This window comes from Diabrotica virgifera, chromosome 3 (assembly GCF_917563875.1).
Source record: "Diabrotica virgifera virgifera chromosome 3, PGI_DIABVI_V3a".
Taxonomy (NCBI): Eukaryota; Metazoa; Arthropoda; class Insecta; order Coleoptera; family Chrysomelidae; genus Diabrotica; species Diabrotica virgifera.
The window spans coordinates 104481699-104625877 of record NC_065445.1 but is presented as its reverse complement, the minus strand read 5'-3'; the positions used below and the strand labels follow the sequence as shown (position 1 = coordinate 104625877).

Below are 144179 nucleotides of genomic sequence, written 5' to 3'. Positions count from 1 at the left end.
CTAGAAGACCACCCAAACCGGATCTTGCAAGAGATATTAAGGTATGATGTGTACCATAGATGGAAACATAGGAGACCCAAACAACAAATATTAGTAAATATATAATAAAGGCTAGATAATCGTAGCTCTATCAAAAGAAGACAATTTGCTCACCTTTGGTATCTCATTATATTTATGTTGATTTTTATAATTTTCGGACATCCCTCAAAAAAAATATACAAAAAACTTCAAAACGGCTTCAGCCACTAAACAAATCAATAAAATATTAACAATAGGCGAAAGCCACAAAAAAATATTAGTAACAAAACCCAAAAAACGGGCATGAGGGGCCCACATCCTCGAGCGCCGAGTCGCCGAACTGGACATAGCCCAGAGCGGGGACTCGGCGCCCGAGCAAGCAAAACAGATCGAAGATAAGTCACTAGAGATAGCGGGAATAGAGCGCCTCACGCTGGCCTGCATTGATCGGGGTAGGATTTCATATGGGAGTCCGTGTACCCAAGACTCCCATATGATAAGCACTTTGCTGATTGAGAGCCCCTATACCGCATCAGAGTGCTATCGGGGGGTAAGTGGATGGTCTGGAGCATTGAAGCGGGGTGGAGTGATTCCTGCTTACCCTCGCCCCAATGAATTGTATCACCCGAATGTCATTCTCTAGGGGTGAGCAAGTCTCTCAGGCTGGGTTAAATCACTATGCTTGCTTGCTTGCTTGAAAATAATAAGAGATACAGTATTGAAAAACCAAAACAAAATTTTTGCCTAAAAAAAGGCAACATTTTTGTTTGGTATCCTTTCTCATATCTTTTTTTATTTTAGAGTTACATGGAGAAAAAGAAAGATTGTTAGGAAAATTTAAAAATGCGCTCTATAATTTGATCTTATTTTTTTTAAACCAATTATTTTAAACCCGTCCAACTTTTTGAACATAGAAATAACACTTTAATAAAAAGTATTGTAGAAGGAAAACGCTGTATTTAAATTTTGATGGATGAGGGGTTAAATATATTTCTCATTTTTTCTTAAAATACATTAGTCATCAATTTTGTTTGCCGCATATCTCGCTTAGTTTAAACGTGATCGACATTTAATATTACTCATTTTAAAGGTCTTTTCAAGCACTACAAAAGGTGTTGATAGCATTATAACTCTTAACTCGACCGTTTCTGTTATTTCAAGTTGAATATACCAATTGGAGCATGCACCAAAAAACAAACTCTGCTCACCTACCATATTGCTTTGTGTATTATAACCAGAAGATTTAAGAAGGAACTCATCTCTTTGTTTTTTTATAAGCTATAAAAATATTTTATATAGTTTTTTTCGGTAGATGCATAGTTTTTAAGGTATTCGCAAAAACCATCCGAAAAGGGGTCATTTTTCAATGAAAATGTCCAATTTTCAACCATGAATAACTCAAAAAGTATTGAGTTTTCAAAAAAAAATTATAAAACCGTTTTTGCTCATAATTAGGTTCTCTAGCCACTTCCGTGGTTATCTTAACCAAAAAATTTTCCACCCCCAAGAAGGGGTGGGAACCACCCCCAAGACAAAAGCGCATATCGATATAGGGTAGACTTTATTTCTTGAACTATTCCCTACTTACTGTGAAAATATCAAGTAAATCGATATAGTAGGATGGAATTCGGAGCCAAATACCCTCATTGACTGCCCTATTACATTATACAATATGTATTAGGTGTTATTATGATATCAATCTGAACATTTCTAACTTTTTTTTGCTTTTTAGTCCAAGACCTATTTAGCGAACCGATTAATTTTATTAGAAAAACAGTTTAACATTTTCATACTTTTTTAAACTTTATTAAACAGACATTTTAGGTTAATTAGTATTTTTTTCGTTCACCCGATTTTCTAAGCTTCCTATCTGAAAATAATATTGATGATGATAGAAACAGGTTTAAACATTGGCATATGCTTCGTCTTAAGTTGACTGTCATAGCGGCTTTTTAATAGGCAAACAAAAGAGGCAACGATTAGGGAATAAAAACATCAAAGGAAGACAGTAGGAAATACCGCAAATAGATTCTATCATTTCACATTCATAAAACCTATCCGTTGAAAAAATATCTTAAATTTTACGTTTAGTGCGTTTGATAATGGGATTAATACTGCTTATAGCTGAAATACGGCAGGGAAACAACTTGAACAACACACCTGTGAAGTGCTGTGTGAACTACGGAGTGTGTGACCAAGCCATCTTCATTTTCTTCACTTTGTGATATTTTTCGTGGTTAGTTTAGTTTCATAAATTTTCATTTGATTCCTCCAAAATATACAAAGGATTTTTAGTAACACTCTATCGTTGAATACTCATTATTGGTGTATGTACTATGAGTGCCGATATCTTTCAGGTTTTATAGCGGTGTAGTAATACAGCTTATACATTATTTCGTTTTAGTTGAGTAAATCCTGGGTTTTTTTGTTATTACGCATATTGGCCAAAAAGAAAGATAGCCAAAACATGGAAGGACTTATTTCACGAACTCTAAAAATGAGATTGATCAACTGCTTTATATTATCAATTACACGGATGTGAATCTTGGACAATTGGAAAGAAGGAAGATAGATACCACTGTGACCCAAAATCCCTGTGGGTCGTGGACCGCTAACAAATGACTCGATTTTAAATGAGCTAAAGGTTAGCAAACGTCTCTTCAGAAAAGTTCATCACCAACAATTAAAATACTACATCTTCTGTAGTCTCAGCGTCCGTTATGGCTTGCAAATTTTAGAAGCCTCGGAGGTGTACCCAGAGAATGTTCCCATTGTTTTCAATCTAGTGGGATGTAGAGTAATATTTTTTAATATTATTGTATGGGCTATTAGATTGAAAACTTAGTATTTTAATTAAAATACTGTTATGGGATCAAACACAAAAAATATGGAAAGACTTATTATCCAAGGAAAGGTAGTAGGCCAAAGATTACGAGCAAGATCTTCAACAAAATGAATCGGCCAAAATACAGGAATATGTAAAAGATTTATGTATGAGTTAAAAGAAATGACCAGCAATAGAGTTATTTGGGGACGCACAATACACGGCATCACGATGACCAATACACTTTCTCAGGAGAGTCAGAACTGAAGAGAGAGAGAGAGAGAGAGAGAGAGAGAGAGAGAGAGAGAGAGAGAGAGAGAGAGAGAGAGAGAGAGAGAGAGAGAGAGAGAGAGAGAAGCATATTGTAGGCATTACCAACCTCAGCAATTCTTTCCTATATATCATGCTCTATACTCTATCTCTATACCACCGTTACAGTTACTTAGCTGCCCAGATACAGGATGTTTGGTAAAGAATGGGCCATAGGTTAATCTTAGATTCCTGAGCTTAAAATAGGTCGATTTAAGCTAACTCACCTTAGTACGAAAGTTGATAATAACTGAAATACTGGGTGTCAAAATTAAACTTTTATTTTATTTGTTCTTGAATTTTTCCTGATATGCATGAGATACTAACACAAAATTTGGTAAGCGGGGGTTTTTTGGGACGAGAAATCTAAATTCGTCACCAAAAATTATGTATTATCCAGAGGGCGCCACATAGGTCTTTCATCGCTCATTTAATACGTTCTATTTTTTTTTATCCAACACTATACATACTTTTTTAATCAAAATTTTTATTCGCTTAATATTTTTACTTAAAAAGATAAACTACATTCATCTCGCTAAACTTAACCGTTTTCGAAATGAACGCATTTTAAATCTGCGATGCAACATCATTTTTTGCATAATATCATTGTAGTTACACCCGAAAAATAATCTTAAAACCATAATACTTGTGCAAGTTCTCATATTTATGTTATTGCATTGCAAATTCCAATAGAAGAAATTTGCAATACATTTTTGGATATTATTATGGCTTGAAGTTTATTTTTCGGGTGTCACTACAATGATATTATGCAAACAGTTATGGTGCATCGCAGATTTAAAATGCGTTTATTTCGAAAACAGTTAAGTTTAGCGAGATAAATGCAGTATATCGTTTTTAATTAAAAAATTAAGAGAATAAAAATTTTGATTTAAAAAGTATGTAGAGTGGGAGATAAAAAAAATTTACGTATTAAATTAGCGCTGGTAAATTGCCCTCTGGGTAATACATTATTTTTGGTCACGAATTTAGGTTTCTCGTCCAAAAAATCCTTCTATTACCAAATTTCGTGTTGTTAGCCCATGCCTGTCAGGAAATATTCAAGAATAAATAAAATAAAAGTTTAACTTTGACACCCTGTATTTCAGTTATTATCAATTTTCGTACTAAGGTGAGTTAGCTTAAATCGACCTATTTTAAGATTAAGAATCTAAGGTTAACCTATGGCCCATTCTTTACCAAACACCCTGTATACAAATTTTCACCATTCTCTCAATTTCCTGGTTGTTGATCACAATAGGTTTTTACATCAGGTTTTTCAGATCACAACCTAATTATTTACAAAACTATTAAGCCTAATTATTATTAAAACAAAATCATGCATATTAATTTAAAAGAGAAAAGCAGTCAATCATTCGAGCTTAAGGGGATCGGTACAAAGTTTCGGCTCCAATGCTATTTAAATGGGATTAATTTTTTTCGAATCCTGAGAAAACTAATAAGAATTTTTAAAAAATTTAAACGTAGAATGAAAGATTACGTTCTTGCCGAGGGTCGAGAATCCCTGAAAACTTCTATAATGTTTATTTTAATAAGTTACAGGGGTGAAAACTAAGAGAAAATGTAGTGTGATTTTTAATTTCAAATATCTCATTAAAAAGAAACTTTTTGTTTATTCTAAGAGACTTTCGGCCCTCGATAATAATTTCGTCTTTCATTCTACGTTTAAAGTTTTTAAAAATATTTATTAGTTTTTTCAGGATTCGAAAAAAATGGACCATGTCCTTGGTGATATTTTCCAAATCGAACATTCGCTATTGTTCGTCCGCTATAACTTTTCCAATGCGTCACGATTCATTTTCAATAAAACTCAGTCAAAACATAAAGTGAAACGTACGCCGATGTGTGTAGTATATAGTATAGAGTATACAAAAGTATATACACATCGATGTTTGTTTCACTTTATGTTTTGACTTAATTCGTTTGCAATGAATCGTGACGCATTGGAAAAGTTATACCGGACGAACAATATCTTTGTCATACAACGCCCTGAGTCTAATAGAATATGGTGACAAAACAGTGACAATTTTAAATATTTGACATGGCATCGGGAATATTTTGGGTTGTTGATTAAATAATATTGATAGTGTATTTGATAAATAATAATTGATTTAAGACGTCAGCTTAATAAAAAGTTATTTATTGTTTATTATTTATGGAGGATCCAAGCAGAGAATACACGATGATATATTCTGTGATCCAAGTATTTTGTTATCATACTTAATCATACTTAACTGACTTCGAAATCATGTCATTATTTGTCGAATAATATACCAGTCGGACATTAACTGAATTAATAATTTAAGCAATTATACAATAACAGTTATCCAAGAGCATTCAAAAGCCATCTCTTTAAAGTTAATGATGACATTGTCAAGTAACGTTTACATATCCATACCAGTGAGAATTTTACTACATGTAATTTGCCGTGTAAAGACAGAAAAAGCAGGGATAGCCGTAAAATATTTGCGCCTACACTCTTAAACAAGTTATGCAGGAATGCTAATCAAGAATTCAAGTAATACTCTATCTATCCGCATTCTTTTCTTTATGGTTCCGCAGATTTCCCCATCAGTAGTCGTTCAAATGAGACTGGAAATGTTGTCGTGGTACTCCTCAATTTTTTTTCATGAAGTGGATCTTTACATCTAACTACGACCGCTCGATCCCTTGAGTGTGCGCTCCTGATACAGGATTTATGTAGTGTCTGTGGAAGTTCATCGTCCGATGTTTGAATCCCAGTCGATTTAGGTTTGTATAAGCAGGCCATTCATCAGAATAGATCAAGGAACCTGTGCAACTTCCCTTTAAATAATGGGGTCTAAAGTCACCCTGTCTCTCCATTAGATGAAAAAATAGCGGCAATCAGCCCCATTTTTTAACAGGAACACCCAAGAGACGTCGATCGGTGTTCGGTGATTCCATTGGTTTTCCACTTTAGTATCATTCTGCAGCAAAATCTCCATCCAGCATACCTCCTTGATAATATTTTCGGCGACCAGCGAATCTCGACTCATCATCAATTTGAATTGGGCTCTTGTTTGTTCCTATCATCGGATCTAATAATAAAGAAACAAGTTGATTATATATTCCTGATGTTAACTACTACTGTAAATTATATTGTTTATTATTACTTAGCAATAAACATTTTGCCTACAAACACGGTGTGTTGACTTTCATTATTGTGTGAAAATCCTGTTGAGAAAGAATTATGGCGTTGTTTGTTGTTTAGCCGCACAGGTAGACCGCATCTCTCGGTTAACCGCAACCTAAAGCAGAAATGAGATGGTAGACCACATACTATAGTAGCACCATTTCTTATTCTATCCGACAATTTGATATGAAGCATGTTTCTTTCCATAGATCTTTGCGAATCTCCCATTTATTAAAAAGGTTGGGATTTCCACATGAGTACGTAGCTTTGTAATAAAGAATGTTGACTTTAACAAATTTTAAACGAATAAACACCATAATATATTTGCTCTAGATCGTAGAGAAGATATTCTTTTTATGTAATCCTAATGATGTGGACAATCAGGGCCGCGCCGTCCACGTGTGCAATGTGTGCGGCGCACACAGGCGCCAGGAATTAAGGGGCGCCACTAGAGTTTTCACAAACAATTTAGGCGGATCAAAATAACACTTACCCATTTTTTTTTCAGCTTCTACCAAACGTTGGGATATCATAAAACAACACTTTGCAAGTTTGGCTTTAAAGCATTTATCTAATACACGCCGGTCCAGCAGAATTGATGCTTTAAAGCCATTATACAAAAATTTGTCAGAAATTTAATATGGTTCATGTAATATAACGCATTAGGATAAAGATCGTGATTGAAATTGTCAAGCTAGATGTTTAGGAGATAAAATATCAACATTTACATTCAAATGCTCAGTTGTTCAGTCTACATACCTTATAAAGTTCTGATGAAAGGTAACTTCGTTAGCAAAATTTTTCAATCAAAAACAATGAATATGCATCTGGCCTTAAATGCTTTACAAGAGATAAAACAATTGTTGCTAGAGTTTCCGACAGATATCAAATTTATTTAAATGCTATTACTACAGCAAATGAAACTGCAGAGAAACTGGATGTGGAGCCCAGTTATCAACCAGCCACACAATTACGGCTTCGGAAAAAAGCTAACAGTTCGATCACGAACATAAAGACGAATCGATTTTGGATCCTAAAATGTCATAGAAAGTTAATTTATTTCATTGTGTTCTGAGATTCAATCATCATCTACATATTATAGAGGGAGACGATTTGTTTAAAGAACTATATGAATTATAGAGCTTTTGTTAAAAAAATTAAATAATGATGTTTGTAAAATTTTAAAATATATATTTTTAAAGGTATTAACTGTTTCTTCTTTTTAATGTGCCTATTCGTGACGAATGTTGGAGATCATCATGGCAATCTTTATCTTAGCTACATCCGCGCTATGCAGAGCGGAAAAGCTGCACAGATGTTGTCTTGAACCTGGTTTTGAGGTATTTTAACCAGGATGTTTTTTTCTTGCTGAACCTCGCTTTCCAAACATTTTTTCTTGCACGATGGCTTATAGTGGGGCATATCTGGATTCATTTCGCATAATGTGTACAAAGTGTTCTTACTTCGAGATTTGATGGTGGCCAGTACATCTCGGTTCTTCTTCATTTTTCTAAGGACCTTCTCATTTGTGATACGGTCAGTCCACGGGATTTTAAGAATTCTACGGTATACCCACATCTCTAATCTTCCAATTTTCTGCACATATCTTCGTTCAACGTCCACGATTCAACACCATCTAAAGGAACATAGAGGACGTAGCATCGGAGCGTTCTTACTTTTATACCAAGAGAGAGGTTGTAATTCTTGAAGAAGGCCCCCATACGGTTGAAGGTGGATTTAGCTTTTCCAATGCGCGCTCTTTTTTCTTGATTGTTAGTCTATTCTTTATTTATTATGCACAAATAGATATTTATTTTCAAGTTTACCTGTATCTTTAGTTATTTATGTTGTTACGCCAAAGATTTATTTTTACTTAATTATTTTAGCTTCGTTTACGTTCCTGTTGCATATATGAGAATTTTTAGTTATTTTTGTTTGGTTACAATAAATAATTATTCATTTTCACTTTATTTAATTTAACGAGACAATTTAAAAAAATGCGTATATTGGGCGCCATTAAATGTTTTGCACACAGGCGCTAACACTGGCTGGCGCGGCACTGTGGGCAATGTTAAAAACCACAATGCTAAACCAATTAGAAGCATTCGAATTGTGCTGCTATCGACGGATCCTAAAGAAATCGTGGGTTTCACAGACGGGTCCCGGTGAATTCGTAAATATTTTAATCCCCAATCCTAATTACAGGCCAACTGGCAACTCTGGCGCACAGCTAATTTTTCGATAACCCACTAACTACCCGTGAATTTGTAACTTTCATTTTTTAAGTAATCTTGATAATATAATACCGGTATTCCAGATATGTACCTGTATAAATTACCCTCTTTGAAGGTGGTGTAAAAGGTATTCATCATTTTTATGTATTGTCTCTTGGAAGAGTTACTAGAGAAAATCCAAATAAATTTTGTGAAAATGGCTGAAATTCTTGTAACAGATTTCGTAATGAGTGAAAGTGGGTGTAAGATATTGGTGGTAAATAATTTTAAATTTCATTTAACGAAAGTGCTAAAAAGTGGAAAATATTTATGGTACTGTTCTGCATCTGGTTGCAAGGCAACCTATTATACCGACGCGACGGTAAGCTTTTTTTTTAATATTTTGAGTAGTAACAAACGCTATGTTGGTTGTCAACAATTTGATGTCAAAAATGCACATTTTTGCTATTTTTTTGTCTACCAGTACGAAGAAAAGCATTTAAAACAAAATTTTGGATAACCGCATTATAATGCATGTAAAACATTTTAAAGAAGGTTTTATAAATCTTGCTATAGTTAATTGTTGCTTATAAAACTATAAATTAAGTCAGTTAAACGTTAATAACTTATGTAAAAATAAAACTTCTATCTCGATATTACATGAAGCAGCCCAAAGAGATTAGTAAAAATACACGGTTTTTATGACACTCAATGTAACTACTATAATATGTAACAATTGTTTTAAATTCTATATGGATAGAATAACAAAATTTATGTAAATCTGACCAATTTTTTCTCAATTTATTTATTTATTGACAATTTAAATGAAAAATAGCCGATTTTAAAAATTTTCGTCTATAAGTTACAACATTTTACCGACAAACTGAAAAAAGGAACCGATTAGTTTATTGAAATAGCTTTAAAATGAGTTGAAGTAAAATAGGATTGGAACTTTGTTTATCAATAAACATTAATGAAAGGTATGTATACATTTGTGATAGGCCCCGTGTTGGCTTAATCCGTTACACTGTTCAAATTTATTTCTTACGTTTTAACCTAACTACCTGAGGTATTAGATTTAATCCATGGTTTCGAATTCACCTGTAGAAGGTTTCGAGTTGGCAGGTTCAGGTAGTAGAAAAGTTACGAATTGGCCGGTGTACATTTTAATTTGAAAATGTTTGTCTTTAAAAGTTGCGAGTTGGCGCGTGTCCTCACACACTTCCAATGAAGATGTTCTTCAAATGATGATGATGAATAATTCTGAACGCCTGACCATAAACATCATGAGGAGAAAAACATAATACTTCGATATTATAATTAGAGTACTTAAATATCATCTACTTCGACTTATAATACAACGAAAATTGGAGGGAAAGAGATGAATTGGTAGAAAGACACTTTCATGGCTGCTTAATATGTATAATAGACAATCGTGTGGATCCACAGTAGAAAAATTATTTCGCTCAGCAGCCGATAGAGGGAGGTTTCAGAAAACTGTAAACATGATGACAGCCAACATAAGACACGAACACGGCACCTAAAGAAGAAGAAGGATAATAGAACCGTTGGTAAGAGTTTACTTACTTACTTACTTAGTCCTAAGCCATTCTACCTTTAGGTGTAAGGCTGGTGGAGTTGAGTTTGGCATTGTAGTCTCCATGCTTTCGGATCTTGCGTTAGGTTTCTTGCACTTTTCAATGTCAATCCCTTCTTCTCGACTTCTTTCCTGATTTCATCTACCCACGTAACTCTTGGTCTTCCTCTTTTGTTTTTCCCCTGCATTCTCGATTCGAACACTCGTTTTGTAAGCCTCTCGTTCGACATTCTACATACGTGCCCGAACCATCTAAGTTGTCCCTCCTTTATTTTTTCATTGATTGGTTCCAGTTTTAGGTTTTGTCTAATTGTTTCGTTTCGTATTTTGTATGTCCTCTTTCTGTTTGCTATTTTCCTCAGGAACCTCATTTCCATAGCATTGACTCTGGATTTTTGTCTCCCCGTCAATGTCCATGTCTCGCTGCTATACATGATTGTTGGTCTAACTACTGATTTAACGACTGCCGTTTTTACTTTCTCCGGTATCTCTTTTTTCCCCAAAAATGTTGTTTTCATATCGTTAAATAAGCTTCCTGTTCGTCCCATTCTCTCGTTTATTTCCATGTCTTGTTTATCATCTGCTTCGATTATTACTCCTAGGTATTTAAAATATTCCACTTCCTCTAGTTGTTTCCCGTCTAATTCTATTGCGTGTGTCTTCTTCGTATTTGAAATTATCATTGTTTTTGTTTTCTCTGTATTAATTTTCATATTTATGTTTGATAGTTCTTCTTCTAGGATTTCAAGATTGTTCTGTAGGTCTTCTCTGTTTTCTGCTATCAATACCATGTCGTCTGCGAATAGTAGCTCCGATAGTTGAGTCCGTTTCATTTGCCAGTATCCTAATGTTAGTTTTCTCATTCTTCTCTTGGCTTTCTTTATCGCTTCATCCAGTACCACTGAGAATAGCAGTGGACTCAGCACGCATCCCTGTTTGACGCCTTGACTTGTAGTAAATTCTCTGGATTCCTCGTTATTGGTTCTTATTGTATTTGTATTATTTTTGTACATATCCTTTATTACTTCTATTATGTGTCTGTCCACTCCCCTTTCTTTTAGTGCCTTCCATACGTCCTTTCTTCGGATTCTGTCAAACGCCTTTTCCAGGTCAATGAAGCACATATGTATCTCTTTATTCTTCTTGATTACCTTCTCACTTACTTGTCTTAATGTGAATATTAGGTCTTGCGTGCTTCTGTCCTTCCTGAATCCACACTGTGTGTCTTCCATAGTTGTTTCTATTTGGGTTTTTATTCTTGTCTCTATTATTCTTGCGAATACCTTCCCAGGGATACTTGATATTGTGATACCTCGGTAATTATTACAGTTTCTCTTGTCTTCTTTTTTGTGTATTGGTAGTATAATGTCTTTCTTCCAGTCCTTTGGTAATTCTGCTCTATTTATGATATCATTCATTAGTTCTTTCATGCTATCTATTCCCTCTGTCCCCATGAATTTTATCATTTCCGGGGTAATATGATCCTTGCCTGGTGCTTTGCCCAATTTTACTCTTTCTATTGCTTTCTCTAATTCCTCTCTTGTTATGGATTCCACTTGTTGTTCTTAATTCCTTTCTTGTATCTCTCCTATGTTGTCCGTGTCTGCATGAGTTAGCTCTTTGAAATGTTCTCTCCATCTTTCCATTATTTGTTTTTTTTTCTGTTAGTACGTTTCCATTCTTGTCTTTTATATTCGGCATCGTGTGCTTTTTCTTTTGTCTGAGTTGTTTTAATGCGCCGTAGAAGAGTTTTTGGTTTTCCCTATAATTTTTTGTCATTTTTTGTCCAAATCTCTCCCATGACCTTACCTTTCCTGCTTTTACCGCTATTTTAACCTCTTTCCTTTTTTCTTTATATGCCTCGTAATCTTCCGGATGTTTTGTACTTAGGTATCTCTTCCATTTTTCTTTTTTGTTCTTTATTTTCTCTCGTATTTCTTCCGTCCACCATTCCGTTCTCCTCATGTTGGTATTTGCTATTTTTGTTTTCCCACAAGTTTCCTCAGCTGCTTTGATTATGCTGGTTTTTAGATATTCCCATTTTTCTTCTATATTTGTATTTTTTGCCCTACCTTTCAGAGTATTATCTAATTTTTCTTGGAATTTCTTCTTATATCTTTCCTCTTTTAATTTGTAACTTTTTATTTTTTCGTTTACTACCTTTCTTCTCTTTTCTTCTTTTTCTTCTGTTGTTCTAATTCTCATTATTACTAGATGGTGGTCACTGCCAATCTCTGAGCCTCTTTTCACTTTCGTATCCTGTACTCTTTTCCATTTGTTGCTGCTTACCAAAAAGTAATCTAAGATTGATTTTTCGTTTCTACTGTCTTGTACTCTCGTGTATTTGTGTACTTCTTTATGTTTAAATTTTGTATTTGTTATAACTAGTTTGTTCTCCATACATATTTCTATTATTCTTTTACCATTTCTGTTTAGTATTTCTTCTCCTTCTTTTCCCATGCACTCCTCTATTCCGCTGTTGTTGTTTCCTACTCTACCGTTTAGATCTCCCATTACAATTATGTTTTCTTCCCCATTATCAATTCGCATTTAGAGCTCCTCGAAAAATTTATCTTTCTCTTCCTTTCTTGCATCTTCATTTACTCCGTAGGCTGTTATTATTGTCCATATTTCTTCGTCCATCAGTTTCATTTTCACCGATAATATTCTCTGGTTAACATATGTTTCTTCTATAACGTGTTGTAGTCTATTCGGTGCAATTATTATCCCGACTCCTTCTTTTGCTCTCTCTTTTGTATCCGCTCCTACCCAAAATAACCAATATCCTTTGTGTATTTTCTTAAGACCTTTTCCTTTCATCTTCGTTTCCGTTATTCCTAGTATTTCTATTTTTTGTTTTATCATTTCTTTTACCAGTTCTTCCTCTTTTTCGTTGATGCTTCTCACATTCCACATTCCCATTTTTATCTCTCCTTTTTTCTGCAATCTGGTTTTCCCCTTCTTTTTATTTTCATCCTTGTTTACCTGTGGATCATCTTTTTCCCTATCGCTTTTCCCATTCATTGCCTTGGTCGTCATTGTTGTGTGTCCGGTCTCATTATTTTTTATTACTTTTTTGGAGTCCTTTCCCCGATGTTTCTGTGAATTTGTATAATTTCTCATTATTATGGTCCCATTTCCACTCCTTCCCATTAATCAGCAGTTTCATATATCCTATCTTCGTAGTATTACCTTTGTCTTCTTTTAACAGGATTCTTCTTTAAATCATTTTACTACCCGAATAAACTGAATTCTATCTAAGTAATGTAAATTATATCAAATTATATTGTAAACCGTTAATAAATCCTCACCTAAAAAGCAAATGTATATTACATTCACATATGTTATTATAATCCCTTTGTTGCCCAATTTTTTATATACTGTTGAATTATAGTTGTTGGTAAATTGTAGGTAGTGTGAAACTAGTAAAACTGGTCTTACCCGAATTGTCATATATTCATTCACCTGGGGTTAACAGGTCAGCGGGCGCACGTACAAGGGAGTGAGCACGCCACAAAAACCCTAATAGTTAGTTATCTGTCAACACATGCCCGATATTAATCAAAATGTGTGAGGTTTTAGTAAATAAATAAAAACGATGTCTTAAAGTGCATTTGGAAAGCAAAATCACTGTTGAAATTTAACGGTTTTTCGGAAAAACCTGATCGAAAAACAAAATAAAATATGTAAATTATTAAAAGGTGGCGAACTATTGCGAACAAAAGTTTTTTACCTGGACGAAAACCCCGAATTTGCATCCCTATAGAAGGATACATTGACCAGGTAAATTTTTTGATAACCCTTCTGAGTACCTACATATTATACAGGATGATTAAAATACAGTGAAATTTCTCCATAACGGACACCAACGGGGAAAAATAATTGTCCCCGTTGTGTAGAGATATCGCTTAATCAATTGAAATAAAAAAGAGGTTTCTATTTGCTTGATCTTTAATATACATGTTCGTATTTGCATAAACATATCTTTTTTATCTTTCTTTATGGCCTTGGCATAGCCAATTAGCCAGACATAAACATATAATACACAAATAAAATACTAGTATAAAAAAGGCTATTACTTCTTAAAAAATCATCAATTTTGGTCTGTTTTTTGTTTTGAACGTTATTTTTCACAATTTCTGACTCAACGTTTAGAATTCCAAGAGATATTTTTTGACTTACTTTTGCATCACCTTTAATATATAAAAAATAAGTCTCTTAATTTCAGGTAAGCATCATTTAAATTACTAACAGTTGCAGTAAGTTCTAGTTCATCGTCACTTTCACTGTCGGAAACATTTTCGACACCTCTTCGTTTTCTTTAAAGTCACTAACACAACTATTAGCTAAGTATACTTCAGGATTCTCCATCAATAGGTCTAGGCCTTTATCCCGCGTACCAAACAAAAGTTGACTGAAAATTTGTTAATAGCTTAACGGTTTCTAGTCGGACAAACGTGATGTACGGAAACACTGGAACAGGGGAAGTTTTAATTATGGAACAGTTTAAAAATTTGGAACGTCAGACTACGAAAACGTCCCATGTATTTTGTCGGACAGAACTTCCAATTGATTTGTTACAATAAAAGAGTTTAATGAAAGGGTAACAAATCAATTGGAAGTTCTGTCCAACAAAATACATAGGACGTTTTCCTATTCTGACGTTCCAAATTTTTAACCTGTTAAACCATTAAAACTTCCCCTGTTCCAGTGTTTCCATACATCAAAGTTTGTCCGACTAGACACCGTTAAGCCAAAAACAAATTTTCTTCAGCTTTCTATTAATCTACTTTTTTTTGGTACGCGGGATCCAGGCTAGTCTGCATCAATCTCTAGGTAGTTCAAAAAATTTTCAACTCCATGACTTTTACAAAAGGTTGATAATGGCAAATCATCTTTCAGGTCTTGTAGCTTCAGAATTTCCATATTTTCTGCTCCATTACTATTGTTTTGTTAGCAATTGTTATGGACTTCTCCAGTTCAGACGTTGATAAAGAAAATTCTAGAGATAATAGAGAGATTTTGTACCTCTTATGTTGCAATTCCGTTATGGTTATCGTTATATTACGTCTGCGATTTAGCGAATATATGATCCGTTATCGTTATTAAACATAAGGGATTCCGTACTTTACGGAGGTTTAAAGTAGTGCTTATCGTTATCGGTATAATAATGGTTAAATTGCTTTGTTACCAGAATGTAAAAAAATCAGTAAGATTACATTTAGGTACATAGATTCTAATTTTGATTACCTACCTATAAATTAAAATATCAAAAACTGTTCAAGTATATGCTTAAAATTACAATAACGTTGTGAAGTGAAGTTATGTTTAAATAACGATAACGATGACACGAGAAACCTACTTGACAGGCTGCAAAAACTTTGCTTTTTAACGTTGCCGTAATCGTTATGCTTAATAAAGTTAACCATAGCGGAGCCAAAATCAGCGGTTATTTTAAGAGGTGTAAAATCTCTATAATAAAATATCATTCTTCTTCTTTTCGTTTTGGACGTTGTATTTTTTTGTCAAATTTGTGCAGCCAATCTGTCATGACATCTCTTTTCATCCAGGCCTTCTTGTTGTAGTACCAGTTGACTTGGAGTTTATCAACATGAAAATTTCTAAAACATCGAGGATTTTTACTTTTATCAATCATCAAATGTTTTGCTTTTTCCCTATTGCACATAATAATACGGTCAGCATTTCCTTAGTAGATTTACCCCCAGTGCACTTTTCATTACGAAATGTAAAAGTTTTACGTGGTAAGACTCGATAATATAGACCAGTCTCGTCAGCCGTTATAAATATCTTCAGGTAAATGGCCACGTAATTAATTTGGCAGTTTTCTTTTTCACCTTGGAACGTCGTCCAAATTAACATTTGCAGCTTCTTCAGAAATTGCTCTAAATTTAATGTTATGTTTTAAGCAACACTTGTCAAGCCAACCATTGGAAGCTTTAAAATTCAAATTGAGTTCTTTCGCCGCCTCTAAAGCTCTTTCTTTGATTATTGGTCCAGATAATGGAATGTTCTTACGTCTCACTTTACAAAAAACAATCGTACACGTACACTATAGTATCGTTGGCAACACTTTCAGTTTTAATCCCCTTTTTTTGTTGAACATTTCCACTTTCACGATACCACTTTTTTAAATCTTTCTTAACGGTAAGTATTTGATAAATATTTGTATTTACAGTGCGTCCATAAAGTAACGCATAAATTCATTATTTTGTAAACCGGCGACTTTAAGAAAAAATAAAACAGGTCGATTTTTATTTTTAAATTAGGATTTTTTGGCATATATACCATACTAGTGACGTCATCCATCTGGGCGTGATGACGTAATCGATGATTTTTTAAATGAGAAGAGGGGTCATGTGATAGCTCATTTAAAAGGGTATTAATTCTCTATTCAATAATATAAACACTAATATAATTATTTATACAGGGTGTCCAAGAACATATTTTTTGTAATTAAATTAATTGACACAAAAACATGAATGTATGTAATTTGTTTAATTGTTAATACATTTAACTGCTGTCAGAAAACAGAAAAATGTTTTATTTGAAAACTAAACATTTATTTTCGCTTAAACGAAATGTTCAAACTGTCAAGAGGCAGGTGGGTGGCAGTTTAACGTTGAATTTAAGCGAAAAGCAATATTTATTTGTCAAATAAACATTTTTTTCCTGTTTTCTGACAACAGTAAAACGTATTTTGAATTAAATAAATTATTAACATTCTTCTTTTGTCTCAATTAATTTAATTAAATTTTTTTTTGGACACCCTGTATAAATAATTATGTTAATGTTTATATTAGTGGATAGAGAATTAAATACCCTTTCAAATGAGCTATCACATAACCGCTATTCTCATTTAAAAAATCATCGATTAAACGTCATCACGCCCAGATGGATGACGTCACTAGAATGATATATATGCCAAAAAATCATAATTTAAAAATAAAAATCGACCTGTTTCGGGATTTTTTCTTAAAGTCGCCGGTGTACGAAATAATGAATTTATGCGTCACTTTATTGACGCACTGAAAAGCTTTGTATTTTTGGAATCACCACAGTTTTTATTAAAATAATTTTTTTTCGGCAGGAAGACAATTTTTTTTGTTGGGCTGTGTATTTTTTCTAGTTAGCACTACCCTCTGGAGACACTGAAACTTTTCTATAATATTTTCCATTTGATCATGTATATTGTTTATTCTATAAAAATATTCCTTAATTTTGGCTTTCCCAGCTTTTTATTTTTTTACAGATCGAAAAGTCGGACATGTTTTATTGTTATAAATGTTAAAGGAGTGTAGTATTTCGCCAGTGTTTTGTAATGGTACATCGTGTTTGAGTTTCATAGGCTTTATTCTGGGTAACGTCGCTCCTCTCATTCACCCAGTCAATGACAAGAGTGACAGGAGGTTACGTCTTACGTCTACATCCGCATGACCCTTGATAATGTCTGTCCCAGTTATAGATATAACGCCAAGCATAAATAACTTTAGATCACGGTTTAAAAATCCTGAATACAATGTACCTTTACAAAATTTATATTCTGAATATTATCATAATATTTTAAGAATATTTGTTCATCATCATATCCATTTGTTCTAGTTTTCAGTTTCAGAAACTCACAAATCTCTGAAATGGTGTAGGAATAAACCAGGACCAAGATAAGCAAAACTGTTCATTACAGGACATTTGTCAAAATTGTTGACAGACCTAATAAGCAAACACAGGAAAACCTTCAAAGCTATAGTAGGTCTGCCAACAGGGCACTGTAACGTGAAAGGCAATTGAAGCCGATTACATTGGCAAATAATGAACTATGGAGAATCTGTCATCTAGAGGAAGAAACGGCAGGGCACGTCTTATGTCAGCGTGACAGCCCGGAGAATGCGCAGCTCTTTGTTAGAGTTTGTTAGACCTAGACCAGTCTAGAGTAGGCTAGAGAATGCAATCTAGGGGTAGAGGACCAAAATAGATTTGAAATGGTCGAAGTGGAATAGGCCAAAAGCCATGTTAATTATATCTATCTATCGTGCCTATGTGTTACGGATGTTGGAAACTAATATGGTTATTTTGACTTATTGACTACTGCTCTAAAAAGCTTGGGAGTGGTTTAGTTAAATTTTCGCAGGTTATGAACTCAGGATATTCTTCTTCTCCCTGGACCTCTTTTTCCGTGCATCTTACCGTGAAGTATGGTCCGAAGTAGGCTGTATCGTTGATCTTTACGTATTATATGGTCCAGTTGATGGTCGCGCTCTTTACTTCTTCTGTGTAGGACTTCTTCGTTGGTAACTTTGTCTATCCAGAAAGACCCAACTTGCGTCTATAGTCTAAATTCTATAGAATCTACGACTTGGTCTGGAATAAACTGGTGTCTAATGGGCCTATGGAAAAGCGGTACGGCTAGGGATATGGGCTTGCGGCTTGGTGATACTCCTCCATAAATCATAAATCCCTATCGAAGGTCCTTGACGCCTAATAACGATGTACATATGTTACCGGCCAAACCCGATTTCAGGACAAGTTTGTCCTAAGCGCGTTAGGATAAACTAGTATCGCCTAGGCCAAACTAGTTTGTCCTATCGCGCTTAGGACAAACTTGTCCTGAAATCGGGTTTGGCCGGTAACATATACATCGTTATTAGGCGTCAAGGACCTAGGCCAAACTAGTTTATCCTGATATAAACACGCACACTTCAGGCCAAACTAGTTTATCCTGAAGTCATCATCATCATCAGCCTCTCTCAATCCACTGCTGGACATAGGCCTCCCCTGTTTGTCTCCAAAGTGTTCTATCTTGTGCTTTTTGTATCCAGTTTTTTGTTGTCTTTCGTAAGTCGTCTTGCCATCGTATTGGTGGTCTTCCTCTGCTACGTTTATCGGCTCTTGGTCTCCATTCAACTAGTTTGCGAGTCCATCTTCCGTCCTTCATTCTGGCAACGTGTCCAGCCCATTTCCATTTTAAGTTACAGCTTCTTTCAATGACGTCTATGACTTTGGTCTTAGCTCGTAGATCTTCGTTTCTAATCCTGTCTCGCAGAGTGGCCCCTATCATTGATCGCTCCATTCTTCTCTGCGCTACTCTTAGTTTTTGTGCGTTTTTCTTTGTGAGCGATAATGTTTCTGCACCATAGGTCATCACCGGTAGCACGCATTGGTCGAAAACTTTTTTCTTCATCTTAGTTGGAATGTCACTCTTAAAAATGTCCATAAGAGCTCCGTATGCTGCCCATCCTTGTATCCTGAAGTGTATGTTTTTATATCGCAGGATAAACTAGTTTAGCCTAGTCTAAACCAATTTAATCTAGTCGAAAGTAATTGATTACAGATTGGGTAAGTTTAGAAGACATTATTAAGAGTTGTAAGATTTTTAAGTAAGATAAGTATTTAGGGTAAATGATAAACCGAGATGGCACTTGGATGAAAGATATAGAAATGAAAATAGTACGGGGAAAACAAGCCACGAAAGCACTCCATGGAGTAATATGGAAGAACACTCTAATTACAGAAAACAAAAAAGGATTTTTCAGGGCATAGTGTTGAATATTACCCTACAAGAGCGGAAGAATGGCCAATGACAACAATAATACGAAATAAAATACGAACAGTTGAATTGGAATTTATAAGAAGGTGTCTACAAATTACCAGGTAGGATAGAATAATAACAGAGGAAATATGAAACAGAATAGAAGTAGAATGCTCAATTACAAAAAAGTTGTGGTAGTAAAAGTAGAGCCCTGAAATGGTACGGGCATGTACAAAGAATGCCGGAGCACAGGTGGCCGAAAAGATTACTGAACTGGGACCCGCCGGGAGAGGAAGATGGAGAGGAAGACCTGCTGTGAAATGGAAAACTCACATAGGAAATGCTATATAATAGAGTGCTATGGAAGACGAAAACGGCAAACTCATTATGAGAAAAAGCCAAGAAGAAAAAAGTAATTCAGCGAACTAGTACGGCTTAATATAAATAATAAATTGAATAAAATACTTTGTTCTTCGAAAAGTAATCATTTTTATTAAAACTATAAGGGTCATTCCATTTCAAATCACTCATTTTGGAGCAAAAAAATTTTGGACCTCCGATTTGTCTGAAAATTGGTATATAGCTTCTGCGGGAGGTACAAATAAGATATTTAAGGTCAAAAAATCTTCTTCTTCTTTTTTTCTCAAAATGTTATTTTATGCGATTTTACAGTGACTTGGTGTTTATTTATACAAATTTGTTTGTTTATTTATACAAAAACATAACATTTTAATAGAAAGGACTCAAAAATGTCATTATATGGCATTATAACAAGTTACTTTGATTCAAAACAAGCTTTTGATCAAATTTTATAGTGTAGAAAACGTTAAAATACCGTTTTTTACATTTTTCTCCATTCCCAAAATACATCATAATCGATTTGGCTGAAAATTTGCCCACAGATAGACAAAACATAGGACTTTAAGTGGTGAGAAGGATTTGAATTATATTACAATACCAAAAAAGTTACATGCAATATTATAGTCAAAAATATAGGCGTCTACTGTAAGTAAAATTAACTCAAAAATATCGACCTCACGACAAAAACTGTTAAAAAGAAATTGTAATAATTGTAAATACGATTTATTTGGAACAATTTCAGTTCCTCCCATTTTTGTCGAAAAGTTAAAAATGGCGGAGATATTGAGCCAAACAGGTTCTCCTTTAAAATCAAGATGGCGGCTAACGTAACGGAGGAATTCATTCGTGATTTTAAATTTAGGCTACTATTGACTCCCTTAAAGATCAGAAAAATAAAATTTTGGGCAGCTCGGCATTCAAGGTCAAATGCTATCCCAACTGGACTAATATATACTTTTGAGTCTGATATTACTGCATGTAACTTTATTGGTATTGTAATATAATTCAAATCCTTCTAACCACTTAAAGTTCTATCTTTTGGATATCTGTGGGCAAATTTTCAGCCAAATCGATGATGATGTATTTTGGGAATGGAGGAAAATGTAAAAAACGGTATTTTAACGTATTTTACACTATAAAATTTGATAGAAACTTGTTTTGATTCAAAATAACTTGTTATAATGCCATATAATGACATTTTTGAGTCCTTTCTATTAAAATATTATGTTTTTCATTGATACTTTACGACAGAAAATGCAAATTTGTTTAAATAAACACCAAATCACTGTAAAATCGCATAAAATCACATTTTGAGAAAAAAAGGCGAAGAAGATTTTTTGACCTTAAATATCTTATTTTTACGTCCCGCAGAAGCTATATACCAATTTTCAGACAAATCGGAGATCCAAAATTTTTTGCCTGAGTGATTTGACATGGAATGTACCATAATTATTCGTAACAAACAAACAATAATATTGAGTTATATTCGCGGTCGGACGGACAGACAGCCTAGGTCAAATTTCTCATCTTTAGTGCCATCCTTGGATTATAAGCATTTATTTGACACCTCATTTGTCATTCTACCTGGTATAATGACGGAGGAGTTGAGTTCACGGACAGACATACAGACGGACTAGATATGCATCAAGTCAAACTAGTTTGATTTTATTCAGCAAACTTGACTTGACTTGAAAACCAAACTTTTTTTGTAAAAAAGTTTGACTTGACTTGCTTTCGATATCTTTAGGTTTGACTTGAAATCAAACTTCTTCAAACAGTTTGAAGTTTGAATATCATATTGGGCAACGTGTTTATTTCCAATTCTCCCTGCTACTTCGCCAATGGCGGATCTGCAACATCTGGTACCAACCTGCAGTTCCCTGGAAAACACGACAATACAAAAGTATTTCTAAAATTCAAAACTGACCATAGGGTTATTGGTTTTATATTTGTTTCGGATACAGGCTACAAATAATGTTATGTTTGTGTTTAAATTTTAAATATAGTTATTTTCCTAACAAGTGCAGAAAGTCATAATTATCCGCACGCGACTGCAGTTTGCCGAACGACGCGAAGCGGGAGTTCGGCAAGCAGTCGAGTGCGGAAAAGATACTTTCTGTTTGTAGTTCATATTTTAGTTTGTAGTTCATATTTAAATAGACGTCTACGTTTGGTTTGTTTATTACGTTCGTTTTGAAGTATGTGCTTTGTGAGATAATATCTGAACCTGGATATTTTTCGGCTCAGAATAAGTACCAGAACAAATTGAGTTTGATTTTGAAGGTATTCCCACTGCAAAAATTAAGAGAAGAATCTGTAGTCGAAGCAGTATTAATAATTAAGAAAAATAAATATACTGATTTATTTGATGTTGCGGCAGGTGATTTCAAAATAATGAAAATTGCAAAGTGCATAATATGTAAAAATAAAGAACAGCGTTATCAAATGACAAATAGTGAACTAATTCTTTAAAACGAAATTGAAAAGTCGCAAAAAATGCATTAAACCTACTCTATTAAAAATATTATATTTTGTTGTTCCTTCATAAATTTTTGTTAAAGTAGACTAAATTACACTTGTTATGATAAAAAACCATTCAACGAATTCTTTGTTTTAATCTAGTAATAACACTCAAATAAAAATATAAAACAGTGATATCGATAAAACGAAACTTGCAAGCAATTCTAAGCATACAGCAATCATTTTTAAGAAATTTATTACCCTGTTTTGACTATAATCGCTTCCTATATCAAGTTACTTTTATATGGAACTCATTGTAATATTAAATTTCTTATCTTAATTGGCAACTAACATGTCTATCTCAACAAAAAGTATATCTCTACGAAATAAATTATTTTTCAAATTTTTTCAAACTAGTGTGACAAACAGTTTGAATTTTCAAACCTGTATGATTGACCAGTTTGACTTGACTTGAATTATTTGTCGGAAGGATTGACTTGAGTTTGACTTGAAATTAAGTCAAACTCAAGTCAAGCTCAAACATTCAAGTCAAACTGGTGAAACTCTAAGACGGACGGACAGACGGACGTGGACAATACAATGTTTTCACATTTTTTCAAACTTGGTGAGAACAATATTAATTCGTACTCGATTGTATTTGTCAGTGTATATTTTCTTTTAATTTTTGGAAGTAACCTCATGCTTTTATTTATTATTTTTTATATTATTTAATTATACAAGAATATATTGATTTATAGTATGTATCAATATCTTGATTCAATGTATCATATTATGATACAATATATCGATGTACATTTTTTTGCCATCCCTGTTGGGACGTGATTTGGGAATTCCCCGCATGTAAAAGTCCTTACATGTTTGCTAAATTACTTTCGACTTGGCTAAATTGGTTTAGGCTAGGCCGTACTAGTTTATCCTGAAGTGTGAGTCTTAATTATATCAGGATAAACTAGTTTGTCCTAGGCCATACTAGTTTATCCTAACGCGCCTAGGCCAAACTAGTTTGTCCTGAAATCGGGTTTGGCGGGTAACATATACATATATTGATTTGTGATGTAGATTGCTGGTTAACTATTAATTTTCCCTATGTTATCTTATTTTTGCTTATAATCTTGATCGATTTGATTTTTTTAAGTTTAAATCATGCCCAAATCTGCTACTTACTTCTGATAGCCTGGAGACAAGCTTCTCCAGATCTTCCAGGCCATCTGTAAGACTGTTATAAGTGTTATCAGCGTATCTTATGTTTTTACAATTTTCCCTCGTCTAAATCGTTTAGCGCTAGGCACATAGTGTGTTCTGAATATATATTGAATAATAATGGGGACAGTATAATCCCTGTCACACACCTCGTTTTATTTTTCTCTCATTGTTAAATGATTCTGAATTCTAATAGCTACAGTTGTTTCATAAGAGATACTGTTGATTATACGGCAGTCTCTGTTGTCTAGAAAAAGTAATTTAATATATCCATCAGTTTGCCATGTTTTATTCGATCGAACAGTTTCTGATAATCAATAACACATGTAACAATACACGTCTCTAGAGTCTGTTCCGGAATGGGACGTTTCATCGCCGCCGCGCCGGTTCATCGCCGCCGTTTCGATGCCGCCGGCCGGTTCATCGCCAGTCCATTTCATCGCCGGCCGTTTCATCGCCGGCCGTTTCATCGCCGGCCGTTTCATCGCCAGTTAGTCAGTTGATCTTGTATTATGGGAGATGACACGACACGACGTTAAATCCAGTTCGAAACTTATAACAAATAAATAGATAAACAATATTATTATATTAATTTACTGTTCTATTTCTACTTCCCCTAAATTTGATACTAAATAGTATTAAATTTGTAGTGTTTAATTATATTTTATATTATAAAAGTTTAAAAGTCTATTAAAAGATTAAGTATGGCAACGGGAATGGTCATATCTCGCATTTCCTAGAATTCCTAATTAATACTAAAAATAAATAATTAATGTAACTGTCGAAAATTGGTCGAAAATTCGGAAATATATCAGTTAGCGATTAACTGACTGGCAATGAACCGGCCGGCGATGAATCGGCCGGCGATGAACTGGCGGCATCAAAACGGCGGCGATGAACTGGCGGCGATGAAACGTACTAGACCCGTCTGTTCCAACGAAAATTTGACCCCCTCAGAAACTCAGAAACCAAGAGCTTCTTAAAAATAAAAAAAAACACGTCAATTTTTAATGGAAAGGGGATGAATTTTCATGCAAAATTCATGCCCTCAAATGTAACCCCCTACTGCCCCTCATCAACCCCCACTTTTTTTTAAACAGCAAGTGTGGTCGAGTGGTACATCATTTGAAAGGTAATTTTTTTCTTTAAACGACGCTCTATTTTTTTTAATTTACGTAATAAGTTTGAAGATAATTTTGGACTTAACAAATTTATTATAAATTAGTTAAATCCAACATTATCTTTAAGGTTATTCAGCAAATTAAAAAAAATTAAAAGGTCCTGTAGAGAAAACAAATACCTTTCAAATGATGTGCCCCTCGACTACAGTTGCTATTTAAAAAAAACTGGGGCTGATGCGGGGTAGGGAAAGAGGGACGAATTTTCATGCAAAATTCGGCCCCCCTTAATACAAATTGAAATGTTTTTTTTTATTCTGAAAAAACTCTTGGTTTCTGAGTTACTGAGATGAGGGTCAAATTTTCAGTAGTAATTGCACAAGGGCTCTAAAATTCTATATTAATTTTAGAGATCGAGTGCAATTTATTGAGATTTTTCCATGAATAAAACTGTTCAAAACCAAAATTTTAGGTATTGTAATTTATTGATGTAAGTACAAATTAGTACAATTAAACACACAGTTGTTATAAATATTTTACGGTTCAAAGTCATCGCTTTTATAATTTTTAAAACATTAATTGTCATTAATGTCACTGAATGTATTTTTTCTTAGCAACGAAGGGCATCTGACGTAATATACTTGACGACGGGAAATTATCAAAAATTATCAGTCTAATTTAGATTTCTGTAGCTTTCTATTGGTCAGAATCTCCTATGAATAAAATAATCGTTGGAACACTCTGTATATCGTGAAATAGAACTTGTAAGTACATATTGCAAAAATTGCCTCTCGAGTAGCCGATACCTCCCTGAAGCCGAATTGTGTAGTATATGAATGAAATTTTCTATTTTTATTGGGAATGAGCCACAATTTACAACAACTAAAAAAACTATTTTTGAAAATTATACATTTATATTCCAATTTTTTTTTAATAAACATAAAATTGAGATAAAAGGAGTATTGGGTATTAATGTTAAAAAGTACAAGCTTTAACGCTAGATTAGTTAGGATTTTAAACAAATATATATGTCAGTAAATTGAAAATAGGACTAAACCTAATAAATAATGACCATTCCAGAAGAATCTCGCTATGAACAATACCATCTTATAATTAGGAAAAGCATAAAAGAGAAGTGCTTCTAAAATTACAAACTACCCGGTAAAAGGCTCTTGTAGGAGCTGGTACGCCATTGGTCAACAACCCTATGGATTATTCCGTCTTTTGTTTCACCCCCTGCGGCAGAGAGGGTGGACGGGGGCCAAGCAAGCCATGGCCGCTGCTTGTAATGACACTCTCGGCCAGCCCAAGTTTCCAGTTTCAGAGAGTCCGGGGTTGAAAGCATTTCCCTCCTCGGCCCCCAAGAATCTCACCCGTTTTCTAGTGCCGGACTAAGCCTTTAACTTTACAAGAGTAATTAGATAAATTTGAGGCTGATGGTAATTGACATAAGAAACGCTTTGCCAAGCGAAAGATTAATACCATTAAAAAACCCTATTTTTGATGGGTGTAGTTTGCCACATAACACGTTTCATTAAGAGTAGAAATGGCAACGATGTATCGATACAGTAAAAAATATATCGATATATTTTTAAATTGTATCGATATTTTTATCTTCTTCTTCACGTGCCATATCAGAATTATCCGAAGTTGGCGATCACCATTGGGAAGGCTTCTCGATCTTCTGCAATATGGAATAATTGTCCTGCATTTGATATCTGAGTCCATTCACGAATTTTTTTTAACCAAGAAACTTGTTTTCTTCCTACACCTCTACGGCCCCCTATTTTGCCTTTAAGGATCAGTTGTAATATTTTATATCGACTTCCCCCCACTATATGTCCCAGATAAGACATTTTTCGATGTTTAACAGTCTTTAGCAGTTCTCTATCTTTGTTGACCCTCTTTAGTACTTCTGCATTAGTTTTTCTTGCTGTCCAGGATATCTTCAGATTCAGCATCCTTCTATGAATCCACATTCCCAATGCTTCAATTCTGTTCATGATTGATACTTTTAGCGTCCACACTTCCGCACTATACAAAAGTACGGACCAAACATAGCACTTAACCATTCTTTGTCTTAGTTCTAAACTGAGATGATTATTGCAAAGAAATGACTTCATTTTCATAAAAATAGTTTTAGTCATTGCTATTCTACGTTTCATTTATATGTCTGGATCTAGTTGGTCCGTTATTACTAAAGACCGGATTATATGTTTTTTGCATATCGATAACCATCAAAGATACAATCAAACGCTTCAGGATGTGGACGAATTATGATAATTAAAGGCGTTTGACACTAATTTAATTTTACATATTTAGAATATTTTCGGTTTTTTAACATATTTTGATGGTTTAAACATATTTTCGATCGGTTGACATATTTTGGCATATTTTTAACATATTTTGGCATATTTTGACATATTTTTGGATGTAAACAGCTTGACACAGTTAACCATGTAACAATGGTTAGGTTTATAAATGATGCATTCATGAACTTTTTCCTTCCCGACATTGTTCCAGCTAACAAATCTTGCTTATGGTTTCCGATGCTGCGTCATACATGGTCAAATCTGGCCAACAACTGAAAGTTTTATATCCCAATTTAATTCATGTGACGTGTTTGGCGCATGGTTTAGACAAAGTGGCGAAAGAAATTCGAAATTCATTTCCTACATTTAATAGTTTAATTAGCAACGTGAAGAAAATATTTTAAAAATCGCCTTTAAGGATTCGGATATAATATAAAGAAAAATACTCCTTTGCCACCGGAGCCTATAATCACAAGTTGGGGAACATATTTAAAAGCTGCCTGTTTTTATGCGGAACATTTTCTCCCTATAAAAGAACTAATTTTATGTTTTGAAGAAACAAATATTGGTGCGATTTCAAAATGCAAATCAATTTTAGAAAACAGATCACTGCACAATGAGCTTTGTTTTATTAAATCGAATTATGAATTTGTTTATAAAACCATCCTCAATCTTGAAACTGAATCGTTTCCACTACAAGAGTCTCTTAATTTAATTCAGAAATTTAAGGAAAACGCCGAAGAAGTTTCTGGAAAAATTGGACAATCAATAAATAAAAAATGGATTGAAACTTTACAGAAAAATAGTGATTTAAAATTATTATTACAGGAAGCAAACCAAATTATTTGTGGCGATTTTGATGTCAATACCAATTTAAATGCGGAGATTGTTAATGTTTTAAAATTTGCACCAATCACATCAGTTGATGTTGAACAAAGATTTTCAACACACAAATTACTACTAACGGATAGGCGACATAATTTTACTATTGAAAATATTTAAAAACATTTGATTGTGAATTGTTTTTATAAGAAGGAATAAAATGTAAAAACGTAAGTAATAGTAATAGGTACTAGATAGGTATACATTCGTATATTTAGGTTAATTTTGTCAATATATTTACTTACCGTTATTTAATAAAACTTTTATACATTTTTTAACACACATTTTCTTGTTACTTTAAAATGTTTTTCACATATTCCACATATTTGGAACATATTTTAAACTTTTAGGGAATATTTTCAACATATTTTACTCATATTTCAGACATATATATGCACATATTTCAGTCAAAACAGGAACATATAATCCGGTCTTTAGTTATTACAGTTCCCAAATATGTCATTCTGTGAACTTTCTCAACTTGGACTCCGTTTAATTGAAGGTTTGCATCGAGATGTGGGTCACATCTAAACACTAAAAATTTGGTTTTGTTTGAGTTTATTTTAACGCCTATTTCCTCTCCTACCTCGCTCGATCAAGCAGAATTTGGAGACCTTCAATATTATCTGACAGAATTATTGTATCGTCTGCATGTTTAATCACATTAAGTAGTTCCCCGTTGATTTTTATTCCATATGACTATCTCTCAAGTGCTTTTTTAAATAACTGGTCCGACTAAACATTGCAACCTTGTCGGACTCCTTGTTGTACGGAGATTTCATCGATGTAATTATCTCCAATTTTTACGATAGAAGTTTGATTACAGTATAAATTTTTAATGACACGAATATCCTTGTCATCTATGCCGATATTTTTCAGTATTTCTATTAATTTTACAGGCTGTACTTTATCGAATGCCTTTTCGAAGTCCACGAAACATGCAAATACATCTTTTATTTGGTCACGGAATTTTTGTAATAGGATGTTAAGCGCAAAAAGTGCCTCCCTGGTTCCCATAGAATTTCTAAAACCAAATTGGGTATTTGCTCGAAAAGATTGCTCGAAAAAAGATTGTTCGAAACAGCGGAGATAAGAACCCTTCGAAAGATCGATGGTAAGACTCTATGGGACAGAGCTAGAAGTACAGGTATACGACGGAGATACGGTACAGATAAGCCGAATGACAACAAATAGGGTAGTCAGGATAGCGAGAGACATTGCATTGAAAAAACTGACAGAGTGATGTCTACACAAAAAGAAGGAGAAGAAGAAATTGGGTATCTTCGAGGTCTTCTTCGCATTTGCGTCTAATTCTGTTGAAAAGTATTCTTAGGGAAATTTTAAGAGTGTGGCTCATTAGGCTAATTAATCGATATTCTGAGCATTTTCTCGCATTGTGTTTTTTAGGCATTGCGACAAAGATGGATTTGAGCCAATCTGTGGAAATCACTCCGGTGTTATAATATATTTAATTAAAAAGTCTTACCACTACTTTTATGCTATATCCTCTATTAGTTTCAGCAACTCAGTTGGTGTATCATCTGGACCGCAAGCTTTTCTAATTTTAGAATATTTATAGCGTGTTCTACCTCGCATTTCATAATTTCTGAGCCCTCAGTACAGTTTGCGTAGAATTCGGCAATATTATTCCTGTCGTCTTCAAACAACTCTGATATATACCTACAGCTGCCATTCTTTTCTTATTTCGTGCTCATTTACAATAATTTTGTTATTATTGTCAACGACTACAGAGGGAACTCGTTTTTTCTGTCACTTATTTCTTTTAGTTTTTTGTGCACATTAAATGCCGTGTCTAGATATCACATCCTCCATTTCGTCGCACCTTTCTCTCATCCATTTTTCTTTGGCTAATTTGATCTCCTTTTTTATTCTTCTCTGCAGGTGTCTATATTCTGTTTCAATATTTTTATATTGATACTTAATTTTCGATATATCGACATATTTATATCGATATTTGCATATCAATGTATCATCACACATGATTAATATACTTATTATGTTGACACGTATTTAATATTATACAAAAAAAGAATATACAAAAAAAAAGGAATAAATCTGGTATTCCTAAAAGAAATTTCTTTTAAAATGATCCTGGATATAAAAACTAAGTAAAATTCCACTTTCTACATACTGGAACGTTTTTTATAACTAGGTTTCATTAGGCCTGGATCCCGCGTACCAAAAAAAAGTTTATTAATAGCAAGCTGAAAATTTGTTAATAGCTTAACAGTGTGTAGTCGGACAAACTTTGATGTACTGGAACACTGGAACAGGGGAAGTTTTAATTGTGAAACAGGTTACAAGTTTCGAACGTTAGACGAAAACGTCCCATGTATTTTGTCGGACAGAACTTCCATTTGATTAAAACTTTCATTAAACTCTCATGCGAAAATCGGACTGCTATTTACCACCAATATAATTCCTGTCATTTGACATGTTCTACGTGCCTGACTTAATAAAATGCCCAACATATTTGTCGCACAAACATTTTTTCGTATATTATATATAAAGTTTTCCATTGAATAAACTTAAAAACAACCTGCTAGTTTTCACAATCATAAACTTGTCAGGATTACACGTTCCACAATTAAAATCAATTTCCTTAATTAAAACTTCCCCTGTTCTAGTGTTCCCATACATCAAAATTTGTCCGACTAGACACCGTTAAGCTATTAACAAATTTTCAGCTTGCTATTAATTAACTTTTTTTTTGATACGCGGGATCCAGACCTACATGGTTAGGCAGGTACTTTTTGCCTCCATCGATGCACCAACGATATTGACTGCAAATGAAATTGATCATTTTTATGTATCTTGAGTTATGCATTTTCTGTTTTGTCCTTTTTCTAATTCCAACTATTTATTATTGGTCATTGTCATTATGTTCTTAAATTTTAATATTTCCTTCACGATTTCTTCCTTGTAAATCATTGATGATCTGTTTATTTTCAGTGTATCTATACATTCGTTATTTGTTTTTTTTTTGTTGAGTTTCTGTTGTTGTTTGGATCGGAAAAGCCTGTGATAATATTCTATACATGCATCTCGTACATGCATGGTTATTTAAAACTAGGCTTCATGGTTAGCCAGGTACTTCCTCTAGCATCGCTGCCGATGCACCAACAATATGGACCGCAAATGGAATTGAAGAGTTAAAGATTAAAAAAAAATATCTACTATAAGAAGTGACGTAAAAACGAAGCAGTCTAGCGGATCTAGATATATGTCATTATAAGCACATTATTTCCAATGATAGCTTAGTTAACTGTAGTATCAAGGAGGTTAGAGGTCCCGTCATTTGAGAAGGCACTAATTATCATATTATGGTGCCTCTAAAAATGGTCTAGGAACTATGTTTAAAGTTGGTGATTGGTTACTGACATTGAAATTTTGCTAACGAGTATTAAAAGTTTAGTGCAAAGGCGTGGTGTAGAAATAAACTTCAAATTTTGACTTCTACACAAGTGCAATAATAAAAATACCAATTAGTGCCTTCCCAAATGACGGGACCTCTAGCATCTATCATCTAGCATTCTTCTTGTTCTCTCTGTGTTAGGTTCTCTGTGTCGGTCCGTGTTTCTGCCGCATATTTATTATTATAGGTCTTCATGCACAATACAAACATAATTATTTTTGTCACACAAAAAGTGTTGAAGCAAAACTTACCAGGACTTACCTTTCAAAACTGTTTAAAAATAACAACTGTTAATTAGAATTTTAAATAAAAACCGTATATAAATTTTAAGAATATTAAGTACCTACATGTATATGTATTTTATTTCAATTTATGCATATTTATAATATACCTAAAAGCACCTAAATTATTTAATTACAGTTTGAACTCTTGACAAAACTGCATCCATAGAAAAAGTACAGTGTAAAACACATGAAAAAATGACATATTTCTCCCTCGCTTGATTTGCGGAAAATTGTCAACAAACTTCTGCGCTCGTGAGAAATATGTCTTTTTTCTCACTTGCTGTGCAATATAATATTGTAATAGATATAAATTAGACATATCTTTAAGGTGATACAGTAGCGATCAACAGGTAGCCAAAACGCGTTCCAAGATTGCGGCTGTAATTTTGAATATTTTTTCGAGATATTTGGCACACGTATTCGTAATATAATAAAGAATGGCGGTACAGAGCCCAATTTGAAAAATATATTATTATGTGAAAATTACTCTGTAATTAAATACAATATTAAAAAAACGAGCCTGAACCGCCATTAAGAAGAACAAAAAAATACACTTTCTTCAAATAAACTTTATTATCCGATGCCTAGATTTTGTGTCATTTTGGAACTACTAATGAAATAAAAAATTTTAGTAGTTCCAAAATGACACAAAATCTACGCATCGAATAAAAAAGTTTATTTGAAGAAAGTGTATTTTTTTGTTCTTCTTAATGGCGGTACAGGCTCGTTTTTTTAATATTGTATTTAATTACAGAGTAATTTCCACATATTAATATATTTTTCAAATTGGGCTCTGTATCGCCATTCTTTATTATATTACGAATACGTGTGCCAAATATCTCGAAAAAATATTCAAAATTACAGCCGCAATCTTGGAACGCGTTTTCGCTACCTGTTGATCGCTACTGTTTCCTCTTAATTAATTTATATAAATATTGTCAGAATATAAAAATCATCCTCAGCAATTCTTAGGCCCACTCTCCTATTTATTGTATCTATAGTGCAGGGTCTTGTGTAGTATGAATCCAACCTTTCGTCATCTTTCGCAGATCATCTTGCCATCGTGTAAGTGGTCTTTCTCTACTTTGCTTATCTGATCTTAGTCTCCATTTAGTGGCGTGTATTTCTTTAAGCAAATAGGTTTGCTTAAGAACAGAGACGGATTATAGATTTAACAGAGAAAATTAATAGATGGAGTGAATACATAAGAGAATTGTTCGAGGACAACAGAAATAACATTGTCCAGGTAAATGGTGAAACGGGACCTGAAACCCTAAAATGTGAAGTAGAAATGGCACTTAGAAATTCCAAAACTGGAAAGGCAAATGGGCCCGATAAGGTTCCTACTGAATTATTAAAGCTCTTGAATGATGAATCAATAGGTATAATATTGCACTTATTTAACACAGTATACATGTACAGACTGGGTATTTTCTTATGGTTGGTATGCGCATTTAATAAGAGCAACAAATAGACATGTATTTATTATACATTTAAAACGGGTTAGAAGATATGAGGCGAACGAACTGAGAAGGGTCACCGAAAAATTTCGCGTCGTAGGTATGGCTTTGTCAGGCAGCGCAGCGTTGCCAAAGTTAGAAATTATCAAAAGAAAATATTTAAGTAGAAAAAATAATATATTTAACTTCTTGTAAACAGATATAATAAACAAATTATTTAAAAATAACAAAATATTGTTTTCACCTATTTTAAAAAAAATGTGAAAACATTGATTTATAATTCAACGTTTATTTTTTTACTTATATTTTTCTTTTAAGTAATTTGTTTAGTGTATGTACTGATTTGTTTACACAAAATTAATATACAGTAATGAGTGCGCTAAGAATCGGCAAAATAACGCAAAAGATGGAAAACATAATACGTTGTGAAATAAAAGATGTAAAATTATCGATAGAAACCTATAAATTTACATTACGTTACATAGTTTCCCACCTTTAGACATATCTGAGGAGTATAACAACTCTAACTGTGACAGGAAAATTTTATAAAATTCCCCATGTTTTCTGTCACAGACGTCTAAAGGAGAGAAACTATGTACCTAATGTAATGTAAATTTATAGGTTCCTATATCGATAATTTTACACCTCTACAAGCTTCATCTCTTTTTATTTCACAGCGTATTATGTTTTCCATATTTTGCGTTATTTTGCTGGTTATTAGCGCGCTCATCACTGTATTATTTTTTTTCTACTTTGATGGATAATAATTACGCATGTCTGTCTCTCTCAGAGACTTTGTAAACGCAACTTTTCTTCATTAGATAAGACAGGACAAATGAGCTGTCGAATGAAAGCTCATGACCCAAGGATCTTATTAAGGTGAGAAATTTGACCTTGCACTTCCAGTTTTAGAGTTGAAACTTGAAGTACTATTTTAAAGTCGCCCAAATACTATAAACGACTTATTATTGGACGCGCTTTAGCAAGACGAAAACCATTATATTCTTCCGGCTTTATGCAAGTCTGTCCGTCCGTCTGTCTGTCCGCGAATATAACTCCTACGTTATTAAAACACTCAACTCCGGTGGCGAGATAATATAGCAAGAGACTTGAAAGCTACGTGGAGAACTGGACAGAGCTTACCCAAGACAGAGAAGAGTGAAGGCATGTTGTCGAGTCGGCTAAAACCCACGAAGGGTTGTAACGCCACGGAGTAAGTATGAGGTGTCGAATTAAGGATGTTATTAAAGCTGAGAAATTGGACCTCACACTTCCGGTTGAAGAGTTGAAACTGGAAGTAGTGTTTTAAAGTCACCGAAATAGTACAAGCGACATGTTATTCGATGCGCTTTACCAAGACGAAGACATGGTATCAAATTAGAGTTACAACCGGAAGTACTGTTTTAAAATCACCGAAATAGTACAATACATTTGTTTTTGTCTTGCTAGAGCGTGTTAAATAATATATTGCTTGTATTATTTCGGAGTCTTTAAAACCGTACATCCAGTTGTAACTCTATAACCTGATCTATAACCGATCAAATTTCTTACTTCTAATAACATCTTTGGGTTATAAGCTCTCATTCGACACATCATTTGTCATTATATGTCTTTTAATAACGTAAGAGTTATATTCGCCAACGGACAGACGGACGGACCTACATACTTGAATGAAACCGGAAGTATCTTGCTAAGGCGCGTCGAATAATATGTCGCTTGTGCTATTTGGACGACTTTAAAATAGCACTTCCAATTTTAACTCTAAAACCGGAAGTGCGATCCAATTTCTCACCTTAATAACATCCTTGGGTTAAGAGCTTTCACTCTTACACCTCATTTGTCCTGTCTGATCTAATGACGGAAAAGTTGTGTTTACAAAGTCTCTGGGACAGACAAACTTGCATAATTAGCCATTAAAGTAGAAAAAATATTATATTAATTTTTGTTAACAAATAGTGTACTAACCAAATTATTTAAAAGAAAAAACTAGTAAAAAGTAAACGTTGAACTATAATTCAACGTTTTCGCATTTTTTTAAATTGTTGAAAACAATATTTTTTTACTTAAGTTTTTTTCCTTTAAATAATTTGTTTATTATCTGTTTACAAAAGTTAAATATATTATTTTTTCTACTTTAATATTTTCTTTTGATAATTTCCAACTTTGGCAACGCTGCCTGACAAAGCCATACCTACAACGCGAAATTTTTTGGTGACCCCTCCTAGTTCGTTCGTCCCATATCTTCTAACCCGTTTTAAATCTATAATAAATACATGTCTCTTTGTTGCTCTTATTAAAGGCGCATACCAACCATAAGAAAATACCCAGTCTGTATACAATACTGGTATTGTACCTCAAGATTGGCTGTTGTCTACATTCGTTACACTACCAAAGAAATCCAATGCAAAAAAATGTTCAGAACATCGAACAATATATTTAAAGATATTTCTAAAAATCATCCATAACCGAGTTTATCAAAAGTTGGAGTCAGATATTAGTAATACACAGATGGAGTTCAGAAAAGGACTAGGTACTCGAGAAGCTCCCTTCGGTTTGAATGTTCTTACACAAAGATGCCTAGAATGTTAATCAAGAAGTACAGTGGAACCCCGATAAGTCGGCCCCCGATAACCCGGAACTCCGGCTAACCCGGACCGATTTTTATCAGACAAACATTTCAACAATAAAAATGTATTGCTGTTACAAAATCTCGTGAACCTAATTCATTCATTTGGTGCCGTCAATATACGAACGAAACGATTGATGAATCCGACATTACTGAAAATATCAGGGTGCAGATGGGACCCTGTTGCGCAATTCGCAGCAAATAAAATAGTCGTATGTTTTTGGCTTCATTTTATTTCGGTTATACATACGCATTTTCAAGGTTCACGAGGTTTTGTACCAACTCTATGTAATATAATATTTGAGAGATAATGGAACCGGATTGAACTACATATACCATATTAAAAATGACTCATGGCACACCACATTCATTGTCGAAAACAACAGGCACCTGTATTATCCTTTATTTATTTGAAATTGCTTGCATTGTTTAGAAAAGACTATTAAAATTCTTTCTTTAACAATTGTCTTAGTCATCACTGTTATTAAATAACATAACATCAGAGACGGTATTGTGTGTAGTAAAGTCGTGTTTTGTAATCGTTCGTAAATTTATTCAGATTTTGTGTTTGAGTGTCTTTTGTCTATAAGGGCAACAAAACATAAAAATGTTGTAGTGACAATGGAAAAGAAACTAGAAGCATTAAGTAGAATTGATAAAGGTGAATCTTGCAGCATTATATTATGGTGTCGGTACATCTACAGTATCGGATTGGAAGAAAAATAGAACTAAAATCGAAGAATTTTTTTTTCAAAATGATAACAAAAGACAGTTTGGACAATCGGAGCAAAGCTAATAAAGCTAAGAATGAGACTTTTGACAACGCTTTGTATGTGTGGTTTTGTGTGGAATGCGAACGTGGTTTACCAGTGTCTGTGTGACAATTATAACGGAGTTTATCTGTAAGCATACCATATTTTATTAATTTTTACCATTTTCTCCGGCTAACCCGGATTTTCGATAACCCGGATCGGCCGCGGTCCCAATTAATCCGAGTTAACGGGGTTCCACTGTACATGCATGTTTTATCGATTTTGAAAAAGCGTTTGACAGAGTACGCCACGATAAACTAAGAGACATTCTTGAAAGAAAAGACATAGATAATAAAGATTTGCGAATAATTCTCAATGTATATTGGAATCAGAAAGCTCACATCAAAATAGAAAATTAGACATCACCAGCAATATTAATACGTAGATGAGTACGACAGGGATGCATTTTGTCACCACTGCTATTTAATGTATATAGTGAAAGCATCTGCCAGGAAGCCCTTTTTCAAGCAAACGAAGGAATCGTAATCAATGGAGAGGTTGTAAAAAATATTCGATACGCGGACGACACTGTACTAGTTGCAAGAAGAGTAGAAAAATCACAACTATTAGTTACAAACATAAATATTGCTTGCAACAATTATGGCATAAACATCAATATAAAAAAAAACCAAGTATAATATGGTCTTCAGTAAAAACATGACACAACCAGCACATAGTATAAACGGCATTCAAATTGAAAAAGTATCAAGTTACAAATACTTGAGAACTTTAATAAACGAAACTCTAGACCAAAACAATGAACTAAAAAGACGTATCGAAATTGCCAGGGCCACCTTCAGAAAGATGAGAAAATTCCTCTGCAACAGAGATAATAAGCATCCCTCTACGATTAAGAATGTTAAGAGGCTACGTATTTAACACGCTTTTATACGGTGTAGAGGCCTGTACTCTCAAACAGAACAACATAAAAAATATTGAAAGTTTCGAGATGTGGTGCTACCGTCGAACGCTGAAGATAAGTTGGGTTGAAAGAGTCACAAACCTTGAAGTATTACGAAGGATAGGAGAAGACCCACAAATTTTGTTAACGATAAAACGAAGAAAACTCGAATATCTGGGTCACCTGGTGAGAGGACATAAATACGCATTACTTCAAAATATAATGCAAAGAAAAATAGAAGGAAAAAGGGAATCCAGGCCATAGAAGAATGTAATGGTTGCGTAATTTGAGAGAGTGGTTTGGCTGCACCACTAATGAACTTTTTAAGTAAACAAGGTCAGGATAGCCTTGATAATTTCCAATCTCCGATAGGTGTGACACAAGAAGAAGAAGATTCCTTCTCCACAACTCTAATTCTATTTCGTATGTCTTCGTTTATGATCTTGTCTTCTGTTGTTACTCCTATCATTGTGAACGCTCCATTTTTCTTCGTGCCATTCGTAGTTTTAGAGCACTGTTTTTGGTTAGTGATAGTGTTTTCGCACCGTAGGTTATCACTGCCAGAACGCACTGATAGAAGATTTTCCGTTTAAGATTAATCGGTAAGTTGCCGTCTTTAAGTATGTTTTGAAAAGCTCCATAAATATGTTGCCCATCCATGTAAGTACTATTCTTCTTGATACCTCACCTGTTTGATTGTCCTTGACCATTCTAATTTCGTGTCCAAGGTGTATGTATTTATCAACAACTTCCACTTCGTCTTTCTGAATTTTTAAATTATTACTGGGGACCTCGTAATTTTAGAATAATCATTTTAATTATAGTATACAAGCATTGTGTATGCAAGCAAAACATATGGTAGCATAAGAAATATCACTCGGCTTGGCTATTTTGCTTATTAGCTATCAATGTTACTCCATAATTTCAGTGTTCGTCGTCTACCAACTGGTTTTCTCCTACGTTAACTCTTCTGAATCTAATTCTCAGTACCCTCGTTCCTAGACATTGAGATTTAAAGCATTTTCTTCCTTTGTGGGACAACATCCCTAATGCTGGTGTTTTATGCAGATGAAACTGCAATACATAGAGGCAAAAAACAGGAACCTGGATATAGTCGTAAAAAACCTAAAGGCTGCATTGGATACAGTAGAAGAATGGAGTATCCAATTGAAAGTAGCTATCAATTTATAGGAGACACAAGCTGTTATTTTCAAAATGAGAAGAGACAACCCACAAGAAGAGCTAACAGTGCAAGATAGATCTATTAAATGAAGATAAATACTTAGGAGTCATATTTAACCGAAGTTATACGTTCACACGATCATAAACAGGACAGTCTAATAAATAAAAAGGAGAGATGGCCAGAGTAGCAATTAAAGGAATTGTAACGAAAACCAATAAGACGCATTAACTACAACATACCACCGACAATAACCTATGCATCTCTCACACATGGGGACGCACATGTAGCACAAACAAAAGAAGATACAAGCTGCTGACTACAAATGCTTAAGAAATGTCTGCAAGTAAAAGTACTGGAGACGATGGAATAAAAAGCCGGAGAAAAATTCGCTGAGCTAAAAGTCCACCTAAACCAAATCCTGCGAGAGGTTTGTTCCATAGATGGAAGCACAGAAGACATAAATAACGCATGTTAGCGAATAAAGATTAAACTTCTATTGCCTAGCAGTAATGAGTTTTACCCAATAATGGGATTTCAGTTAAATTATGTTTTTATATATCTCTACGTTTTAGCAGAAATTCTTGCAAATTTTATAATTTATAACTATCCATTTCTGTATTACTGACCTGTGCCTCTACTCTATCCACTTTTGTATATGACAAATACAGAAAACTCTTGTCTGTGTGTAAAACAGAATTGTTTAACCACCCCAAGAAATAATAGTGTGTGAGTGTGAGGATTTAAAAGACTATACATATACATATAATACTTCTTGACTAATTTTGACTAATTTGAGGAATTTGTAGGAACCATAATATATTATTATGTATATAAGTTATATAAAATAATACGCAATCTTCTTACGTCATAGATCTTATTTTACAACTACACAAACAGTGTTCAGGTGAATAAAATTGAATGCGAGACTACGTTTTACTTGAGAGATTATTACTAATAGTTCGAAAAGAATGGTTGACATGCCGAGAAAAGAGGTATAACATGTAACACACCTTACAAAAACTGATGCCCCCGTAGCCAGACAAAATATATTCTGAGTTGGTAATACGTAATCAAGTATATTCAAATGGGAAATAAGCCACAATTTTACCTAAAAATGATTGTATTAACGTTTCGACACCCAAGTCGGGTATCGTTGTCAAAATACAAAATAATACTAAATAAACAAAAATGTTGTTGCTTAGTAAAAAATTCTTCTAATAATTTATTTAATCTGAATCATTTATATCGACAATTCAGACACGTATTATACATTTTAAAGTAGACATTTATATATTTATATTATACATTTTTTCCTGATTTTCCCTCGTGATTTACTATGGAATCTCTAACGCGAGAATTTCAGTGCCACCGTTGCATTTGGTTGTCTTTTTAAAGACAGATCACATGCTATGATTTTTTGTGGCGGATATTCTTGAGTTGGGATTGATTTCATGTAATCGAATGAACTATCTTTTAGTAAAGTCGTCCCAGGAACGCAACTCATCAATATTGGCAATATCATTTTAAAGTCGTCTACTTTAAAATGTATAATACGTGTCTGAATTGCCGATATAAATGAGTCAGATTAAATAAATTATTAGAAGAATTTTTTACTAAGCAACAACATTTTTGTTTATTTAGTATTATTTTGTATTTTGACAACGACACCCGACTTGGGTGTCGAAACGTTAATAAAATCATTTGTAGGTAAAATTGTGGCTTATTTCCCATTTGAATATACTTGATTATAAAAATGCCACAAGAAAATAGCTTCGGAACAACATTGGTAATACGTAATACGTATCTAATAATATTATGTACTACTTAGAGAAAAACAAAACAATCACTTAATGTTGCATTTAGGCTGTTTAATTTAATCGATCGAAGTAGAAAATTTTTCAAAGATTGATTAGTTTTTCAGTTCAGCTAAATAAAAAAATTAAAGGGGGGGGGGCAGAAGAAAATGCCAAAAGAAAAGTATCGGACTTAAGAACTCTTAAGAATTTTTATTCAACTTTATCTAGGATAAATATATTTTCATATCTTGATAAATAGATAAACATTGCAACATATCACATGTTATAAAACAAACTTGTTACTAAATGGTTTTAATTTCGTTCAGTTAACACTATTTATTTAAATATAAAATAAAAATTTTATTTTTATTTCAGTTGCAATGCGAAGGCAAAACAATCTTACTTTTCAATTAGAATACGGAGCGCAGTCCAGTCCCTTGAATCGCGATTTTCGGCTCTTATTGGAGCCTCATCGGAAAGAACGTAGGCTTGTTCTCCATATCCCAATTGATCCGCACTGAGAGGTTTTCCCACCCATTGCAACTGAAGTGAAAACATTAGGTGACTAGCGTCATCTGGCAATTAAACGATGAAGTTTTCAATCCTAATAGCATTATTAATAATATTTAGAAAATATTAAAATATTACTAAAAGATTTTTAAATCGAAAACTTATTGGTCCATTTCCTTGGTAACACCTCCAAGGCTTCTAAAATTTGCAAGCCAAATGGATGCTGAAGCGAAGAAGACAAGAGGGAATTCAAAAAACTTACAATTCACGACCCCGTTTGTTCAGCTGGTAAATTCCAACAGAAAATGGACCTAGTTACTCGAAGGAGTAAAGACCAATATAAAAATAAAATAAAAATTTTATTTTTAATTTAGTTGCAATGCGAAGGTAAAACAATCTTACTTTTCAATTAGAATACGGAGCGCAGTTCAGTCCCTTGAATCGCGATTTTCGGCTCTTATTGGAGCCTCATCGGAAAGAACGTAGGCTTGTTCTCCATATCCCAATTGATCCGCACTGAGAGGTTTTCCCATCCATTGCAACTGAAGTGAAAACATTAGGTGACTAGCGTCATCTGGCAATTAAACGATGAAGTTTTCAATCCTAATAGCATTATTAATAATATTTAGAACATATTAAAATATTACTAAAATATTTTTAAATCGAAAACTTATTGGTCCATTTCCTTGGTAACACCTCCAAGGCTTCTAAAATTTGCAAGCCAAATGGATGCTGAAGCGAAGAAGACAAGAGGGAATTCAAAAAACTTACAATTCACGACCCCGTCTGTTCAGCTGGTAAATTCCAACAGAAAATGGACCTAGTTACTCGAAGGAGTAAAGACCAATATAAAAATAAAATAAAAATTTTATTTTTGATTCAGTTGCAATGCGAAGGTAAAACAATCTTACTTTTCAATTAGAATACGGAGCGCAGTTCAGTCCCTTGAATCGCGATTTTCGGCTCTTATTGGAGCCTCATCGGAAAGAACGTAGGCTTGTTCTCCGTATCCCAATTGATCCACACTGAGAGGTTTTCCCACCCATTGCAACTGAAGTGAAAACATTAGGTGACTAGCGTCATCTGGCAATTAAAAGATGAAGTTTTCAATCCTAATAGCATTATTAATAATATTTAGAAAATATTAAAATATTACTAAAAGATTTTTAAATCGAAAACTTATTGGTGCATTTCCTTGGTAACACCTCCAAGGCTTCTAAAATTTGCAAGCCAAATGGATGCTGAAGCGAAGAAGACAAGAGGGAATTCAAAAAACTTACAATTCACGACCCCGTCTGTTCAGCTGGTAAATTCCAACAGAAAATGGACCTAGTTACTCGAAGGAGTAAAGACCAATATAAAAATAAAATAAAAATTTTATTTTTAATTCAGTTGCAATGCGAAGGCAAAACAATCTTACTTTTCAATTAGAATACGGAGCGCAGTCCAGTCCCTTGAATCGCGATTTTCGAGTAACTAGGTCCATTTTCTGTTGGAATTTACCAGCTGAACAGACGGGGTCGTGAATTGTAAGTTTTTTGAATTCCCTCTTGTCTTCTTCGCTTCAGCATCCATTTGGCTTGCAAATTTTAGAAGCCTTGGAGGTGTTACCAAGGAAATGGACCAATAAGTTTTCGATTTAAAAATCTTTTAGTAATATTTTAATATTTTCTAAATTAATAATGCTATTAGGATTGAAAACTTCATCTTTTACTATTTATTTAGTTGTCAAAATTATTTAAAGTAAATTTCGAAATAAGTGGAATTAATATAATTTTAGATAAATGTGAGATTTAAAATATACTTCCAAAATATACAAATAGCAGTAGGTACAGTCAATTAAATGTATGTACAGTATGAGGCAAATGTATGGAATAGATTCATTATTTTATAAACAGGCTATTTAAAAAAAATCCTAAAAGCGTTCATGTAATGACGTAATCGACTATTTTTTTAAATAAAAATCTAGGTTACCTGACACTTCATTTGAAAGGTCCTCTAATCGGCTTTACAATGATGCAATTATAGTATTTTTACTACAAAAGCGATATTACGTAGGTCAAAATTTTTGACGTAAGAGAACTGTTGTAACGTTACAAACGTCACATCTTTGATATTTTATTTTTAAATAATTATTTTGCCTTATTTTCTTTAATATTTCATTAATAATTATCTTCTTCTATTTGGTTTACCCATTTTCCCCTTTAAAAATCGGTTGGCGCTCTCTTTTATTATCTTCTATTTAATATATCTCTTTAATTTAAATCATCATACTGAACATACCTCGTATATTCATACTCTCCAAATATCTGTATTTTCGATACGGAACAGGCCGCTACTTCATAGTACTTGGTTGTCATTTTAAATGTCGTTTTCAATGACAGTGTCACTTCATCGACTTGACCCCCTACTCCCTGACATACACTGGAAGGGAAAAATTAATCCTTAAAAAGGCATGTAATTCGAAAAATAAATCATTTCTATTTCAACAAATCATCTTCCTCTTGGGGTGAGTTACACATAGTTTTTTTTTAATAATTTCTTACAGTAATTATATTTCTCCATCTAACAGTTTTTCTAATTTTTTTTTATCTAACCTTCAAATGTTCAACCATGTGTTTGATTTCTATATTTCTTTTCATCTATTAATATGCACGTTTAGTAATCAGAATTTTAACTATTCTCAGCTAAAATCTATGTAATTTACCCTTGCCAATTACTATTTCTGAATACTATTTGGCAAAGGTACAATTTGGTGTTCTTCTTGATGATTGATATGTGTCTCTATTTTATAGTTTTTTGGAAAGAGATCAACCTTTCCCTCTTCGGGAACCTAAGCCTCACATCACCGGTGATGCACACTTGAAGGCAAAAGCCAATGACATCCAGACTGCACAACCACCACCTCTAGCTGCAGGGGCCTTGCGCCGAAGATCCGCCCAGGCCTACGAGAAGTCTACAACAGCAGTACCATACGACATCAAGAAGATACCGTCAGCTACCAAAAGCCATAAGTATAATCCAGAATTGTTAGTTTTTGGCAAGAATTTGAATACATTTGTTAATGCAATTTAATAAGTCATTTTATTTATTATATCTTTATGAACAATAAACATGATTAGTTAAAAACTATGTTTTGTTTGCTTCCATTCCAATTTTCATAGTTCATATCTGAGGTTAGGACAAGACGAACACACACCTGAGTGACTGAGCTAAGCTAAGGGTGTAACGATGGCTATCTTGGTTAGTTGAGGTAATGTTTTCGAATATTATTTCAATTAGCTGGGTAGTCTATCGCTTACTCGTTTCACTGTCAAAACATTAGATTGTGACTTTTCATTATTGCCATGTTTATAATAAACATGACAATAATTAAAAGTCACATTCTAATGTTTTGAGAGTTCTCTTACGTCAAAAATTTTGACCTACGTAATATCGCTTTTGTAGTAAAAATACTATAGTTGAATATTTATATATACAAGATTAACCAAAACTGTTGCGTTTAATAACACAATTAACTTATAATAATTGTTTAGTTAAATACAATAAAATTATAAAAAAATGTTCAAATTGACAATCTGCAGCAATGATGCCATGACAAAGATGGGCAGTAAATTCTTTCCTAACGTTTTTGAACTTCATGAGTTATTTGTGCAATTTCAATTCTGATGCGCTCCTTTAAATTTTCTACATTATAAGGTTGTCTTTTGATACAGTTTGCTCTTCAAATATCCCCATAATAAGTTTAACGGAGCCAAATCTGGAGAAATTGATGGCCATTCAATAGATTCCCTCCCACCTGGAAAAACGTTATTTCGTATTTCGTATCTCAACGTCGTAGTGTGGGGGAGCCACACTACAACGATGTAATAGCTGATTCAGATGTGACATCAGATAATCCTGAAGAGATCGCAAATAAAGAGGAGCAGTTAGGTTTTCCTTAAAAATATGTGGCTATATAATATGATTATTTATAATGCCGGTCCAAAGATTTACCTTCTCAGGAAACTGTGTTATATATTTTTGTTATCCTATATGGATTTGCACTTGCCCAGTATCGATATGTCTAACAGTTTACGTCACCATTGAGGATAAAAGTCGCTTTATCTGAAAAAAGTACATTTTCTATAAGACTCTGATCTCTTATAGATCGTTCCATAATGGTTTCACAAAATTCTATTTTTCCATAAAAGTCATCTTCTAACAGCTCCTGAGCCAGATTTACTTTATATGGATGCCACTTCTTCTTTTACCTCTAGTTTATTGGCTTCAACAAGAAATCTGTCAGCTGTATTCATCATCATCAACCCGTACGCGTCCACTGCTGGACATAGGTCTCCCTCAGCTCTTTCCATCTTTCTCTGTTTTGTGCGGCTTGCATCCAGTTGCCGACAATACGTTTCAGATCGTCAGCCCATCTGGATGGTGGTCGTCCTCTGCTCCGTAGTGCTTCTTCTCGTGGCCTCCACTCGACAATACGTTTTGTCCATCGGTTGTCTGACAATCTGGCGACGTGTCCTGCCCAATTCCACTTGAGCGACGCGATTCTTTCGATGGCGTCCGCTGTTTTTGTTCTACGACGTATTTCTTCGTTTGGGATTAGGTCCCTCAGGTAGACACCCAACATCTGGCGCTCCATAGCCCTTTGAGTTATGCGAATCTTGTTCACTACCTTTTTTGTGAGTGTTAATGTTTCCGCTCCATAAGTGAGTACAGGCAATACGCACTGGTCAAAGATTTTCCTTTTCAGGCATATGGGTAAGTCCGATTTAAATACATAGCTCAGTTTACCAAACGCTGCCCAGGCTAATCCTATGCGACGTGGGAGCTAGAGAATAGAATTTTTTTAAAAAAATTGCTTTCCTATTCAAAATTCCAAACCCCTGTTTTGTCTATCTCCTATGTGTATGTTCAAAAATTTTGTTATGTGTTATTTATTAACTTAAACAACAAAAGAGCTTTTTATCATTAAAAGAAACCATCAATGCAACAATACAGGTAATGTTTCACCAAAAATTTTTAAATTAAAGTTAACTTTGATCTACACAACTATTTATTAAACTCAACAAATATTACTATGCAACAGAAATAAAAAGTTTTTACAAAGCTTTTTTCATTTTTCATTTATCATTATAAAAAAATTTTCTACACTTTAACTTTTTTAAACTTCTTAGTGATATTCTATAGTTTTTCATTGTACTATAGATAATTATAACTTCACATTACAATAAGTTTAATTTACTTACTACATTGCCTTAGCACACTTAGCACTTAGCTTTAACTCTGAGTCAGTTATGAATAATTTTACATTTTGACTAAATCTTTTGACAATTTTTAATATTTTTATATGAAAAAGTTTTAACAAATTACTATTGTTCAATTTCTTCTTCATTTTTAATTTTTAAACATAGCAAATAAATATTCACCAAACAGATCACATCTATTACATAAACGACCAATCTGTTCTAAAAGTCGCACACCCAGCACAACATCTAACTATCATATATAATTAAAAGCTACATTAATAATTAAAATAACATCACTATATATAATTAAATTAAAATAACATCACTATATATAACTAACAAATTAGACTATCGGTTTAATGTCGTATTTCCCTACTAAACCCCTCAAGCCCCCACCGATGTTTAGTTAATATATTACATTGAAATCTTTCCCTTCACCAACCATCCCTCTAGCAAAGTGCACAGAAAAGTATGATATTGAATACTACTACATTCTTCCCTTATACCGGAAAGTAAGTATATATCATATACTTGACATACTTTTGCTTGCCACTGCACATGAATGCGTGCATGTTTGTGAGTATGAGGATTGTACACCATGCGCACATACATGTGGGTATTCATGTACATGCATGAACATATGTACTTTGATATTGGCTGTATCATTAAATTTTATTTAAACCAGACCACCTAACTAACTCTGGTTTTTTGTTTTTTGTAGCATTTGATTTTACTTTAACCTATATTATATATAACCATTTGATTTTACTATAAATTGTAAACAGCGAAACCGGTCGTCAGTGGCAAAATAAATTGTTTGTGAGAACGTCTCTCTTTTCTTTACTACAATAGTATAGACTCACACATGCAACCCATTCATTATTTTAATATCTAACTCTTAGAGAGTACAAAAATATATCTTTTTCATTTATGCATGTACACTAATATTGCAGAGGGCACAAAAGTCGAGGCCTCTAAAAATTATGGCGGACAGTTAATCTCAGGATTGGGATATCTGAAACAAAAAAAATCGTATTGCATTTAAAAAAGGAAGATTTCTTACGTGACAATTTACCTCAATTTGGCCAAAAAATAAAAAATAAATATTTTTTAACCATGAAAACTAAAGAAAACCGGGCGATTATTTCACAAAATTTTTTCAAATTTCCGTAAAATCTTTTTTTTTTAATTTTCCACTAACGGTGGTAAATTGTCACGTAAGAAACCTTCCTCTTCCAAATGCCGTACGATTTTTTTGTTTCAGATATCCCAATCCTGAGATTAACTGTCCGCCATCGGAACTACTTTTTTTCGAGGCCTCGACTTTGGCGCCCTCTACAATATTAGTGTACGTTTATAAATTAAAAAGATATATTTTTTGTATTTTCCAAGAGTTAGATATTAATATGTAAAAAGTTTTATATTCATTTCTAATAAACGTTCTGAGGAAAAAATCTTGAAAAAATGCTAATTTTTGGTCTTCTAAAGTGTACTAGTAACTTAAATATTTTTGTTGAAAACTTTGATTACTTGACTGATACTACAATAATTAATTTCAAGTTAGAATAGCACTGTTATCAATAAATGTATGAACTAATTTTTTCTCAACCAGCCCAAATCACAACTTTCTTTTATGTATTTGCAGCGACGTTTCTTAGTGCAACTTACTTCAGTTAATGCAGTGGTTTCCAACCTTTTTGTACTTGCGCCCCCCTTTAAAAAGAAAAAATTGTTGCGCCCCCTTAATTTTTCAAACAATATAATTTCTTAAATACTCAACTGATATTGTAATTTATTTAATGGGGTACAAAATAATATAAAATGTCATATACATAAGAATATACATAAAAAATAATTATTTATTATAAGAAATATTAATTTTAAATGTAATAAAAACAAATCTTACAAAAATACAAAAAAATAATATATAATTAATACATTATAAAAATTTAATGCGACGATTGAGCTTGTTTTTCAGCACACATTTTCTCAAACCGTGGAATTATTGTTTAAGACAGCTACTATAAAAAAATCGATTTCACATAGGTGAGATATTACAAATGTCAAAAAAATTTCTAAAACTTTGTCAAAGTAGGAAAATCGTCCTTTACTCGTAGCCAAAACGAGTATATTTGCGAATATATATGCGGATGATGCGGAAGATGAGGATGACCTACAAAGAGAACTTTATCGATTCTACCAAGCATGTCAACGACTCAACATGAGCATATCCACGCAGAAAACAAAATGCATTACCATTGCGAAAGATCCAATTGTATGCAAGCTCGTGGTAGATGGGAAACCCATAGAACAGCTAAACCAGTTCAAATATCTAGGTGTAGACTAATCAAGTTATCATGACCCAGCCAGAGACCTAAGAAGACAAATAAACAAGGCCGCAGTCATGTCCGGATGTTTGAGAGATGTGATCTGGAATAACCCATATATGAGAATGGACAGCAAAGTTAGAATTTATAAAACTTGCATCTGACCTGTTATGACCTGTTATGCTAAGAGCCATAGCAGGGAAGACAAGAAGGGATAGAATACGGAACAAAATCATCAGGGAACAATGTGGCGTGCAAGATGTAGCAAGATGGAGTAGACAAAGACGAAGAGAATGGTTCAGTCATGTAAAAAGAATGGAGGAGCACAGACTACCAAGAATTGCGCTAGAAGGAAAACCAGCTGGCAAGCGTCCACCGGAGAGACCACCAAAAGGTATGGGGAGTACCGGGGAGACCACCGGGAGGGATATCTGGCAGTCTACCTCTCAAGAAATATTTCAACGTCGGAATTAACAGATCGACATATCTACAACAAGCATAAGAAGAAGAAGATTTGGCGCTCGGCTCCAAACGCGAAAGCGAGATGTTTTTGTTCCAGCAAGAGTTTGGATGGATGTTTTAGCATTACCAGAAAAATTCCCGGCGAGGATTGTGGATTACGTATACCTTTTTTGCAGATTCATTTTTTTGACACCTATTCGACTTTTGGATATTAGTGCACCCTATGTAACGCACAGCTGAATCTTATGTTTGTGCGTCACAGTGTTACCATGCCATTTCTTTCATAATTTCAATCAATGTTAAATGTACCTACAAGAATAATAGAATAAGAACGTTTACTTATCCGTCATTATACTAGGTAGAATGACAAATGAGGTGTCAAATGAAAGCTTATAATCCAAGGATAGTACAAAAGATCAGAAATTAGACCTGGATTGTCTGTCCCTCAAAAAATAAGCGTTATATTGGGAATTTCTAATGTCGACATTAAAAGTTGCACTATTTTTTTTTCTATAAAACATTTTGATCTAAAACTTACCAGAAAACTTCTTTGTACTCTCTACTTTCAAATAAATGTGATTAAGAATCTAAATTTTAAACTTCGTCACACAACTTTTGCGATTAAACTTTGCAATGCACAAATCCGCACCTTTTTCTTTGAAAAATTCATAACCTTTATTATGATAAGAATAAAAACTTGAAGCAGGTACCTTTGTCTTCAGAAATGTTAGAGCTATATACTGTAAAAATTTTAGAAAAAAATATTAAAATGGAACAGAGTTGTATCGAGGTAAACGCAAAAAACGTGATTTCATATGTTTTTTTATTTTTAGGTTAAAATTGCGATTTTGACAATGTTCCCCCTCATAAAATTCAAAATAAACCTCATTTTAGTTTTCAGCACCCTCGAAAATATAACGTATGAATAAAATTAGCCATTCGCCCCTCCGTGGTCAGTATCTCGAAAACTAAGTGCTTTTTTGAGGGTGTCCCGCTCGTGTATAATATCACAAAAAATTGTAACGTGATAGTATGAAAAAATAGAGGATACGGCAACGGTGTTACAAGTGATGGTCGGATCAAATGCCAAAATCTACACAGACATATTATTAGGGTGCACTAATATCCAAGATGTCCCGACTTTTTTGGTTTGTATTCGAAAATATTTTGGAAACAGCTGCATGCCCCATGCCCCCCTTGCAACTGTCTCGCGCCCCCCTAGGGGGGCGCGCCCCACAGATTGGAAACCACTGAGTTAATGAGTATTTATGTATTGCAATTCAATTTTACTTAATTAAATTCATAATTTGGCTTAACAACGTTGCGAAGCCGATTAGCAGACCTTTCAAATGAGGTTCCCGGATGCCTTAATGACCCGGATTGCCTTAATGACCGTGATTACGTCATTAAGGCAATACTGATGATGTTATGTTCAATATGTAAATAGCAATTCAAACATTACAATTTACGTGTTTTAAGATTTTTTTAAATCACCTGTTTCTGAAATATTGAATCTATTCCATACATTTGAACCATACTGTATATAAAATATAATTCTTATTAGACGTTAGTACACAGTTCTAATATTAGGTTGGGAATTTAAGTAATAATCTAAATAAAATAATCTTAATCAATTTTCCTGTTTTTCTTATCTTATCATCTTTATCAAATCATTTGTTTGATACCATAACAAAAATAGCGATATATCTAACTCAAGTTCAGTTCGTTCTTTAAAAACATCATATATTTTTAGTCATTTCTGCTTGTACAAGTAGATGAATCATGGGTTTTAGATATATTTTCTTTTTCATTTTGTTGTTTAATGCAAAAGGTGCAGTAATTCAATACGAGTGTCCAAACTATTGTACTTGTGATGTTTTCAATGATTATAGACGGGCTACATGTCAAGATAAAAAACTTGTGACTGTTGAAATCGGTCTACCTCCTGTAGTTGAGCTCTTGGATATATCTCATAATCAAATTAGAAGTTTGGAGGATGAAGTATTTACTGTAAGTATAGTGTAACGTAAATGATTTTTATAATAATTTATGTCGTTAAAACTGGTATACCTGAGGTTTTAGTTTATTCATTCATAGTCCAGGGCGCATATGTTTTGAGATGGACGTTGAGAGGTGACATATTTTTTTGCAGAAATTGCTTGGAATTAACTCATATAATAATAATTGAGTTATCCTCCCACTTAAAAGGGCCCGGAACATTGTTTAAATAATCAAAATGTCAAAAAAATTAAGGAAAACTTCGATTTTTTTCTTCGTTTTTTGATTATAACTTTAAAAGTTTTTTACTTCCGAGAAAAGTTGCACTGACATAAAAGTTACGCAATTAAATTTCCTATAATATAGGATTGGTTAAAAATTTTGAAAATTGTCACCCTTGTTGCAAAATAACAATAATTGCGAAAAAACCATAAAAAACGAGTATTTGCATTTTACATTTTTCAACCATTTATACTAGACTTAAAACGTTCATATTTTACCCAGGAAAACGCTATGATATAATAAAACAATGCTGTAAATTTCATTAACATCGGTTTAATAGATTTTGCAAAATAAATTTTGAAATTCAGGTTTCGCAAAAAAAGTTCGTTTTTTCAAAATGTTGCAGGACTGAACACAAAGCAGATAGCAAGTTGAAATGTTTTTTACATATAGAAAAGTACTCTACCTTTCATGTAAAATTTGCAAAATTAAAAACGGTTAAATACCGCGGCGTCAGGAATTTTTTTAAATAAACATTAATTTTTGGTGCTACGCGCAGGAGAGCGGTGTTAGAGTCACACAATTTGATTTCCACCAAAATTTCTTTCAATTTTTATCTAATATATTATTTTCTTACTCTATATTTTGTTTTAATATTTTAATTCCACAAAAATCAAACTAATTTGATTATTGTTTGTGAAATATTGTTTAAAGAATTGCATATGTTTAAAAATAATAAACTTTTATTCTCTAAGTTAAAATATATGAACAAAGAAAGTTTTTGCTAAGAAAATGTAATTTTAAAGGACAAAGTATGTGTTTATTTTTGCAATAAACAAATTTAGTTATGTATATCAAAATGTACTAATAATTACAATTTATCAATCATTATCAAAGGTCATTGGAATGCCCAATCAGAGCAAACGTATCCGCTGTCATGCGCGTAGCATCAAAAATTATTTTTTATTTAAAGAAATTCCTACGCCGTAGTACTTAACCGATTTTAATTTTTTGCAGACTGCAATTGAAAGGTACAGTAATTTTCTATAAGTAAAAAAAAATTCAACTTACTGTCTGCTTTATTTTCGGTCCTGCAACATTTTGAAAAAATGAATTTTTTTTGCGAAAGCTGGATTGCAAAATTTATTTTGCAAAATATTTTAAACCGATCTTAATGAAATTTGCAGTATTTTTTTACTATATTATAAAGTTTTTATGGGTGAAATATGAAGAACCTAAGTGTAGCATAAATGGCTGAAGAAAGTAAAATGCGAGTACATGTTTTTTTATGTTTTTTTGCAATTATTGCTATTTTGCAAAAAGGGTGACAATTTTTAAAATTGTTAACCAATCCTACATTATAGGAAATTTAATTATGCAACTTTTATGTCAGTACTTTTCTCGAAAATGAATACTTTTAAAGTTATCATCAAAAAACGAAGAAAAAAATCAAATTTTTCCTTCATTTTTTGACATATTGATTATTTAAACAATGTTTCGAATCTTTTTGAGTGGGAGGATAACTAAAATATTATAATATGAGTTATTTTTAAGCAATTTCTGCCAAAAAGTATGAGTCACCTCTCAACATCCAAATGTACTAATATTTTTACAGATGCGTCCTGGTCTATCATTCATTAAGCATTTATAGTTTGCTGTGTGTCTTTGCTGCTATCGTGACTCTTTTCCATTTCTTCCCGTCCTTTCACTGAACTCTCCAGTCTTTAACATTCATTGTTCTTCTTTCCATCTTCTTCCTCTAGGCCTCTACACTTCTTCCTCTATACCTAGGCCATGTAAGTGTCCAGTTAGTTATCCTTCTCAACAGTCCCGGATTAAGAATCTTGAGACCCCTAGGCAACCCAAGCTAGGAGGCCCTTAAGAAACTTTTTCTTTTTCCACCAAAACCTCGGATAACCCCTCCATCTTCGCGAGGTATTCCTTTAATATATTAGTGGACATTTTGTAGATTTAAACTTAATTTTTTTCATTTTGTAAAACGTGTTGCTTGAAGAAACAAAACAAAGAAATAGTCAAGAAATTGTTTATTTATATCATTTTGCTTAAATTTTGCAATAAAAAATATTTTAGTTTTTTTTGTTATAGTTATCAGTAAAGGAATGAGTCATTTTAAAATACAATAATTTTTCTAATAATGAAAAAAAAAGAAAGTCGTAGAAAAAGTATAGTATTCTACTCACATGTAGTGGCTATTACTCACTCTGTTGATTAACACTCTGTTGTTGCAAACTTCATCATCGTGAGTAATACCCATCATTACATGCTCGTTGAATAATATACCATTACTTATTACATAATTATGTAATAATACATAATTATGGATTAAATTTAGTTTGAGCTTTCAAAGCCTTATAATTAAATATAAAGCAACTTACTTAAAATATCGTCAACTTCCAAATTTTGGAGCACATCATTCTCAGTAGCCATAATTGAGGGAAATAATTTTCATTTTTTAAAATGATCGTTAGCCCTGTTGCATTTCTAATCATTAGCGTAAGATAATTAATCTTACGAGCTACTGACAAATTTCGAAACTTCGATTTGAACCCAAAAAGACTATGAAGTAGGAATAAATAATAATTGTTTTCGCTACCAGTCCTGAAGACGGAATATAAAATATTTGAACTGCATTAGTTCATCTTAGATATCAAGTTCAATATATTGAAATAAAAATGTATACCATTTTTATTATATTGTATACAGGGTGTTTCATTAATAATTGTCCATATAGTAACTGGGGAAACCTTAGCAGAAAATACGAAGATTTAACCTAAAACACTTAAATAAAATGTTGTTCCTTACTGAGTTACAGGGTGTTTTATCTAAAAATTTAAAAATTATTTTTGCCCAGCATTTTAAAACTATTAAATGTATCCTTTTCATACTTGGCAGGTAGTATAGGTACTATAAAAACTACTAAATTATGTTAGAAAAACGTTTCTGGCTATTACCAGAGGCGTACGACGGGGGAAAGTGAATGGTTGTTCGTTTCCAAATTCTACGCCACTGGCGGAATTGCTATTTTAGTTCAATTTTTGGATTCTCCAATACTTTCTGTGAAAATAATATACTCTTCATTCGTAACGATAAAGTCATTAGTTTTCGAGATCTTTGAAGTTAAAAATGAAACGACACGGTTATTTTGATTAATGTATTGTGTCTCTTCATTTTTAATTTCAAATATCTCGAAAAATAATCATTTTATCGTTACGAATGAAGGGTATATTATTTACATAAAAAGTATTGGAAAATCAAAAAATTACACTAAAATAGCAATTTCGTCAGTGGCGTAGAATTTGGGAAGGGTCAACCAGACAATATCCCCTGTCGTACGCCTCTAGTAGTAGGTAGAAACGTTTATTTATCTTAATTTAGTAGGGTGTACAGTACCTACACTTTCTGCCAAGTATGATAAGAATACGCCAAATAGTTTTAAAGTACTGGGTACAAATAATTTTTAAATTTTAATCATATGAATTATATCATAAATAAATTAATCAAAAAGCTGTGCCGTTTCATATTTAACTTCAAATATCTCGAAAACTAATGACTTTATCGTTACCGATGAAAAGTATATTATTTACGCAGAAAGTATTGGGGAATCTAAAAATGGCACTAAAATAATAATTCCTCCAGTGGCGTAGAATTTGAGAAGGGTCAACCATTCACTATCCTCCGTCGTACGCCTCTGATAGTAGCTAGAAACGTCTGTCTATCATGATTTAGTAGGGTGTATAGCAGTCGCACTTTATACCAAGTATGAAAGGGATACGTGGTATAGTTTTAAAATGGTGAGCCAAAATATTTTTTAAATTTTTAGATAAAACACCCTGTAACTCAGTAAGGAACCACATTTTATTTAAGTGTTTTAGGTTAAATCTTCGTATTTTATGCTAAGGTTTCTCCAGTTACTATATGGACAATTATTAATGAAACACCCTGTATAGTCCAGTCGGTTAGACGAATAACAGGCCTAACCTTGCATTAGGAGCTGCCCCAAATTTTAATTTTCTAATCTTTAGGGAGGGTCAATATTAGTAAAAATTTAAAATCTCGACTGAATTCCACCGTTGCGTTAGCCGTCATCTTGATTTTAAACGAGAACCGTTTTTGCTCAATATCTCCGCCATTTTCAATTTTTGGACAAAAAGTGTAGAAACTGAAATTGTTGAAAATACGATTTTCTATAATTTCATTTATTATAATTTTTTTCGTGCGGTCGATATTTTCCGAGTTATGAGGGGAAAATAGTGACAGTTGGAAAATTATTAGTTTTACAACAAATATGAACCTATACAAAAATGAAGAGAATTAAATTCTACATAATTTTCATCTCTTTCATTTTTTTGCTAAAATTAATATTTAAGGTAGTACGTATGCGGTAATGGCGCGAGCCTAAGACCGGATTGATTTTATAGCAATTGTTTTTGTTCAATATTTACGCCATTTTCAATGAAAATTGTTCAAAATATAATTTCCTACAATTTCTTTTTAACAATTTTTTTAATGCAGTTGATATTTTCCGAGTTACATGGGAAAATAGTAAAAAGTGATGGGGGAAGCATAATTATTGAATTGAATTTTGTATCCGAGCTGCTCCAAATTTTATAATTATATCCTTTAGGAGAGATCAATAATAGTATAAATTTAAAATCTCGACTGAATTCCGCGGTTGCATTAGTCGCCATATTGATTTTAAATGAGAACTGTTGTTGCTTAATATCTCCGCCATTTTCAACTTTTCGACATAAGTGGTGGAAGAGAAAATTGTTGGAAATGCAATTTCCTACAATTTCTTTGGCACAATTTTTTTATACGATCAATATTCTCCGAGTTAAGGGGGAAAATAATGGAAGCGGAGGGGAAGCATAATTATTGAATTGTCTCATTTATTATTAACTTTACGACATAATTGTACATAAACAAAAATAAAGAGAATTATATTTTATACAATTTTTGAAACTTCCAATGAAACATCAACCAAACTAAGTATATAAAAGACATAAAAAGACATTATATACACTAAGTTTACTTAATTTTATTAACTAGCGGGTTTTATTGGTTGAATTTGTCTGTCGATATTTTAAGTTTTATGTCAGCTAATATATCGTGATGTTCCAACAATTTTTTTTTTAAATTTTGGACCCTGTTAAGGGGAATTTTCCCATTTCCTCCCTTGTAGACCCGCCACTGGTTCTCTCGAAAAATTGTAGTAAATCGTAATTGCAACAATTTCAGTTCTTACAGTTTTTGTCGAAAAGTTGAAAATGGCGGAGATATTGAACAAAAACAATTGCTACAAAATCAATCGGGTCTTACGCTCGCACCTTTACCACATACTACGTACTACCTTAAATATTGATTTTATCAAAAAAATGAACGGCATCAAAATTTACAAAATTTAATTCTCTTCATTTTTGTATAGGTAAATATTTGTTGTAAAACTAATAATAAACGAGATAATTCAATAATTCAATAATTATGCTACAACTGTCACTATTTTCCCCTCATAACTCGGAAAATATCGACCGCACGAAAAAAATTATAATAAATGAAATTATAGAAAATCGCATTTTCAACAATTTCAGTTTCTACACTTTTTGTCAAAATTGAAAATGGCGGAGATATTGAGCAAAAACGGTTCTCGTTTAAAATCAAGATGGCGGCTACCATAATATTGACCCTCCCTAAAGATTAGAAAGATAAAATTTGGGGCAGCTCCTAATGCAAGGTCAAATGCTATCCCGACTGGGCTAATACCATTAATCGTCCAATATAATGAGTATAGTTTTCATGTAGTTTTGAAGCACATTTCTTTATTTGAGTATCACTCAGTTTTGGAAAAACACACAAAACACCATATACTGGGTTACTGACTCATACATTGTCAACTGACGACTCAGCTCAATAATTAGCTTATCCAAAATTGGTATATCCGTTTCAACCTCTAACTTTTCTCCACCCTGTAGAAAAACTTCATTGGAATTAGCATCATCAAAATGTAGTTTTTTTGCTCGCGTTTGCTTGCTCTCGCCGGTATATTCAGAGTATTGTAGATCGCAGACCTTCTGCTTCTGCTCGTAGTAAGCAAAATTATCTCTTTGTGATTTTAAGAACTCCAAAAGTTATTTTAGAAGCTAAGCTGCAGTTTAAGTTCAATCTCTTCTCTCTGTAATGATTTACTGACAGCGCTGATGAGTTCTAAAATTGTTGCCCAAAACTTATTCATTATGAATGTTTCTGTTTTGACATTTCTTTCAATAAACACTTAGCCTCATGAACTGTTTCAGCTTTCTGATTAGGGTCGTCAGCAAGAGTATGACCTTGTAACCTTTGTTGTCCTTGTTGCCTCATCCCTTGCAGTTCATCTAGTGCAGCTTGTTCTTTTAAGGACAAGGTTTAGATCATGGCGAATGAGATCGCTTAGTTGAGTTTCATTTAAGCATTTCATTGTAGCTTCCCAACGGTGGGTAAAGGCTGAAAAAAAATTGTACACCGACTGAAGAAATCCAAAATATGATATTGCTCCAATGGGTCCAACGCAACTTTTAGCAGCAATTACTGCAACTAAAGCGAGTGCGCGGCACAAAAAATGCGAATTGCAAGCTTGTTAATCTTAGATAAATGAGCCTGGAGATTATTGTATTTGCCTGACATGTAGTGAAAAGCATGGGTATTGAAGGAGAGGGTAGCGAGGGGCCACTGACTCATTTGTTGCTTTTGCTCTTACTACTTTTTTAAGAAACCGTGTTGACTGATTGGCAACATAATAAAATTTATAATTTTTATTTAAATCTAATTATTATTTTTTCATTTTGGGCCCTGCGAGGCCCTCTTTGGGACTGAGGCCCCTAGGAAACTGCCTACTTTGCCTATTGGTTAATCCGGCACTGCTTCTCAACATATATCTGAGTGTATGTATCTGCCTATATCGTCTCCTCTTAATTCTTCTTCAATTTCTGCTCTTGTTGTTATTCTTTCTTCCTCTCTTGAGAACGCAGGATGGCTTTGGTTGTAAATTAAAAAAAAAGAAGTCAATAACTAGAACATACCATCAATAGCGAAAAAAGAAGGCGAAGGGCAAATAATCGAAAATATGATACACCAAACATAATATGCAACGCACAATACAAGGACACATAACCCTGAATAAAAATTAAAAATTTATAGATTCCACTAACAAATTAATATAAAATAACACACAAAAAACAGTCAAAAGTTGACACCCCTTTGGAGCAATAATATCAATTTCAAACAATTTTTCAACCATACATTGCCGTGGTCCATAAGATCTGTGCCAAATTTTGTCAGTGTTTGAAAAGAAATACGTAACCCAAAAAAATTTCTAAAATCTTCCCGGAATTTTTAGAGTCATTTTCTTTTTCTTTTTTGAGAATGACTTCCAGTGTGAAGTCGAGTAAAAATCGAAAAGTCAAACATTAGTAAATTAAAAATGTAAATAATAAATTGCATAATATGTTACAAGAAAATTGCTTTAGAACAATATTAGTAAAGTACCGCTATATCTGATAGGGGAGTGCATTTAGATTTTCACTTCGGAAAAAATCAAACAAGATAAAACTTTTTGTAATTTCATTAAGAAATGTTTAATAAACAACATATCAAAAAGTTCTACTCGAGAAGTGGGTGCTTCATTTTTTATTAAACAAATGAACAGCGAAGTTAGATGTCTTTTTAAATAACTCCGAAAATATAATTTTTAGAAAAAAACTGACTTGACCATTGAAAAATTCAGAAAATTTTACAAAAAAAAAACATTATATAAAGATTTTTCTAAAATTAAATCTCTAGCTTCTGTATTTTTTTATTTATAACGCTAAAGTCACCCTTCTCACACACATTGGCGCACTGTAAACTAGGGTTGGAAGAAGTGCACGGTTGAGTTTTTTTAATGTAATTCTTTAACTAATGGATCAAAAGAAATTTTACAAATTGGACATGAAAGAAGATGAAATAAGCTATCTTATGGTTGTAATAAAAAGAAATAAAATGTATGGACATAAGTACGGTGTGGGCGGAAATTGAGGCTTACATGAATTTTGTTTAAAAATGATTTAAAAATGTGTAACTAATACAATTTTACTTATAAAACTCTCAAATTTACATAACTTACCTTTCAATCATATTACTAAACGATGAATCATTCAAAAAAAATCTCAAAAATTTAATTCAAATAATACGATGTCTCAAAAAATGTAATTTTTGAAAACTTCGTAGATTAACAGAATTCCCACCACTTTAAGACGGTATTACTCAAGTTTGAATAAATCTAATACAATTTTTTTAATATTTTTTTAAAGCTTAGGATGTAATCTTTAAAAACACTTTATTATTTTAGTTTAAAAATGAAATAAACAATTTCTTTTTGAGAAAACTAAGAAAGATAACAAAAATGTAATACAAAAACCGAAAATTACCAGCTGAGAAAATGTATATACAGAGTGATCAAAACTTTTTTCTGTAAAACTTACCTAAAATACATTTAATAATAAGCTTCAACAATAATAAATGTTCAACCTGGAACCTATTGATAACTTTTTAATATCAGTTTTACGAAAAAAAGTTATTCTTTATAAAATACTCTGTATCGTATATAACATAAGATGCAACCATCAAATACCAAATTTTGTTAATTTGGTACGAGGTATGTCAAAAAATATGAATTTCACTCAAGAGTAAAGTACCTTTATATTTTACAACATCGAAAATTTTTATAAAGAAAAGTTGTTTGGAATTAAAAACTATGTTCCAATATGTAATTATATCCTTCTAATCGAAAATTTGTTCTTTCTTTCTAATAAATTTTAATTTTTAATATTATTGTGAAAATTATTTGTTTATCTTTTTTTAAGAATGAAATTCCATATTTGTTTGATTGGATTCTACTTGTTTTTCATTCAAATATCCACCATTTTGGATCCGCCATTTTGAAATTTAAATTTTTAATCTTTAATTCAGATTCAAAATAAAGACAATAAATGTTTTAGAAAAATGTTCTTTTTTATGTTCTTTTTAGAAAATCCGCATTTTGGATCCGCCATTTTATAGTTTATAATGTTAAAATTTAAGTTAGGTTTATCAAAGCTCTCAAAAATAAATATATGTAGAAATAAATACATTTTGCAAAGAAATTATGATTTTACAACTATTTTTTAAGTTATCCGCCATTATGGATGTGCCATTTTATAATTTAAATTATCAAAATTTGATTCAGGTTTAGCAACCTCTCAAAAATATCCACATATATGTAAACAAATACGTTTTATAAAAAAAAGTCGGAATGTACAACTACTTTTTAAGGATTTTTAGGAAAAAATCCGCCATTTTGAATCCGCCATTTTGAATTTGCAAATTGTAATGTCAGATTCGGGTTCAGCATAATCAAAACTAAAATAAAAACATTTTTATCAAAATAAAATGTTCAATTCACCCATACTCTTAACAATTTTTATACAAAACAATTCTTATTGTTTAAACAATTAATAAACAATTAGCGGCGAAATTTGTGAGTAGAACTTTTTACTTTAACATATTTATAAACTAACAAAAAAAGTTTTAGAAAAATATAACCTTGTTTGATTTTTTCCGAAACATTGTATCTTTTCGTTCTAATTGCACTCCCCTATGACAATATTATCAGATTTGTAATAAATAAAAATGGTATTGGGGATCGATAATTTGAGAAAAAATTGCATTTTTTTTTAATTAGAATAATGCAGCTTTCAGTTCTAAATAACTTTCCATTATAACAATTTTCGATATTATAAAAATATAAAGATACTTTACTCTTCGTAAAATCTTCAGCGAAATTCATATTTTTGACATGACATCTTATGAGGTTGTTACAATTTGATATCTGATGGCTGCATGGTAGATTTTAGGCTATGCAGAGCTTTTTATAAAGAATATCATTTTTTCATAAAATTAATAATACAAAAGTTTTTCAATTGGTTCCAAGTTACGTAGACATATTGTACATATATATTGATTTATTATCTATATTGCTGCTTATACACTCACCGCCACAAAAAACGGGCATCCTAAAAAATGAGCCATTTTTAATGACTTGTATTTCCTAAACCTGATATCCGATTTAAGTAATTTTCTTAATTTATTATAGCCTTATTCTTTAACAATATCGCTGTAATAATATTGTTGCTAGACAGGTACATTGTCATTGTATACAGGGTGTACGAATCAAACTGTGTCTTTTCTCAAAATTTGGAACACCCTGTGGAATGTTCTAGCTTTTATAAAATACTGAAATTAAAACCGAACCATAGCCTCAGGTTTTCTTAACATTCTGTTTTTTGATTCATTCGCTTATGTTGGATAATAAAAAAGTTAGGCACTTTAACAACTACCACTATTTTTCGTCAATACAGGGTGTTTTTAAATAAGTACGGCAAACTTTAAGGGGTAATTCTGTATGATAAAATAATGACAGTTTGTAAACGTATGCCCGCAAATGCTTCGTTTCCGAGATAGAGGGTGTTGAAATTGTTCTTACAAACTGACGATTTATTTATTGCTCTAAAACGGTTTGTGATATGCAAATGAAATTTGGTAGATTTTAAGAGGTAGTTATTGCGCATTTATTGGCATACAATTAAGAATTTTATATTCACCATTGGCGTGCAACCGGGGATAAACATTTTAGATATATCCTGTATGCACGCCAATGGTGAATATAAAATTCTTCATTGTATGCCAAAAAATGGGCGGCAATAACTACCTCTTAAAATCTACCAAATTTAATTTGCATATCACAAACCGTTTTAGAGCCATAAATAAATCGTCAGTTTGTAAGAACAATTTCAACACTCCCTATATCGGAAACGAAGCATTTGCGGGCATACGTTTATAAAGCAAACTGTCGTTGTTTTATCAAGCAGAATTACCCCTTAAAGTTTGCCGTACTTATTTAAAAACACCCTGTATTGACGAAAAACAGGGGTAGTTGTTAAAGTGCCTAACTTTTTTATTATCCAACATAAGCGAATGAATCAAAAAACAGAATGTTAAGAAAACCTGAGGCTATAGTTGGGTTTTAATTTCAGTATTTTATAAAAGCTAGAACATTCCACAGGGTGTTCCAAAGTTTGAGAAAAAACACACTTTGATTCGTACACCCTGTATACAATGACAATGTACCTGTCTAGCAACAATATTATTACAGCGATATTGATAAAGAATAAGCCTATAACATATTAAGAAAATTACTTAAATCGTATATCAGGTTTAGGAAATACAAGTAATTAAAAATGACCCATTTTTTGGGGTGCCCGTTTTTTGTGCCGGTGAGTGTACTAAATATATAGGTATGTATTATCATTTATTTTTTTTTCTTTTCAGAACATGCACCTCGCAAATTTAAAACTACTCAATCTATCCTACAACCAAATTAGCCAAATAAGTTTACACAGTTTTGAAGGTTTAGATAATTTGAAAAGTATGGATCTTTCATTCAACAGCATTCAATATTTTTTGGGACAATGGTTTTTTGACTTACGATCCCTTAGGGAATTATATCTACGAGGGAATAATTTACAGAATATAAACGAACAGCCACGTATAGAGTTGCCATATCTTAAGGTAAGTTAAAAGATAATAATAAAATACAGTGATGAATGCGCTAAGCACCAGAAAAATTTCGCAAAAAATGGAAAACAAAAAAAAAGAAACTCGTAGAGGTGGGAAATTATCAATAGAAACCTATAAAACATTACATTACATTACTACTATTGATAGTTGCCCGCCTTTAGACGTTAGTTGAACAGCTAGTTGACTTCAGACATATTTAATTATACGTATGACGTCGAACATTAACATTTTTCTAATTTCGCAAAAAGAAAAAACTGATTGACGACAATAAGCAAATGTACCTTAAAACAGTTAAATTAGTAGTAATTGTTTAATCCAAAATTAAATTATTGTTCAAGAATAATTTTAACTATGATTTAAGACGTCGCATATACTTTTGTCAAGATGACATTGGAAAGAACCAGTTAACAAGTTCATGCAGACCAAGGGAGTACCTATAGAGACATGGCAACAGCATTTTAAAGAGCTATATGATGCTGAAGAAACGCTGAATATAAACGAATACGAAACACATATAAGTGCTACAATCAGTGACGAAAAGGTACAAGCAAAGATCAAGAAGCTAAAAAACAAAAATCACCTGGAACGGATGGTATACCCAATGAACTTTTAAAATATGGAAGCCCTGAGTTTGAACGTAAACTGTCGCAACTTTTTAAAAAAAAATTAAACGAAACAGAAACACCAGAGGAATGGCATAAGAGCATCACAATTCCCATATTTAAAAGAGGACAAAAAACTTGCTCACAAAACTACAGAGGAATAACCCTCTTAAATACAACGATGAAACTTTTCACGGGTATTCTTAAAGACAAATTGGAAAGGAAAATCACTAATGCTGAAGAACAACAAGGTTTCACAAAGGGGCGGTCTATAACAGACGCAGTATTTATAATAAAACAAATAAAAGAAAAAGCTATAGAGTTCGGCATGCCAGCGTATATTTGATTCATTGATCTGACGAAGGCGTTTGACAGAGTTTGCTGGGACATTTCTTTCATTTCTTTCATTTGCCTGACATTCTAAATATATTAATAGAAAATAAAACACCAACCACATAACAAAGATAGTCCATAACCTAAATAACAACAACGTAACCAAAGTTAGAGCAGAAGACCAGTTCACTGACAATATTCCAACACCGGGAGAAATTAGACAAGGCGACAGTTTAAACAAAGTAACAACTCTTAATCTCGGATATAGAATGGGCAACAAAAGAATTGGTATGGTGTGTTACGCAGATGATGCAGCAATTATTGCCGAATCAGAAGATGATCTTCAGAGACAGCTCTTTCAGTTCTTTCAAATAAGCCGCCAACTAAATATGAACATTTTTACAAACAAAACTAAATTTATGACAATTGCAAAATATCCGCTCTGATATATTAGTGGTTGAGAACAACCCCATAGAACAGGTGATGCAATTCAGATATCTGGGCATAGATATATCATGCACCCACGAACCAGTAAAGGACCTGAGGAGTCAGATCGACAAAGCATCTGCATTGTCAGGATCTCTGCGGGAGATAGTCTGGTCAAATCCGGATATGCGCACAGATAGTAAAATTAGAATCTACTAAAAAGACTTGCATACGACCGATCATGACATATGGTACAGAAGTGCGCGAAGAAACCAACAAAACGAAACAGATGCTAAGAGTTGCCGAAATGAAAACCCTAAGAACAATAGTGGGGAAAACAAGAAGAGTCAGAGTGAGAAATACAGACAGTAGAAAGCAATACAAAATTCAAGATATTGTAAGATGGTGAAGGCAGCGCAAGAGGATGTGGTACAACCATGTAAGGCGAATGGATGAGAATAGACTCCCAAAAATTGCCCTTCAAAACAAACCACCCGATTCAAGAGCCCCCGGAAGACCACCTAAAAGATGGAGGGGTAATTGGCAATCTACCTCCCAGGAAATTAACCAGAGGCTGCTTCAGAATTAAACATATCGAAAGATCTCCAAGAAGTAAAAGAAGAAGAAGAAGACATGGGAAATTAAAATAAAATGTTTTTCGATGTCATACTTATAATTCTGACTACGGTCAACTAGCCACGTAGGTATACTCCTTCTCAGAGGCATCTTTCAGTGCGTCACAGTTTTTCGATTTCTTTCTAACGCATTAAGTTGGAAGTGACAGAAAAAAGGTACTAGTTGTTGATAGATGGCGCTAGCTATAATTGAACAAAAAATGATTTATGTATTGTATAGTATATCGTCGTCGTATAGTATCTATACGACTATAATCTGTACAATTTATATGACTATACAAAACAAAGAACATATCTTTTTATAAATGAAATAAATACAATTGGTTTGTTTTTATACCAAATTACGATTACAATTCTGACAACTGTCAGATTTAACTGAAATGTCATGCGATGATTCTCTACGTTCTTAAAATCATATAAGTATTACGTCATTAATGACACACTGAAAGACTGAGAAGGACTATAAATTATAGTCGTATAGATATGCAATAGGTAAATAATGGGTACAATCCTAAATCATTTCTTTTTAGATTATAGCGCCATCTATCAACAACTAGAATAAATCTTATAAATGTGTATGTATCACGGACGTACCTTTTTTTCTGTCACTTGTGTCGTACTGAAAAAAGCCTCTGAGAAGCACCATATAATAACTAGCCTTATCTCGTACTATTTCACAACTTCATATGTTTTCTATCTTTTGCTTTACACCCGAGTATTAGCCCACTCATCACAAACTAATTAAATTAGATATTAAATTGAATTTCGCTAAGAAGTAAACTATTGCAAATTATTATAACGAAACATGAGTACAGTACAACTATTTATTGGTTCCCAATAAATAATTAATGATCGCTCCCCCTCTACCGTTAGGTGTCGAGGGAGATAATTCTAGCTTTTGATGAATTTTCTCCATTCTTTGCTGTTTTTGCCTTATGTTGCTTCTTAACTTCTCATCTTGTGTTGAGTTTCACAATAGGTCTGGATGCCGCGTATGAAAAAAAGTTGATTAATAGCAAGCTGAAAATTTGTTAATAGCTTAAGGGTGTCTAGTCAGACAAATTTTGATATATGGGAACACTGGAACAGGGGCAGTTTTAATTGTGGAACAGGTTAAAAATTTGGAACGGTCACACCACGAAAACGGCACATTTATTTTGTCCGACAGAACAGACTTAAACTCTTCGAACAGAGATTAAACTCTCATGCCAAAATCACACTGCTATTTATCACCAAATGGGGGGTTTTAATGAGTGGAACATGTAGAATATGTCAAATGACAGGAATCATGACAGGTGATAAATAGCAGTCTGATTTTGGCATGAAAGTTTAATCTCTGTTCGGAGAGTTTAAGTCTATTCTGTCGGACAAAATAAATGCGCCGTTTTCGTGGTCTGACCGTTCCAAATTTTTAACCTGTTCCACAATTAAAACTGCCCCTGTTCCAGTGTCCCATATATCAAAGTTTATCCGACACCTTTAAGCTATTAACAAATTTTCAGCTTGCTATTAATCAACTTTTTTTTCATACGCGGGATCCAGACCTACAACTCTTACAAAAAAATGTAGACACCAACAAAAAAGAACTTTTTTTGCGTTAAGTGATAAGTGGAGGTGGTGATTTTAACATAACTAGAGGAGTAAGGCAGGGATGTGTATAGTATAGTATATGGCTTAACACCCCATGTGGGGTTTCGCCGCTTTCGCTTTCTAGATCCATTTTACGGGGTGGATCAGTCCCCATGATCATTGTATTTGTTCACTAATATGTATCCATTTCTTCCGGTCTATTGCCCTCTCTTTCCATTTTGTAATTCCTGCTCCTCTTAGGTCCTCCTCTACTTCAGTTAACCATTTCGATCTGGGTCGACCACGTCTCCTTTTTCCTCCTGGTTGCCACAATATCATAGATTTTGATACTGATTCTGGTCCTTGTCTCCATATGTGACCTAGCCATTTGGTTCTTTGTACTTTTATTTTCTTTACTATATCTTCACCATTTAATTCTTCTAAAATTTCTTTATTCGTTCTCCTTCTATAGTCTTGTTCTTCGATTCTCACTGGACCCAGTATTGTCCTTATTATCTTTCGTTCATTTATCCTTAATTTCTCTTCTTCTTTTTTTGTCATAGTCATGGTTTCTGCTGCATACATCGTTATTGGTCTTATTATTGTTTTATATATATTCATTTTTGTTTGTTTGGTCAATATTTTACTCTTTAGTAGTTTTCTATTTGCTTGGAATACCCGGTTTGTCGCAGTTATTCTTTCTTCGATCTCCGTTTTTCTTTCCCCTTTGTTATTTATCATAACGCCCAGGTATTTAAATTTCTGTACTTCCTCGAATTTTTTATTTCCTATCCTTACCTCTCTGTTTTGTTCTGCTTTTCCGAGTCTCATTAATTTTGTTTTCTTTTCATTAATTCTTAGTCCCATCTTCTTTCCCTCTTCTTCTATCTCCATTAATAATTTTTTCATGATTTTTCGTGTTTTTGTTACTATCGCTATATCATCTGCATAGGCGATTAGTTGGTAACCTGATGCTCTTAGGTTTCCCTTATGGATCTTTCTTAACACAAAATCTACTGTCAGGTTAAATAGTGTTGCTGACAGTGAGTCACCTTGTCTCACTCCTTTATTTATTTCGAATTCTTCTGTTTCCCCTCTTTGTGTTAGGATACTTATTTTTGATTTATTCATAGACATTTTTATTAGGTTTCTTAGTTTTTTACTTACTCCTTGATATTTTAGGGCTTTCATTATTTCCTTTCTCTTTATTGAGTCAAAGGCTTGTTCAAAGTCTATAAATAATATTTCTATTTCATGTTGATGTTCGTGTGCTTTTTCCATGATTTGTTTAATGGTATGTATTGCATCTGTTGTTGATCTGCCTTTTACGAAACCGCATTGGTATTGTCCTATGATATTTTTTGTTTCATCTGCTAACCTTTTTTGTATTATTGACGATAATATTTTATAGGCAACGTTTAATAGTGTAATACCTCTGTAGTTCTTACACTCATGCTGGTCGCCTTTTTTATGGATCGTTATAATCTGTCCAATTTCCCACTCGTTCGGCATTGTCTCCTCTTTCCATATTTTCTTAATCAATTCATGTATTTTTTCATGCAATATGTCTCCTCCGTATTTTATTAGTTCTAGATTTATTCCGTCCTTCCCAGGTGCCTTTCCATTATTCCCTGTCGTTATAATGTTTTTTACTTCTTCTAATGTTGGTTCCTGTGTGTTCGTTTCTTCTTCGTCCACGTCTTCTATTTCATCATTTATAACTGGTTCAATTAGTAATTCTTTAAAGTGACTTGTCCATATTTCTTTATACTCTTTCTCTTCCTCGACAATTTTACCTTGTTTGTTTTTTATTCCTTTTAATTTACCTTTGAATGTTCTATTGTTTTCTTTTATTTTATTATAGAATTTTTTTGAATTTCTGTTGTATGTTTCGTTCTCTATTTCCTGAATCTTTAGATCTATCCATTGTCGTTTTTGTTTTCTGTTAATTTTTTTGCCCTCATTTCTCAGTAATTCGTAGTTTTCTCTGTCTTCTGCCGTGTTCGTTTTTATCCATTTTAATCTCGCTTCCACTTTTTTTTTCATAATTTTTTGACATTCGATGTTGTACCATTCTTTTTTCTTCTCCTTCCTCTTTTTGCCAATTGTTTTTTCTGCTGCTTCCTGTATGGCGTCTTTTATGCAGCTCCACTCCCGTTTCACGTCGACACATTCTTGATTGTCATCCATTCTTAGATATTTTTCCAGTTCTTCCTGATATCTCCTTCTTACTTGCTCCTCTTTTAGTTCTTCAATGTCCCATTTCGTTTGTTTGCTTTTATTTTTACTCCTGCATGTTTTTTGTTTTATTTTTGCTGTTACCATGAAATGATCGGAGTCAGCACAGGCTCCTCTGTAGGATCTTACGTCCTTAATTGAAGATTGTCTCCGCCTGTTTATCAAAATATGGTCTATCTGAGATTTAGTTTGCAGATTTGGTGATATCCATGTTATTTTATGTTTGTTAGGATGCGGGAACTTTGTACTGCTTATGACCATGCCTGTTCTTGTTGCTAGGTTGCATAATCGTTGTCCATTGTCATTTGTCCTTTCATGCATTGTGTATCTTCCTGCTACAATTTCTGTGTATTGTTCTGTTCCTATTTGGGCATTGAAGTCTCCCAGTACCATGATCGTGTCTTCTTTGGGTATCTTTTCTATTTCTTCCTCTATATCATCGTACCATTTTTCTTTTTCTTCTCTGTTCGCATTTTCTGTAGGCGCATATACGTTTAGTAGTGACAAATTGCTTGGCTTTGCTTCTATGCGCAAGTATGCAAGTCTGTTACTTATCGGTCTAAATTGTAGTATTTTCTGCCTTACATCTCCGAGTATCATAAATGCTACTCCGTATTGCCTTTGTCTTTCGCTCCCTGAGTATTTGAGGCTGAGGTTTTTGTTTTCTAATTCGCCGCTTCCTTTCCATCTGGTCTCTTGTATGGCAGCTACGTTTATACCGTATCTTTTCAGTTCTCCTGCTATCTCTTCCATTTTTCCTGCAGTTAACATTGTTCTTACGTTCCAGGTGCATATTTTCATTATTTTCTGTTTTCTTTTTTGTTTCTTTTTGTTTTGATTTTTAATACTATTCCTAAAATTATTATTCCCACCACCAATCGTATTACCATTATAATAATCAATATTTATTTTCCTATTTCTAAACTTATCACTACTTAATTCTATACATTTTTTGTTAGTGTCCTGTTCACTTGCAAAATCTTCTCTCCCTGTTCCTCGGATGGTCCCTACGTCGTTTCTTCCGTGTGACTGTGTTAGTTTTTTGGAGTCGCTATTTCCATTACCTTTTCTTCTTTCTGGTTCCATCTCCATTCCCTTCCGTCTACTGTAATTTTATTATATCCCATTTTTACTATTTTCCCTTTTTCTCTCATCTCTCTGCTTATATCTCTTAAGGCTTTCGCTTTTTGTTGCTCTCTTTTTGTGAGGTCTTCTGTAATCCATATTTTCTTATGCTTTACTTCTTTTAGCTTGCTTTTATTTCGTAGTATGGTTACTTTTTCTTCTTCATTTCCTAATTCGACTAGGCAGGTTTCTGTGCCAATTTTTTGTGCTCTCTTGATATCGGTCTTAATTCCTAGATGGTTTTCTAGCATGTTTGTCATTTCTTGTTTTAGAGCTATTGGATCTTCACTGTCTATAATTAATCCGCTTATGATTAGGTTATTTTTTCTTTTTTCCTTGTCTAGCCTTTCCATTGATCGTTTAAGATCAGATAGATCCTCTGTTATCTTTTTGTTTTCTGCTTTGAGCATTTTATTCTCTTGTTTTAACTCTTTCCTCTCCTTTGCCCATTCATTCTTCATATTTTCTATTTCTTGTTTTATGTTTTTTATTTCTTCGTTGTTTTGTTTTAATTCTTCTTTTACCTCCCTTATGTTGTTTCTAATCTCCTCATTTTCTTCCTTTAATTCCGTTTTCAGTTCTTTTATTTGTGTTTTGATATCCTCGTTCATTTCTTTTAACATTTTCTTTATTTCTTCCATTTCTTGTTTTTCTTGCTCTTCTTTGTTGTCCTTTGGTGGTGTTCTTGTCGTTGATTTGCTTCTTTTAAAGACTTGCTCCTCGTCGAATGAGTTTTCGTGTTCCGGTTTATCTCTTTTGTTGCTCACTCGTTTAAGCTATGTTTGTCGTTGTTAATTGAATTTTAACTTTTAGCAGGATAAGTTCTTCCGCTGTGTTTGCTAGATACAGATCAGGCGTCCCGCACACCGCAATGATGAGCCTACTCAATCCAACCCACGGCCGATGCACGAGCTAACCTTATCTACATCAACAATCTACCTCTTTTATCCTTTATTCAATTAACTAGTCTTAATTGCCTATACTTTATAAAATAATTTAATTATTTCAAATTTTATAATTTCTGCTTATTTTTTCCAAGCCGACTCTGTTTCTTTCAGGCTATTATAATCAGGTTTTGAAACCAATATCAACTTTTCCTTATCTTTAAAACCTAATTAGCAGAAATTTACTGATAATGATATGGCAATGTAATTTTTATTTATTTGCAGATTTTAAATTTTGAAAAAGCATGCAACGACTTACGTTTAGCTCTGCCTTTACTCCCACTGCACTACTGCACTTTAACTTTACTATTATGATAATCTACTTCTAAAATTATTTTTGTTAACACTACTAAACTTGAATTTTGCTAGGAGCTAGTTTCACTGCGTGTTTACTCTTTCCTTAGCAGGGATGTGTACTATTTAAAATATACTTCAAAGAGTAAGGGTAAGAACAGAACAAGTGGGTCGCGGTGGAGGTAGAGGTGGAGGTCGCGGTCGATGTCGACATCTATGTAAAACAAACACATTATAATGAATGGAAGCGAACAGAGCAGGTAAGTCGCGGTGGAGGTTTGGCGCGATGCCATCCAGGAGGTTTACATCGATGGTTTTGAAAATAAAATGAGTTTGTTTTACATTTTCAATTCAATTCAATTTTATTTCCAAAAAAGAATTTTGTACATTGTAATTAACAATAATATTATATTTAATATAATGCACCCACTTCAGGGAAAAAGCACACTAGGCAACTTAATACCTGTATTGTAACCTTAATCCCTGAAGGTGTACAATCTAATTGTACAATTTTAAACAGTAAGTACTTGTGGCTGGTATAATTTACATACTCTATGATTGACAAAATACAATTGAAAGTGAGAGGAGAGAAAACCTAATCGGCATGGCGCAACTATATTTACTAGAAGACAGTTTGGCTAGAAAATTAATTTTTAGAAAATGTTGAATTCAATTGTTTTAGTTAATATCATATTTTTTATGGTTCTTTTAAACTGTTTATAATTTATTATTGTTTTTATATTTTTTGGCAATAAATTAAATAGAGTTGGACCATAATAAAATAGTGATCGTTTTGTAATTGTCTTGCTGAAAAATGGAACTTTAACCAAAAGTTGTTGAGTTGTCCTTGTATACTTTTGATGTTGATTTATTTTTAACTTACTTGAATTGGAAAATACCCAAATTAATGATTGCTGTATATAAATAGATCGGACACTCATTTGTTTTAGCTCTTTATATAAAAGTGATGTGGAAAAGTTTACTTTTTTTAAATATTATTTTAAGAAGTGTATTTTGAGCTGTCTGTAAAATATGTAAGGTATTACTAAATGTACCACCCCAAACAACAATACAATATCGTATTATATATTCAATCCAAGAGTTATATAGGATACTCAAGGTTTTTTTTGAGAGAATGTCTCTTAATAAGTAAAATTTAGGCATTAAGGATCTAATTCTTTTTGCAACGTGTGCCACATGCTCACGCCATCTCAGATGCTGATCAATTATAGCTCCTAAATATTTAATAGATTTAGTTTTTTCTAAAGAGGGACATGGACATGCCTGCACACTGTTGCAATCTGAACTATGAATTTTTAAACTAATATTAGTTGGCTGATCAGACATAGTGGGAGAAAAAGTAATAAATTTAGTTTTTTTTATATTCAGACTGAGCAGATTGTGGTTAAGCCATAACTGTATCTTACTTATGCCAGATTCAGCTGACATGGATGTCTACTGCGCGGCCTACAAGGATACTTCCCTCTGATTGATCCGTTCGATGCCAAGTTGTCATTACCTGCGCTATCTGAGTTGATGCTTTTTATATAAACCCTTTTTTGTATTTAGTTTATTTTTGAATCTCTAAAGTAATTATATTCAGTAAATTTTTGAAAAATGAAGGAGGATCTGATTATTTACAGCTGACATTTCATCACTATCATCACCTGATTGACGCAATTCAAATTTCATTAAACTACATCACTTGATAGTGGTTCTAGCTCGGCTAACAGCGCAGGTAACCTCCTTGCTATGTGCTGTCTACATCGACCGCGACTTAACTAGTAGCATCCACCGCGACCTACACCTCCACCTCGACCCACTTGTTCTGTTCTTACCCTTATTTATACAAGCACTTGTCAAGGGCTTATCAAGATCAAGATAAATGGTGTAAATATAAATAAGCTCCGTTTTGCTGACGATACAATCATTATCGCTGAAAGTGAGAAAGACCTACAGACACTGCTAAACACAAATTGTGTTACTGGGGAACAGTTTGGTTTACTCAGAAACACAAAGAAAGCAAAAAACCACGGGCATCAGTACTAGGGATGGCGGTTTTTGACAAAACACCGGTTTCGGTTATACCTGTTTTTTTGCTTACGGTTTAACCTGGCGGTTATAACCGGCCAAAAAAACCGGTTTTTAGAAAAACCGGTTTTAGGTTACAATGTTACATTTACAATGCACTTTAGTTTGCGATACTCCACTCGACTCGATACTCGATATTATCAATATGATCAAAATTAGTACTATCCAAAGAACATCAATATCAATATAAATAAAACACAATTTTTAATAAAACCATTTTATTCTATTAATTATTATATTTATTTATTATTTTATTATTATTATATATTTATTGATTATTATTAAATATAATATAGCGTAAGATTAATATACACTGTGTCCGTAAAGTATGGAACAAATTCTTTTTTAGCTAAACAGAGCATTTTAAGAAATAATCCTGAAACTCGTCGATTTTTGATTTTAATTTACCGTATTTTAAAATAATATTCTAATATACAGGGTGAATTACTTTCGAGTAATGACGTCACCGTCATTTTTTTTTAATGGAACACCCCCATTTTGTCTCAATTTTCGGATTACTCTAGCTGAGCTGATTCCAAAAATGTATCACATGTGGATTTAAATTGGTACAGGGTGGACAAAAATACAATAGTTTTGTGTGGGCTCATAATATTAAATTTTAATTAATTTTTGATATTAAATTAAAATATTAAATTAAACAATATCAAAAACTAATTAAAATCAAAAATTAATTAAAATATCAAAAATACAATAAGTATTTTTGATAATATTGTTAATTTAACTAAGGCGTTACTTTATGAACACACACAAAGCTATTGTATTTTTGTCCACCCTGTACCAATTTGAATCAACATATAATACATTTTTGGAATCAGCTCAGCTAGAGTAATCCAAAAATTGAGACAAAATGGGGGTGTTCCATTTAAAAAAAATGACGGTGACGTCATTACTCGAAAGCAATTCACCCTGCATAGTAGAATATTATTTTAGAATACGGTAAATTAAAATCAAAAATCGACGTGTTTCAGGATTATTTCTTAAAATGGTCTGTTTAGCTAAAAAAGAATTTGTTCCATAATTTACGGACACAGTGTATATGTTATAGTCAAAGCCCGAATTTCAGTCACTCCTAGGTTTGACTAGGCAATCCTCAGGTCTGACTGACGGTCTTAGTCAAAGCCCGAAATAAATTACAGTTTCGACCTTTGACTAGTCAAACCTAGGAGAGACTAAGTTGGTCAGGCAAAGGTCGAAATTTAATTTTATGAAATCGGGGTTTGTCTAGTCAAACCCCGATTAGCTATTAAAATGTCGTAATTTGTTAGATTAGGTTTAAAAAAACGTCATTTTTTAATTTTAGTGTTTATTATTTTTATTTTGTCCTAATTAAAATTAAAAAATTGTGTTTATTTTCACTTGTTAAGGCATTATGGCAATTAGAGTTGCACAATACGTTAGACTTTTTACACTTATATAATTTTGAAGGGCATTTCTTATGGCAATAGCATTTTATAAAGCCTTGTCCTCCAAATTCAGAATCTTTTGTACTAATTTCTGTTATAGACAGCTTAACGTCTGAAACATCTTCGAAATTAAGAGAATTCTCTTTGCATTCTCTTATTTGATTTCTTGAAAAAAAGTGTGTTTATTGTTCCGTATTTCATACCAACTATATATAAACCGTTAATTGTTTTATCTTGTATGATACAAAAATTTTTTCGAGCAGCTCCTTTGGCTCTATCAAAGCTGGAGGTAGATATTGTTGCAGTTTTTTCGATCGAAATTGGAGGACATTTTATTCACTTAATTGTTTCATAGCATTAGCCTGGGCATGAAGACCTTCCACCGCCTTTACTTTATTTTTTTTTTAATTTTTTTCTGTCTGTGTACAATGCATGCATGTAACTTTTCTTTCAAAACCTTCATAGTATGCACCTAGTGTGCTGTCAGCGCACACAACATGTACCACCCGATTACAAATTATGCACGTATGTGCGTCAGAGCTCCCCTTTTGGCAAATACAACAAACCACATCTGAAGAAGTAATCTGAATTTTTTGACAATTTTCTTTCTCTCCTAGTGACGACGGTCCAGGGGCTTCGTTAGTATTATGATGATCCTAAGATTTTTCTCCGATCGCAATATCTTTTTTCACAGTTGACGATGACATTCCTATTCCATTTGTTTGTGCTAGAATAAAATTCATATACTTAGTCAAATCAAATTACGTGTAAATAATAATCAAACTCCGTTCGCTTCACTCAGACGCATTTTGACAGATTCAGACTAGAAAAAGGTTAAAATAAAGGAAAGGCGATTGAAGGTCTTCATGCCCAGGCTAATTCTATGCCACAATTAAGTGAAAATAAAAAATTCCTCCTAATTCGATCGGAAAAACTGTAACAATATCTAACCCCAGCTTTGATAGAGCCAAAGGAGATGCTCCAAATATTTTGGGTATAATACAAGATAAAACAATTGACGATATTATATAGAGTTTTTAGGAAATACGGAACAATAAACACACTTTTTTCAAGAAATCAAATAGGAGAATGCAAAGGGAATTTTCTTAATTTCGAAGATGTCCAGACTGTCTCTAAGAGAAATTAATACAAAAGATTCTAAATTTGGAGGACAAGACTTTATAAAATGCTACTGCAATAAGAAATTATGCTCTTCAAAATTATGTAAGAGTAAAAGATCTAACGTATTGTGCAACTATAAATGCCATAATGCCTCAACATATGAGAATAAACACTATTTTTTTTTATTTTAATTACGACAATATAAAAATAATAAACATTAAAATTAAAAAATTACGTTTTATTAAACCTAATCTAACAAATTACGACAGTTTAAAATAGCTGATCGGGGTTTGACTAGTCAAACCCCGATTTCATAAAATTAAATTTCGACTTTTGCCTGACCACCTTAGTCTCTCCTAGGTTTGACTAGTCAAAGGCCGAAACTGCAATTTATTTCGGGCTTTGACTAAGACCATCAGTCAGTCCTGAGGATTGCCTAGTCAAACCTAGGAGTGCCTGAAATTCGGGCTTTGACTATAACATATACATAGGTATTGCAATAATATACAATTTAACCGAACTATTTCAACTTATAAAAAATTTCCCAGACTCTTTCAAATGGGATTTAAAAAATAATATCAACATAAATATTTTACTTAAAAATAAAACGGATAATGCAATTTATCTTTTATTTTTACTACTATCAAAAAACATTTATCATGTATTTCTTTTAACACGTTTGTATATTTGTATAATAGGTACATTTTAACTCATTTAATACTTCCTGTATGGGTGTATGTATCGTTTTGAAAACGTAAAGAAATCCTTGGAGATTCGTATTCGTAATCGGTAATTCGATATTCATAGTCAGAACATTATTTTTGGTAATCATAAAAAGTCATTCACCCACCTTCAATGTCAAGAGTCAAGTGTGAAAAATAGATGATGTTTGCGTCTACTTCAACCAGATCACTTCTTATGTAAATATTATGATTACAAATACCTTTCAACGAAATATTATAATAAAACTTAATTGTTTCTGGCTGATGTGAGTTTGCACTTTCAGTTTGCTTCTGTATTTATAAAATAAAATTTGAACTATGGTTTTGTTTGGAATAATTACTTAAGGATAATAATTATGATTGGGATCCAAAATAATACCTAACCTAATCCTAATCACCGAAAAAACCTAACAACCGGTTTTTACTTAAAAAAAAACCGGTTATAACCGGGACAAAAAACAACCGGCAAAACCGGTTATTGCGAAGTAAAACAACCGGTTTTAGGTTAAAACCGGTAGGTTTTTCCCATCCCTAACAGTACGAATGGCAAAGGCATTACAAGGATCCAGATGAAAAATGAAGATATTGAGAAAGTGAACAAAATGAAATACTTAGGAGTCTGGATTACGGAAGATATAAATCCGAAATTAGAAATTAGATCAGAATAGAGCAATCAAGAGCAACCTATTTCATGATGAGGAAATTTCTGAGTAACCAAAGACACAATCTGAGAGTTTCACAACTTTTTCAAAAAAATGTCGAGACCAACAAAAATATCTTTTTTGCGGTTAGTGATAAGTGGAGGTGGTGATTTTAATATAAGTGGAGGAGTGAGACAGGGCTGTGTACTTTCACCATTACTATTTAAAATATACTCCAAAGAGTTATTTACACAAGTACTTATCAAGTGCTTATCAAGATCAAGATAAATGGTGGAAATATAAATAGGCTCCGTTTTGCTGACGATACAATCATTATTGCTGAAAGTGAGAAAGACCTACAGACACTACTAAACACAAATTGTGTTAAGGTGGAACAGTTTAGTTTACCCAGAAACATAAAGAAAGCAAAAAACCACGGTCATCAGTACGAATGGCAAAGTCATTACAAGGAGCCAGATAAAAAATGAAGATATTGAGAAAGTGAACAAAATGAAATACTTATAGACCAGGGCGCATCTGTAAAAATATTAGTACATTTGAAAGTTGAGAGGTGACTCATATTTTTTTGCATAAATTGCTTGAAATTAACTTATATAATAATATTTGAGTTATCCTCCTACTAAAATAGGTCCGGAACATTGTTTAAATAATCAAAATGTAAAAAAATAAAGGAAAAATTCGATTTTTTTCTTCGTTTTTTCATTATAACTTTAAAAGTATTCATTTCCGAGAAAAGTTGTACTAACATAAAAGTTGCGTAATTAAATTTTTTACAATATAGGATTGGTTAAACCCTTAAAAAATTGTCACCCTTGTTGCAAAATAGCATTAATTGCGAAAGAAACATAAAAAAACAAGTATTGGCACTTTACGTTTTTCAACCATTTATGCTACACCTAGGACTTTCATATTTCACCCAGAAAAACTTTATGATATAATAAAACAATACTGTAAATTTTATTAAGATCGGTTTAACAGATTTTGCAAAATAAATTTTGCAATCCAGCATTCGCAAGGTTGCAGGACTGAAAATAAAACAGACAGCAAGTTGAATATCTTTCTCATGTAGAAGAATACTGTACCTTTAATTTGCAATTTTCAAAATTAAAATCGGTTAACTACCACGACGTCAAGAATTTTTTAAATAAACATTAGTTTTTGGTGCTACGCGCAGGACAGCGGATACATTGGCTCTGATTGGGCATTCCAATGACCTTTGATAATGATTGATAAATTTTAATTTTTATTACATTTCGATAAAAATAAATAAATAAATTTTTTTATTGCAAAATAAAAACACATACTCTGTCCTTTGAAATAACACTATTTGTAGCAAAAACTTTCTTTGTACATATATTTTAACTTACAGAATAAAAGTTCATTATTTTTAAAAATATGAAATTGTTTAAACAATATTTCACAAACAATAATCAAATTAGTTTGATTTTTGTGGAATTAAAATATTAAAATACAACAAAATATAGAGCAAGAAAATAATATATTAGAGAAAGATTGGAAGAAATTTTGGTGGATATCAACTTGTGTGAATCGAACACCGCTGTCCTGCACGTAGCACCAAAAATTAATGTTTATTTAAAAAAATTCCTGACGTCCTGGTAATTAACCGATTTTAATTTTGCAAATTGCAAATGAAAGGTACAATATTCTTCTATATGTAAAAAAATTCAACTTGCTATCTACTTTATTTTCAGTACTGCAACATTTTAAAAAAATTAATTTTTTTTTTGCGAAAGCTGGATTTCAAAGTTTATTTTGCAAAATATGTTAAACCGATCTTAATGAAATTTACAGTATTGTTTTATTATATCATAAAGTTTTTCTGGGTGAAACATGAAGGTCCTAAGTGTAGCACAAATGGTTGAAAAACGTAAAATGCGAATACTTGTTTTTTATGGTTATTTCGCAATTATTGTTATTTTGCAACAAGGGTGACAATTTTTAAAATTTTTAACTAATTTTATATTGTAGGAGATTTAATTATGCAACTTTAATGTTAGTGCAATATTTCTTGGAAGTGAACACTTTTAAAGTTATAATAAAAAAACGAAGAAAAAAATCGAATTTTTCCTTAATTTTTTGACCTTTTAATCATTTAAACAATGTTCCGGACCTTTTTGACTGGGAGGATAACTTAATTATTATTATATGAATTATTTCCAAGCAATTTCTGCAAAAAATATGAGTTACCTCTCAACGTCCATCTCAAAACAGATGCGCCCTGGACTATTAGGAGTCTGGATTACGGAAGATATAAATCCGAAATAAGAAATTAGATCAGAATAGAGCAATCAAGAGCAACCTTTTTGATGATGAGGAAATTTTTGAGTAGCTAAAGACACAATCTGGACTATTAATGTTAGCTTAATGAGAAAGCTGGAAGCTCTTGAGATGTGGCTTTTTAGGAAAATTTTGAAAATACCATGGACCGATCATATTACGAACAAAATGGTGTTGCACAGAATGGGAAGAGACAGAGAACTTTTCACCACCATTCATCATCATCATCATCAGTCCATAGTCGTCCAATGCTGAACATAGGCCTCCTCGAAAAACTTCCATTCAGATCTATCTTGCGCTGCTGCAATCCAGTTGGTACAAATCCTCTTTATATCGTAAGTTCATCTTGTGGGTGGTCTTCCCCGGTTTTGTTTATCAGCTCTCGGTCTCCACTCTAAGATTTTCTCCATTTAATTTTGGCTATATGTTTTACAGTCTTCTACACCACTTCTTCCACGAATTTCTTCGTTTCTTACCCTCTCTCTTAACGTTATGTCCAACAATGATATTTCCATTCTACGTTGCGTCACTTGTAGTTTTTGTACAGATGTCCTTGTTAGAGTAAGTGTCTCTGCGCCATATGTAAGAACAGGCAAGACACATTAATTAAAGGCTCTTCTTTTTAAGCTGATGGGTATATAACCTTTAAAAATATCACGGAGTCTTCCATACGCTGCCCATCCCAGAGTTATTTTTCTTAGCAGCTCAGCCGTCTTTGCTAAGTTTTTACAATATGTCTAAGGTATATGTAGCTGTCAACAACTTCAGGTTTCTACGCTCAGCAACATTTTTCGCACTTTTAGTTATATTGGCCAATTATATTAGTCCTGGTTACTGGATAATTGTCAAGGCCATAGTCCAAAAATATAATAAAAAGAAAAAATAAGCTTCAGGTTATGTTATTAAAACGTAAACAATTGTATGTAGTAAATAAAATTAGTTATTAAAATGCATTACTGCAAGCAAAATACAATTAATTAAATTTACCTTTATATAATAATTGCATATCGCTAGTAGACAGTAGATATGAAATATACGTCAATTTGACAACTTCAGTTGACAGTTATGAATTATTTAAGAAAGTTGCAAGATTTCTCCGCTATTCGCGCACGATCGTTTCTCGTATCCCCTCAAAGTACTTGCACACCGCGAATATGATCAAACCATGCTAATTTTTCCCCTTTATTGTGTAAAATTCCGGTTTAATTTTAAGGATTTTATTTCTTCATTTTTCAGTTTGTCTATCCTTCTTACTCTTATTGTCCTTCTTTATCATAGCTGCTGCTTGTATTCTACTCTGGTGTCTTCTGTTTAAGATCCAGTTTTCTGTTCGATATATTAACGTTAGCCTATATATTGTTTTATATAATATCATCTTCGTTTTCATTGATACTTCTTTGTTATTGAGGAATTCTCTATTTACATCTTGGAATATTTTTCCTATACTGTTTAATGCGTTGCTGTGATCGTCCTCGTCCTCGAAGCTTCCTCTGTTATTTATTACTATTCCCAACTTGTATATGTTTGTTTTATTTTTTGTTCATCTATCACCACTTTAATTTGGTCATCGGTCTCGTTTTCCTTGTTATTTTCTGAATTTTGTATCTTTCGTATTTTTGTTACATTTTGTGTTGTAAATATTCTTTTCACAGTTTCTTCTTTTCTTTTATTTCAATTTTTACCTCCTTATTTCACCATGGTATCGATTGGTCTTGTTTATTATTTATTGCGGTCCCATATACTAGTTTTGCTGTATTTATCATAGCAGTTTTAAAATTTCCTCAATCTTCTACTATTTCTCCTTCTTTTTCCATTTGTTCTCTAACTCCTTAAATATGATTTTCGTTGTTTCATACATTATTTTTTGTATTTTGATTACATTCTTTTAGTTCTTTGGCACGCATATGGGTCACATTACCCGCACCTATGCACACCAATGGTGAATATAAAATTCTTAATTGCATGTCAAAAATGCGCAATAGCTACTACCTCTTAAAACTCACCAAATGCCATTTGCATTTGTCAACCGGTTTTAGAGCAATAAATAAATCGTCAGTTTGTAAGAAAAATTATTTCAACACCCCTTATCTCGGAAACGAAGCATTTGCCGACAGAAGGTTATAAATCATAGTGTCACCCTCTATTGATGAAAAGCATGGCTAGTTGTTAAAGTACCTAACTTTTTTATTATTTAACGTAAGCGAATGAGTCAAAAAACGGAATGTTTAGAAAATCTGAGGCCATATTTGGGTTTTAATTTCAGTATTTTATAAATGCTAGAATATTCTACAGGTTGTCGTGAACTTTGGGGAAAAACACAGTTTAATTGGTACACCCTGAATACAATAAAAATTTATCTCTTTAGCAACACTATTATTACAGCGATATTGTTAAAGAATAAGCCTCTAACATATTACCAAAGAACGGCAGTTCTCGCTAGTGGCGCACACCTACACTTCCTACACGCGATACTATATATACACGAAATTTTCGATTTTCTAAATCTGACTGAATTGAAAATTGGGCCAACTCCCATCTTAAAGTTCAGGAAAAGACTAACCCATTCATATGTCAACCATCCATTTTGGTCCAAGGTGTGGATTTTACGGTCCTTCCTATTTAGAGTCTGTTTTTCGTTCTCGTCCTCAAAACTCCCAAAAACTTCGAAAATTTAACTCCGACCTTTGAGGCTTCTAATAGAAGCGATCATTACCTTTCCAACGCATGTCTAACTTTTAAAATCGGTTATACCGTTCAAAATTTACCGAGCTCAGAAATATGAGTCAATTTTTATTTAAAAAAGGGAAAATGTTTGTGGATATGTATGTATGTGTGTGGAAAAGTTAAACCGATCTGAATTTTTTTTCTCTGTTTGAAGAGGGGGTGAGGGCCGATTCAGAACCGGTGTAGTTTGTGAGTTTTGACTACCTATAAGTTAGCTATAGGACTTGGTAAGTACAAAACGGCATATTTTTTAGCGGTATATATCTTCGGTTCAAGAAGAGACAGGAGAACAGTAAATACACCAAATCAATAGCGTTGAGTTAAGATTTCAAATGGTGTCTAAGCTGTCAGGATCAGACATACACACGGCTCAGTATAGCCGAAAAGCTGAAAAACTAAACTTTGAAAATTTTGTGTTTTCGACAATTACTCAAAATTTCAACCTACGAATTACGCCAATAACTGAGCGTTTGTAGAAGGACTCTAGACGAATCTAATGGTGTATACCCTGTAAACGGGAAAATTCGAATGGTTAAGTTACAGGCTTCATAAATATGATTAAATCTATTTTTTATGGGAGAAACGGTTTTTCAAGCTCAATAATTCCTGTAATAACTTTAGTTATCATACTTGACCTTAGATGCATAAAATACTACTTGTCAATAGGTTTCAAACTCATGTTTAGTGAACAAAACCGGTTAAGCCGTTTATAAGTTATTAAGGTACAAAACTATAATCCAATTAACGATTATTCCCTAAATAGTTTATGTAGTTGTAGTGGTTACGACGCTAATTTGATCTGGCAACGGGCAATCCGAGTTCATTTACCGGCCATCCCAATATTTTTTTCAATCTATTTCGAATAGAAAAAAAAATCTAGTGTACATTCGATGGACACTAGATCATTTGGGAGATAATGCGACAAAGGCGACCATTTATAAAGCTTAACGTGTAATCGAGAAACGTTGCATTCAACTATATACATTTAATTTATAAATAACTTTGAAAAACTCCTCATACAAGAATAAAAAACCGCTAAACGCCGTAAAAATGAGTGGCGCATACAATATTCCAGCTACAAAAGATCTGATATGAATATTACGTGGCGCGAAAATGTATTTTAATTTTGATGGAAAACAAAATTGTAGTTTTATTTTAAAAGATTTTTTCATAATATTTGCTAAATTTGAAGTAAACGCCCCACAATGAGTTTCAAAATTCAAACTGTATCAAAGTTACTCTTTTGTGGCGCGTTTTACTTCAAATTGGGCAAATATTATGAAAAAATGTTTTAAAATAAAACTAAAATTTTGTTTTCCATCAAAATAAAAATACATTTTCGCGCCACGTAATATTCATATCAGATCTTTTGTAGCTGGAATATTGTATGCGCCACTCATTTTTACGGCGTTTAGCGGTTTTTTATTCTTGTTAAAAAATACTTAAATCGGACAAAGACCATTTTTAAGGTGGTGCGTTAATTTCTTGGAGTAGTTTATATTAGAGTGGTAGTTTGAGAGTAAAACCATCAAATAGAAGTATTGTTCTGAAAAAATTTCCCCAACATTTCGCTAGGTTGGCTATTACGTCAGTGTAAGAAAATAAAATTTTCAAAATAGATTTTAAACACAATAAAATTATTATTAGCTTTACACAATGTGATTGTTGATGCGCTTGTACATTTTAATCTAAAAATGTAGAAATAATATTAATTTTAATATTTCTATAATGTAAATTTCAAATTTGTACTACTTATAGTCCGTCTCACCTTGACTTTACAGTATAGGGAACACAGGCAATGAAGTTTATGAGATTTTATCAAAAAGAATTTGTAATGGAACATTAGAGAGATTAAATTAAAACTGTTTTAGAAAGGCAATCTACAATTTTATAATTCATTGCCTATGTTCCCTATATTGTAAAGTCAAGGTGGGACAGACTCCTATCCTTTATTTGATTGTCCTGAAATAGGGCGAGTTCCAAAATTATCTTTGCACGATTCATATTGCAAATACAAAATAAAATATTGTTACAATATAGAATAATGCTATAAAATAATGCTAAAATATATTAAACACGGTGATCGCACGATGAGAGAATATCTCACGAGAAGCGCACCGACTTAACAATCGGGTCATACTAAGTCAACTGAAACACCATCTGAGCAGACGAGTCTATTCGATTTAACGATAATTAGGAGACTAGAAGGAACTACAACATGTTTAATTTACCAGGGAAAAAGTTGTGTGCAACATGTATGCTGAAACCGTGAGAGAAAATCTCATATAGCGAAAAATGCCGGGTTAATACAATTCACTCTTTTTTATTACGAAGTAACAACAATTTTAGTTTTAAAAAAATTATTTTGACAAAATAAGCTTATAATAGTATTACATAATTCGCAAATATTGTACGGCTATTTTTTTTCTGTCTTTATACTGCAAATTACGTGTAGTAAAATTCTCACTGGTATGGATATGTAAACTTTACTTGACAATGTCATCATTAACTTTAAAGATGGCTTTTGAATGTTCTTGGATAACTGTCACTTATATAATCAATTGCCTTAATTATTATTTCAGTTAATTAATATGATTATTTTATTCATAGGAGATTCTGACCAATAGAAAGCTACAGAAATCTGAATTAAATCGATAATTTTTGATAATTGCCCGTCGTTAAGTATATTACGTCAGATGCCCTTCGTTGCTACGAAAAAATACATTCAGTGACATTAATGACAATTAATGTTTTAAAAATTATAAAAGTGATGACTTTCAATCGTCAAATATTTATAAAAACTTTGTGTTTAATTGTACTAATTTGTACTTACATAAATAAATTACAATAAAATTTTGGTTCTGAACAGTTTTATTCATGAAATAATCGCAACAAATTGCACTCGAACTCTAAAATTAATATAGAATTTTAGAGCCCTTGTGCAATTACTACTGATAATTTTTCACTAACTATGTATTCAGTGATTGTAATAATTTATCTACTATACAACAAAAACTAATAATCAATCAAGAAAGGAGGAAAAGTGATAAAGTGATTTTTAATAATATATTGTTACTATGAAACGCTTACAATTTTGAACATCTTTAACAACAAAATACTTGGATCACTGAATATATTCTGGTGTATTCTCTGCTTTGAATCTTCCATAAATAATAAACAATAAATAACTTTTTATTAAGTTCACGTCTTAAATTAATTATTTATCAAATACACTATCAATATTATTTAACAACTCAAAATATTCCCGGTGCCATGTCAAATATTTAAAATTGTCCCTGATTGTCACTGTCTGACTGACAATATGCTGACAATATTCTATCCGACTGAGTGCGTTGTATGACAAAGATAGATTTGGAAAAAATTACTACGGACATTGTGTTCAATTTTTTCGAATCCTTAAAAAACCAATAAATATTTTTGAAAAATTTAAACGCAGAATGAAAACATTATTACCTAGGGCCGAACGTCCCTTAGAATAAATAAAAAGTTTATTTTGAATGAGATATTTGAAATTAAAAATCACACTAAATTTTCTCTTAGTTTTTCACCACTGTAACTTATTAAAATATATATTATAGAAGTTCTCAGGGACTTTTGGCCCTCGCTAATAATGTAATCTTTCATCCTGCGTTTAAATTTTTCAAAAATACTTATTAGTTTTCTCAGGATTCGAAAAAAATGAATCCCATTTGAATAGCATTGGAGCAGAAACTACGTACCCATCCCCTTAAGCAAAAATTATGGCTAATTCTCAGTAAAAATAGTCCATAAGTCAAATAAAAGATTTATTCTTTTTCTCATGATCATCTTTCAGTGCGTCACAGTTTTTCGATTTCTCTCTAACGCATTAAATTGTATGTGACAGAAAAAAAGGCACGTCTGGGATTACTTCGGTAATTATTCTAGTTCGGTGATTATTCTAGTTGTCGATAGATGGCGCCATAATCAAAAAAGAATTATTTATTAAATAAAATAATAATATTATCAATATAATCTGTACAATTTATAAGACTATACAAATGAAAGAAAATACCATTTTATAAATGCAATAGACACAATTGATTTGGTTTTATTCCAAATTGAAAATAAAATTTGACAACTGTCAGATTTAACTAAAATGTCACGTTAGAATAAATGTCATAAATGTGTATTATCACGGACTTACCTTTTTTTCTATAATTTGTGACGCACTGAAAAATGTTCATAAAAAGGAGAATACATTACAATTTTTTGTATAACCCAAACAAAATATCTAAAATACGTTTGAATTTTAGTTGCTACTTGAAGACTACAGAAAAACATATTTTAATTGAATAAATAAATTAAATGTTATAATTTTTATTTTGTCTTATTTTCTAACCATTTTTTTTTGTTTTAGGTTCTTGATTTAAGTGAAAATAAAATAGCACACCTACATCCAATTATTTTTACATCTTTACCTAATCTTGAAATACTGGATATAAGTGGAAACTTTCTAATAGATCTCCGTGTGGAAATTATACGACCACTACCTAATTTAAGGCTTTTAGTGGCCGATGGAAATAGCTTACAGTGCTCCGATATATCCTTTAGATTCCTAAGACGTTACATTAAGGAAAACGATATAACATATGTCGGACCTTGTAAAAAGAAGCAGAGATTAAGACCAAAACCAACAGAACCCGCTCATTTTGAACGAATGGAAATGACAAAATTTGAAGAGAAAATAAGTGATAAATATAGAGGTGATAACGAAGTTAATGATGGCAGAAAAAATGATAACAAACCTAATCAAGATAGAGCGGAAGACAAAAAGTCATTCACTAAAACATCAGATGATGACGATGATAATGATGGAGATAATGAGGAAAATGATGTCGGACCAAAGGATAACAATGGAAAAGAAAGAATCACAAAATTGCCGAAGAAGCATAATCAAGATAAAACGGAAAGCAGAAAATCTTTCACTGCACCATTAGATGATGACGATGAGAATGATGGAGATAATGAAGAAAGCGATGTCAAACCAACGGATAACGATAGAAAAGAAATAATCACAAAATTACCGAATAGCCACAATCGAGATAAAATGGAAAACAGAAAGTCATTCACTGAACCATTAGACGAAGATGCTGAAAATGATGAAGATAATGAAGCTAACGATATGCAAAATAAAAACAACGAAGCAGAAACTGTAACAAAACCATCCCATAAAAGTAATAAACAGAAGAATAACGAAGAAACCGATGAAGATGAGATTGTAGTTCCTGTACATCCGAGAAAACCAAATAAAAATCACAAGAAAACCACTCAAAAGAACGGCTGGATGGTAGATGACAATGAAGAAAATAAAAAAGCTGATAATAGCAAACCAAATATTAAATATGTTGAAGTTTGCAATAATAAAACTGCGAAACAAACAAAAAATGCAGAGGATCTATTTAAAAATAAATTAGACAAAATGGCTATGAAAGTAATCCAAATTTCTCCATCAGGATTTGTAGTACTTAGCATGTTGCTTGGAGTAATGGTTGGTAAGTCATATTATGTATCAAATTTAATAATAATTATAATATATACAGAGTGAGTTTTATATAATATGAAACGCCCCCATTATCTCAGAAACGGCTTGCAAGACTTTTGTATATTTTGATGGGTAAACGTCTTCTAATGCGGCCGATAATAAAATATATTGTTATTTACATTGTTGTTAGACCTTCCATTTTTTCTGGAAATCTAATAAATTTTCTTATTTCAAATGGAACACCCTGAACACCTAAAAAAAATTAAATCAAATTATAAAAATTAATTTTTTCGGCTCGGGTAGATTTTATAGGCACTTTTCAGTTTTAAATTTTTTATAACTCGATAACGATCAATAGAGCAAATTACAAAAGACCTTTTGTTGTTCTCAATGATTCAAAGAACCAAAACTATTGTATGTCCGGGTCGAAAAAATTGATTTTTATAATTTGTTTTAAAATGTTTTTAAAATAAATGTAGCAATAACTGCGAAATCACGGCATTCGGGTAGGTATAGGGAATATAACATGAAAAATTATCAGTATTTCAAGGTTTTCAAATCACAAAAAATATACAGTGTACCCCATTTAAAATAAGAAAAGTTCATTAAATTTTCAGAAAAAGCGGAAGATCTGACAACAATATAATTACCGCTACATTATCGGCCGCGTTAGAAGACGCTTACCCACCAAAATCTATAAAAATCGTGCAAGCTGTTTATGAGATAATTGAGGACTTGCTTGCATAAAACTCACTCTGTATAGTTAAATTTTCTAAAATAGGTATCTACCATATTATTTTTTTATTTTTATGTCAGTCATATGTTTTACAATATCCTATAATAGGCCAGGAGCTGAAGCTTTTCACCTCTCAATTTTTACAGAATGGATCGATTTGTTTGAAAATTTGAGAATAAGTACATAGTAAAGTAGTGGATAGTAAAAGGATCAAAATCTATATGATTCCGAAAGGCGCTTTAACCATGGGGGTGGTGGCCACTCCATCTCGGGGGTGGAAATTTTTTATTATATTTTTTAGCGCAAAAGTTGATCAAACAATACATTGTAAGCAAAAAATATTTTATACATTTTTTTGATAAAATTAATAGTTTTCGATTTATTCGCTATCGAAAGTGTTAGTTTTGTATAGGAAAAATCAATGTTTTTCTATATACCTACTCATTTACGATTCACTCAATTTTTGCTATAGAAAAATTTTTTTCAAACTAAGTTCTTGGGAATTAAATAACCTACAATTTTATATTAAAACATTTTAAAACAAACTACAAAAATTTGTTATTCGCTTTTAACTCCAGTTTTTTAAAAACTAACCATTCTAAGCCAGTTAAACTTCTATAATCTATTAATAATACATAAATAAATAAAAATTAATAAGGCCATTGACTAAAAACACCGCTAACTTATAATATTATGCTTCCAATTGGATTTCTCCTTTTTTCTTCAAAAAATTATATTGATTTTTTCACCGTAATGTTTTATTTTTTATCTTAGAAAGTTCGGTAAAAAGCAGTTTTGTAGGGTTTTACAAGATCTATAAGTTTATTAATATTAAATCTTTTTAAAATTCTCAGTCGCAACAAGAGCTGACTTTGAAAGGGTTGGTAAAGGTGGTTTTTAAGTGTTATTACAAGTTTTAATTGTCAATAGCTCACTCAATTCTTGTTGTAGAAAAAATTTTTGCAAACAAGTTTCTTGGCAATTAAATAAGCTACAATTTTATATTTAAACATTTTTTCATATCTCTGATCCTAATCTTGCTATTCTGAAGGAAAGGCCATTTTTTCCAAACTACAAAAACTTCGTTATTCGTTTTAACTTCATTTTTTTACACTAATCATTCTAAGCCGGTCAAACTTCTAGAACCTATCAATAATACATAAATAAAAAAGACCAAATAAGGTCAATGAATAATTTTAATTAGGGTGGTGATTAGGGGGTTGCTTGCGATCACTTTTTCGCTGAAAAAAATAGGGACTGACATTACTTTCTTTATAAGTCACTTAATTTTTGAGCTAGAGACTTTTATTTTATTTCTGGAGATAGATATTTTTAAGTACTTTCAATTAGTTTAAACAAATTGTCCTCGAAAAATGCATAGTTTTCCCGTCTTTTGACTTTTGAAACTACAATATTTAGCAATTGAAGAAGAATAGCCAACATATAATAAAGTATAGCTCGATTACTATTGGTCTTAAAGAAAATTTAAAAAAAACGGTTTTGTTTATTTTTTCAAAGGGTATATTTTTGTTAAGTAAAGATGTTTTGTTAAGACGAAAACTTTTGGAGTTATTAGCAGAAAACTTATTAAAAACATTGATTTTTTCGATATAAAACTAACACGTTCGATAGCGAATAAATCGAAAACTATTAATTTTATCAAAAAAATGTATAGAACGTTTTTTACTTAGAAATACTTACTTAGAATTATCGTTTTTACCAACTTTTGCAATTAAAATATAATAAAAAATTTACACCCCCGAGATGGGGTGGCAACCACCCCCATGGTTAAAGCGCCTTTCGGAATCATATAGATTTTGATCCTTGGACTATCCACTACTTATTCTTAAATTTTAAAGCAAATCGATCCATTTTGTAAAAATTGCGAGTTTTTGTCTTATTTTAAGCTTCATTTCTTGGACTATAACTAAACATGTTTTTAATAATTAAGTGTGTTTGTTTATTCTTAAGGTCGGTTCAGTTGGTTTTCTTCCTCTATACTTTATTTTCGATTTTAAAAACTCTCAGTTAATTACTTTAATCGATTTAGTTTTTAAATTATTTTTCTTATGGAGCCATTACAGCTATTTTTGTTTTTAATACTACCGCCTTGAATTGCTCAATGGAGGTTGAGGTGAGCCAAGCCATTCACAGATGTTCTTTAATCATGTAATTCTTCGTATTCCTCTCGATATATTTCCCTCTATTTTACCTTGTATCATCAGCTGGGGGGTATATCTTTCTTCTCTAATTACATGACCAAAATTTTCTGATTTTCTTTTCTGGGTGGTAAGTATTGAAGCCGGCAATGGGATAAGACAGGGAGGTTACCTGAGTTCTCTATTGTTCAACCTGATCATGGACGAAATAACAAAAAAAAACTTCTTCTTCTTCTTCTTGTTATACTTGTTGTAGATCTGTCGATCTGTTAATTCCGACGTTGAAGTATTTCTTGAGAGGTAGACTGCCAGTTATCTCTCCATCTTTTTGGTGGTCTCCCCGGTGGACGCTTGCCTGCTGGTTTTCCTTCTAGAGCAATTCTTGGTAGTCTGTGCTCCTCCATTCTTTTTACATGACTGAACCATTCTCTTCGTCTTTGCCTGGCCCATCTGACTACATCTTGCACGCCAAATTGTTCCCTGATGATGTTGTTTCGTATTCTATCTCTTCTTGTCTTCCCTGCTATTGCGCTTAGTGTCTTCATTTCGGCTGTTCGTAGCATGTTTTTGATTTTATTGGTGTCTTCTCTTGATTCAATGCCATAAGTCATATCAGGTCTGACGCAAGTTTTATAAATTCTAACTTTGCTGTCCATTCTCATATATGGGTTATAGCAGACCACATCTCTCAAACATCCGGACAAGACAGCGGCCTTGTTAATTTGTCCTCTTAGGTCTCTGGCTGGGTCATGATAGCTTGATAACTCTACACCTAGATATTTGAACTGGTTTAGCTGTTCTATTGATTTTCCCTCTACCACTAGCTTGCATCTAATTGGGTCTTTCGCAATGGTAATGCATTTTGTTTTCTGCATGGGTATGTTCATGTTGAATCGTCGACATGCTTGATAGAATCGATAAAGTTTTCTTTGTAGGTCATCCTCGTCCTCTGCAATCAGGGCTGCATCATCGGCATAGCACACTATACTGATTCTACTGCGGCCGAGTCTGTATCCTAGTTGTAGCGATTCCACATCTTCTATTATTTCATCCATTAGCATATTGAATAGAAATGGACTGAGGCTGTCTCCTCGCCTGATTCCTCCTGGTGTTGGTATATTGGCCGTAGTGGTGTCGTTTGTTTTAATTTTTGTCATGTCGTTATTGTTCATTTGTTTTATGACTTTAACAATGTTTGCCGGTATCCTTTTTTGCTTAATTGTCTTTATTATATTGCTAAGTCTGACTCTGTCAAATGCTTTCGTTAGGTCTACGAAACAAATATATGTAGGTTTGTTATATTCTGTCGACTTCTCTTTCACTTGTTTCATGACAAATATTGCGTCCGTCGTCGACCTGTCCTTCCTGAATCCTTGCTGTTCTTCTCTGTTCTTTATCTGTGATTCCAATTTATCCTTGAGTATGCCTGTGAATAACTTCATTGTCGTATTTAAGAGAGGTATTCCTCTGTAGTTGTCCGGGCATGATCTTTGCCATTTCTTAAAAATCGGTATTGCGATACTGGTGTGCCAATTTTGTGGTATCTCTGCTCTGTCTAAGATTTTGTTAAACAATGTTGTGAGATAATTAGTGAGTTTCTGACCGCCGTATTTCAGCAGTTCGTTCGGTATTCCATCAGTACCTGGCGATCGCATATTCTTTAAGATCTTCATTCTCGCTTCTACTTCAGTTTCTTTGGTGATATACCTGTCTTTTGTATTGTAATCGTGTTCGTCATTGGCGTCTTCACCTTGTAGAGTTCTCTGAAATATTTTTCCCATGTCTCAGTTGGTATCCCCTTTTTCTGTACAAATTGAGTTACTGGTTTTTTTCTGTTTTTTAGCATTTTCCAAACTTTCCTCTGTGCGCCATAGATGTCGTGATCCATGTCATTGTGAACTTGATCCAATGCTCTATTTTTATTGCTCTTATTCGTGAATTTATTCTGTTTCTTGTTTCTATATAGATCGCGCTTTGTTCCTGCGTTCCAGTCCTTTTGTAACGCAGATAGCATTTTCTATTTTGTTCTGCGAGTTCTTTGACTTCTTGACAAAACCATGGTTTGTTGTTTCTTATTGCGCTGGTGTTTGTTTTTCTTTTGCCGATAGACTCTTCCGCAGCCTGCTGGATGTAGTTTTTAATTTAATTCCAGCATTCTTCTACTTCACAGTTGTGCATGTTAATGTTTTCCAATTTGCTTGTGAGCCTGCTTTCATACAATCTTTTTGTGCTCTCTGAGGTTATTGATTCTATATTGTATCTCTCGATGTATGTGGGGGATTTTTTGATTTTAATTGGTCGTTCTATCTGTATTTTACATAAAACCAAGTTATGATCTGTTTCAGTGTTAGCTGAGGTTAGGGCTCTAACATCTAGTAACTGTGTTGGGGCGAAAGCTCTGTTATTCATAGTAATTATGTAGTCTATGATTGATTTTTGGCCTCTGGTGTTGCAAAACGTGTATTTGTGTTGTTATTTATGTGGGAAGTACGTGCTGTTAATCCTCATCTCGTTTCTGGCACAAAAATCAATCAGGAATTCTCCGTTCCCGTTGATGGTGTCTTCGTTGAATTTTTGTTTTACGCCTGGCAGGATATCGTTACCTATTCTGGCATTAAGGTCGCCGAAAATCACTACTTTTTGGTTGCCATTAATCTTGCTGATAGTTTCGTGTAGTGTATTGTAAAACATTTCTGTTTCTTCGATGGATTTAGAGATGTCTGGAGCGTAGGTGCTTATTAGGTTGATATTAGTGGTATGATTAAGCTTTAATGATACATATAGAATTCTATCACTAAGGTATTCTATTTGTTCAATACTGTTCATGTATTTCTTATGTAGTATGATGCCTACGCCTAAGTGTGCTCTGTGGTGTTTAGGAAAAAAGGATACCAAATGGGAGAAAGTATGGTGTGTCTAATTTGATGCTTTAGAATATACCTCCCACGATGTATGAGGATTTCTATTCAATTTCGATTTCTTAAGCTGCTACAGTATTACGCTTTCACGAGTTAACAAAAAGCAGTTTAAAAAAATTAATACTAAAAGAAATGTTACAATAATAATTGTACATGTAATACTTATCAATAACAAAGCTCTAAATAACGTTTGAGTTAAATTATACCATTTTGGTGGGTTTATTTGATGAGGGTTTCAACTCGATTTCACTTCTTGTTGGACAATTTTCTCTTTTTTTTTTCAATCAACAAGTAATCTGATACTGACTTGAACTCTTACAAATGTTTATACTTGCACTCCTTGCAAGACATAATTAAATGTTTTGACTAAAGTTGTTTTTAAATGCTTAAGTTAATTATTGCTACAAAATCAAATTTCAACAAAAATTTTGTTTGTTCCAGGTGTGATTGCTAGCAATACGGGCAAATCAGGAGATTTAAAAAAACGTATCAAACAATTGAACGATGCACTCGAAAAGGTTCAACAAAAATATTTTCCTAATGCAAAAAATCCATTCAAAAAGGGTGGAGGTGGTAATAATGAAAATCTACCCAAAGATGATGTAAAAGAAGAGGCACCAAAAGAAAAAAAAGATCCCCAATTTTCGACACCCCCAAAACCTAAGAAGAAAGATTCAGTCGAATTAAATATCCAGTCTGACTGTTCGGATTGCCTGGATGATCTAGCTAAGTTTAAACCACGTCCTAAAAGTAGGAGAATTCCAGAGCAACAATCATTATTAGATGAAGAAGAGCCACCATTGGGTTCGACTCCAGCTATGAGCAAAAGAATACCTCCACAGAGGATTCAGCGGTCTCCGAGAGATTCTGGATCTGAATTGGATGAAACCTTAAAACCTACAGCATTTCCTCCAAGAAGAGACCGCAGTTTAGGAAAATCAGATAAGTCTGATTCAGAAAATTCTGACTCCAAACCTATATATAAACCTGGTAGACGAAGGGGTCAAAGCAAAGGAAAATCAGATAAGTCTGATTCAGGAAATTCGGACTCCTGGCCGAAATCTAAGCCTGGTAGAAGAAGAGGTCAAAGCAAAGGAAAATCAGATGAGTCGGATAACGAAGATATTGCTTTAAAACCAAGATCGAGATCTGGAAGTCCTTTAAAACCAAGATCGAGATCTGGAAGTCCAAAAGGTAGACAACGCGAACAGGGACCAAGTTTCGGCGACCAACAGAAACTTGAAGGTTGGGGAAAGGAAAGTGAAGGGGACAAATAAATGTTAAATTATTCGTTTAAATACGATTATTTTATATACTTATTTAAAATTCATGCCTATTATTTAGGTTAACTGAAGAGCTACCATGACAATTTAACTGAGAGAGACGAAAGCTATCATGATAATATTATAGTTTAGATTAACTTTGTAAATTTGTAAATTTTTTTAAATTAACTTTGCTAATTGGCTCTGCCAAAGGCATTTTTTAGAAAAAACAAAAAAAACTTTGTAATATTTAATTATTTTAAAGATAATTTTTTAAAGAAATATTTTTAATTATATTTTAAATTTTATTGTTGAAGCACTGTCTGTTGTTATTATATTTTTATTTCTATTTTTATTTTAAATAAATTGTATTTGAGTTTAATTGTGTAGTTTTTTTATTTTTCTTTTACGTAAAGTTGAAGATTTGCAATTTTTTAGATTATTATAAGTAGGTATTTAGTGCCGTCCCTGAAGGTGGATATGAGCTATTACCTCCGATTTCATTGAACCTACATCGATTTTCATGAAAATTGGTGAGTGGTTAGAGGATACCTCAAGGAACAAAGGTGACATGGTGCTAACTTGCGCTTTTATCCTGGGGTGGATGCCACCCCTTTTCGGGGATGAAAATTATGTTATTAAAAATAACCCCATAAACCAATATAGGGAAAAATTCTAAGCAAAATCTTTTATATCAAGTTTTTAAAATAAATGAATACTTTTTGAGTTATTAAAGATCAAAAATATTAATTTTTCATGGAAAAAATGCATGTTTTAAAGCGGTTTTTCATAAATAACTCAAAAACTATAAGATTTTACAAAAAAGTTACAGTTACCAAAATTGAAGCTAATAAAATGCAAAATAAATTTCTTGACCGAAAATCTTTTATTATTAACGTAAAGTGAGTTACAGATAACTGAATGTATATTTTTTTCGGATAGTACTCAAATCTAAGTATTCAAGCTTAAGTAACGGGAAAACGATGCATTTATAACATATACTTTCTAAATATTTGTCAAAGCACTCAGAAATATCTATCAAATGAGCTGCTGAAGAAGATGATACCATTAAATTTTATTCTCCAAAAATGTTTAAAAATTTATGCTACAAAAATTTTTCAAAAAAAAAAATTTATTGTTTATTTTTTAGAATAACTTTGTTCATTTTTATGATATCAGGTTTGTCTAATTACTATTTAAACCGTAATTTCAACCGCTTTAAAATAATATGAATCTTAATCATTTAGATCCCTTAGTTTTTTAAAATTAAAGGTTAAAGAGCCCCTATTACATGGCTCTCTCCGTAAAATTAAGGCTTTAAACGTTTCTCGGTTATGTCTAACATAAAGATGTTACAAGGAATAATAAACCAGTAAAACATTTGTTAAAGAAAAAACTAAAATTTGGTTTTATATCATTTTGTACGTATATAGAGTATTTTTGGAGTTTTATCAAAAGAAAATGAAAATTACGAAAATTTGAAATCTGAAATTTTTTTTAAATCATACTTTTTTCAAAAATATGCACTCTAAACCAGTCAAATTTTTTGAAATCATTACTTACACTAAACTAAAGAAAGCATTATAGGGATTACTGTAAATTTTAACTTTTGTGGAAATGGCACATGTTTTACTTTTCACTTTTTCCTAAAAAAATCGAAACTATTCTCTTATTTTCATCAAAACTTGCTAAATTGTGGTGCTATCAACTTTTTCTAAAGCTCATTTGATATGTATTGCTAAGTACTTTGACAAGTGTTTTTGATAAGTATATGTTATAGAATGCACCGTTTTCCCGTTATTTAAGCTTGAATACTTAGATTTGAGTACTCACCTAAAAAATATACATTTAATTGTCTATATAACCCACTCTAATTTAATATTCAATGGTTTTTCAAGTATGAGATGTATTAAATTTTTTATTATCTTCAATTCTAGTAATTATAACTTTTTTGTAAAAATTTATAGTTTTTGAGTTATTTATGAAAAACCACTTTAAAACATGCATTTTTTCACGAAAAATTAAAATCTTTCATCCTTAATAACTCAAAAAGTATTCATTTATTTTATTAACTCTATATAAAAAAAATCTTATAATTTGACCCTCTATCGATTTCTGGGGTTATTTTTAACAAAATAATTTTCACCCCCGATAAGGGGTGGTATCCACCCCCAGAATAAACGCGCAAGTTGGCACCATGTCACCTTTGTTCCTTGAGGTCTCTTCTAACTACTCACCAATTTTCATAAAAATCGATGGAGGTTCAACGAAATCGGAGGTGAAAACCTTCAGTTACTGCACTAATTATCATATTTCATTTAACAAACAATTTACTGATACGGTATTCATTAAATTTTCTGGAAACCGAAATAAATATTATAGAAGTATGGGTTGGATGGTGAACACTGTATAATTGTATAAGGCAGGCATTTTCCGGACGAATGTGAAGTTTGAGATTGAGATAGATAATGAAGTAACAACTTGCGTTAGGACAGGTTTAGGAGAGACTGGTCAAATTCATCTAAACATAGGATTACATCAGGGCCCAGTAGCTCTTTTTATTGTTACGGATGTTGGACACTAACATGACTATTTTGACATTATCAACTGCTGCCTAAAATGTCCGGTAGTGGTCAAGTTAAACCGTTTTCGTAAGTTACGAAGCCAGGTTGTTCTTCTTCTTCCTGGATCTCTTTTTTCATCCACCGTACCTTGAAGTATGGTTTTATTACACATTATATGGTCCAGGTATTCCAGTTTGCTCAGTTTTTCCAGACGGTTTATGGACATGAGTAGTTCGTTCGGGCTCTTTACCCATTTCTTGTAGACTTCCTCGTTAGTAACCTTGTCTATCTAGGACATCCTCAAAATACATTCATCTATAGAACCACATTTCAAATGCTTTGAGGCTCTTCAATGATGCTTGTTAAGGTCCATGACTCCATTACATATACGGCGAATACGTAGCATTTTAGTAAACGTAAAACCCTTTATTTAGGAACAATTTTATTTCGTAACTATATAGATTTTACGTTAGGTGAAAGCTAATTCTCTCTTCTTTATTCTTATCTTAATTTCCGTCGATAGTTTCCACTGTTTATTTATTTAGGACCCAAATAATAAAAGTTAGTGATTACTGATATAGGTTGTTGGTTAACTAGTAATTGTCCTGGTTATCCTATTTTTTCTTATAGCTATATATTTTGTTTCTTTTTATGTTAACATCAAGCCCAAACCTGTTACGTACTTCTGCTATACTGGAGACGATAGTCAGCAGACTTACCAGATTATCTGCAAAAATGGCAGTGTCATCAGCGTATGTTATGTTGTTGAGTCGTTCTTCATTATTTATAAGTATTCCCTCGTCTATATCAGTTAGCTCTCTGTTCATAATGTGCTCTGAATATATATATTGAATAATAATGGGGACATTATAAATCCCTGTTGCACACTCTCTTTATTTTTGTCCATTTTTATAAATTATCCCCCACTATAAAAGCTGCAGATTGTTCGTAATAGAAATTTTTTATTATACGGCGGTCTCTGATGTCCAGACCAAGTGAATATAATATTTCCATCAGTGCACCATGTTCTAGTCTTAACTAAGTGGTTTTGATTTTGATTAGTGTTGAATCGGGTAATAAGAAAATACCAATATGACAGTCCCTCATGCTGAATTTATGTAAGTGAAATGTCAGTGGAAAACTAAATTATTTCAGTATTACGAATTATTCAGTATCGAAGTTCGAAAGTGTAAATATGCTACTGAACAATTTTTTTTTAATTTAAAAGACAAAACAATAGAAAATCTATATGTCCATTTACATAATATAAAGAATTTAAGGTATCTAGGAATTTAAGGAAAAATTCAATTCGAACTGAAAAGAAAATTGTGTTAGATCACTCTAAGGACTAACTATGATGTAGGTACCTACGGCGTTGATTGTTGGAAAGTTAAAAAGAAGAAGGAAAAAAAACTACACATATGACAAAAACTAAAGTGATAACAATAATAACAAAAAATAAACGAAATAATGATCATAGACAGAGCAAATATTAATTTATAGCACGTACTCCTTATAGGCGAGCGGCAGCAACCTCTAAAATTACATTATACCGACCACAAAAATCAACTTTAAGGTGAATGACCAATTTGGTCTTTACTTATGTTTTCGAGTGTCATCTTTGAAGTATTTAGATGACAATGAGATTTGTAAAAAATGTTCAAGCAAATTAAAAGAGGAGTTGTTAGTCTTTAAACATTTTGTCGTAAGATTTCGTTAGTTTCATGTTTACTTAAAAAAGTTGAGTGACAAACTTTTTAGTTGATAATTTTATCCAACACAGCAATAAAGTACAGTTCATGAAGATGTTTTCTGGAAAACTTTAAGTCAAAATATGCAATAGGAAAAAAGTTATTTAACTTTATAGACAAGTAGCACTTCCCCAAAAAAACGCTTATTTCTCGAGATACTGACCACGTTGTGCTGAATGGCTAATTTTTATCATACTTTATGTTTTTGATGGTGCTGAAAACGAAAATGAGGTTTAGTTTGAATTTTAGATGGGGGAACATTGTCAAAATTGCAATTTTACCCAAAAAATAAAAAAAAATTAAATCACGTTTTTTGTGTTTAGCTCGCTACAACTCTGTTCCATTTTAATATTTTTCTCTGAAATTTTTACAGTATTATATCTCTTACCTTTCTAAAGACAATGTTACCTATTTTAACATTTCGGTGTTATTATAATAAAAGTTATGAATTGTTTATTAAAGTAAAAGGTGCAGATTCCTGAATAATTGCAAAGTTTAACCGCAAAAGTTTTAATAAAAATTTGAAATTAACTTTTTAATCAAGTTTATGTTAAAATATATAGTACAAAGAATAAAATAGTCCTTGGACCCACATATAAAATTATTATTTACGACCACATCGTCGAAACTTTTTTTACTTGTTATTTGGGTGGATTCGGACAAATGGGTACCCTCCGTTAAGATAGGCAAAATGCCCTCACTCTCAGAATTCAATTTTTTTAATTTTTTTACGTTCTGTGCAATTAAAAAATGAGATAACGCGGATTTTTAGCTTGCCACCCCCCTTACCCCTCCCCCCACAGCCAAAAACGTAGATTTTTAGATTTAATTTTTTTTAGTTGGGTTGCAATTGATTTAAAAATTTCAAAAAATTCACACGTGTAGCTGAGGCTTTTACAAAACATGTCCATTTTTTATGAACCCTTAGGTCGAGTGTACATAACTTCAAATTTCTTTTTAACTTTCTTAAAACCTATTACTTTTTTTTGGAGGGGGCTGCAGGTCCAATTTTTTATGCATTTTGTGCATTTTATCAAAAGCTATCTCTCTGATTTTTTTCAGCTTTTTCTGTCAGGTACGCCATCTTGAAAAATCCCGAAAACTGTTTTTTTAGGGGGTTTTTAGGGATTTTCTCCATTTTATAGACTGCAACATAGATCAATTCAAGGTTTTGTTAATAGATTATGTATAATTTGAAATAAATGAGTATTTAAAGATTATCAAAAATTAGGCATAACACCTTTAAACCCCCCAAAAAAACATGTTTTTTTAAGTTATGTAAGGGTTTTTGCGGGCTTAATGATATTTTTTGAGATCGATACAGCCTGAATATTTTTTTTTCATTTTTTTACGTTATATGGGATTAAAAAATAAGACTAATCGCATTTTTAGCCCACCACCCCTCCCCCTGTCCCCACAAAAACGTCAATTTTTCTTTTTTTTTTTTTGTTTAAAGTTGCAATTAATTTAAAATTTTTATGAGGCTTCTACAAAACATATCTATTTTTTATAGACCCGTGTAGGTCGAGTGTACAGCTGGTTCCTAAAAAAACTGATACGACTCTGAGTAAGATTTAATCATTTTGAGCAGTGTATGATTTGTCTGACATTATATTATATTTATTATGACCGACAAATAATAAAATAAACAAACAAACAGCCATTTTTTGAGGTTGAAGTTATCTGACAAATTTTAAGATTTGGCAGTGACAGTGACAGTATGTAAATAATAAGTATTTATCCTTCAAAATATTCGTATTCATTGTATCACACCTGATCACACCTCATCAAAAGCTTTTTACAAAAACATAGTCAGCGATTTTGATATGGCTTAGAGCCAGACTACATCAAGATCGCCTATAAATCGTGCTGGTAATTGCCTTGCAGCGAGACCAAAAACAAAAAGAAGAACAAGAAGAAAGTGCACTGCTCAATTTTCTACAAAATACGTTTTAAGAGTCGTATCAGTTTTTTTTGGAACCAGCTGTACAATACATATAACCTCAAAATTCCTTTTTTATTTTTTTAAAACGTATTTTTGACTTCCAATCGATATTTTTTTAAAACGTCCAATGAAAGTTGTACATCTCTCTCTCGCGGACGGCCGCTTCAATACATGCTTAGTGCTCATATTTAATTATTAAAAATAATAGTTAGTAATAAAATAATGACAAAAATTTCTTTAGGTTATTGCAGGGGGGGCTTTAAGCTTTGAGTTGGTCACTTTATGACTTTCATATTAATAATTTTTAATCGAGTTATTAAGCCTTGAAAATGGCCATTTTCGCGTTTTTCAAATATAAAATTGCATGTAACTCGACAACAGTCAATTTGATAGAAAAATCACAAGATACCTTTTTTGCACAGCTTGATCCAGAGAATCTAAAACAAATTTGTCCGAAGTGAAAAAATTGTTTTTTTGAATTCATTTAAAAAAATATTTAAAAAATTTTCCTGCCGCGGTATTGCCTGGCACCTTGTGGATTTGTTATAAGGACCTGTTTTTGAGTAAGTTTGTGCAAAAAAATGAATCGGAATAATTTACCTAACGGGACAAGCATACAGCGGGGACTATTTGCATTATGAGCCAAGCGTAGGTAGTTTGTAAAATATACAAAACACAAAAAAATTAGCAGCCATCGCCAAAAAAAGTTATACGTACCTATTAAAAAACAAAAAAATGAGGTTATAATATGTACACTCGACCTTCGGGTCCATAAAAATAGATGTTCTCTAAAAGCCTCAGCTGTGCGTGTGAATTTTTTATAATTTATAATTTAATAATTACTAACTATTCTAAATGCGAAATAAGCCACAATTTAACTAAAAAATGATTTAATTAACGTTTCGATGTCCGCCACGGACATCGTTGTCAAAACACAAAATATTAATAAATTAAACAAAAATGTTGTTTGGTAAAAAAATCTTCTAATTTAATTTAATCTGACTTATTTATATAGATCGTCCCAAACCATTTTTTCAGTGCGTCACAGATTATCGAATTCTCTCTATCGCATTTCAGGTGGAAAATAAAATCATTTTTTAGTTCAATTGTGGCTTATTTCCCATTTAGAATAGTTAATTACAAAAATGCCACAAAGAAATAGCTTCAGAACAACATTTATAATTTAATTGCAAACCAACTTAAAAAAAAATAAAATCTAAAAATTGACATTTTTGGCTGTGGGGGAGGGGGAATAGGGGAAGTGAGCTAAAATTGCGTTGAGTCCTAATTTTTTAAAATCATATAGAACGTAAAAAAATTTAAAAAAATATTCAGGCTGTATCGACCTCAAAAAAAAAAATAATTATACTCTCAAAAATCCTTACAAAACTTTAAACAAACATGGTTTTTGGGGGGTTTAAAAGTGTTTCGCCCAATTTTTGAATATCCTAATATATCAGTTATTTCAAATTATACATAATCTATTAACAAAACGTTGAGTTGATCTATGTTGCAGTCTATAAAATGGAGAAAATCCCAAAAAACCCCCTAAAAAAACAGTTTTCCGGATTTTTCAAGATGGCGCACCTGACGCAAAAATCTGAAAAAATCAGAGAAAAAAATCTGATAAAATACACAAAATTCAAAAAAAAATTGGACTGCAGCCCCCTCCAAAAAAAAGTTATAGGTTTTAAAAAAGTTAAAAAAAAATTTGAGGTTATGTACACTCGACCTAAGAGTCCGTAAAAAATGGACGTGTTTTGTAAAAGCCTCAGATACACGTGTGAATTTTTTGAAATTTTTAAATCAATTGCAACTCAACTAAAAAAAAAATAAATCTAAAAATCTACGTTTTTGGCTCTGGGGGGAGGGATAAGGGGGGTGGCGAGCTAAAAATCCGCGTTATCTCATTTTTTAATTGCACAAAACGTAAAAAAATTTAAAAAATTGAATTCTGAGAGTGAGGGCATTTTGCCTATCTTAACGGGGGGTACCCTTTGGAGCTTGGCGCATTATGGTAGTGGGGCGTTTGTCTGTCAAGCTGTCACGAAGTTGTCAATTGTATGCAAGAAAAAAATTTATAACCACACTGGTCATTTTATTTTAATCAATGGTTCTTATCATATAAACAGCGAAAACAATTTTGTCGGACAAAATTATTGGGCCATATGACGCGTCGGACACGCAAAATATGTCAAATTTATGACAATAATAAATTTATTACCACATGGCTAATTTTAGCAGAATCTACCATAAAACCTTTTTACAATAATGTTGTCGGACAATTTCATGGAGCTTATGCGCAGTCGGATGCGCCGAAGATGTCAATCTCCCGGATTTTTTTTATTGACATCCATTTTTCCGACAAAAATAGGAGATTATAAGTAATTATATTATACATTAAAAAATCTAAGTGCCCCACAAAAATATTTTGGCAAATCCACAGTCGAACAAAAAATTTAATTTTTATTAGTAAACTATACCTGCCAATAGGTACCGAACTATCGAACATCACATTAGAAAATAATGAAATCATCATGCCCTGCGACCATTACACATATCTAGGAATCGTTTTTGACACAACGGGGAAAGATGATGAAGAAATAAAGAGAAGAATAACACAATCCAGAAAAACAATAGGTTGTCTAAACAGCGTACTGTGGAATCATGAAATAGGAAAAAGAAGAAAACACAATATCTACGATTCTCTTATTAAAAGCAGTCTATTGTACGGAGCAGAAACTTGGCGGATAGCCGAAAACAACAGAAGAAAACTGGAGGCAGTAGAAATGGACGCTTTTAGAAGATCAGTAGGAGTGTCACGCAGAGAGAGAATACGTAATGATGAGATAAGACAGCGAATGGGGGTTGACGGCTCTCTAACAACAGACATAGAAAGAAAACAGCTGATATGGTACGGACACGTCCAGAGGATGGATAACTCAAGACTCCCTAAAATAATTATGCAATGGGTACCACCAAACCGCAGAAAGAGAGGAAGACCCAAGAAATCTTGGAGAGAGGGAGTAACGAAGGCGATGAGCGCAAGAGATCTTAGAGAGGGCCAATGGGATGATAGAGTGTCATGGAAATTAGTCTGACAAAAATGTTGGGGCAGACGAACAGAAAGCTTAATTCTTTTAGGTTATCGACGCCCTTAAGAGGAGCCATTGTCAAAAAAATTTTTAAAACAGTTTTTTTCTGTTACTTTTGAATCCATTTAGCTGAAAATTGGTACACACACTAAGTACAATATTTAAAAGGGCGTGACGTAGAGTTGTACTCAAAATTTTCCAAAAGATTTTCCGACAGGAGGGAAAATTTTGGAAAAATTGTGATCTAAAAATTTGTGTACATACTCCTTTAATAATGAAAAATATCGTTTTGGAGTATTTTCTCTCGAATTTTCAAAAAAAAATCCGGCAAGGGGGAAAATTTCGGAAAATTTACATATGTAAAAAAACAGTACAAAATAAAAATGACATCTGTGGTAATAAATAAAAAATTCCAGGAAATTGACATCTTCGGCGCATCTGACTGAGCATATGCCCCGTGAAAATTGTCCGACAAGTATTGTAAACAGGTTTGATGGTAGATTCTGCTAAAATTAGCCATGTGGTAATAAATATATTATTTTCATGAATTTGACATATTTATCGTATCCGACGCGTCATATGGCCTAACATTTTTGTCCGACAAAATTGTTTTCGCTGTTTATATGATAAAAACCATTGATTAAAATAAAATGACCAATGTGGTTATAAATTTTTTTCTTGCATAAAATTGACAACTTTGTAACAGCTTGACAGACAAACGACCCACTACCATAATGCGCCAAGCTCCAAATTTTCCGACTCCACCCAAATAACAAGTAAAAAAAGGACTAAAATATTTTAGAGAAAAAAAATGGTGTGATTTTCAATTTTAAGAAAAAGGTGATTTCATTTTTTTATTTTTAGGGTAGAATTGCGATTTTGGCAATGTTCCCCCATCTAAAATTCAAATTAAACCTCATTTTCGTTTTCAGCACCATTAAAAACAAAGAGTGTGATCAAAATTAGCCATTCACCACACCGTGGTCAGTATTTCGAGAAATAAGCGTTTTTTGCGGAAGTGCCACTTGTCTATAAAGTCACATAACTTTTTTTATGTTGCATATTTTGACTTGAAATTTTCCAGAAAATTTCTTCATGATTTATGTTTTAATGTGTTTAAGTGTAACTTTTTTAAGTAAACATGAAACTAACGAAATCTGACGACAAATTGTTTAAAAATTAACAATCTCTCTTTTAATTTATCTAAGCATCTCGGACAAATCTCATTGTTATCTAAATTCTTCAAAGATGACCCAGTAAAATTTTCAAAATGAAATATTTACAGCGACCAACGATACAGCGAGGTAAATATGAAAAATTATCAAAATTGATTTTTCGCATTTTTGAATAAAATTTGATTTTTAAACATGTTCCACCAAATCTAGATAAAAATAAACTTCATATTCGGATTCAGCGACCTCGAAAACATAAAGAATAACCAAAATTTGCTCTTCACCTATTTTGCTTTTTTGATTTCTAAGCCTCAAATTGGGGGTGTGCCGCTCGCCTATTAATAAAGAACAAGCTGAAAATGCGAGCATTATCATAACGAAAACTTTGTATATTTACGTATTTTAATTCATAATATGGAAAATTGCTATTATGAAAAGTAGTTTAGAATTAATAATTATATTTTAATGTGCAATCATCAATATATCATTCTAATTTAAATGGTATGAACTATACAGGTAGTTTACTCTTGATCGAAATTCATATTTTTTATATACCTCGTATAAAATTAATAAAATTTTTATATATGATGGTTGTATCATAAATCTTAGAACATGAAGAGCTTTTTATGAAGAATAGCTTTTCTTCGTCAAATTAAAAATAAAAGAGTTATAAATGAAAATGTTGTTGGTATCCATAATTTGAGAAAAATCTTCAAATATTTTTTTCCATTAGAAGGATGCAATTGCACATATCAGACCATAATTTTTTATACCAAACAATATTATTTCATATACTGTCGGTTCGCTAAACTCAGACATAACTGGCTAGTGATTTTAGTCAATAATTTTGCCAATTTCGAAAAAAAAATGATTACTATTTAGTTAATAATTACTAAATAATTAGTAATTTTGCCAATTCTGGCAAAATTCTCAAAAAACAAAATAATTACCTACTAAAATCACTAGCCAGTTGTGTCGAGTTTAGCGAACCGACTATATTTTAATTTCATATCAAATGGAACAGTCCATTTATCATAAAGGGGAAGCCGTATACTCGTAAAAACCTTTTTAAAGCTGTTAAAGAATTATTGCTTTTAAAATACATATACTCAAATTGTATTTTTGAACATCTGATTTATTTTATATAATAATTAAATTCACTATCAAATGTCATTGATGTTTTATTAATACTTAATTTAAAATTTAGTTTGACATTCACGAAGTGTCAAACTCAAATGTAAATAACCTATGCTTTGCTTAACAAATCGAGATTAAAAAACTAGCCTACTTAATAGCAACAATTTCAGCTAGACGTGTAGTGTGTCGGCAGAAAATAAAACGATTGTGACATTGTGACATTTTTGACTTTGAGGTCGATTATCTTGAAGACGGTTAGAAATATCGAAATGCCGTTTTCAGATTTGGATTAAGAAGAAAAAATTACATAAGAATCCATCGATAAATCTGATCTGAGTAATGCAGGAGCGGTAACGCAATAACACACACACTTTTGCGAATTTATAAACGAAATGTTTTCGTTGAAAATGGAGATAACTCCTCAGAAAATCAAGCATAGACTAGCAATGGCCCGAACTGCAATAACTGAATTAGTAAAAATATGGGAAAACCGAACAATATCAAGAAATACTAAGCTGTGATTGGTCAGTGCCCTTATTTTTCTCATTTCCACATACGCAGCTGAAACATGGAGTCTAAAAAATCGATAGAATTAAGATCAAAGCCTTCGAAATGTGGGTCTACAGAAGAATTCTATGCATGTCCTGGAGAGAACACAGAATCAACCTATCGATTCTGGAAGAGATTCATATAAAATAACGGCTATTAAAAAAGTAAACCAAGCATACCTATCTTCGGACTCATAGCCAGAAGAATGGAGATTATGGAAATATTGGTAGTAGAAGCAGTGCAGCGCCAGCACGTGTTAGCGCCTGTGTGCAAAACATTTAATGGCTCCCAAAAATACGCATTTTTTTTAAATTGTCGCGTTAAATTAAATAATGTGAAAATGAACAATCATTTAATATAACCAAACAAAAATAACTAAAAATTCTTATATATGCAACGGGAAAATAAAATAAGTTAAAATAATTAAGTAAAAAGAAATCTATGGTGTAACAACATAAACAACTAAAGATACAGGTAAATTTGAAAATAAATATCTATTTAAAAGAAAAATCACTTTTCGCGTCTTCCAGCATTTACTGGAATCAGACTGCAAACCCAGAGTTGAAGGTGAACACACCGAATACGTGAACATCATGCGTGGAGTGAGGCAAGGTTGTATTTTGTACACTCTAATTTTCAACCTCAACTCTGAAAGAATATTTATCGAAGCTTTGAACGAAACTGAAAAAGAAATTCTATTAAACTGGTACCTGCTAAATAACATCACGTATGCAGGTGACACTATCATATTTGCGGACAACCTAGAAGACCTACAAGTCCTTATGAACAAAATCACATATTACAACCGACTCAATATAAACGTAATAAAGACAAAGCTTATGATCATTAGCAAGAAAAATATAAAAAAGGGTAACTCTAAATGAACCAAACCCCCGTAGAAAGATTGACGCACACAACTATTTAATACCTCGGCACCATAATAAATAAAGAATGGACTAACAACCGAGAAATAAGAGCGCGCATTGGAAAAGCTAAACTTACCTTCAATCGTATGGGTGCTTTCTTCAAGAGTCACAACCTCTCTCTTGGTACTTATAAAACTAAGAATAGTGCGATGCTACGTCTTCTCTGTCCATTTTTATGGTGTTGAATCGTGGACCTTGAAAAGAAAAAACATCCTGGTTAAAATACCTCAGAACCTGGTTCGACACAATATATTATTGTGTTTCAATTTATCAATCAAAGATAGAATAAAAATTTTAATTTTTTTAATATAACGCGGGCACATAAATTTGATACACCCTGTATATTGATTTGTAAATATTTATTAGAAGTTAGCTTTCACGCAAGGTGGTTTCTCCTTAATGAATTTTTCCATGAAGAATATTAAAAACATTTGTAAATAAAAGTGAAGTGAAAGTTATTTAGGATTATTATTTTAAACCGATTGTTTATTACGGGAAAGGTAGAAGCCATAGGTAATTAGTTCTTAGAAAATTAAGGTAAAGAAAGTTTGGAATTTTAATCTCTTTTTGTTTAACCCCGAGTAAATTTTGTAGAATTTCCCGAAAGTAATTATTATGATGGTAGGAATATTTTTGAAAGTATGAGTGGGTGTTTCGAATGAAAAAAAGAAAGGGGAAGAAGAAATATCTCTGATTGGTTTGGCCATTTGGAATGGGAAGGAGAGAAGGTTGAATTTTCAGATAGTTTTGGAAAGAGGAATTATTGTGTTACCGGCATTCGAGAAGAGCAGTCAAAAGTTTTCGTGAGTAGTTCAGGAGCAAGTACTAGTGGTTGTTTTGATAGTGAGAGTAGCTGAAAAGTGGAACGAGAGACAAATCAAATCGAGAAGAAACACCTCTTTGATTCTGTAAAATCCAAGAAAGTAAGTTACAAGAATTATCGTTATTAAAATTATTTGTGACACCAAGTAAAAAGATACTTGGGTCTCAGGAGATTATTGTTGAGAGAAAGAGAGGAGAGAGTTTTGGAGTTTATTGAACGAGTACTGGCAAAAAAAAGCCTGGCTTGTGTTTTGGAGAAATAGTTGCTGGTATCCTGCTGGATTGTTTGCTGAGAACGGAGAGGGCTTTGATTGGTAGCCTAACATAATCAACAAGGAGGAGCTGTTTGGGTCAAGAGGAGACATCATTGTGTGTGAATCAAAAAGGTCAGTCAATAACCTATGTGATAGATTTTCTTTATAATCAGAAGTTAAATTTTTTTACGGAAAAGCATATGCATTTAAGATTCCATCATTTCAAAAATTTATAGGAAGTATAAGTAATTTGCGAATACCAAATTTGTTGGTTTAGCTTGTTTTTTTATTAAGGGTGTCAAGAACAAAACGATAAATATTTGTTTGAATTAGATTAATTTATATGGTAAAAGTTTCTTTTGGACAGTTATGTCCACAGGATTTAATTGATAAATTTATAGAGCATTGCTTTTGATAATAAAGGTATTTGTATGTGTTTATTTATGATTTTTCTATTTATTTATTTTTCCTATTTTATCCCGATAAGGATCAACTAAGAGATACTGAAGCCACGAGAAAGGATAAGTATAACCTAAGAGAATTTAATTAAATTTTTTTTTTTTGACAAAAGGCACCCTGAGATTTTTTCTTAATATTTTTATGTATGATTTGCGTTAATTAAATAATTGATTAAATAAATAATAATTAATACAAAAGTAATAGAGAGCAGATCATAACAACATGGCGAGCCAACGTGTGGTATGAAAGTATCTCTGGTTGTGAATTTGAAAGGATAGGAAACGGAAAAACAGGTGAAGGAAAATTTATTTGCCCGTCGGAAAAAGTTGATATATTTAAAATTTATGAAATATTTGTTTGAGATATTTTATCTAGGTACAATTTTACATATTTATTTTATTTTTGATTGATTTGAATTTTGATTAATTTAAAAATTTGTGTGATAAATTTGATTATATTTGGGGAGAGAAAAATTTTCGTCTCTACAGCATACAGGGTATTTTCGAATTTCGTATCAGGCGGGGATAAAAATTTAACTATATGCCGAACACCAGAAGCAAAAGAAAACAAAAAACAAGAGGAACATTTGGAACAAGAAAAACATTTGGAACAAGAAGAACATATAGAACAAGAAGACATTTTCGAAACAACAATCATGGCAACAGAAAAACAGGAATTATCAGCAATAGATAAATTATTACAACTGATGCAACTCCAGTCACAAAAAATGGATGAAAATCAACGTGAAACGAAACAAGTCATGGAAGAAACATCAAAGAAAATGGATACAATGCAAGAAAATCAGGAAGAAACATCAAAGAAAATGGATAAACTGGATCAAAAAATGGATGAAACACAACAAAAAATGAAAGAAGCAATAGAAGAGAACAACAAGAAAATAAAGGAATGCATAGGAAAGTATGAAAAGGAAGTAAAAGAATGTTTGACAATGATCAAGAACGAGATGGGACAACAAGAGACAGAGATTAAAGAAATCAAAATCAAAATAAAGGAGATAAACAATTGCCAGAAAAATGAACTAGAAAATGTGGAAACCAAATTGGAAAAATGGAGGAAATCAGGAATCAACAAAATTCCGGAGAAAGAAGGGAAACGATCATCCATAGTACAGAGAATGTGAAAATGAGATTTGGCGGGAATGTAAAAAATTACACCCAGTAATTTTCATAAACAATTTAAAAAAGAAAGTACGATACATCGGTAACTTCGAAACAACCAAAGAAACGATAAGGAACCATCTTAAAGATGAGGCGAGTTTATGGTTTGATAGCAAAGAAGAAGAATTGGACAATTGGCATAAATTCGAACAAAATTTCCTGAGTTATTTCTGGGGGAAAATACAACAGCTAGAAATAAACAAAGAGTTGCAAAATGGGAGGTACCATGATAGAATGGGTATTTCAGAAAAAACATACGCACTACAATTATACAACAATGCAAAACACCTACAGTACAATTATTCGTCCGAACAGTTAGTAGAACTGATAGCCAGACATTTTGAAGATACCTTAGAAGATCACATAACTTTACAAAACTAGAACGAGAAGCAAAAATGAGAGAAAGAGAAATAAGAAGATCGCAAGATAATTATAGACAACGCCAAAATCAAGACTATAGAGATAGAAGACAAAACTTTAGGAGAGATTATACAAGAAGAGAATTTATTCCGAGGAGGGAAAACGAAAATAGAGACAACGGAAGAGGAAACTATGAACAAAGAAATCGGCAATGGAACGAAGACAGATATCGAGAAAACCAAAATAGAAATAACACCCGCACATATCAAGAAGACAGAAATGATAATAGAAGGAATGAACAGGAAAATCGTGGAAACCGATACGGGTCCGACAGACCAAGAGAAAATAAAAAAGCGGTAAACAATACGCAAATAGGTGAATATGAGGATGAGAGACAAAGCGACGGAAGAAGAAGCGAAGAAGAACAGCAAGCGTCTTTTCACGAAGGCGCTCACTAAACACAAAGGAACAAACAGGAATTTTTTGTCACCCGAAGGAATTTATTAAATTGGCAGGAAATAATGAAAAAAGAAGTGGAGTAAATTTAAAATTTGTAGATGGTTTTATCAATGAAAAACCGATTAAAATTATGATTGATACTGGTTCGTAAATTACATTGATTAACAGGATATTAATAGAAGATGTTGATTTAATGAATTTAATTTACAAAATTCCCAGGGTAAATTTAGTGGGCGCAAATAAACGGACTTTGGCAACAATAAATGAAGGAATACGAATAAAGGTTAGATTGGGAAAGAAATTTTATGCACTACAATGTGTTATAATGCCGAACATGATACATGATATGATCGTAGGAGTGGATGAACTGTCAGAAAAACATGTGGTGATACAGTATTCGTTGGACAGTGAACAGGTGTGTATCGATATCAATAGCTGTGCCGGTGTCCTTGACTAGTGTTATTAATAAATTTGTGGGTAATTTATTTAAATATAGAAATAGGCCAGTCTACAAGTATAAGGTAGGATCTAAATATTTACTATTATGAGTGACTCGGGGGGTGGTGCTGAACCACCCCAGAGTAATACATCCTCAATGGATATCGAAGAAAAAACATATATAAATTTAAATCATAGGTATAAACCAAATGATTCAGACCCTTACTATGTTTTTTGTGAGTCGGTAGATAAACAGTTGACTCGTTTAACGGCAGTCCGCGACGGTCACTATTTATTTAAGAATCAGTTTTTCAAACATGATGTCCAAGACATAAAAGCTGTAGGTAGAAATAAGGTGAAGGTAATCTTTAAAACTTATACTTGCGCAAATTCTCTAGTCTATCACGAGCTTTTTAAGAGCAATAAACTTGTTGCGTATATTCGATCATGTTTTGTCCAAAAAAAGGGAATAATCAGAGAATGTGATACGTTTTTGGAAGAAAAGTATATTTTGGAAAATATTGTTTCGGATAAAAAAGTTATCGAAGTAAAAAGGTTGAAAAGGAAAATAATCGATTCTGATAACGAAACAATTCTTGTTCCTCGCCAGATGGTAATACTAACTTTTGAAGGAAATAGCATTCCTAAGACTGTTAAATTAGACTTGGTTAGATTTAATGTTGAACAGTATATATACCCAGTTGTTCAGTGCTTTTTTTGCTTTCGGTTCGGCCATACTGCTCGGCAATGCAAATCAACAACAAATCGTTGCAAAAACTGTAGTCAAATACACGATAATAATGAAACATATACTAACTCACTATTCTGTTTACATTGCAACTCCTCTGAACACAACTCTCTCTCTAAACAGTGTCCTACATTTAAACATCAATACAAAATAAAATCAATCATGGCTTTTGAAAATACTACTTTTAAAGAGGCAGAAGCCATAGCTAATAATCCGTCATACGCCAAGATAACTACAAATAATAGATTCGATATTTTAAATACTATAGAAAATTTTCCCTACTTAACTCCCAATGTCCATGAAGGCTCAAATCAAAATCAATCATATGTACCTGCTTTTAAAAGATCAGGAAACAAGCGTAAAGCTGTCTCTCCTACTGCGACCGAGAAACCTCCAACTTTTCCAAGATCTGACAAAACTAAAAATACCATATCCCAACCCATAATCCCCAATCCATACCGGGACGAGTTTATGGCTTACAAAGAAAAAATAGAATGTAAAATAATTAATGAAATCCCAGCTTTGATAGCAAATATTATCAAGAAAATTAACCCTAAAATATTTTTACCTAATTTACAAAAAAATACAAAGGAAGAAATTGAAAAAATGTTAGGCAACCTAATAAATACTGAAAGTGATGGGGAATAATAGGACGTTTAGCGTACTTCAGTGGAACTGTCAATCTACAAATAAACATAAACCTAGTTTACTTAGTTATCTTGAAAACAATGTAGTTGATGTCATTTTACTTAATGAAACATGGCTTTCTCAAAATAAAAATTTTGCTTTAACAGGTTATTACATTGTCAGAACTGATAGACCTGATGGTTTTGGTGGTGTAGCCATCCTCATATCAATTAATCTTTGTTTTACTGAGGTTAAAGTAACTAAAAACTTTAATAAAGGTATTGAAACGTGTGCAGTTTTTATAGCACAAATAAAACTAGTAGTTGTTTGCATTTATAAACCTCCTAAAGTAATAGTTACTTGTAGAGATTGGGAAAAACTTTTTAGTCAATTTAGCGGTAAGGTTTTTGTTGGTGGGGATTTCAATGGACACCACAGTAGGTGGGGTTCCTTGAAAGATTCCGCTCAGGGTAAGTGTATAGTGGACGCGTTAGACAACGGTAATTTAGTTTTGCTAAACGACGGTAGACCGACCAAAGTAACAAGACCCAATTAACTTCTATCAATGGTGGATCTGTCCTTCGTTACATCCAATCTAATTGGATACACTACATGGGATCCTGTCCCTGATACCCTGGGTTCAACTCACTTACCTATACTAATCAATATTGATCTTGAATATCAACCATGCACAATAATTCCTTCCTCTAAATGGAAAGAGTCTTCGGCAAACTGGAATATCTTTAAATATCATATAGAAAAAATATTGGCTGAAAATATATTTGATAATATCACTTCTGAGGATCGTTTTGACTTCCTTTTAAAGACAATTGACGATGCTGCCTCATATTCTATGAATATCAAAAACTCTTTTCAGCCAAAAACTAGAACTCCAGTCTGGTGGGATAATGAATGTAAAGATATGATAAATTCTCGGAAACTTGCATACAAAAATTACAAAAAAGTATCGAATTTTGAAAACTATATTAAATATAAACATATTCAAGCCAAAAGTAAACTTTTATTTACAAACAAACAAAAAAATTCATGGATTAACTTTGTCAATACTTTAAACAAAAACACTCCCATCAGTAAAATTTGGAATTTTGTTAATAAACTAGTGAATAAAAATTATCACTCAAGAAGATATCCTCTATCAAATGAACTAATAGAACAGTTACTCGACAAATTTGCTCCGCCATATGTTGATCTTCCTATTCAGAATAACAGTCAAACTTATAAATACAATATTTTCGAGAAAAGTTTTGATATGGAAGAATTTGAGGCTGCACTCAAGTCTTCTAATTCCTCAGCTCTGGGGCGCGATCAAATTACTTATAACATTATATATGAATTACCTCTTATAGGTAAACAAAGTCTACTAACAGTTTTCAACGATTGGCTTTTCAATGGAAAATATGTAGATCATATGAAAGAAATAGTTATCTGTTTAATTCTTAAACCTAGTAAAGATAAAACACTCTCCTCTTCTTATAGACCGATATCATTAATGTCTTGCATATGTAAGACATTCGAAAGACTGATTAAGACTAGGTTAGAATGGCTTATAGAACATTATATTATTCTCCCAAGTACACAATATGGATTTAGGTCTGGTGTTGGAGCACTTGATGCAATATCACATTTAGTCACAGACGTTCAAATGACGTTTTCCAGAAACAACTATCTTGCTTGTTTGTTTTTAGACCTAAAAGGGGCATATGATTCTGTTGATTTAACCATGTTGCATAAAAAACTTTATGATATGGGATTACCTCAAAATATAGCTTCTAATATTGTTCATCTTTATAATAATCGTGTTATATATATTAAAGATCATTTAAACCAACTACATGGTCCTAGAATAGCTCATACAGGTCTACCACAAGGATCAGTTTTAAGTCCGCTATTGTTCAACATATTTTCAGCAAGTATTCATGGCATTTTTTATAATTCAATTAATTGCATTCAATACGCCGATGACATATGCATCTATACAGAGCGTAACTCGTATACTGATTGTCTGGAGGCTCTGGACTTCATCATGCATAAGGTTAATAATTGGGTAACAAATCATGCGCTGACCATTTCCCCTGACAAATCAGCCATAATGATATTCACTAGACATAGGATTCGTACGCCTGACAAAATAAAACTGTCTGGATATGATATACCTATTGTCAAAGAATACAAATATCTTGGCATTCTTTTTGATCCGAAGCTTTTATGGTCAAAACATGTTAAATAATATATAAAAAGCAGAAGTGAAAAACGTATTAATATCCTTAAATGTGTCACTAATCGTAGATGGGGTGCTGACCCTAAAGTTGCACTGATGTTTTACAGAGCCTACGTGCGATCTATTGTAGACTATGGTTGCATTCTGTATGGTGCTGCCAGTAAAACACATTTATTGACTGTAGACCGCATTCAGTTCAAATGTCTAAGAATATGCTTGGGCACTATGAAGTCTACTCCTAGCCCTGTTCTACTTGCTGAAAGTAACGAAATGCCTCTTCAAAATCGTCGAGAAATGATGGCAATTAAACATATTTTGAAGTTAAGATTAAACAATAATAATCTACTTAGACAACTGTATGAGTTATCAACTGAAAATCTTTCAAATAATTATTGGCGCATAAAAAATTCTCCCCCACTTGCTGATGCTTTCTTAGAAACCTACGATTATTCTAACATCTATGGTAGGGAAAAAAGATTACCAATATATAGAGGTGATTTTCAGGTAATGTTAAATAAACCAAAAGTCATTATACCAAAGTTCACAGAATCTACAGAAATAAATTCTGTCTTACTTAAATCCATATTGAGTGACTATAATGAACACGTTTACATTCCACATAAAAGCGAATCCTTGAAAATTAAACTTCCATCACATTGTTCAATATATACCGCTGAAGCGGTAGCAATAGAAAAAGCGTTAGATTGGTTAAATTCACACAAATTAAATAAAGCAGTTATATTATCAGATTCATTATCGGTCATTAAAGAATTAAACTCAAATATGACAAAACATAAAAGAAATAGTATTCTGTGTGCCATCAAAAATAAAATATATAATAAAGATATTACAGTTATTTGGGTTAAAAGTCATACCGGCATCAAGGGAAATGTAATGGTTGACCAGCTTGCTAAGGATGCTACCCATGCTGGATTATATTTACCTATATTCACACTGGATGACTTACAGCTACATTATAATAACACCACTTTAATAAAATGGAAAGAAAAATGGAAAAAAATAGCAGCGAACTCAAATAATCAGTATTATACTATCCACCCTACCTTACCACAAGATATTTCCTATATTTTTAAATACGCAATGTCGAAGAAGACTACAGCGACAATAACTCGTCTGAAAACCAATCACGGCGCATTCCCAGCTCACTTAGCTAAGTTAAATATTATCCCTTCTGGGTTATGCTTATGTGATAATATATCACAATGTGACATCAACCATATTCTTTTCAAGTGCGGTAAACATAAGTCTGAAACAGATCAGCTCTATTTAAAATTAACAGATCTTAAAATTCAGACTCCCATAAACATCACCCATTTACTTTCTTTAGACAGTAGAGAAATATTTGAGCTAATATGTAACTTTCTTTTTAAAGTTGGATATATTATTTAAAAACTAATAACCTTTACTACCATTCTGTGGCTAAAGGACTAGCTTCCAAGCCAACTCTTCAAACACACACACACACACACACACACACACACACACACACACACACACACACACACACACACACACACACACACACACACACACACACACACACACACACACACACACATGTGGTGATAGATTTCAAAAATAACACGATGAAAATCACAGAGGGAAAAGAAGAAGAACAGGACATTCTGGAAATGGACAAGGAACATGAGAAACGGAAAAAGGATAATGTAGACAAAAAACAAACGGTGGAAATGAATTTGGCAATGAAGCAAGGACAGAAGAAGAAAAAGAAGAAAAAATATTGACAAAAGAAAATGAAGCTTGGAATTTCTCAAAAGAAGAAATCAGTCCAGAAGAAGAAAAAGAAGAAAAAAGATTGACACAAGAAAATGAAGCTTGGGATTCCTCAAAAGAAGAGATGAGCCCAGAAGAAGAAAAAAAAGATTGACAAAAGAAAATGAAGCTTGGGATTCCTCAACAGAAAAGATGAGCCCAGAAGAAGAAAAAGAAGAAAAAAGATTGACACAAGAAAATGAAGCTTGGGATTCCTCAAAAGAACAGATGAGCCCAGAAGAAGAAGAGACCAGAATAGAAAAAGAAGGCGAAAGAGATACCATTGAAACTGTGGTATTTGAAAAAGAAGGATGCAAAATGGAGGAGGCAGAATTCACAATAAACATATGTAAAGAGTCGGAAGAAAACGAAAGAAAATTGCTATGTGGAGAAGAAAAGGAGAAGGAACTGCGTGTAATATTGACGGAGTATGAAAATTTAATAAATGAAGAAAACAGAGTAGCCAAAAAGTATGAACATTCATTTAAGGTTAAAGACTTAGGAAATTTTCGATCGAAATCTTACCCTATCCCACCTAAGTAGAGACACTGGGAAAAAGGAAGCAATTGTTTTTCAGGTGGGACTCAATATTTTGACACAATAGAAAAGTGTTGTTGTCGAGAGAAAATCATTTTTTGTTGCACTTATTAATACATAACGATTTTATCTCAAAACAAGGCGGGGATGTTATTGTGTTTCAATTTATGAATCAAAGATAGAATAAAAATTTTAATTTTTTTAATATAACGCGGGCACATAAATTTGATACACCCTGTATATTGATTTGTAAATATTTATTAGAAGTTATCTTTCACGCAAGGTGGTTTCTCCTTAATGAATTTTTCCATGAAGAATATTAAAAACATTTGTAAATAAAAGTGAAGTGAAAGTTATTTAGGATTATTATTTTAAACCGATTGTTTATTACGGGAAAGGTAGAAGCCATAGGTAATTAGTTAGTATTAGTTACAATTAGAAAATTAAGGTAAAGAAAGTTTGGAATTTTAATCTCTTTTTGTTTAACCCCGAGTAAATTTTGTAGAATTTCCCGAAAGTAATTATTATGATGGTAGGAATAGTTTTGAAAGTATGAGTGGGTGTTTCGAATGAAAAAAATAATAGGGAAGAAGAAATCTCTCTGATTGGTTTGGCAATTTGGAATGGGAAGGAGAGAAGGTTGAATTTTCAGATAGTTTTGGAAATAGGGATTATTGTGTTACCGGCATTCGAGAAGAGCAGTCAAAAGTTTTCGTGAGTAGTTCAGGAGCAAGTACTAGTGATTGTTTTGATAGTGAGAGTAGCTGAAAAGTGGAAAGAGAGACAAATCAAATCGAGAAGAAATACCTCTTTGATTCTGTAAAGTCCAAGAGAGTAAGTTACAAGAATTATCGTTATTAAAATTATTTGTGACACCAAGTAAAATGATACTTGGGTCTCAGGAGATTATTGTTGAGAGAAAGAGAGGAGAGAGTTTTGGAGTTTATTGAACGAGTACTGGCAAAAAGAGGCCTGGCTTGTGTTTTGGAGAAATAGTTGCTGGTATCCTGCTGGATTTTTTGCTGAGAACGGAGAGGGCTTTGATTGGTAGCCTAACATAATCAACAAGGAGGAGCTGTTTGGGTCAAGAGGAGACATCATTGTGTGTGAATCAAAAAGGTCAGTCAATAACCTATGTGATAGATTTTCTTTATAATCAGAAGTTAAATTTTTTTACGGAAAAGCATATGCTTAACATTCCAACATTTCAAAAATTTAATAGGAAGTATAAGTAATTTGCGAATACCAAATTTGTTGGTTTAGCTTGTTTTTTTATTAAGGGTATCAAGAACAAAGCGATAAATATTTGTTTGAATGATTAATTTATATGGTAAAAGTTTCTTTTGGACAGTTATGCCCACAGGATTTAATTGATAAATTTATAGAGCATTGTTTTTGATAACAAAGGTATTTGGATGTGTTCATTTATGATTTTTCTATTTATTTCTTTTTTCTATTTTGTCCCGATAAGGATCAACTAAGATATACTGAAGCCACGAGAAAGGATAAGTATAACCTAAGAGAATTTAATTAATTTTTTTTGACAAAAGGCACCATGAGATTTTTTTCTTAATATTTTTATGTATGATTTGCGTTAATTAAATAATTGATCAAATAAATAATAATTAATATAAAAGTAATAGAGAACAGATCATAACAATATGTGCAACTTTTCCGCTCTGCATATCGCGGCTATAGCTAAGATAAAGATGGCCATGGTAATCGCCGACATTCGTCACGGATAGGCACATCACGAAGAAGAAACAGTTAATTCCTTTAATATGTTTTAACATTTTATAAACATCATATTTAACTCTTTTAACAAAGGCTGAAGCTGTATAATTCATATAATTGTTTAAACAAATCGTCTCCCTCTATAATATAGATGATCATTAAATTGCAGTTTTTTTCCAAATTTCTTCACAAAAGTTTTAATTGTGAGTTTTCTGTACTGTCGTTAAAATTACCTATAAAAAATTTGAAAGAATTAACATGATTTTCCAATATGAAAATCTTTCGTTTACTGACATTAATGCTTGCTCGAGAACACAATGAAAGAAATTAACTTTGTATGACATTTTAGAATCCAAAATCGGTTCGTTTTTATGTTCGTAATTGAACTGTCAGCTTTTTTCCGAAACCGTAACTGTGTGATTGGTTGATAACTGGGCCCCACATCCAGTTTCTCTGCAGTTTCATTTGCTGTAGTAATTACATTTTTAAATTTGAGATATGTCCAAAACTCTAGCAACAATTCTTTTAACTCTTGTAAAGCATTTAAGACCAGCTGCATATTTATTTTTTTTATTGAAAAATTTTGCTAACGAAGTTAACTTTCATTAGAACTTAATACCATAGGTATGTAAAGTGCGCAACTGAGCTAAACATCTATCTATTAGCTATCTAACAACTATCGCCTAAACATCTAGCTTGATAATTTCAATCACGATCTTTATCCTAATGCGTTATATCACATAAAGCATAATAAATTTCTGATAAATTTTTGTATAATGACTTTAAAGCATCAATTCTGCTAGACCAGAGTGTATTAGATAAATGCTTTAAAGCCAGACTTGCAAAGTGTGCTTTTATGATATCCCAACGCTTGGTAGAAGCTGAAAAAAAAATGGGTAAGTGTTATTTTGATCCGCCTAAAATTTTGTGAAAACTCTAGTGGCGACCCCTAATTGCTGGCGCCTGGGTGCGGCGCACACATTGCACTGGACGGCGTGGCCCTGAGTAGAAGGAAAAGTGGAAGTTCAAATACCAAGAGAAAGATCTACAACACGATTGGCGGGTCAAATGAAGACTCTGGTGGGAAGATCCTTACATGAAGCCGACCATCTGGCACAGGATCGCAGCTAATGGAAATAGCAAGCTAACAATAATATAGCAATAAAGTGTTGGTGGGTGAACCACACTCTGAGAAGGGCTGAAGGAACGAGGAGGCGAAAAATGATGAATATATGGATGAATGGAGTAACAAAAAAATTGTATTTAGTGATGAGTGAGACTGGTCTTGGTCTTGCGGTCTTGGTCTTGGTCTTGCTGCCAAGACCAAGACCGCCTTTTGGTTGCAAGACCAAGACCGCCCTTTGGTTGCAAGATCAAGACCAAGACCAAGCTTGCAAGAACAAGACCAAGACCAAGACCGAACCTTGCAAGACCACGCAAGACCAAGACCATCCTGCAAGACTCTTGCACTTTTTTGAGAAAAATTGGTTTTTATTATTTAACTTTATTTTTTAGTTCAATAATATATACTGACATTGTAAGAAACCTTAAACAATATCGAATTTTTAAAATACATAATATTTTGGTTATATTTTTAAGTCGTTTTGATTAAGTCAAACGGTTTGCATTTTCTCAACCTTCAAAGTGTCCAGAAAGCAAGTTTTCAAACGGCGACAGTTCAAGGATAATTGAAATTACTTGTAAGACAAAAAAATGTAATTATAGATAGGGTAATCCATTTAAGAAAAATGCAATTAAAAACGGTTTTTATGTACCAGTAGTTTCCGCTTTTTTGTCTAATAAAAATACTGACACTTATTTCAATTCTTTTCGCAAAATCGAGGAAAAATGTAGGTCGTTAAATTTAAAATGAATACAAAAAATATCATAATAGATTTTGAAAATGGATTCACAATGCTGTGAAAACATTGTGGCCTGAATAAAAAATAACTGGTTGTCGATTGTAATGTGTCAAGCTTGGTATCGCAAAATCCAAAGCTTAGGTTCAGTTTCTGAATATAATGACAAACATTCCGATACTGGGAAATTTTTAAAATTATTTTTTGGATTAATTTTTTACAATCAACGAAAGTTGGAAGTTGAATTATTTGTGAAAATCCCGGATGACAAACGTGTAAAGAATTTTACTGATTTCATAGTTGAAAACTATTTGGAAGAATCTAGGTTTTCCCCAGAAAGGGCCAGTAGTACAAATAGTATGTGCCGCACTTTAAATGCATGCGCATCAATGATGCGGCATCATTTCAGTGTGTTTTAAATTCAAGTTTTTACTACCCACATCCGAATATTTTCAACTTTTTAAATGTCATAATGGGTATTCAATCCAAAAATATGTGAAAATAAAAAGTGCGAATAACTCGTGTTACGAGAGCAATGTAGTTTAAATAAAATTAAAGAACTGCAAGATAACAAATTACAGAATTAAGCGTTTATAACTCCCCATTAGGTTTAGTTATTATGTTATAGTATTAGGTCTATAAATAGGTATGGTAAATATGTACGTATTTACTAAAAATTATGTTTTATTTAGTTTATAAAAAAAGTTAATTATATTAAATAATGATTAAATAGAGTAAAAAATATTTGATTTTTGTGTTCTCTTAAAAAAATTAAATTTATGTTCTTAAATTTGACCCTCGTAGGATAAATACTACAGTGTTCGAGTGAAAGGAGCAGATCATTATCTGTTAACAACTATAAACCGTTTATGTATGTATACACCGTTCTTAGGCGTCAACGCCCTTCGGTAGGGATCTATGGAGGAGTATCACCAAGCCGCAAGCCCTTATCCCTTGCCGTACTGCTCCTCCATAGGCCGATCCGACGCCAGTTTATCCCTTTTCGTAAAATCCGTGAATTGAAGGTCCCCGACCATTTGTGGCATCTTTAAGAAGCTCTTTTTCTTTAACATTTTATTAAAATACAGGGGCAATAAACAATAATCCAGACTCAAGACGTGATCTGAAGGCAGGCGGCAGGTATCGACAGCATGCAAAACACAACGTGACACAACCGAAGGCCGGCAATTGCAACAAGGGTTGTAAATGCAGGTTTTTCCTACTGATAAACATTACCATTATAAAAATATACTCTAATCTCTTTATATAGAGAGAAATAATTAGGTCATTAGGTAAATGTATAATGTTAAAATTGGTATCCGTTTGAAACTACATTCTACATTCTGTTGAAGTTTTAAAGCAAAAAATATAGTTTCATTCTTCACATCTTTATTTATTTCAATGTACATTTTATTCGAAATTGTTTGGTTCAAATTATTACTACCAAAAAAGCAAGACCAGCAAGACTCTTACAGCAAGACCAAGACCAAGAACAAGACCGGCTAGTGCAAGACCAAGACCAAGACCAAGACTGCCTTTTAGCTGCAAGACCAAGACCAAGACCAAGCTTGCAAGAACAAGACCAAGACCAAGACTAGCCTGATCTTGGTCTTGTTCTTGTTTTGTTCATCACTAATTGTATTTTTCACCTAAGATAGAAATTGACTTAGAAAAATGAAATACTAGAAGCCAGCCTGATACTAAAAAATGTAATAGTAAGATAGTACAAAAACCAAACAATAGAAAAGAAAAATTTTACAAATGTTATTCCCGCAAGCAAATTAGAAACAAAAAATCAAAGAAGCGGCTCTAATTATGCTAAATGAAACCAATTGTGTCACAAATTCCTCGGTAGAATGCAGTAGGATGTGGTTGTGGTTACCCATACTAAAAGAGGAAGTCAATAGATAGAAAATACCACGATTAGTAAGTCAATAAAATATCGAGTTAGTACATATTTTATATTATAGTATTATTTATATATTATCTATGTATTATTAATATTATTTATAATTTAAATCACATATAGGGAAATATTAAAGTCAGAATTTGGTATTAGTTTTGACAGTAAGCTAGATGTTAAGACCAAATACCTACGACGTCAGGTTTTTTCCTGGTTTTCCCTCGTGATTTACTATGGAATCTCTAACACGAGAATTTTACTGTCACCGTTGCATTTGGTTGTCTTTTTAAAGACAGATCACATGCTATGACTTTTTTGTGACGGATATTCTTGAGTTGGGATTGATTTCATGTAATCGAATGAACTATCTTTTAGTAAAGTCGTCCCAGGAACGTAACTCATAAATATTGGTAATATCATTTTAAATTCTTCTACTTTAAAATGTATAATAAATATATGTCTGAATTGCCGATATAAATGAGTCAGATTAAATCAATTATTAGAACAATTTTTGAAGTTATACTTCTTTACGCGCGATATGAGGGTGAATTTTTAGTTACAACCTACGATCCGGGCGCATGCGCATTATAACTTTGTTCTGATTGGATGTTCAAATGACATGTCAAAAATTATCCAATATGGCAGCTGTAGCGCAGCTGTGGTTTGGATGGTTGACGGTTTGGTTATGTATGGTTGTTGCGTTTTAAAATTTGTGGGAAGAGAAACAACAAAGGTTAGTTAATAGTTATACTGCCTTTTTAAATAGTTTTCATATTATATTTTTGAAGTTATACTTCAAAATGTTTTAATTTATGTATGTATAAGTCCAGAAAAGGTGTGGAAAGAATATATTAGTGTTTTTAAATATATTTTTCTACAAACGTGTTAAAAATGCAATTTTGAGGACTCCATAGGAGCGTTAAAAATGCTACTTTAAGGCACTAGTGCTTTAAAAATTTTAAGGTACTGCAGTTAAAAGTGAATTGTCAAATTGTGAAACGTAAAAATATTTATATTTCATTTATTAACATTAATATTAATAATACAACTTGCGCAATTTGAAAAAGGTGGTTTAAAAGGTTTTTTATTATAATTTTGTGTCTTTGGATTTGTCTTCCTTGGGCGTAAAATAATAAAACATCTATTTTTATATTTCACTTGTCACCGTGATGTATAATTATGTATATCTGAAAGGTAAGTAGCATGCGGCTTGATGGCCTTGTTGGTAGAGCATTGGACCAGAGATCAAAAAATCGCGAGATTGCGGGTTCAAATCCCGGACGATTCATACTTTTTTCTTTTTTTTTAATATTTGGCATTGTTAAGTTTTGGTTCATTTTTGGTAATTTTTGTTAATCTTTTGTATTGTAACTGTTAAGTAGGTATATTTATTTCGTTGAAATTATATTATAATAGAAGTATAACTTCTTACGTGCGTACAAAGTACACACACACACACACACACACACACACACACACACACACACACACACACACACACACACACACACACACACACACACACACACACACACACACACACACACACACACACACACACACACACACACACACACACACACACACACACACACACACATTCTTTTTTTTTTGTATTTTGACAACGATATCCGATTTTGGCGTTGAAACGTTAATAAAATAATTTTTTTAGTTAAACTGTGGCTTATTTCCCATTTATAATAGTTGATTACAAAAATGCCACAAGGAAATAGCTTCAGAACAACATCATGAAATAATCGGCAAAGTAATTAAAAAAAATGAGTTACATAACAATTGGACCATATTAAAAAAATAATAATAATAATCAACAATACATCAAGCAAAAATAAGAGTCGTGGAAATGTATGAAATTTTAGTGAGCATCAGATAGCGCTATAGCCCTTCTATCCTTCCCTGTCGAGTGGCTGTCGCCTTTATTCCCTCACTTTAATCACTCTCATATTTTCCACCAACATCGTACCATCTCATGTCATCATTTCCATTACTACTTCTTAAATACCGAGCGAAATTGCTAAATATTTGAACCTGCAAGACTGCCATTTATACACAGAACATTACTTCCGCCGATCGTCGTCCAATTTACCGGTAAATGGTGGAGGTAATATCACAATTAAGGCGACACGGAGTGTGAAACAATTCCATAGTTACCCAGAGGCTACACAAACGACAATATTAAGGAAAAAATTTCAACAGTAAAGACAATTTTACCAGAACATTTACTTTACCAGAATTTTTTAATATTTTGTTTGGGAATAAGCTACAATTTAAATTAAATTTATATGACGTTTCGGCTTCCATTTCGGAAATCGTTACCAAAACACAAAACATTCATAAATTAAACAATTTTGTTTTTGTTGCTACATAACATTTACACCATACTGTAAGCACATTTTAGTAGACAACTTCACAGGACTGTACAGGATATCTGATTATTCATTCAATAAATTTTATATGACTAAAGTAAAGAATGGGATCAGAAAATAAGAAACACATCATATAACATCCTATAACACCTGCAATTATAGACCTATTACACTACTACCCTCTCCAAAATTATTGAGAGACTCATAAAAGCCCGACTTATGTCCTTTCTCGTTGAAAACAACATTTTATCACAAAATCAGTTCGGCTTTTTAAATAATAAATGTACCACTGGTGCCATGTTTTCTGTACCACATGACGTTTTTCAAGCACTGAACAATAATCTTCACCCTGTCACCGTTTTTTGTGACTACGTCAAAGCTTTTGATTGTGTAAATCACGATATTTTGATAAAACAAACTAAATCTCTACGGAATTCGAAATATTTTTTTGAATTGGTTCCAATGTTACTTGGATGATAGGAAACAACTGGTTAGAGCAAATGATATAGACTCTAGTCACAAAAACATTGTATGTGGGGTACCTCAAGGTTCAGTATTGGGTCCTCTACTTTTCCTAATCGTTATTAATGACATCACTAGATTAAAAATCGTTGGAAAAATCTTTCTTTTGGTTGATGATACCAGTATCACTTGGAGCAACTCAAATATTGCAACTCTTCATGCTACTATAGCTTCTGATCTAGTTACAATAAAAACCTGTTCTGACTCTAATTTACTCTCGTTTAACGTAGATAAAACAGTAACATTATCTTATAAAGGAGCTCTTCAACCCTTACCTCTTAGGGCTTGTCCATATAAAAACGGTTTGCCAACGTCGACGCCGCGATTTACCAGTTTAAACGCTGGTAAACTGGCGGTTGCATATGTACGATGTTGAGTGGCTGCATTTGTTTCTATGTTAACTTGAACCGCGGCAGTTTCGTTTTTCAGGTAAACCGCGACGTCAACGTTGGCAAACCGCCCTTATATGTACGAAGCCTTAGGGCTTGCCCATATGTGGGCGGTTTGCCAACGTCGGCTGCGCGGTTTACCTATTCTACTTGATCTCACCCTAATGCCGCCTTTGAAGTTTCACCCTAATACCAAGAAAAACAGGGGGAAAACAGGTAAACCGCGCAGTCGACGTTGGCAAACCACCCGTATATGAATAAACCCTAAATAACAGCCAGATCAGTACCGCTGATTCTGTAAAATTTCTTGGTATTTTTCTAGAAAGAAATCTTAAAAGGCCCCTTCATATCGATTTGTTAAGGAATACTCTATTTTCAGGTTGCTATGCTAGAAGATCTGTTTAGAAAGAACTCAATTTAGCATCTTCCAAAATAACATATTTTTCTTTGTTCGAATCGTATCTTCGATGTGGTCTTCTTTTTGGGGTTCTGGTACAGCTGCCCAATCCGATGTTATTTTCAAATTACAAAAAAGAGCAATATGATATCTGTTTAGCCTCAGAAGAACAACACATTGCAGAAGCTACTTCAAAGATCACAGGATTTTAACTCTTCCTTCTTTATATATTTTATATATTGTTTGCTTAATTCGTAAACATCTACATGTCTTTTCAGCAAGACCTAATCATGACTATTTCACGAGAAATTCTACCTTTGACGTCTATTTACCGACCCCGTCCTCTGAGTTAGTAAAGAAATATATATTATGTTCCGCAAAAAAAACTGTAAAATCATCTCCCTCTACAATAATTTAAATCTGCAGCATCTTTCCCCAAATTCCATAAAATAACAAAAGCCTACATATCTGAAAGACCATATTATTCAGTAGAAGAATTTCTTAATTAATAACTAAGAAATTACAGTAACATTTGTACAAGTAGTATTTTTTTATGTATATTTGGGTGTCATGTGCAGCAGCTTAACTTTTAAACTTATTAGTTACTAAGGCATACTATGCAATTTGCAATTTATTTAAATTTTTAAATTTTGCAATTGATGGTTTCTGTTTTACTTCAATATTATTATTTTTAATTATATTGACGATTTATGTAATTTTAGTAAATTGTATTGTTATTGTTTTGATTTCATGACTTTTTATAAGCTTTGTCGATAAAATTGTACAATTTTCCATGACAATAAAGCATATTACCATTGGTAGGGGAGCAAAGTATGCTAAAGGTGCAGTCACTCAAGCGCTTTGTGGACCTATTGGGTTGTGAAGAGTATGTCCTAAAACCAAAAAAAGTTAAGTAAAGTTTTCCATTTTAGTGGGGACTTTCCATTTTTAATTTAATTTTCCATTTCCAACAATCGTTTTTTTTAGATTATAGCGCCATCTATCCATAATTCGAAAAAATGTATCGAATAAAAGTTACTTATATTTACGTAAGAAATCCAAATCTGCAATAAAAATGGGGGCTCCCATTTAAGATTTTAAAGTAACCCCCACCCCACCTCCGTGGAGGGTTGTGTCATTTCGCGAAATATTCGCTTTTTTCTTGTGAAACTTTGGGACTCACCCATTTCCTCACGCCCCCCGCTCAAATCGTCAGATTTTTCAAATATACATTGTTTTGCATGTACCTAACATACCTTATCTTAATTTGACGATTTCGAGTTTTTCTAAGGATAGATCTGCATTAAGAGCCAATATATGGTAGAGGTACATTTTCAGGGTACAAGGTTTCTCCACATGTAATAATCTGACGCGCTCAAGTTACTGCAAAAATCCCCACTTGGGCTCCCCTACCACATTCCCCACATAGAAATATTTCATAAAATGTCAATAAATTAATATCGTAACAAGAATGTGTATATTTATTTATTTTAATATTGTACTGCTTGTAACTTGGGTTAAACAACCGCTCATACAATGGCCTGATCGAAAAATGAAATAGGGTAAAATATTTTTTTTTTGGTCGACTGCTTTGATATATTGATATACCATCCAGCATAGCCAACTCTTGAGTACTAACAGCAGAGAAAGAAATAGCAAGACGATGGAAGGAGTATTTCACCGACTTGTTTAACCACAATGTAAATTCAGTAGAAAACATTAAGAAAGAAGAAAACCCGGAACCGTTAGATATTGGTGTTTCCAACTTTAGCCCAGAGAAAATAATAGAGAGTATAAAATAACTCAAAAAGGGAAAAGCAGTAGGTCCAGATGATATTTTATTATTGTAGGTGAGCTGTTTAAAGTAAACACTGCAAAAACGACACATTTACGGAGTCAGGAGAAAATCCTAAAAGAATGGACAGAAAGCATTATATTCACTATCCCCAAAAAATGCGACGAATCAAAGTGCGAGAACTTGATACCTATAACCCTCTTCTGTGTTGCGAGTAAAATAATAACCCGTATTATGCTTAATAGCATAAAAAATTAAATGGACCAAAAATTAAGATCAAATCAAGCTGTCTTCCAAGCAAATAAGTCATGTATAGACCAGATCTGCTCGCTCAGAATGATCATCGAGCAGTCAGTGGACTGGCAAGTAAACTTTATCTAAATTTCATTGACTTTAGGAAGGAGTTGGATATCCTACACAGAGAAAAATTGTGAGAAATAGTGGAAAGTTATGGGATATTGGACAAACATTGACTTTAGGAAGGAGTTGGATATCCTACACAGAGAAAAATTGTGAGAAATAGTAGAAAGTTATGGGATATTGGACAAATTCTTAAGAATGATGAATTTGTTTTATGAAAACACCACGGCAAAAGTATTATAGGACGGGAATTTAACAGAACCAATCGACATTACCAGAGGTGTAAAACAGGGCTCTATACTGTCTCCCACTCTGTTTATTATTGTCATGGACTGGCTCATGAGAAAAAGCGGTAAAACTGGGATACACTGGAATACCTTTGAGTAGTTAGAAGATCTTGAATACGCAGATGATGTAGCCAAATTTCAACAAAGAGACAGAGCATGCAGAACAAAGTGAGAAATTAGCCAAGAAGGTAAAGAAAGTGGGTATGGAGATAAACATGAATAAAACTGAACTAATGAATATTAACATACCGAGAGAAATGGGCATAAAAATAGAAAACCAAAAGCTGAAATGAATGGAAAGAGTCAGTTATACAGAAAGAATATTGAACACGACAATAGGAGCGAAGGAGAATATTCAAACAGGAATTATCAAATCACAGACAGCATACTATTTGTTAAAGAATATATGGAAATCTAATGAGGTAAAACTGGCACCAAAGTAAAAATCTTCAATAGTAATGTAAAGGCAGTGAGTACTATTATACGGATCTCAAACTTGGAGAATAACAAAACATAACACTGAATGAATCAATCCTTCATTAATAAATGCTTAAGAAAAATTCTAAGAATATTTTAGCCCAACCGGATCACAAACTCAAACTTATGGAAAAACGCTAAACAAAAACCAATACATAAATAAATACGAAAGAGAAGATGAGAATGATTAGGTCATACTCAGCGGAAACCGGACACAGACATAACAAAGCAAGCATTGGAATTCCAATTATGTTCCACTGGGAACGAAGAGGATAAGTAAGTAAGTAAGCATACTTACTTTTGCATCATACTGTATAATCTGTTTGATATTTTGTTTGTCAGGATGAGCTAGGCCAATATAATTAAGATATAATGATACATAATTATTAACTAGTGTATTTAAAAAAAATTCTCAAATAAAATTAAAAATAAAATACTGCAAAATAATAGCTTGACAGCCGTATTAGTTTGAAAGGAATTACTTAATAGTTATTTATGCTACAAGTGTTAAAAGTACACGTTTAAGGCAAGCATGTGAAAGTTTGCAGAATGAGCGAAAGCGAGTTCTGCAATTCACAGGAGTGCCTTAAAAATGTACTTTTTAACACGCATATCATACAATATTTTTTCTACAAACGTAATTACAGGACAATATCTACAAAATCTTTTATTTGAAATTGACTGACATTCCAATTTTATATTTTTTTTGACATTACATCAAAATTACATATACGGTCAATACGAACTTCAGTGCCTTAAATTTTTTTTAAAGCACTAGTGCCTTAAAGTAGCATTTTTAACGCTCGTATGCAGTGCTAAAAATTGCATTTTTAACACGGTTGTAGAAAAAACTTTTTATTTGTTTCAGCAGATCAATAAACTTTGTGAGTAAAATAAAGAATGGGATTAGAAAATAGGAAACATGTCCCTATAACATTGGCAATTTATCAAAAAGCTACAATATGTATAAGGTACAAAATATTTCTAAAGGGAATATGGCATAGAAATATTTTATAAAATGTCAATAATTTAATATCGTAACAAGAATGTGTATATTTCTATATTTTAATATTGTACTTTAAAAAAAACATCCGCTCATACAAAGGCCTGATCGAAAAATGAAATAGGGTAAAATGTTCTTTTTTTGGTCGACTGCTTTGATATCCTGATATACCATCCAGCAGAGCCAACTCTTGAGAACACGAGGGATTGGTATCTGGGCAACAGACGCTTTGTGACGTCACCCAGGTAACAGACGATTCATGTACTTCGGATGTTTTACCTTTCATCGGATACAAAATTACTTAGTTTACGAGGGGTATAGATAGATTTGAATAAAAAAATTTAGACATATTTTTGTCTTTGTCATTTAGTTTTACCGACAAAAAATTCCAGAAAGAACATTTTTTAGTTTTCATTGTTCGAATGCATTTATTTTTTAAAATTATTACAGAATTTAAGAACTATATAAATTAAATTTTTTTACTGAATTTATTTAGAGGCTATAAATAAATTGCAGAGAATAATAAATCATCATTAGGTAAACAAAACGATCCATGATGCATCACGAAATTTAAACTAATCGACCAAGGCGTTTAAAACTAAATAGCCTTAATTCTGACAATTAAAGCAAACAACTCTTGGGAGGCCGAATTATGTATTGAATAGCCACATAAACACTGCTGGGACTATACTTGAGGAATCCATCTTTATGATGAACTCAGATATGACGACACCAAAACTAATCCCAAATATTAATGGGGACTTACTATGGTTCACTAATTATTAATTGATCTAAAACAAAACTGCCGATGGTACTGGATCAGGAGCCTTTGGGTGAACATGTAACTAATAAATCTTACAGCCTAGGTCAACATACAACTGTGTTCCAGGCTGAGGTTTTTGCTTTGGTGGCCTGCATTGATGAAATTATTATTAATGAAGAGCCTAAAGCTAAATTAATCAACATTTACACATACAGCCAAACGGCTATTCTGGCAGTAAAGAACCCACTCACGAAATCAAAACTGGCGAGAAACTGCAAAGATCTCCCCAACAACCGGGCAAAAAACGAAAAAATAATAATGTATTTTTAAGATAGGCGCCGGTTCATGAAAAGGTACACGGGAACGAACGAGTAGATATGATGACAAAATAAGGCTCGAGAGAAACTTTAGAAGGCCTAGAACCTTTCCTTGGCATGACTAAAGATGCTACGAATAACGCGGTTAAGAAAAGGCCGATAAGGGGTCATCAAAAGAAATGAAGAGCCACTCAAGACCAAATCCAGACTAAAAAATAATCAATAATATTAATGAAATCTCTCGAGAACATTGATGAACCTCAATAAACGAGAGATCGAAACAGTCACTGAAATGGTGACTGAACATTGTCGTTTAAGAAACCATTTGTACAAACTAGGTAAGGTAAATGAACCATGGTGCAGAAAATGCGAAATAGAAGAAGATACAGCCATACACATACTATGCCATTACGATGTGCTTAATGATGTAAGGCAGAAAGTCATTGGTCAACTGAGTTTTGAACCAGAAGCGATCCTAAAACTACAAATAAGAAAACTATTGACCTTCGTTAAGGCCACAGAACTGATTACTATTTAAGAAAAGACAGGGGATGGTACAAAGGCCTTATGACCAAGTGCCAGAGACTAACGAGTCTCGCTAGATCTTAGAAGTTGAGAAAAAAAAAGAAAAGAGTTCTTTTTTTGGACTTTTTGACAGCAGAGCCAACTCTTGAGAACAAAGAAATAGGACAAAAACTCTTGAGAGTAAAATTTTAAAGAGGAAATATTTACAGTGACCAAAGATACAGCGAGGTAAATGTGAAAAATTATCAAAATTGATTTTTCGCATTTTTATATAAAATTTGATTTCTGAACATAATCCACCAACTCTAGATAAAAATAAACTTCATATTCGGATTCAGCGACCTCGAATACATAAAGAATGACCAAAATTTACCATTCACCTATCATGGTCGCTTTTTCGATTTCTAAGCCTCAAATTAGGGGTGTGCCGCTCGCCTAGAATGTTACCTTTCATTAGTATGGTATAACTGGACCCAAACCCAGACACCCAAAGTGAAAGTTTCCTCCAACACCAAATTGTTCTATATGATCCACTGATAAAACTATGGGGTTTAGCATGAACAACCTTCTATACAAAAATGTTCCACATTAAATTTGAAATAAAAAAGGCCATATGCATAATCCTTCTAAAATGAACGGTTCCAAAGGTACGGAGGTAGTATATATAGTATAATTGCTCAAAAAAAAGGCCTAACCCAAACATCCAAAATAAAAGTTTTCCTCCAACACCAAATTGTTCTATATGGTCCACATATTGTTCAGTAAAACGTTACACCATTTTGAGCGTCCGGTTTGGGGGGAGATGGGGGAGAAGTCGGTAAATTAGTAGTTTTTTTGAGTTATTCGTCAATATTTGTAAAACTATGCTTTAGCGTAAACAATGTTCCATACAGAAATGTTATACATGAAATTTAAAAAAAAAGTTTTTATACATAATTGTTATAAAATCAACGGTTCCAGAGTTACAGAGGGTGAAAAGTGGAGGTTTTCGATAGTTACTTTTTATATTTGTTGGGCAATTTATAATATTATTACTGATGAAAGAAATTTTCTTTAACAGGATTGTGTTTTGTAAATAAAATTTGCTATTTAAGTGGCCGATGGTATGTTAGTGATAAGCCCTTGAAAAAACGTCAACCTCACCTCCCAAAATCATCATCAATTGCCCAAAAATATAAAACGTATCGAAAACCTGTACTTTTCACCCTCCGTAACTCTGGAACAGTTGATTTTATAACAATTATGTAAGTATAGGACCTTTTTTGTTTTAAATTATATGCAGAACATTTTTGTATAGAACATTTTTTAAGCTCTACTTAGCATAGTTTTAGAAATATTACGGAAAACGTAAAAAACTACTAATTTACCGATTTCTCCCCCATCTCCTCCCCAAATCGGACGCTCAAAATGGTGTAACTTTTTACTGAACAATATGTCGACCATATAGAACAATTTGGTGTTAAAAAAAAACTTTTACTTTGGATGTCTGGGTTAGGCCTTTTTTGGAACCGTTCTTTAGGCTGTAACTTTGGAACCGTTAATTTTAGTAGGATTATGCATAGGGCCTTTTTATTTCAAATTTAATGTAGAACATTTTTGTATAGAAGATTGTTCATGCTAAGCCGCATAGTTTTAGAAATATTGACGAGAAACGTAAAAAAATAAGAATTTACCGATTTCTCCCCCCTCTCCCCCCAAACCTGACGCTCAAAATGGTGTGACTTTTTTCTGAACATTATGTGGACCATATAGAACAATTTGGTGTTAAAAGATAACTTTCACTTTGGATGTCTGGGTTATGCCATCTTTTGGATCAATTGTATCATACTACGTGGGATACAAAATTATTTAGTCTACGAGGGATGTATATAGAATTGAATAAAAAAATTTAGACATACTTTTTTTATTTTTTTATTAATATTTAATTTTAACGGCAGAAAATTTCAAGAAAGAACATATACTTTTCATTGTTCGAATGTATTTATTTTTTAAAATTCGTAAAAATAATAAATTATTATTAACTAATAACCTAATAGTAGATTCTTCCTTTTATTATATTACACTAGTGAGTTTGATTTTAATATTGACCATTGGCGCGCTTACGGGTAATATGACGACTCATATTACCCATATGCGCGCCAAAGGTGAATATATAATTCTTAATTTTATGCCAAAAAATGTGCAATAACTACGTCTTAAAACTTACCAAATTTCATTTGCATATCTCAACCGGTTTTAAAGCAATAAAAAAATCCTCAGTTTGTAAGAAAAATTTCAACACCCCCTATTATCTCGGAAACGAAGCATTTTCGGACATACGTTTATAAAGCAAACTGTCATTATTTTTTCATGCAGTATTACTACTTAAAGTTTGCCATACTTATTTAAAAACATCCTGTATTGATGAAAAACATGGCTAGTTGTTAAAGTACCTAACTTTTTTATGATCCAACATAAGCGAATGAATCAAAAAACAGAATGTTGAGAAAGCATGAGGCTATAGTTGGGTTTTAATTTCAGTATTTTATAAATGCTAGAATATTCCACAGGGTAATGCGAACTTTGAGAAAAAAACACCGTTTGATTCGTACACCCGGTATACCTACAATGAAAATTTACCTGTTTAGCAACAATATTATTACAGCGATATTGGCAAAGAACAAGGCTATAACATATTTAAAAAATCACTTAAATCGGACAAGAGGTTTGGGAAATACGAGACATCAAAAATGACCCATTTATAAGGTGGGCGGTTAATTTTGGCCCAGAGTAGTAGTTGAATTGTCTGGATTTTCAGGAGTGTCAGGAGAGTCAGAAGATATTTGTCTTGTTGTTTTTTGATGAGGCGGATCAGTGTTTGAAGTAGTAGTATTATTATTTGTAGCAGTTGTTTAATAATTGTAATTTTCTTGTGCTCTAATCAGAACATTAGTAATATGATTATTAGAAGTTGCAGCTTCCGTTCTAATTGGTTGGGGTTTAGTTAAGGGTGACGTAGTAGGTTGAGATTCAATGGTTGATTCGGATGGTATTAATTGAGATAAAACAGGGCAATATGTTTCACGATGATCTTTTGTCATGCACTTAGAGCAGTTCAAATTCTCTGTGGATAGATATATTCGATAGTTGGTGTTGTCTAAAGATATTGTAGTGAAGTCTGGAATACCTATTTATATTTTCATCAGGAGTGATAAAAATTTGTCGCAGGAAAATTAATACGTGGTTATAGGCAGTATCCGGTATTTTAACTCGCAGAAACGTTATCTGAGATACTGCATGAAGCCCCAATTTTTTCAGCTCACCTTCTAGTATTAAATTTGGTATAGTGGAAAAAACATTCGAAATGTTCAGTCTTGTGGCTGGAGTAATTAACCTTTAACTACCCGCGCATCATATTATAACATAACTACACGCGTGGCGTACTTTATACGCCACAAGAAAATACACTTAAAAACAGCGGATTTTTTAATTTTTTTTTTTTGGAAAAATACACTCAGTTGTTTGTTATAAACCTTATTCGGCATCAGCGAATACTTGGAGTTCCTTCTCAGTAAGCCAATTGGGATTTATCACTGAAATCTGATTCCATGATAAATAAAATTAGTAATAAAAATTTTTTTGAAATGTGATTTTTTAAATGAGAAAAGGTATTGTTTATAAAGAAAAATATATTTTGTGCCATAATGACTTAAAAACAATTGAAATATATACTTATATTACTACTTATATTATTATAATCGTGGCGTATATATTGTCTACCACCGGAAACAACAAATAATAAACTGTAAATTACGATCTTCCCACAAAGCCGATTCTAACGAAACTAAATCCAATTATAAAGTACATTCCAGTGATAGGTTAGATAAATAAACAAGGTCAAAAATTAAATTTTTAAATATATTTGCAGTAGAATGCTTATATCTGGCGTACAAAATACGCTAGCGCGTGTAGTTAAAGGTTAAACGTCTTATTTCGACTACAATATTGTTGATGGGTAACGATGTGTGTGACTTTAGCAATGTGTTGACGACTTCAATATTGGCAAGATAGATACAAATTCTATTGTTGGAGATGCGGGATGCAAATAATACATTTTTGGGTTGTATTAGATTACCTATTGCAATAATATATTCGAGAGTTTGAATCCATTTACAGCAGAAAAAACAATGGCTTGGTTTTTGGTTGGGTATCTAAATGAGGTAGCAACATTGCATTATGAACTTGGTTGATTATTATTAGAAGAATTTAATCAAGCAGAGTCTTTATCCATTTTTATATATATTCTTCATACTTTATATATAATTTGGAGGCAGAACTGTTTCGACAAGAACAAAAACGATAATGAGCTGCCGATATGAATGTACTAGTTATGATTAATGTGTAATACTCACAACTGTCATATTTTCCAATCTAAGCAAAAAACAAAACCAATATATTACAAAATTATGATGCTAAAAATTAAGATGCTAAATTAAATTTCTTCGATACAGATCTTATAGCATAGCAGGCTGAGGTGAGTTTCTTACGTAACAAATCGATATGATGGGACCATTTGAGGTTGCTGTCTAAAAAAAATACCAAGAAATTTTACAGAATCAACGGTAGATATATGGCTGTTATTAACAATCAGGGGTTAAAGAGCACCTTTATAGGATAATGCTACTGCCTTATACACGTTAAAAGAGAATAAATTAGGGTCAGACCAGATTTTTATTGTAAGCAGATCAGAAGTTATAGTTGCATGAAGAGTAGTAATAGTTGAGTTGCTCCAAGTGATACTGGTATCATCAGCAAAAAGAAACATTTTTCCATCGATTTTTAATTAGTGATGTCATTTATAAATATAAGGAAAAGTAGAGGACCCAATAGTGATCCTTGTGGTACTCCATATACAATGTTTTTGAGACTAGAGTCAGTGTTATTTGCTCTAACCAGTTGTTTCCTATTATCAAAGTAAGATTGGAACCAATTCAAAGAAATACCTCGAATTTCATAGAAATTTAGCTTTTTAATCAAAATGTCGTGATTTACACAATCAAAAGTTTTGGCATTATAGTCACAGAAAATAGTGGCAGTATAAAGATTGTTGTTTAGTGCTTGGTAAACCTCATGAAGCACAGAAAACATGGCATCAGTTGTACATTTATTAGTTAAAAAGCCGAACTGATTTTGTCATAAAATGTTATCAATGAGAAAAGACATCAGTCGTGTTTTTATGAGTCTCTCAACAATTGGAGGTGAAAACTGAGTAGAAAATAGAAGATCTGTATGTCAGGGGACTTCTATTTTCAGGGGAAGAGAGAAATGTGTCGGTAAAGAAGACACGATTAACAGAAATGAGTGACGAAGAAGAAACAGATGTAAAGCCAATTGAGAATTATGAAACAGAGACGCAAGAAAACTAATAATACCAAAAAGAAAAATTTGAATGATTGAAATAAAGACAATAAAATGTAGCAAAATAAGATGATGTCCATGTACACATTTAGTAAAATATCAAATTATATCTCATGTTTACCTATGTAATATTATACAATAAAGTATTTAAATAAGAAGGTTGTTTAACAATTATGTTAATAAGATAGACACTAAAGGGTCAAACCAATACGAAATATTTTATAACTGGTAAAATAAAAAAAAATATTTTAAAATAACTTATTTTATGTACCAAAGCAGCAATTCGTACATCTCTTAAAATAAATTAGAAAAATCGTTTTGAACCTCTTGAAAATGAGGCTAATTTTTATGCAAACGATGGAAATGCTGAAACACAGAGATAGATATAAGAAAATATTTCGTCGCGAAAAGTTCCAGTTTTAATTTGGCTTCAGCAAGGGAAGTACGCTGGCGTTTAAAAATAAAAATCAATACTCTAAATGAGAAAAGTGGCGTTCAGCCCTACGAAATCGTCACCCCTCACAAAACAAAAATTAATCACGAAGAATTTCAGGTGAATAAACAACATAAGTGCAGTGGTCATTTACTACAGTTATAGAAGTTGTACTCGACAGAGAGTGAGGGAAACGTGAAGGGGTATTTTTGTGCGGTGTGAACGGGGATACGTGTGTAAAAAAGGGTTTTTGTTAGAAGTGATCGACAAGGCTGGACAGTGGCCAATGAAATGGAGGTGGACACACCCTCGTTGGAGGGGATGAGTGGATATTAAGGGGAAACGGATTATCCTTCACGACAGCACATACGAGGGTCGTGTGACACATATGGCACGGTTTTATTGTTTTATGTAAGTGTAACCTGGGAATAAATTTGTTTTATTTTAAGTGGGTCACGCATATTCTTAAATAAATATAATGCGTTAGATGATACTACGTTATTTCAATCGGAATTTTTATTGATTTTACTTTCATGCAATTGTATTATATTAATAATTGTGTTTCTAGTTCTAGCCCTAGGCCTTAAGGCCTGTTGAGTTTTTTGAATAAATTCCTTTTATACCATAAAAACTATTAGATACATATTAATTTTTTTTCATAACATTAAATCTTCTATTAATCATAAATTACCACAAATAAATTGATTAATATTAATAAAAACGCTGGGGTGGGTATATAGGTAATAAGGTAACTAATAATTAATAAAAAATGCTAAGAAAAACCCTTGGATGAGAAAAGTGTGACCCTTGTTCTTATCCCAAAATGTTTATTAGATTAATTTTAACAAAAATTCACTTTAAAAAAATGTTTATTAGATCTATTCTTAACAAAAAGGTCGGTCAGACTTAGATAACCTTAACTCAGATTACTAATTAGATAATTTAGATAAGATATATTATGGTTATCTATGTACTACTTACTTTGTTTCTGGCCGCATGGTCTAATCCTAAAGCCGATAAAAAAAAATAAATAAAAAAGCTTTTATCGGGAAATATAGGTACCTACCTACTACAATTTTACAATGAATTATTTATTGAAACAGCTCTAGGCTGTTTTAAAATTGTTTCAAGTATTTTATATTTATTTATTTATTTCCTTATAGACCAGGACTATTTTTGGATGTGAAAGGTGGCATTCGGATTTTTGCAGATAAAGTTAGGCGACACCTTCAGTAGTAATAATTGACTTATGCTCCTTCTCAAATATGTCTAGAACATTAGGTAATAAAAAATTTAAAATATTTAAAAATTTCGAAAAACATCGATTTTTTTCTGTTTTCTTTGCTTATAATTTTAAAACGAGTCGTTTTGGAACAAAGTCGCAGAGAAATAAAATAAAGATAATTGAATTTTGTATGATATACGACTGGTCAAAAATGTCTTAAGGTATTACCTTTTCTGCAATATAGCAATAAGTACAAAATAAGGGGGCAAAATACGCCTGTTGGTGGCACTTAGAACCTTAGTAATTCGCTTAGAAAATTCTTATATGTTTCATTTTGCGAAAAATCGATGTTATGTAATTCCTTAAGTTCTTTGTTTATAACAATCTTATCGACATCCGGATCAACTGTTACCCAAAAAATTCGTGTTCTACGGGTCAAAATACATAAAAAAATTTTGGGTTAGTCCATCTAAATAAAGGAGCCCGTAGCACCCCCTCCTGGACACAGCACTAATTTGTTTATAAGCCAAAAAATTGTTTATAATTTATAACATTGCTGAGGCTGCTTAAATAATCCGATTTCAATTCTGTAAAGTGCATTAGATAGGTGGAGTGTTTTTTTATATGTAAAAAAATTGACAAATCTTTGTATGTTCTAGTTTTTGTTGTGCAAGCTTTTAAAAAATTTTAATTTTTAAAAAAAAGTTTAGATTGCAAAATTATTATGCAAAATTTAGTAAGTCAATTTTAATGAAATTTGGTGGACGGTTTTAGCACATTACAAAAATTTTCTCAGCGAATTAGGAAGGTTCCAAGTGTAACCTAAGTGATGGAAAAACATTGAATAAGGACAGGCTTGTTTTGCCCCCTTATTTTATATTTATTGCTATTTTGCAGCAAGGGTGTTAAACTAAGACATTTTTAACCAATCGTATCTGATAGAAAATTTACTTATCTTTTTTTTTCCTTACATTACGCATCAACCACGCAGGGTTATTAGCGTGTATGGATTGTGTTACAAAATTATAAATTAAAAATAGATTTTAAACATAACAATAGGAAATTATAAAAAGCCCTAAATCTATACAAAGTTAAGTAAAAAACTATATTCTTGGTAAAAGGTTGCAGTCTTTGAGGAATGTGAAGATGTTTTTTGTCTTTTCCGAGTGCACTATTTAATGTTGGTGGTATTTTGTACTTTTTTCGCTGCACTTTATACTTCGGACACTGCAATAAACAATGTTTTACGGTAAGGACACTTAACACAAATCACACACAGGTTGATCGGCACGTTGGAGTATGTAGTCATGGGTTAATCGAGTATGGTTAATCCGGAGACGAGTGAAGATTACTTGTTCTCTTTTTTTTTTGAATTGTGGAATTTGATTGTGGTTAATATCAACTTCGTACAACTTGGTTGGGGAGTCCCTCCATGTATCCTGCCATCTTTTAAAAGTATTTTCTTTGAAATATGCTTTCAGGTCGGTGTGTAGGGTTTTCATGTTATCTTCTGCGTCTGGGTTATTAGGTGCATTCTTTGCTATTTTGTCTACAACCTCGTTACCTTCGATTCCAGTATGAGATGGTACCCAAATAAAATTAACTTTAATATTCATATTTTCTGCCTCTTTTAGTTCCTTTTTAATGAAAAGTAGTAGTGGATGATCAGAATAGAGTTGTTTTAATGCCAATATTGAGCTGAGAGAATCTGTAATAATAATATTTCTCTTTTTATTATTGTTAACTATCAGAGCTAGTGCTATTAGAATAGCAAAAACAGTTCAGCGGAGAACCAGTGGTGTCATGGCAAAATTAGCAGTGTGGGAACGCAGTGCCGGAACGCACTGCTAATTTTTGTTTACAAAACCTAAATTCTCTATTATTTTTTTTCTTTTCTTAACCAGTGCGGGAACGGCGTTCCCACGCGTTCCCACACCATGACACCACTGCGGAGAACGTTGTTGTATATGAAGGTAATTTATAAGCTGCTATGTAATCTTACGAGTAGATTGCTGCGCCAGTTCCGTCTTCGTTTTTAGAGGCATCGGTGTAAACTTTAAAGCAGCTACCATCTTTGCTTAATAGTTTAAGAAATTCTTGATTGATTTGACTTGCAGGCGTTTCCGATTTGTTTAGCCGCAATAAGCTGCTATCAGTAGAGGGAAGGCGAATTATTCAAGGAGGAGGGGTTTGGATTGCGGAAATATCGTAGGTGTCTGGAAAATTAATACCCATTTTTAATAAGTAAGTTTGTATGCGGTAATAGAAAGGGTGATCAGTTCGATTTGAGTTTTGGAAACAACTTTTAAAGCGGTCAGCGAATACGTTGTGTCTAACTGGATTATCTTGATTAGAGGATACTGCAGCGGCATAAGAAAGACTTAGATATTGTCTTCTAAACGTGAGTGGGATCTCTCCAGTCTCCCAGTATAGAGTTTGTATTGGACTTGTGTGGTGTGCTCCTAAGGAAATTCGAAGACCTGTATTTTGAATCACATCTATTGTTTTTAAGTACGTCTTTTTTTATAAGTTGTAAACGATTGAGCCATAGTCAAGTTTTGAACGTACTAGGGCCTTTTAGATATGTAGTAATGTAGAAGAGTCGGCGCCCCATTTTTTGTTTGCAAGTAATCGTAACAACTTTATTCCAGGCTGACATGTTTTTTTAAATGTTCTAAATGTGTTTTCCAAGTTAGTTTTTGATCGAATGTCATACCGAGAAATCTAACTTCGCCTACATATTTAACCTGCCCTCCATTTAAGTATAAGTTCTTCAGTTGTATTTGGTGACTTTTCGTAAAACACACTGCTTTGGTTTTAAGGGAATTAAATTGAAGTCCGCTTGTGAATGACCATTCTTCAATATGATTTATGGCTTTTTGGACATGGTTATGGATGGTTGTTGGGTTCTTTCCTCTGCAAAGTATAACCAAATCATCTGCATATAACCTAGCGTTTACAGGATGTTTAATTTTTGCGGTAATATAGTTCATAGCTATAAGAAACAGAGTTGTGCTAAGGTTCGAGCCCTGTGGTATACCATTTTCTTGATTTCTTGTTGAGGAATATACGCCATCTACTCTGACTTGAAACTGTCTATTTTCTAATGAGTTTGATATATATTTGAGTATATTACCTCTAATTTTTCATTCGCTAAGTGTTTTTAATATTGAGAATTTCCACACTGTATCGTAGGCTTTACTAATGTCGAAAAATATACCGATACAATGTTGTTTAATTGCAAAAGCCTCATGTATTTCCGATTCTACGTCAATCAGATTGTCTACAGTAGAACGATGTTTTCTGAAGCCACTCTGTTCTGGTATAATTAATTTTTTTGATTCCAGATACCACATTAGTCTGTTATTTATTATTTTCTCTAACATTTTGCCCATACAACAAGTCAGATATATTGGCCTATATGTTTCGGGATCTGATTTTGATTTACTTTGCTTAGGAATAGGAATTATTATTGAATTTCTCCACGATTTTGAAAATATACTTTTCGAGAAGATTAAGTTGAATATGCTGAGTAAGTGTTCTTTAGATGGGTAGGTGAGGTTTTTTAGAAAAATAGTGGGTATATTATCTTGTCCAGGGCACGAGTTCTTACAGTCTTTTATTACCGCTTCTAATTCATCCATCGATATTGGAAAGTTTATTTCACTATTATTTTGATCTTCATAATCTATGGTATATTTTTCTTCATTTCTTTTGTTCCTTAAGAAATTTGGTGAATAGTTTGCGCGCTTGAATTTTTTTCATAAACTAATGCCAGTATATTTGATATTTCCTTTTGGGATTTATATATTATATTATTTTGCTCTAACAGATTTATTGACTTGTGTGATTTTGTACCAGATATTCTTTTTACTTTTTTCCATATAGTTGTCATTGGAGTAGAACTGTCAATTGTTGAAACATATGTCTTCCAAGATTCGCGCTTAGCTTGTTTGATAGTGAATCTGGCTATAGCTCTTAGGTCCGGTTTCACCAACAACAAATAAATCAATAAATAGCTATTCGTTGAATAAAATTTATTAGACGTTTATATTTATATTTTGTTTCAATATAATTTTGATATTTTAAAGTTAAACTGGCGAATTTTCTTTCTCATAAATATTTACAGCGATATTAACTTACCAATTTGTTTGAAGAGTAAGTATTTATTTGATAAATAATTAAAATAAATCTTATTTGACTTTAGTAAAATGGAGAAATGTCAGTTTATTGGTCGAATACCTTTAATCATAGAATAAACTACTATTTGTAGTTGGTGAAACCGGCCCTTAATCGTTTAAATTCTAAAGAGTTTTGTTCATTTTTTTGTCGTTTGAATTTATTAAACGCTTTTTTGGATCGTTGTATTGCTTGTTTACATTCATGATTCCACCAAGGAACTGGATGGAATTTACTGTTGAAATTAATTTTTCCAATATTATCCGCTCCGGTAATACATCCCATGAAAGCATATGCGTTATTGATGGTTCACATATACATAAGTCGATAGCAGAACCCTCGCCCGTTCTTATGTCGAAACGGGTATCTTGTCCATCATTAAGTAGATTAAGGCTGAGTTTTTCCAGAAGTACTTCTATTTTTCTACCA

The 144179-nt window shown here is 32.6% G+C and overlaps 1 protein-coding gene across 1 annotated transcript; it reads left to right on the top strand.

Annotated features, from left to right (window-relative positions):
- Nucleotides 1–50785: 50785 nt before the first annotated feature.
- On the top strand, nt 50786–95129 carry LOC114341663 (dentin sialophosphoprotein). The gene is made up of 4 exons (XM_028292469.2): nt 50786–51083; nt 62691–62930; nt 86548–87682; nt 93927–95129. Exons 1-4 carry the CDS (start codon nt 50856–50858, stop codon nt 94760–94762), a joined length of 2439 nt encoding a protein of 812 aa, XP_028148270.2. The 5' UTR covers nt 50786–50855; the 3' UTR covers nt 94763–95129.
- The last annotated feature ends 49050 nt before the right edge of the window (nt 95130–144179 follow it).

What these genes read in the sequence shown, in the direction of transcription:
- LOC114341663 (XM_028292469.2), top strand. Translation starts at nt 50,856, where the DNA reads ATGGGTTTTAGATATATTTTCTTTTTCATTTTGTTGTTTAATGCAAAA. An exon ending in TGGAGGATGAAGTATTTACT is followed by an intron (nt 51,084 to 62,690) that starts GTAAGTATAGTG and finishes TTTTCTTTTCAG; the next exon opens with AACATGCACCTCGCAAATTT. An exon ending in GTTGCTTGGAGTAATGGTTG is followed by an intron (nt 87,683 to 93,926) that starts GTAAGTCATATT and finishes TGTTTGTTCCAG; the next exon opens with GTGTGATTGCTAGCAATACG.